The following is a 142,813-nucleotide window of genomic DNA, read 5'->3' as shown; positions in this document are numbered from 1 at the left end:
TCATCCATTCAGAGATCAGTGTACAATAAATGCACTGTAATGTGATGCAGTTTATTTCAATTCAATTATTGAATGTTGGCGATGTGTCGCTTGATAATTTAGAGTTATAATTTTAACACATGATCTGATTCTGAGCATACACAGCAAAAGCTCTTATCCAGCATCCATGGGAAATCAAGGGTGGTGCCAGTTCATCAAATGTGCAGGTTGTCTGAGAGGTATACTTTATGGTTCAGCAAAATTCTCAAATGTAAAAACTTTTTTTACGAAGAAATTAAGCATACATTTTAACTGATATTCAAAATAATTTACTATTTTACAGAGGTACTCACCAGTCATTTGTACAACATTTTAAGTTTACTGTAGAGAAGCAGTGGTGCTGTTTAGATTACAGTGTACAGTAGTGCAGTACTGTATGTACAAGTACAGTGAAACAATTAGGTTAGGCAGCCCACAACACGATCACAATGGCCGATTACAGATTGCAATTGCGACTCCATTTGTGCCACCACTCAGCAACGTCATGAAGCACGCTGCAAGATGCCAGAATTTTTCTCGATATGTGAAGTTATATTTATATTGCCGCTTGACAGATGCCGGTTAATAGAGCATTCCGCATGGTAAAAAGTACGTGATAGCAGAGATTTTGCTGTACGTGCCATTTGGAATTAAATGGTCATAAATGGAATGTCCTAAATAGACGAACGTTTGTTTTGACAGTAACCTGTGCAGTACATTTACGTGACTGCTGTTCATGTGATACAGGATCAAAGATATTTTTTGTAGCTTAGGATCCATATCCCCCAACTCAATGTTTGTCTTCGAAATCACGAATATAGTACACACAAGGGAAACACTGAAATGTTACATAAAGGAGATATTTTCTCCACAACGCTAATTATGTTGTCTTTTCATACTTAATAAACGTGATTATTTGTCTGCCTGTCTGTCTGCTACGCCTATCTTAACTTTTAACTGACAAACTGTTGGTTTTACATTTCAACAAAGTACACATACAACAAACTAAGCCCCCGGACGAAAACTCGCTATTTGTTTTTGCCCTTGGTCCAATGTAAACTAATAAAATCACAAACGCTTTCGTTCTATCGGTAAAGTCATGTAGGCATGAAATAAATCACGACGTTTCTGGCGCATCACATGCGTCCGTCATCAGTTGTGAAAGCATGGTCTGTTGCTGAGGCAGACTTTTAAAAGGTTTGAAATTGGAGTAGCCCAAGGGTCATTAAGAAGTGTGTCCGGGGCTAGTGATGTTAATGTGAGAAATTAGCATGTAACTGTCAGATAGGAGAGCTGCCTCCTCGACGAGGGCATGGAAGTGGCTATGTTAATGTGAGAGATTAGCATGGTAATGTGAAATCGAAGAGTAGTACAATCCAAAGGCATGAGTGCAACCCAACGGGTGCAATCCAAAGGGCAGGTGAGTATGAGAGTGCAATCCAAAGGAAATGTGAGCATGAGAGTGCAATGCAAAGGACATGTGAGATCTGAGAGAGAGACAGAGAGTCGTAAATAACAGCTGACATAGGCAGGTAGGATGGAAACATCACAGTTAAAACCCTACCTGGTTAATAACGTCCTTCCAATGATTGCTCAGTTTGTACCCATTTTTTTGGTTGAAGGTGTGTCTGTGTTTATATATCTGATTGGCTTCATGAACAAATCTCTGAAGGTAGGTTTGCAGAGAACCTCCGCCTTGGAAAAATCTAATTCGTGTGAGCCCACAGTGTTAAAACAAAGATCGGCAAACGGCAGAGGTATTTGTCCTGCCGTGTTTCAGATCTGCCTTTTGTTCACGAACGCGGTCTGAGACATGTCGTTTCGTTTCCACACTGTAACTACTGCCGCAACCACAACTCAGTTTGTAGACACCTGGGTATTGCATGTCAGGAATCATCCTTTAGAGATGGGATTAAATCACGGATTTTGTGTACTGTGTTGAAACGAACCTGGATCTTGTTTGTTTAAGATTTTGGAAATCTTTTTGGTAACCCCTGCTATGTATGGAAAAGTGATGGTTTTAGTTGGATCCTCAGAAGGCTGTCTCCGCATGGCTGGGGAGACAGCTTTGAGGATTGTACGATCCGAGTATCTTCATCCTGAGGGTTTCATGTACGTGCTCCAACTCACTGGCTATGTGGTGCTGGTCGGAGATGCAAAGGGCCCTATGGTGTCGTGTTTTGATGAGGGAATTCTTCTGGGCTGGATGGTTGATGGTGGGAGTCAGGCTTTAGATAGGCATCCGTGTGGGTGGCTTTCCTGTAGACCGAATGTCCCAACGAGCCATCAGGTCTCTTCTCGATCAAAACATCCATGAATGGTAGGTTGCCATCTTTTTCCACTTCCATGGTGAATTTGATAGACGGGTGTATGGAATTGATGTGGTTGAGAAATTGGTTCAGTGCTGGCAGGCCATGTGGCCAGATGACGAATGTGTCATCCACGTATCTCTTCCACAAGGAAGGACGTAGGGTGGATGTCTGCATGGCATCTGTTTCAAATTTCTCCATGAAAACATTTGCTACCACTGGTGTAAAGGGAGAACCCATTGGGGTGCCTTCACTTTGTAGAATGTACCATTCCAGGTGAAGTATGTGTTGGTAAGGCAGTGCCTTACCAAAGTTGGTACATCTGGTTTCCGTCCTTAGTTGGACCAAGTCTTCAATGATTGCAATGGTGTCAAATACAGGTACATTGGTGAACAGAAAGACTACATCGAAACTGACAGGCAAATCATCTGGAGACAGTGAGATGTACTTGATTAGAGAAACCAAGTGAGCTGAGTTTAGTACAGCTGAGGTGGACTTGCCCGTGAAAGGAAGCAGGGTCTCAGAAAGAATTCGGACCAGTTTGTAGGTGAGTGAGTTAATGGTGGAGTCGATGGGATAGAGCGGGGTACCTACTTTATGGATTTTTGGAAGGCCATATAATCTGGGTGGTCAGCAGCCGAAGATTTTAGGGAGCTCTGCTTGGACTGATCGATTAGAGAAGTCGATTTAGTGATGATAGTTGATTTTTTAGCTAGGCGGTTGGTGGGATCTCTGTTGATTTTGATATAGCTGCCATCATTAAGGTCCTGAATTTTGTTGTAAGTGGTTTTATCCATAATGACAGTGGCATTGCCCTTGTTGGCTAAGAGGATGACAATGTCACCTCCGTTTTTTTATTTAGAGAGTTCAAAATGCTCGTTTTGCTGATGTTGCTAATGGGTTTCTTCGCGTATTTCAGGATAGCGATGTCAGATCTAGCAAAGTCTGCCGGGATGTGTCCCAAGCCATTGAGGGCTACTTCGACCTGGGCAATTATATCATCCACTGGGATGTGTTTAGGGGTGACTGAAATTCAACCCATTGGCTCGTACTGATTTTAGACTGTTGGAAATTGGGATGTTACTTTGATTTATGACAATCTTGTTAACATCTAACTTTTTAACGTGTGGCTCCGGCTTCTTTTTTGACAGGAGGTTGAATTTAGCGATCAAGTTAACTTTACATTTGGTTTGACATTGAACTAGCAGAAGAAACTGTCATGTTATCTACATGGTCCCAAACAGAAGTGGACATCTTATCTGTTTATTTTAAGTGTGATTGTAAGAGAGTCTTCTCTAAATTATCAAGTTCAAATCTAGAGCAATCTTATTCTCTCTGAGATTAGCGATAGGCTAGCTTTGAACAAGATCTGTTTAGCGTTAGGAGACATGACAGCAGCAGATGTGAGTGTAAATGCGACCGGTATTGTTATCGCGGCATCTGTTGAGAAAGGTTAGCGACTCAATCAGGTGAGCCTTCTTGTCTCGCAGTCTATTAAAAGCTCTAACAGATGTGTGGAAACCCTCCCCATAGAGATGGTTCAATCTGATTTGAAGCTTTCGTGACTGCAGGAATCCATATTATTTGGTTCTTACGGTAAAGTCACCCATTTCAAACCTTTTAAAACAGTCTGCCTCAGCAGCAGACCATGCTTTCCCACCTGATTACGGACGCTTGTGTTGCGCCCAAAATGTGATTTATTTTATTTTATACCTACGTGACTTTACCGAAAGAACCAAAGAGTATGAATTCTTGCAGTCACGAAAGCTTCAAATAAAATCACACATTGTAACAATGTACGCTGATCATAATGATAACTTTGAGTGTGTGCCAAAGCACGCTTCTGCGCATGCATTTGTAGGGACATCACCGGATGTCACCATACTGTAGTGCAGTACCGGGCTTGGAGGAGTACGGTGTGTGTGTGCCGGCCTGAGGACAAGGTCGGGTGAGCTCAGTTTTCAGGCACGCGGACCAGGCAGCATGTTGGCGGTCCTGGTCTGAAGTTGTTAGTTATCCCATAACCTGTGTAGTTAGCCGGGGTGGTCACCACCCTAGGTTATTATCTCGTTAAGAGGTAGAGTTACCCCGGTGTGTTAATAAATGCGCTGCCTCCAAGTTTAAGTTTGCGACTCAGTTGAACCCACTGCACATGGAAACGCCAACTCGCCATTGCCCCTAGCAACACAAACAAGCTTTCTGAGTGGCGACGGGAGGGAGGTTCTCCTTCGCGTAAAAAATTACAAAATAAATCAAGCACAGTTGCTGTTGCACAAGCACACGCTGAGGTAAATCCTGAACAGTGTGATGTCCCCCCCACCCCAATGTGCATTTACTTCAATAGTCAGTAGATACTACAATAGTCAGTAGATACTAGCGTAGTCAGTAGATACTACTGCAGTCAGTAGATTCTACTATAGAGACAGTAGATGCTACTGTAGTCAATAGATACTACTATAGAGTCAGTAGATACTGCTGCACATACATAATGTGCATAATGTACGTTGACTCCGTAATCCCCCCCCCCAGCTTTGCACAAGAGCGTAGTAGCGTGGTGACCACATCTACGCCTCTATATAAGGAACGAAACAGACTTCTCCACAAATCTGACTGTCGCCTGATGATGCTAATTGTAATTACTGGCATGTTTTGTTTAAGTCACAACCCTTATTTGTTGGCTTTGTCGGATGGTGGCGGGTTTTAATGACACATTTATATTTTCACGTGATCTAACCCAAAAAAAACTAATGCATTTGTATATGTTCATGTTGTGTTTTTTTTTACGAGAAGACAAGTTTTGAAATTAATATATATTTCCACCGGGCAAAGTTGAGTACTTCCTCCTAGTGCAGTGGTTCTTCACCTTATTGGAGGTACTGAACCCTGCAAGCTTTATCAGTGCATTCACCGAAACCTTTGTAAGTGGAAAAAAAAACATGATTTCTTCAAAACGTAAGTATATATTTTATTAGTGCACAAAATTAACCATGCATCAGTTGCACACAAAATCACTGTGTTCAAAGAACAAAACCAACAAACATGAATTTCACGCAAAAACATAACTCAATGAATATTTACTGCAAATCAATGCGACTTTTGCTGTTGCCTTTTAGATACAAGTTCAGAAATGCACGGCTTCACTTTGGCAAGTGCCACTCTTATATCATTTTCGCAACAAAGTCTGTTCCTTTTTTAGTTTTTACGTCTACCATCCTCGAAAAAGATTTCTCGCAAAGATATGTTGTAACAAACGGTGTGAGTATCTCAAGGGCTTTCTTAGCAATAAGATGGTATGGTACGATTTGGTGACACCAAAACGTTGAGAGCGTTGTTGTTCTGAAGAGTTGCTGTTGAAGCTGGCTCTGCTGAAGTTCAATGATTTCCTCGAGGTATTCATCGTTGGCATGTGCTGTCGTAACACGAAACGTGAACGGCTGTCTCACCCATGCTGGATATGACTGGTGGGGAAGTATCCGTCGAGAGCCTTTGCGAGCTCACCTAAGTGCATGGCAATTGCTTGCTTCAGCTCCCCAGGTACAGAAATGTCTCCAATTCCAGACACGTCTTCGATCTTACACGATCTTACTTACACTGTAAGATCTTACTTACACTGTAAGTAAGATCTTCGATCTTCGATCTTACAGCAGGGGAAAGTTTGCGAAGTTATAATTCTCTGTTCGTCGTTTCCATGAAGGTAGCTTTTTTTTAAACGCCTTCAGGTTTTCTTCTGCTTCGATGATGTTGACTCCACCGCCCTGCATCTGTCAATTGAGAGCATCAAAAATATCGGCCATGTACGCCAAAATTAGAATGAACTCAGAATTTTCGAAGAAATCTGCGTGACAATGTTGGTACTGAGGTACCCCCCCTGGTGAGACACTGTTTAACCAATACATACTTCACTTGGAATGGAACTTTCTACAAACAAACTGAGGGCACCCCAATGGGCTCCCCCCTTTCTCCAGTTATAGCTAACATTTTCATGGAGAAATTTGAGACTGACGCCATCCAGACTGCCACTCTGTGCCCAACCTTATGGAAGAGGTACGTGGATGACACTTTTGTCATCTGGCCACATGGCCGGCCTGCTCTAGACCAATTCTTCGACCACATCAATTCCATACACCCAGCCATCAGATTTACCATGGAAGTCGAAATAGATGGCAAGATACCTTTTTTGGATGTCCTAATTAAAAAGAGACCTGATGGTTCAATGAGCCACTCTGTCTACAGGAAAGCTACCCATACGGATGCTTATCTGAAACCGGATTCCCACCACCATCCATCACAGAAGAATTCTCTCATCAAGACTCTGTATCATAGAGCCCAATGCATATCCGACCAGGAACACATAAGCAGTGAACTCAAGCACGTACACCAAGCTCTTAGGGCTAATGGTTACTCCGACTATACAATCCGCAAAGCTATCACTCAAACCATGAAGAAGAACCCTCTTGAGGAGCCTTTCAAAACCATCACTTTACCCTACATTGCTGGGATCACAAAAAAGATCTCCAAAATCTTGAATAAACACAAGATCCAGGTCCGTTTCAACACATTACATAAAATCCGTGATCTGGTTCTGTCTGTAAAAGATGTGATTCCGGACATACAATACCCTGGTGTCTACAAACTAAGTTGCCTCTGTGGTAGTAGTTACATTGGAGAAACCAAACGCCATATCTCGGACCGCATTCGTGAACATAAAGCAGACCTTAAACACGGTAGGACCAACACCTCGGCCGTAGCAGATCATTGTTCTAATTCAGTAGGCTCACATGCCATTGACTTTTCCAAGACGGAGGTTCTTTGTAAGCCATCTGGCTTCCATGAGAGATTCGTTCATGAGGCTATCCACATATACAAACACAGAGACAATTTCAACCGAGAAGATGGATTCTATCTTAGCAATCATTGGAAAGATTTGATAAATCATTTCAGTTCTTGATTGATTGTTCACGCTTACAGTGGCTTTCAGACAGCATACATAAAAACAAATTTCGTCTCCCCCCTCCTCTTTTCAAAAAAATAGATGGACTAGTCCTGGCAAACAGCCAATCGTTGCGCGTGACGCAAACGTTATTTTTATATATATAAATAAATAAATATGCCGTTTTCAAAATAAATTTATGCAAACCGACACACCTGATGATGACCGTTTGAGTTATGGTCGAAACGTCGTGAGAATTTTTTATTGTTTTATATATATATTTTGTTATTTTGTTGTTTCTCTTCAACGTGACTTTACCGAAAAAACTAAGAATATAATGTTGGTACTCTCGCAAAAACAGGGCTAATTCCACACGCAAGTCAAAAACACGATTCAGCACCTTTCCCCGGGATAACCACCGAACGTTAGAATGGTACAGAAGTACCTCGAATTCAGAGCCCATTTCCTTACACAGCCCTTTGAAGATGCGGTGCTTCATAGCACTATTTCGCACGTAGTTGACACATTTAACTACAATTTTTCATACTTCTGCGAGTTTTGGAGGCAAGGTTTTTGTTGCCAACGCATGCCTGTGCAGAACACAGTGCGTAACAATGATGTGTGCTGCATAGGATTTCACCAGCGCTCCAAAACCAGTGTCGGCCCAGCATTGCTGGAGCTCCGTCCGAACAAACTGCAGAAACCATATTCCACGAAAGATCGTTGTCTCTGAAGAAGTTATCCACGAGTTTCTTCACATCGACTGCCTTGGTTGTTGTTGTAAGAGGCTTACAAAATATTTTTTTTCCTTTTTCACGTCGTCTTTCATATAGCGCATGAATACAACAAGCTGGCTTATATTGGAAATGTCGGTGGTCTCGTGTCATTTGAAAGAGGAATTTGGGATAACTTATCTTCAGCAGCTTTTCCCAGCATGATATTCGCCATCTTCAACGCAGCTGGTTTTACGAGTGTTTCACCAATGGTGTGTGGTTTGCCCTGCTTTGCGATCAGGTACGCAACTTCGTACGATGCTGTGAGGATCGGTTTGTCGATGGGTACAAAGCCGAGAACAATCAGAGTAGCCTTTTGATCGAATCTGGCTCTATTCACCTTGAATTCAGCGAGCGTTGTGTTCTTGTATTTCCCATCTCCGTGCAGCTTTAGGAAGTGTTCCTTTAGTTTTGCCGGTGCTAGACTAGAAATGCTGAACTTGGCATTGCAAATCATGCATTGAGGACGCTGACTCCCATCACATTCCGTTATACACGTGAATCCATATTGTACATATGCGTCTAACCACTTTCTTTTTTTGCTCGACATAGTATGAAGGGATTGAAAGATTAAAAGAAAATCACAAATGACGTACAATCACAACAGCCACAAGTCAACTACTGAGCGCACCAAGTTCCTGATCACGCAATGTGGCGTGATCAGCTGCAGCCAATGATGGCCAAGCAGAGTGTGACGTCACGAATAATACAAGTGGGCTGAATTTATTTTGTGTAAAACATTTTTACTAAGCAACTAAACATTTGTAATCTAACACGGCGAAGAAAAATTGCGTGTTGCCAAGTTTTTAACGGCCGACAAAAACGGCCCGACATTGCTAGTGCGAACCCGGCTATACTGTGTGTGTCTTGACCTCTGCCGAACCCCGGAGAGTGACTCAAGGAACCCTTGGGGTTCGATCGAACCCAGCTTAAGAACCACTGGCTTAGAGAGTTCTATAGTTTTGCATCAAACTAGGACCCACGTACTGTGTAATATAAATGGTAGTTGCTGATACACATCTGTGTGGTGGCAAGCATTGGGTGAAACCTGGCTGCTTATGAGAGACTAGAAACCCGTAGGGCTGGAGGTTCGTGGTAAAATAGTTTTTTAGTTTTTTGAAGAGATAGATACATAACAAACTCATGTCTGCTCATCTGTGATTTTTCATAGCAGGAAGATCATTATTCCAAGAAGATCAAGAATGTGAATATTTGATTGATTTCATAATAGCCTCGGTTTCACTGGATTTTAATTTCTGTAGAAAATCATGAATATAATTCGTATGTATACTCCAACAATGTTTAATGTGAGGACTGTGTGGGTGTGTGTAATGTGGGGAGTGGTAGTGCAGTAGGTATCGTGCTGGGCTATGAACCCAGAGACCCGAGTTATGCCAACACCACTGACGATTATCTGAACCGGTTCTCGGCTTCTCTTAGGTCGACCTGGCCTAAAATGAGTACCTGGTGTGATGTGTAAGCATTGCCACTTGGGAGACAAAGATGCACATGTCTTCACTGATATGCTAATTGTGCCTCCAGTTTGTACTCTGTAATGGCTGACACTCCCGCCTGGCCTCATGACTTAGAGACCCTTAACTCGTAACTTCCTGGTCACGTGACCAAACTGAACACCATCATATCAGGAAGTTGCTGTGTAAAAACACCCACATATCTGCCGTGGGGCAGAACACTTTCCATCTGGTATCTTGGAGATACCACCATTTATTTTCCTATCTCATAAACAACTGTGCAACAAACTTCAATGGGTTAACATATTTGTCCATGTCTTTGCGAGAGAGAAGTAGTACTGCCTCAACTATAGGCCTAATTAAAGTTATTGCGACACCTTGCTTCGCTACCATAACCTCAAGCTTTCGAACTTTCCCATCGGCACTGGGAATGTTCTGGAGGATGCGGCCCATTGGCCACTCATTCCGTTGATTTGGTTGTCACCTTCTTGGGTGTCGGGCCTGCTGGACTGCCACTTGCTGCGCACTTGAAGTGTTGCAAGGTACTTGTTTTTCCAGCGATGCCAGAACATGCTGATGAAAGCTCTGCACTTGTCTCCATTGACGTCTGTAGAGGTCTGAAGTGCTCAACTCCTTGGTGGGTGCTCTGAGCACGTCTGTCTTCTGGTTAAGAAGTGTAGCCGGAGTCAAGATGAATGGTGACTCTGGGTCAGTTGAGACCTCTGCCATGAGAGTGGTCAAGACCTCGTGAGAGAGCGGTGTGGACCCAACATCACACAGCTGGAGTCAAGAATACATCGAGCAATCCCGACCATGCATTCCCAGGCTCCACCAATATGCGAAGAGTGAGGATGATTGAAGATCCACGTGCAGCCTTGCTCACAAAGGTATATCCCTACAGAATCATCTTCAACATTTTCCGTATTGATCTTAAGCTCTTTACATGTGTAGTGGGTTCTTTTATGGAGACAGAGACATTGAGGTAGAGGCAACACGGTATGTTTATTTTTAACTACAGCAACTCCCTTATGCCCCCGACCCAGCCAAGGTACGGGTCTGACCACTGGTCCAAGCTCGACCTGGCCCTTACAAGGGCAGTGGGCTCGAGGTCCCAGGGTCCTAGTCTAGCTGGTCTTCAGTCTTCAGTCTTTAGTCTTTGTAACACTGCCCTCAACCTGCGGGGAGGTCCGGCTTTTATACACCTCTCCGGTGTGTCAGCCTCTGGCCACGCCCCCTTTTCAGGATGGGGGGGTCCCGGGGGATCCCAGGACACCCCGCAGCCCCCTCCCGTGCTGGGGATCGTAACGACCTCCCCGCCGGCTCGAGGTACCGCCCCTGATGGGTACTGTCCGCCATTGCGGGTAAGTGCAGCCCATCTACAGCGCTACACATGTGCGCACGCGATCCGACGCTACATCACGGGGTCCCTCCAAGGTTTTAAAAGTTTGGGTGACGTGGACAGGGGTACTTTAGGACAGTGAAGCCACGCCCTATCACCCTCGGACCATGTATGCGAGGAAACTTTGAGACTTCGCAAGCGCTCATTGGCCAATTGGCGGGCTTCCGAATTATGCTTAGCCGCCTCCCTTGCTTCCACCAACTTGCGGACATTTGACCGAATGTGCTGGGAAAGTTTGGATTTAGGGAACCCCTGAGCCACGCGTAATTGAACATCCACCGGGGAGTTGGCCTCCCTGCCATACATCAAATAGAATGGGGAAAACCCCGTGGCCGCATGAGGAGCCAATCGATAGGTGGCCAGAACCCTGTGAGTCGGATACTTGGTGGCTCAGCATGGTGGTGAGAGTCTTGTTAAACTGCTCCACAATGCCATCCGTTTGAGGGTGATAAGGGGAGGTGCGAACCTTGTGTGTGCCCAACAAGTCGCAGACCTCTCACAGCAGGTTAGACGAAAAATGATTTCCCTGATCGGTCAGCAGCCACTCCGGAGCACCCTTATCCAGGACATAGCCCTGGAGAAAGGCCTCCGTGATGGCTGCCGCCGACTGGTTGGGTAGTGGCCATGCCATAGGCCAGCGGGTGAAATATTCAACCCCAACCAGGAGGTACTTGTTACCCCTAGGAGTGACAGGGAAAGGCACGACCAGTTCGTTCACTCGGGATACCTGAATAGATTGCAATGGAGGGCACGACAGATTAAAGGCAGGCTTTCATCGAGCGTATTGGGGACATCCCTGAAGCAAGGTAGCAACGTCTCCCGACATACTCAGCCAAAAAAAGTCCACACTGAGTGTCGCAAGGGTTTTCTGAACCCCGAGGTGCAACAAACGCTCGTGTGTGGCCCACACGACCCTTCCTCGCAAGGATGTAGGCTCAACCAGCTTGTACCTCAGATCGCTGCCATCCCAACGCATGAGTAGGCCGTCCCTGAGGATAAGGGAGATGGGACCCCCAGAGGCCTCCTGCCTGTAGCCCTCAGCTGCCCGATGGCGCATCGCAAGGAGGGAACTCTCCTCCAGCTGGTGGCGGCCCCACTCGGCGGAGCTGAGACCCAGAAGGGCATCGGTGGCAGAGCCAGCAAGGGGGTCCGGAGGAGAATCAACTAACCCTTCTGCCGCCCCCGCAAAGGAGGAAGACGCATCAACGGTGGCTCGTTAACAGCGGCCCGACCCCCTGAAGCAGGCGCATCGGTCCGGACCATACATACGCGACAGTGCATCAGCGTTGCCATGGCGGACGCCCTTCCGGTAAACGACCATGAAGGAATAGTCCTGTAGGACCTCCAACCATCGGGAAAGCTGGCCTGATGGCTGATCAACCTTAAGGGCGTATTGTAGGGCAGCATGATCGGAGCGCACGGTAAACTCTCTCCCGTACAGGTAAGGCTGGTATTGTTGAATAAAAAATACAATAGCCAGCAGCTCTCGGCGGGTAATGCAATAGCGTTGTTGGGCAGGCGACAAAACCCGACTGCCATAGGTGATGCCGTCGACGATCTGGGACAACACCCCCCTAATGCCTGTATTGCTGGCGTCCGTATCCAGCAGGAAGGACGCCGAGAAATCAGGGTAACTCAGGGGAGGGGCATTCACCAGACCGTCGTGGAGAGCATCGAACGCAGCCTGTTCAGCCGGCCCCCACTGGAATTTCGCTCCCTTAGCCATAAGTGCGTGGAGTGGTTTGGCGATTGACGCAAAGCCCACACTGTATAACAATAACCCTATGTCTCCTGACTTTGGGCCACCCTTTTTAACGAAAAACATCTGTTCTGACTTTTTGGCAACCTTGTTAAATAGCCCTATGTCTCCTATTTGTTGGGCCACACTGTATAATGGTAATAACCCTATGTGTCTCGACTTCTGGTCTACCCTGTCAAAGAATAACCCTCTGTGACTTGACTTTTGGACCACCCTGTATATTAACCCTGTGTGTCCTTACTTTTGGATAACACTATAACGCTATGTGTCCTTAATTTTGGGCCACACTTCATAATAACCCTATGTGTCCTGACTTTTGAGCCTTCCTGTATAATAATACCTTATGTGCCATGATGTTTTGACCAACCTGTATCATAACGTTATCTGTCCTGAATTTTGGGCCACCCTGTATAATAATGACGTGTGTATTTACTTCTGGGCCATGCTGTATTATAATAATAACAACCTTATGTGTCTTTGACTTCTGGGCTACCCTGTAAAATAATTACCCTCTGTCTCCTGACTTTTGGACATCCCAGTATAATAACCCGTGTGTCCTGACCTTTGGGCCACCCTGTAAAATAAAAATGTGTGTCTGGCTTTTGGGTAACTCTGTATAATAACCATGTATGTCTTGACTTTTGGTCCACCCAGTAAAATAACCGCGTGTCCTGACTTTTGGGCCACCCTGTATCAGAAAAACCTATTGTGTCCTGACTTTTGCGCCACCCTGTATAATAACCCGGTGTGTCCAGACTTTTGAGCCCTGCTGTATAATAGCTATGTGTGCATTGAGTTTTGCCACACCCTGAATAACAATAACCCTATGTTTCGATTTAAAGCTTTCGTGACTGCAATGATTCATCTTCTTTGGTTCTTTCGGTAAAGTCACGTAGAATGATAATAAAATAATAAATTGATAAAATAAAATAACACAATAATATTCTCACGACGTTTCGGCCACAACACAAGCGGCCTTCATCAGGTGAAGGGGGCGAGACTGTCTGGTAGGACAGCACTGGAGTGAAAGAGCCACGTTCAGATACGCCCTTTAAGCTGTGTGAGAGGAACAAAGCGCCTTGACAAAGGAATTAGCATATAATTTAGCATTGAAATGGCTGAATGATTAGCTTGTGACTGGTCACAGAAATAGCTATGTTAAAAGTTAAAGCATACACACCCGCAGAGGCACCCATTGTTAAAGGGATTAGCATAGAATTTAGCATTGAAATAGCTAAGTTAAGGCATACACATCTTGACAATGGAATTAGCATAGAATTTAGCATTGAGATAGGTGAGTGATTAGCTTGTACCTGCTGCAGAAATAGAGCTTGTACCTGCTGTAGAAATAGCTACGTTAAAGTCAGAGCATACAGATTCACCGAGGCCCTTAGTACAAATCAAACAGGAGAATTTAGCATTGAAATAACTAGGCGAATCCAGCATTGAAACAACTGAGTGATTAGCTAGTGACTGGTCACAGAAATGACTACACATCTGAGCTATTCACAGTACTATATAGTGAACCAATAAAAACTAAAATATAAATTACCTTCATGTTATCAATAAACTCTATATTCTCCAATCAGCTAAGCTACCAACAATAAGTCGTTATATATCACAATGCTATATGGCGAAAAAAATGGGTGGATTCTTACCCTCAAATTTCAGCACCACGGATAGCTACGGGTCCCGTTCAGACGGACGAGTTCGTCCATGGTCGGAACAGAGGAGGGGGAGAGAGACAGCTGCGAGGCCCTAGTATGCTCCATATTGTAAAACTATACCATTAACCGTGGTGTGAGAGGTATTAAGAGGCAATGCTGGCGAAAGAGCTGCGGTCTGAAGGTCATCGTAAAAATACAATTAATTAAGAACAGAAATGATTTAAAACATCTTTCCAGTGGTTACTAAGCCTGAATCCATCTTCTCGGTTGAAATTGTCTCTGTGCTTGTATATGTGAATGGCCTCATGAACGAATCTCTCATGGTAGCTGGTTGGTTTGCAAAGAACCTCCGTCTTGGAGAAGTCAATGTCATGTGAGCCCACTGAATTATAACAGTGATCTGCCACGGCAGAGGAGTTCGTCCTACCGTGTTTCAAGTCTGCTTTGTGTTCGCGGATGCGGTCCGAGATTTGTCTTTTGGTTTCTCCAATGTAGCTACTACCACAGAGGCACTTTAGTTTGTAAACGCCCGGGTACTGTATGTCTGGAACAGCATCTTTTACAGATGGAATTAAATCACGGATTTTATGTACTGTGTTGAATCGGACCTGGATCTTGTGTTTGTTCAGGATTTTGGAGATCTTTTTAGTGACCCCTGCAATGTAGGGTAAGGTGATGGTTTTGAGTGGCTCCACAAGAGGATCCTTCTTCATGACTGGAGTGATGGCTTTGCGGATTGTGTAGTCGGAGTAGCCATTAGCCCTGAGAGCCTGGTGTACGTGCTTGAGTTCACTGGTAATGTGTTCCTGGTCGGAAATGCATTGGGCTCTATGGTATAGAGTCTTGATGAGGGAGTTTTTCTGGGATGGATGGTGGTGGGAATCCGGTTTCAAGTAAGCATCTGTATGGGTAGCTTTCCTGTAGACAGAGTGGCTCATTGAACCATCATGTCTTCTTTTAATTAAGACATCCAAAAAGGGTAGTTTGCCATCTTTTTCGACCTCCATGGTAAATCTGATGGCTGGGTGTATGGAATTGATGTGGTCGTGGAATTGGTCTAGAGCAGGCTGGCCATGTGGCCAGATGACAAAGGTGTCATCAACGTACCTCTTCCATAAGGTCGGGCGTAGAGTGGCAGTCTGGATGGCGTCAGTTTCAAATTTTTCCATGAATACGTTGGCTACAACCGGAGATAGGGGGGAGCCCATTGGGGTGCCCTCAGTTTGTTTGTAGAAAGTTCCATTCCAGGTGAAGTAAGTGTTGGTTAAGCAATGTCTCACCAGGGGGGGTACATCAGTATGCAGTCCTTGATGAACCAGGTCTTCAATGATAGCGATGGTGTCAGGTACCGGGACTTTGGTGAACAAGGACACCACATCAAAACTGACAAGCAGGTCGTTTGGGGACAGGGAAATGCCTTTGATTGTCGATACCAGGTGAGTAGAATTTAGTACCGCAGAGGTGGTTTTTCCAGTGAAAGGTCGCAGTATATCAGCAAGAAAACGTGCCAGTTTGTAGGTGGGGGAGCTGATAGTAGAGACGATGGGACGAAGGGGTGTATCTCTTTGTGTATCTTTGGAAGGCCATATAATCTTGGTGGTCTGGCAGCAGAGGGCTTCAACGAGAACTGTTTGATCTCATCAATTAATGCTGTTGAATCGGAAATTATTTTGTTCGTTTTGGTGACCAGGCTGTTGGTGGGATCTCTTTTTATTTTTGTGTAGCTGCCATCGTTGAGTAGTTCTTGAATTTTGTTGTTATATTCTGTTTTGTCCATGATGACAGTGGCATTGCCTTTGTCGGCTGAGAGGACGACAATATCATCCCTATTTTTTTATTGAGATAATTCAAAACGTTCGTCTTTGCTGATGTTGCTGGGTGGCAACTTAGCGTTTTTGAGGGTTGCAACGATTTCAGATCTTGCTACGTCTGCAGAGATGTGACTCAAGCCCTTGAGTGCAACGTCGACATGGGCAATGATATCATTAACCGGTAAGTGTCTCGGTGTGACAACAAAGTTTAGACCTTTAGCTAAAACGGATTTCAGACCATCAGAAATGGAACTGTTACTGCGATTAATTACGACTTTGTTGACGTCTATCTTTTCGGTGTGTGGATCCGATTCTTTGCTGGAGAGGTGATTGAATTTGGAAATCAAATTGTCCCTACATTTGTTCGACATAGTGGCAGCCGAAGAGGTAGTCATATTGTCTACATGTTCCCAATCCGATGTAGACATTGTTGCTGTCAATTTTAAGTGTGATTTGTAGAGTGTCTTGTCTAACTGATCGAGTTCGGTGCGTGTAAGTCTGATTTTTTCCGAGATAAGAGCGAAGCTAGTTCTAGCTAGAATTCGTTTTGCATTGAGAGAAGTTGCAACAGCAGAGGTTAGTGTAAATGCGGTTGGTATTACCTTAGAGTCGCGGCATCTCTTCAGAAAGGTGAGAGACTCGATTAATTGAGCCTTCTTATCCCGAAGTCTGTTGAATGATCTTAAGGATGTGTGGAATCCCTCCCCGTAGAGGCGGTTAAATTTCGATTTAAAGCTTTCGTGACTGCAATGATTCATCTTATTTGGTTCTTTCGGTAAAGTCACGTAGAATGATAATAAAATAATAAATTGATAAAATAAAATAACACAATAATATTCTCACGACGTTTCGGCCACAACACAAGCGGCCTTCATCAGGTGAAGGGGGCGAGACTGTCTGGTAGGACAGCGCTGGAGTGAAAGAGCCACGTTCAGATACGGCCTTTAAGCTGTGTGAGAGGAACAAAGCGCCTTGACAAAGGAATTAGCATATAATTTAGCATTGAAATGGCTGAATGATTAGCTTGTGACTGGTCACAGAAATAGCTATGTTAAAAGTTAAAGCATACACACCCGCAGAGGCACCCATTGTTAAAGGGATTAGCATAGAATTTAGCATTGAAATAGCTAAGTTAAGGCATACACATCTTGACAATGGAATTAGCATAGAATTTAGCATTGAGATAGGTGAGTGATTAGCTTTTACCTGCTGCAGAAATAGAGCTTGTACCTGCTGTAGAAATAGCTACGTTAAAGTTAGAGCATACAGATTCACCGAGGCCCTTAGTACAAATCAAACAGGAGAATTTAGCATTGAAATAACTAGGCGAATCCAGCATTGAAACAACTGAGTGATTAGCTAGTGACTGGTCACAGAAATGACTACACATCTGAGCTATTCACAGTACTATATAGTGAACCAATAAAAACTAAAATATAAATTACCTTCATGTTATCAATAAACTCTATATTCTCCAATCAGCTAAGCTACCAACAATAAGTCGTTATATATCACAATGCTATATGGCGAAAAAATGGGTGGATTCTTACCCTCAAATTTCAGCACCACGGATAGCTACGGGCCCCGTTCAGACGGACGAGTTCGTCCATGGTCGGAACAGAGGAGGGGGAGAGAAACAGCTGCGAGGCCCTAGTATGCTTCATATTGTAAAACTATACCATTAACCGTGGTGTGAGAGGTATTAAGAGGCAATGCTGGCGAAAGAGCTGCGGTCTGAAGGTCATCGTAAAAATACAATTAATTAAGAACAGAAATGATTTAAAACATCTTTCCAGTGGTTACTAAGCCTGAATCCATCTTCTCGGTTGAAATTGTCTCTGTGCTTGTATATGTGAATGGCCTCATGAACGAATCTCTCATGGTAGCCGGTTGGTTTGCAAAGAACCTCCGTCTTGGAGAAGTCAATGTCATGTGAGCCCACTGAATTATAACAGTGATCTGCCACGGCAGAGGAGTTCGTCCTACCGTGTTTCAAGTCTGCTTTGTGTTCGCGGTCCGAGATATGTCTTTTGGTTTCTCCAATGTAGCTACTACCACAGAGGCACTTTAGTTTGTAAACGCCCGGGTACTGTATGTCTGGAACAGCATCTTTTACAGATGGAATTAAATCACGGATTTTATGTACTGTGTTGAATCGGACCTGGATCTTGTGTTTGTTCAGGATTTTGGAGATCTTTTTAGTGACCCCTGCAATGTAGGGTAAGGTGATGGTTTTGAGTGGCTCCACAAGAGGATCCTTCTTCATGACTGGAGTGATGGCTTTGCGGATTGTGTAGTCGGAGTAGCCATTAGCCCTGAGAGCCTGGTGTACGTGCTTGAGTTCACTGGTAATGTGTTCCTGGTCGGAAATGCATTGGGCTCTATGGTATAGAGTCTTGATGAGGGAGTTTTTCTGGGATGGATGGTGGTGGGAATCCGGTTTCAAGTAAGCATCTGTATGGGTAGCTTTCCTGTAGACAGAGTGGCTCATTGAACCATCATGTCTTCTTTTAATTAAGACATCCAAAAAGGGTAGTTTGCCATCTTTTTCGACCTCCATGGTAAATCTGATGGCTGGGTGTATGGAATTGATGTGGTCGTGGAATTGGTCTAGAGCAGGCTGGCCATGTGGCCAGATGACAAAGGTGTCATCAACGTACCTCTTCCATAAGGTCGGGCGTAGAGTGGCAGTCTGGATGGCGTCAGTTTCAAATTTTTCCATGAATACGTTGGCTACAACCGGAGATAGGGGGGAGCCCATTGGGGTGCCCTCAGTTTGTTTGTAGAAAGTTCCATTCCAGGTGAAGTAAGTGTTGGTTAAGCAATGTCTCACCAGGGGGGGTACATCAGTATGCAGTCCTTGATGAACCAGGTCTTCAATGATAGCGATGGTGTCAGGTACCGGGACTTTGGTGAACAAGGACACCACATCAAAACTGACAAGCAGGTCGTTTGGGGACAGGGAAATGCCTTTGATTGTCGATACCAGGTGAGTAGAATTTAGTACCGCAGAGGTGGTTTTTCCAGTGAAAGGTCGCAGTATATCAGCAAGAAAACGTGCCAGTTTGTAGGTGGGGGAGCTGATAGTAGAGACGATGGGACGAAGGGGTGTATCTCTTTGTGTATCTTTGGAAGGCCATATAATCTTGGTGGTCTGGCAGCAGAGGGCTTCAACGAGAACTGTTTGATCTCATCAATTAATGCTGTTGAATCGGAAATTATTTTGTTCGTTTTGGTGACCAGGCTGTTGGTGGGATCTCTTTTTATTTTTGTGTAGCTGCCATCGTTGAGTAGTTCTTGAATTTTGTTGTTATATTCTGTTTTGTCCATGATGACAGTGGCATTGCCTTTGTCGGCTGAGAGGACGACAATATCATCCCTATTTTTTTATTGAGATAATTCAAAACGTTCGTCTTTGCTGATGTTGCTGGGTGGCAACTTAGCGTTTTTGAGGGTTGCAACGATTTCAGATCTTGCTACGTCTGCAGAGATGTGACTCAAGCCCTTGAGTGCAACGTCGACATGGGCAATGATATCATTAACCGGTAAGTGTCTCGGTGTGACAACAAAGTTTAGACCTTTAGCTAAAACGGATTTCAGACCATCAGAAATGGAACTGTTACTGCGATTAATTACGACTTTGTTGACGTCTATCTTTTCGGTGTGTGGATCCGATTCTTTGCTGGAGAGGTGATTGAATTTGGAAATCAAATTGTCCCTACATTTGTTCGACATAGTGGCAGCCGAAGAGGTAGTCATATTGTCTACATGTTCCCAATCCGATGTAGACATTGTTGCTGTCAATTTTAAGTGTGATTTGTAGAGTGTCTTGTCTAACTGATCGAGTTCGGTGCGTGTAAGTCTGATTTTTTCCGAGATAAGAGCGAAGCTAGTTCTAGCTAGAATTCGTTTTGCATTGAGAGAAGTTGCAACAGCAGAGGTTAGTGTAAATGCGGTTGGTATTACCTTAGAGTCGCGGCATCTCTTCAGAAAGGTGAGAGACTCGATTAATTGAGCCTTCTTATCCCGAAGTCTGTTGAATGATCTTAAGGATGTGTGGAATCCCTCCCCGTAGAGGCGGTTAAATTTCGATTTAAAGCTTTCGTGACTGCAATGATTCATCTTATTTGGTTCTTTCGGTAAAGTCACGTAGAATGATAATAAAATAATAAATTGATAAAATAAAATAACACAATAATATTCTCACGACGTTTCGGCCACAACACAAGCGGCCTTCATCAGGTGAAGGGGGCGAGACTGTCTGGTAGGACAGCGCTGGAGTGAAAGAGCCACGTTCAGATACGGCCTTTAAGCTGTGTGAGAGGAACAAAGCGCCTTGACAAAGGAATTAGCATATAATTTAGCATTGAAATGGCTGAATGATTAGCTTGTGACTGGTCACAGAAATAGCTATGTTAAAAGTTAAAGCATACACACCCGCAGAGGCACCCATTGTTAAAGGGATTAGCATAGAATTTAGCATTGAAATAGCTAAGTTAAGGCATACACATCTTGACAATGGAATTAGCATAGAATTTAGCATTGAGATAGGTGAGTGATTAGCTTTTACCTGCTGCAGAAATAGAGCTTGTACCTGCTGTAGAAATAGCTACGTTAAAGTTAGAGCATACAGATTCACCGAGGCCCTTAGTACAAATCAAACAGGAGAATTTAGCATTGAAATAACTAGGCGAATCCAGCATTGAAACAACTGAGTGATTAGCTAGTGACTGGTCACAGAAATGACTACACATCTGAGCTATTCACAGTACTATATAGTGAACCAATAAAAACTAAAATATAAATTACCTTCATGTTATCAATAAACTCTATATTCTCCAATCAGCTAAGCTACCAACAATAAGTCGTTATATATCACAATGCTATATGGCGAAAAAATGGGTGGATTCTTACCCTCAAATTTCAGCACCACGGATAGCTACGGGCCCCGTTCAGACGGACGAGTTCGTCCATGGTCGGAACAGAGGAGGGGGAGAGAAACAGCTGCGAGGCCCTAGTATGCTTCATATTGTAAAACTATACCATTAACCGTGGTGTGAGAGGTATTAAGAGGCAATGCTGGCGAAAGAGCTGCGGTCTGAAGGTCATCGTAAAAATACAATTAATTAAGAACAGAAATGATTTAAAACATCTTTCCAGTGGTTACTAAGCCTGAATCCATCTTCTCGGTTGAAATTGTCTCTGTGCTTGTATATGTGAATGGCCTCATGAACGAATCTCTCATGGTAGCCGGTTGGTTTGCAAAGAACCTCCGTCTTGGAGAAGTCAATGTCATGTGAGCCCACTGAATTATAACAGTGATCTGCCACGGCAGAGGAGTTCGTCCTACCGTGTTTCAAGTCTGCTTTGTGTTCGCGGTCCGAGATATGTCTTTTGGTTTCTCCAATGTAGCTACTACCACAGAGGCACTTTAGTTTGTAAACGCCCGGGTACTGTATGTCTGGAACAGCATCTTTTACAGATGGAATTAAATCACGGATTTTATGTACTGTGTTGAATCGGACCTGGATCTTGTGTTTGTTCAGGATTTTGGAGATCTTTTTAGTGACCCCTGCAATGTAGGGTAAGGTGATGGTTTTGAGTGGCTCCACAAGAGGATCCTTCTTCATGACTGGAGTGATGGCTTTGCGGATTGTGTAGTCGGAGTAGCCATTAGCCCTGAGAGCCTGGTGTACGTGCTTGAGTTCACTGGTAATGTGTTCCTGGTCGGAAATGCATTGGGCTCTATGGTATAGAGTCTTGATGAGGGAGTTTTTCTGGGATGGATGGTGGTGGGAATCCGGTTTCAAGTAAGCATCTGTATGGGTAGCTTTCCTGTATACAGAGTGGCTCATTGAACCATCATGTCTTCTTTTAATTAAGACATCCAAAAAGGGTAGTTTGCCATCTTTTTCGACCTCCATGGTAAATCTGATGGCTGGGTGTATGGAATTGATGTGGTCGTGGAATTGGTCTAGAGCAGGCTGGCCATGTGGCCAGATGACAAAGGTGTCATCAACGTACCTCTTCCATAAGGTCGGGCGTAGAGTGGCAGTCTAGATGGCGTCAGTTTCAAATTTTTCCATGAATACGTTGGCTACAACCGGAGATATGGGGGAGCCCATTGGGGTGCCCTCAGTTTGTTTGTAGAAAGTTCCATTCCAGGTGAAGTAAGTGTTGGTTAAGCAATGTCTCACCAGGGCGGGTACATCAGTATGCAGTCCTTGATGAACCAGGTCTTCAATGATAGCGATGGTGTCAGGTACCGGGACTTTGGTGAACAAGGACACCACATCAAAACTGACAAGCAGGTCGTTTGGGGACAGGGAAATGCCTTTGATTGTCGATACCAGGTGAGTAGAATTTAGTACCGCAGAGGTGGTTTTTCCAGTGAAAGGTCGCAGTATATCAGCAAGAAAACGTGCCAGTTTGTAGGTGGGGGAGCTGATAGTAGAGACGATGAGACGAAGGTGTGTATCTTCTTTGTGTATCTTTGGAAGGCCATATAATCTTGGTGGTCTGGCAGCAGAGGGCTTCAACGAGAACTGTTTGATCTCATGAATTAATGCTGTTGAATCGGAAATTATTTTGTTCGTTTTGGTGACCAGGCTGTTGGTAGGATCTCTTTTTATTTTTGTGTAGCTGCCATCGTTGAGTAGTTCTTGAATTTTGTTGTTATATTCTGTTTTGTCCATGATGACAGTGGCATTGCCTTTGTCGGCTGAGAGGACGACAATATCATCCCTATTTTTTTAATTGAGATAATTCAAAACGTTCGTCTTTGCTGATGTTGCTGGGTGGCAACTTAGCGTTTTTGAGGGTTGCAGCGATTTCAGATCTTGCTACGTCTGCAGAGATGTGACTCAAGCCCTTGAGTGCAACGTCGACATGGGCAATGATATCATTAACCGGTAAGTGTCTCGGTGTGACAGCAAAGTTTAGACCTTTAGCTAAAACGGATTTCAGACCATCAGAAATGGAACTGTTACTGCGATTAATTACGACTTTGTTGACGTCTATCTTTTCGGTGTGTGGATCCGATTTTTTGCTGGAGAGGTGATTGAATTTGGAAATCAAATTGTCCCTACATTTGTTCGACATAGTGGCAGCCGAAGAGGTAGTCATATTGTCTACATGTTCCCAATCCGATGTAGACATTGTTGCTGTCAATTTTAAGTGTGATTTGTAGAGTGTCTTGTCTAACTGATCGAGTTCGGTGCGTGTAAGTCTGATTTTTTCCGAGATAAGAGCGAAGCTAGTTCTAGCTAGAATTCGTTTTGCATTGAGAGAAGTTGCAACAGCAGAGGTTAGTGTAAATGCGGTTGGTATTACCTTAGAGTCGCGGCATCTCTTCAGAAAGGTGAGAGACTCGATTAGTTGAGCCTTCTTATCCCGAAGTCTGTTGAATGATCTTAAGGATGTGTGGAATCCCTCCCCGTAGAGGCGGTTAAATTTCGATTTAAAGCTTTCGTGACTGCAATGATTCATCTTCTTTGGTTCTTTCGGTAAAGTCACGTAGAATGATAATAAAATAATAAATTGATAAAATAAAATAACACAATAATATTCTCACGACGTTTCGGCCACAACACAAGCGGCCTTCATCAGGTGAAGGGGGCGAGACTGTCTGGTAGGACAGCGCTGGAGTGAAAGAGCCACGTTCAGATACGGCCTTTAAGCTGTGTGAGAGGAACAAAGCGCCTTGACAAAGGAATTAGCATATAATTTAGCATTGAAATGTCTGAATGATTAGCTTGTGACTGGTCACAGAAATAGCTATGTTAAAAGTTAAAGCATACACACCCGCAGAGGCACCCATTGTTAAAGGGATTAGCATAGAATTTAGCATTGAAATAGCTAAGTTAAAAGCATACACATCTTGACAATGGAATTAGCATAGAATTTAGAATTGAGATAGGTGAGTCATTAGCTTGTACCTGCTGCAGAAATAGAGCTTGTACCTGCTGTAGAAATAGCTACGTTAAAGTCAGAGCATACAGATTCACCGAGGCCCTTAGTACAAATCAAACAGGAGAATTTAGCATTGAAATAACTAGGCGAATCCAGCATTGAAACAACTGAGTGATTAGCTAGTGACTGGTCACAGAAATGGCTACACATCTGAGCTATTCACAGTACTATATAGTGAACCAATAAAAACTAAAATATAAATTACCTTCATGTTATCAATAAACTCTATATTCTCCAATCAGCTAAGCTACCAACAATAAGTCGTTATATATCACAATGCTATATGGCGAAAAAATGGTTGGATTCTTACCCTCAAATTTCAGCACCACGGATAGCTACGGGCCCCGTTCAGACGGACGAGTTCGTCCATGGTCGGAACAGAGGAGGGGGAGAGAAACAGCTGCGAGGCCCTAGTATGCTCCATATTGTAAAACTATACCATTAACCGTGGTGTGAGAGGTATTAAGAGGCAATGCTGGCGAAAGAGCTGCGGTCTGAAGGTCATCGTAAAAATACAATTAATTAAGAACAGAAATGATTTAAAACATCTTTCCAGTGGTTACTAAGCCTGAATCCATCTTCTCGGTTGAAATTGTCTCTGTGCTTGTATATGTGAATGGCCTCATGAACGAATCTCTCATGGTAGCTGGTTGGTTTGCAAAGAACCTCCGTCTTGGAGAAGTCAATGTCATGTGAGCCCACTGAATTATAACAGTGATCTGCCACGGCAGAGGAGTTCGTCCTACCGTGTTTCAAGTCTGCTTTGTGTTCGCGGTCCGAGATATGTCTTTTGGTTTCTCCAATGTAGCTACTACCACAGAGGCACTTTAGTTTGTAAACGCCCGGGTACTGTATGTCTGGAACAGCATCTTTTACAGATGGAATTAAATCACGGATTTTATGTACTGTGTTGAATCGGACCTGGATCTTGTGTTTGTTCAGGATTTTGGAGATCTTTTTAGTGACCCCTGCAATGTAGGGTAAGGTGATGGTTTTGAGTGGCTCCACAAGAGGATCCTTCTTCATGACTGGAGTGATGGCTTTGCGGATTGTGTAGTCGGAGTAGCCATTAGCCCTGAGAGCCTGGTGTACGTGCTTGAGTTCACTGGTAATGTGTTCCTGGTCGGAAATGCATTGGGCTCTATGGTATAGAGTCTTGATGAGGGAGTTTTTCTGGGATGGATGGTGGTGGGAATCCGGTTTCAAGTAAGCATCTGTATGGGTAGCTTTCCTGTAGACAGAGTGGCTCATTGAACCATCATGTCTTCTTTTAATTAAGACATCCAAAAAGGGTAGTTTGCCATCTTTTTCGACCTCCATGGTAAATCTGATGGCTGGGTGTATGGAATTGATGTGGTCGTGGAATTGGTCTAGAGCAGGCTGGCCATGTGGCCAGATGACAAAGGTGTCATCAACGTACCTCTTCCATAAGGTCGGGCGTAGAGTGGCAGTCTAGATGGCGTCAGTTTCAAATTTTTCCATGAATACGTTGGCTACAACCGGAGATATGGGGGAGCCCATTGGGGTGCCCTCAGTTTGTTTATAGAAAGTTCCATTCCAGGTGAAGTAAGTGTTGGTTAAGCAATGTCTCACCAGGGCGGGTACATCAGTATGCAGTCCTTGATGAACCAGGTCTTCAATGATAGCGATGGTGTCAGGTACCGGGACTTTGGTGAACAAGGACACCACATCAAAACTGACAAGCAGGTCGTTTGGGGACAGGGAAATGCCTTTGATTGTCGATACCAGGTGAGTAGAATTTAGTACCGCAGAGGTGGTTTTTCCAGTGAAAGGTCGCAGTATATCAGCAAGAAAACGTGGCAGTTTGTAGGTGGGGGAGCTGATAGTAGAGACGATGAGACGAAGGTGTGTATCTTCTTTGTGTATCTTTGGAAGGCCATATAATCTTGGTGGTCTGGCAGCAGAGGGCTTCAACGAGAACTGTTTGATCTCATCAATTAATGCTGTTGAATCGGAAATTATTTTGTTCGTTTTGGTGACCAGGCTGTTGGTAGGATCTCTTTTTTATTTTTGTGTAGCTGCCATCGTTGAGTAGTTCTTGAATTTTGTTGTTATATTCTGTTTTGTCCATGATGACAGTGGCATTGCCTTTGTCGGCTGAGAGGACGACAATATCATCCCTATTTTTTTAATTGAGATAATTCAAAACGTTCGTCTTTGCTGATGTTGCTGGGTGGCAACTTAGCGTTTTTGAGGGTTGCAGCGATTTCAGATCTTGCTACGTCTGCAGAGATGTGACTCAAGCCCTTGAGTGCAACGTCGACATGGGCAATGATATCATTAACCGGTAAGTGTCTCGGTGTGACAGCAAAGTTTAGACCTTTAGCTAAAACGGATTTCAGACCATCAGAAATGGAACTGTTACTGCGATTAATTACGACTTTGTTGACGTCTATCTTTTCGGTGTGTGGATCCGATTTTTTGCTGGAGAGGTGATTGAATTTGGAAATCAAATTGTCCCTACATTTGTTCGACATAGTGGCAGCCGAAGAGGTAGTCATATTGTCTACATGTTCCCAATCCGATGTAGACATTGTTGCTGTCAATTTTAAGTGTGATTTGTAGAGTGTCTTGTCTAACTGATCGAGTTCGGTGCGTGTAAGTCTGATTTTTTCCGAGATAAGAGCGAAGCTAGTTCTAGCTAGAATTCGTTTTGCATTGAGAGAAGTTGCAACAGCAGAGGTTAGTGTAAATGCGGTTGGTATTACCTTAGAGTCGCGGCATCTCTTCAGAAAGGTGAGAGACTCGATTAGTTGAGCCTTCTTATCCCGAAGTCTGTTGAATGATCTTAAGGATGTGTGGAATCCCTCCCCGTAGAGGCGGTTAAATTTCGATTTAAAGCTTTCGTGACTGCAATGATTCATCTTCTTTGGTTCTTTCGGTAAAGTCACGTAGAATGATAATAAAATAATAAATTGATAAAATAAAATAACACAATAATATTCTCACGACGTTTCGGCCACAACACAAGCGGCCTTCATCAGGTGAAGGGGGCGAGACTGTCTGGTAGGACAGCGCTGGAGTGAAAGAGCCACGTTCAGATACGGCCTTTAAGCTGTGTGAGAGGAACAAAGCGCCTTGACAAAGGAATTAGCATATAATTTAGCATTGAAATGGCTGAATGATTAGCTTGTGACTGGTCACAGAAATAGCTATGTTAAAAGTTAAAGCATACACACCCGCAGAGGCACCCATTGTTAAAGGGATTAGCATAGAATTTAGCATTGAAATAGCTAAGTTAAAAGCATACACATCTTGACAATGGAATTAGCATAGAATTTAGAATTGAGATAGGTGAGTCATTAGCTTGTACCTGCTGCAGAAATAGAGCTTGTACCTGCTGTAGAAATAGCTACGTTAAAGTCAGAGCATACAGATTCACCGAGGCCCTTAGTACAAATCAAACAGGAGAATTTAGCATTGAAATAACTAGGCGAATCCAGCATTGAAACAACTGAGTGATTAGCTAGTGACTGGTCACAGAAATGGCTACACATCTGAGCTATTCACAGTACTATATAGTGAACCAATAAAAACTAAAATATAAATTACCTTCATGTTATCAATAAACTCTATATTCTCCAATCAGCTAAGCTACCAACAATAAGTCGTTATATATCACAATGCTATATGGCGAAAAAATGGTTGGATTCTTACCCTCAAATTTCAGCACCACGGATAGCTACGGGCCCCGTTCAGACGGACGAGTTCGTCCATGGTCGGAACAGAGGAGGGGGAGAGAAACAGCTGCGAGGCCCTAGTATGCTCCATATTGTAAAACTATACCATTAACCGTGGTGTGAGAGGTATTAAGAGGCAATGCTGGCGAAAGAGCTGCGGTCTGAAGGTCATCGTAAAAATACAATTAATTAAGAACAGAAATGATTTAAAACATCTTTCCAATGGTTACTAAGCCTGAATCCATCTTCTCGGTTGAAATTGTCTCTGTGCTTGTATACGTGAATGGCCTCATGAACGAATCTCTCATGGTAGCTGGTTGGTTTGCAAAGAACCTCCGTCTTGGAGAAGTCAATGTCATGTGAGCCCACTGAATTATAACAGTGATCTGCCACGGCAGAGGAGTTCGTCCTACCGTGTTTCAAGTCTGCTTTGTGTTCGCGGATGCAGTCCGAGATTTGTCTTTTGGTTTCTCCAATGTAGCTACTACCACAGAGGCACTTTAGTTTGTAAACGCCCGGGTACTGTATGTCTGGAACAGCATCTTTTACAGATGGAATTAAATCACGGATTTTATGTACTGTGTTGAATCGGACCTGGATCTTGTGTTTGTTCAGGATTTTGGAGATCTTTTTAGTGACCCCTGCAATGTAGGGTAAGGTGATGGTTTTGAGTGGCTCCACAAGAGGATCCTTCTTCATGACTGGAGTGATGGCTTTGCGGATTGTGTAGTCGGAGTAGCCATTAGCCCTGAGAGCCTGGTGTACGTGCTTGAGTTCACTGGTAATGTGTTCCTGGTCGGAAATGCATTGGGCTCTATGGTATAGAGTCTTGATGAGGGAGTTTTTCTGGGATGGATGGTGGTGGGAATCCGGTTTCAAGTAAGCATCTGTATGGGTAGCTTTCCTGTAGACAGAGTGGCTCATTGAACCATCATGTCTTCTTTTAATTAAGACATCCAAAAAGGGTAGTTTGCCATCTTTTTCGACCTCCATGGTAAATCTGATGGCTGGGTGTATGGAATTTATGTGGTCGTGGAATTGGTCTAGAGCAGGCTGGCCATGTGGCCAGATGACAAAGGTGTCATCAACGTACCTCTTCCATAAGGTCGGGCGTAGAGTGGCAGTCTGGATGGCGTCAGTTTCAAATTTTTCCATGAATACGTTGGCTACAACCGGAGATAGGGGGGAGCCCATTGGGGTGCCCTCAGTTTGTTTGTAGAAAGTTCCATTCCAGGTGAAATAAGTGTTGGTTAAGCAATGTCTCACCAGGGGGGGTACATCAGTATGCAGTCCTTGATGAACCAGGTCTTCAATGATAGCGATGGTGTCAGGTACCGGGACTTTGGTGAACAAGGACACCACATCAAAACTGACAAGCAGGTCGTTTGGGGACAGGGAAATGCCTTTGATTGTCGATACCAGGTGAGTAGAATTTAGTACCGCAGAGGTGGTTTTTCCAGTGAAAGGTCGCAGTATATCAGCAAGAAAACGTGCCAGTTTGTAGGTGGGGGAGCTGATAGTAGAGACGATGGGACGAAGGGGTGTATCTTCTTTGTGTATCTTTGGAAGGCCATATAATCTTGGTGGTCTGGCAGCAGAGGGCTTCAACGAGAACTGTTTGATCTCATCAATTAATGCTGTTGAATCGGAAATTATTTTGTTCGTTTTGGTGACCAGGCTGTTGGTGGGATCTGTTTTTATTTTTGTGTAGCTGCCATCGTTGAGTAGTTCTTGAATTTTGTTGTTATATTCTGTTTTGTCCATGATGACAGTGGCATTGCCTTTGTCGGCTGAGAGGACGACAATATCATCCCTATTTTTTTTATTGAGATAATTCAAAACGTTCGTCTTTGCTGATGTTGCTGGGTGGCAACTTAGCGTTTTTGAGGGTTGCAGCGATTTCAGATCTTGCTACGTCTGCAGAGATGTGACTCAAGCCCTTGAGTGCAACGTCGACATGGGCAATGATATCATTAACCGGTAAGTGTCTCGGTGTGACAGCAAAGTTTAGACCTTTAGCTAAAACGGATTTCAGACCATCAGAAATGGAACTGTTACTGCGATTAATTACGACTTTGTTGACGTCTATCTTTTCGGTGTGTGGATCCGATTCTTTGCTGGAGAGGTGATTGAATTTGGAAATCAAATTGTCCCTACATTTGTTCGACATAGTGGCAGCCGAAGAGGTAGTCATATTGTCTACATGTTCCCAATCCGATGTAGACATTTTTGCTGTCAATTTTAAGTGTGATTTGTAGAGTGTCTTGTCTAACTGATCGAGTTCGGTGCGTGTAAGTCTGATTTTTTCCGAGATAAGAGCGAAGCTAGTTCTAGCTAGAATTCGTTTTGCATTGAGAGAAGTTGCAACAGCAGAGGTTAGTGTAAATGCGGTTGGTATTACCTTAGAGTCGCGGCATCTCTTCAGAAAGGTGAGAGACTCGATTAATTGAGCCTTCTTATCCCGAAGTCTGTTGAATGATCTTAAGGATGTGTGGAATCCCTCCCCGTAGAGGCGGTTAAATTTCGATTTAAAGCTTTCGTGACTGCAATGATTCATCTTCTTTGGTTCTTTCGGTAAAGTCACGTAGAATGAAAATAAAATAATAAATTGATAAAATAAAATAACACAATAATATTCTCACGACGTTTCGGCCACAACACAAGCGGCCTTCATCAGGTGAAGGGGGCGAGACTGTCTGGTAGGACAGCGCTGGAGTGAAAGAGCCACGTTCAGATACGGCCTTTAAGCTGTGTGAGAGGAACAAAGCGCCTTGACAAAGGAATTAGCATATAATTTAGCATTGAAATGGCTGAATGATTAGCTTGTGACTGGTCACAGAAATAGCTATGTTAAAAGTTAAAGCATACACATCTTGACAATGGAATTAGCATAGAATTTAGCAAGGGTTTTCGCAAGGGTTTTCTGAACCCCGAGGTGCAACAAACGCTCGTGTGTGGCCCACACGACCCTTCCTCGCAAGGATGTAGGCTCAACCAGCTTGTACCTCAGATCGCTGCCATCCCAACGCATGAGTAGGCCGTCCCTGAGGATAAGGGAGATGGGACCCCCAGAGGCCTCCCGCCTGTAGCCCTCAGCTGCCCGATGGCGCATCGCAAGGAGGGAACTCTCCTCCAGCTGGTGGCGGCCCCACTCGGCGGAGCTGAGACCCAGAAGGGCATCGGTGGCAGAGCCAGCAAGGGGGTCCGGAGGAGAATCAACTAACCCTTCTGCCGCCCCCGCAAAGGAGGAAGACGCATCAACGGTGGCTCGTTAACAGTGGCCCGACCCCCTGAAGCAGGCGCATCGGTCCGGACCATACATACGCGACAGTGCATCAGCGTTGCCATGGCGGACGCCCTTCCGGTAAACGACCATGAAGGAATAGTCCTGTAGGACCTCCAACCATCGGGAAAGCTGGCCTGATGGCTGATCAACCTTAAGGGCGTATTGTAGGGCAGCATGATCGGAGCGCACGGTAAACTCTCTCCCGTACAGGTAAGGCTGGTATTGTTGAATAAAAAATACAATAGCGTGCAGCTCTCGGCGGTTAATGCAATATCGTTGTTGGGCAGGCGACAAAACCCGACTGCCATAGGTGATGCCGTCGACGATCTGGGACAACACCTCCCTAATGCCTGTATTGCTGGCGTCCGTATCCAGCAGGAAGGACGCCGAGAAATCAGGGTAACTCAGGGGAGGGGCATTCACCAGACCGTCGTGGAGAGCATCGAACAATGCAGCCTGTTCAGCCGGCCCCCACTGGAATTTTGCTCCCTTAGCCATAAGTGCGTGGAGTGGTTTGGCGATTGACGCAAAGCCCACACTGTATAACAATAACCCTATGTCTCCTGACTTTGGGCCACCCTTTTTAACGAAAAACATCTGTTCTGACTTTTTGGCAACCTTGTTAAATAGCCCTATGTCTCCTATTTGTTGGGCCACACTGTATAATGGTAATAACCCTATGTGTCTCGACTTCTGGTCTACCCTGTCAAAGAATAACCCTCTGTGACTTGACTTTTGGACCACCCTGTATATTAACCCTGTGTGTCCTTACTTTTGGATAACACTATAACGCTATGTGTCCTTAATTTTGGGCCACACTTCATAATAACCCTATGTGTCCTGACTTTTGAGCCTTCCTGTATAATAATACCTTATGTGCCATGATGTTTTGACCAACCTGTATCATAACGTTATCTGTCCTGAATTTTGGGCCACCCTGTATAATAATGACGTGTGTATTTACTTCTGGGCCATGCTGTATTATAATAATAACAACCTTATGTGTCTTTGACTTCTGGGCTACCCTGTAAAATAATTACCCTCTGTCTCCTGACTTTTGGACATCCCAGTATAATAACCCGTGTGTCCTGACCTTTGGGCCACCCTGTAAAATAAAAATGTGTGTCTGGCTTTTGGGTAACTCTGTATAATAACCATGTATGTCTTGACTTTTGGTCCACCCAGTAAAATAACCGCGTGTCCTGACTTTTGGGCCACCCTGTATCAGAAAAACCTATTGTGTCCTGACTTTTGCGCCACCCTGTATAATAACCCGGTGTGTCCAGACTTTTGAGCCCTGCTGTATAATAGCTATGTGTGCATTGAGTTTTGCCACACCCTGAATAACAATAACCCTATGTCTTCTGACTTTTGGGCCACTCTATATTACAATAACCGTGTGTGTTCTAACTTTTTGGCAACCTTGTATAATAATAACCCTATGTCTCGTGACTTTTGCGCCACCATTGAAAACAATAACTTACGTTTCCCGACTTTTGGGCCACACTGTATAATGATAATAACCCTATGTGTCTTGACTCTTGGGCTACCCTGTAAAATAATAACGCTCTGTTTCCTGACTTTTGGGGCACTGTGTTTTATTACCCTATGGGTTCTGACTTTTTGGCCACCTTGTATAACTCCCTTGTGCGTCCTAACTTTTGGACCACCCTGTATAACAATAACCCTACGTCTCCTGACTTTTGGGCCACCCAGTATGATAAACCCGTGTGTCCTGACTTTTGGGTCACTGTGCAATAGTTATAATTATGTCCTGAATTTTGGGCCATCTTGTATAATAATCCTACATGTCATGATTTTTTGGCCTACCCTGTAAAAAAATATCCACGTGTCTTAACTTTTAGACCACTCTGTATAATTGCATTTCATGGAAAGTTAATGGCTTCATTCCGATCAGTGGGGAATTGAAATGCTATCCACACACTGTACTGGTTTCCCGTTCAGCACTGTTGATGGGAGTGGATGCACCCAGAGCTCATAGAGGCCACCGGAGCACATTGAGGACTCAGGGGGAGGGAGCGATGCGAGCGAGCTGCACTCCACACACTCAAGGGCTCCAGCTACGTGGCCACACTTAAAAAAATATATCATCTCCTTCCATGTCCCCTCCTCTCGTCCTCTTCCCTCCCAACATTCTCTTTGTCCGTGATTTTCCCTGTGCACAATCCCGTTTGGTTCTTCTTCCTCCTTGCACACCTCCACTGTAATAAACTTGCTTTTTACATTAAGCAGCACTGCCCATAGACTCAACTCTGCCGATCGGGTTAGCACTGCCCGTAGACGCATCGCTGCCAAAATATTCAACACTGCCCATAGATTCAACACTGCCAATAGAGGATAGACTTGCCGATGACTGGTAACAGCAGTGTCAAGATCGACCTCTGTGGAGGAGGCTCGTGAAGGACACTACTGGGCTTTTGGGAGGCAGTCGCCCTCCAGCAACAACGGAGGGCAGAGGAGCGATGCTCACAACGAGCGGAGCACCGGGTGGCTGAAGCACAGACAGTTGGCACAGTAGGGGGCACAGGTGGTGCATCGGCCAGTCATCTCAATCAGTCAACGCATAACACCTGGGTATGTCACGTGACCTCTTGCACGCGGGCGTTTGATATTTCACGTGGCCTTAGCATGGAACAAGCGCCACATAGTGACGAATTGCGGTTGTTGTTGATACTGATGATGATGTTGATGATTATGGTGGTGTTGATGATGATTAAAGTGGTGTTGCTGATAATGGTGCTGATGATGACGGGATTGATGATGATGGTGCCGATGATGATTATGATGATAGTGGTGTCACACACAGTGTACACACGCAATAATGTTCATGTTCTTGTTGTAGCTGAGCTCACCCACCCAAGGGATACCTGTGCAACAGAGGAATAAATGTAAAAGGAATCTAAATAAACTCAAACTCTAATATCACTACTCACCGTGCTCTCTCTCATTTTAACACTCCACGTGACGTCATCGTCGCGAGACGCCAGGGGGTGTGTATCCTGCTAGTGACGTCATGTCACCGGTGAAATGATTTGGGCAAAGCCACGCCCAATCACTCATTGTCAGCGCATAACTCATTAACATAATTTATTCAACGGGAGGGTGCGACGTCATGTCATCTCCCCGCCGCGCTATTCCGCGTGATGTCACGAGATCCTGGAAAGCTGCTCGCCACTCAACTGAGATCCGAGGTGAGAAGTTCACATCGTGGTGGTGGTCGTGGATTTTGGTGGTGGTTGTTTTTGTTTATTTAGGTGCAGCCTCGCTTCTTCTGTTGTTCTCCTGGGGATATCAATTGAGTGTAGCAGCGAGTATGGAATCGATGTCCAGGTTGGAACGTTACAAAGTGTGGCCTAGCCATGCTGGGCTTGCCTCCTGCCATCGCCTGATTGTATTTGCTTTGATTTTTGTTAATTTTTATTTGTCCTCACCTGGCTGACAACTTTAAAATCACGGTTTTTTAATATTTCTATTTTGAGGTATATATCTCTTTCAGATGCGACCTGCCCACAACGAAGTGGCTTGTAATCGTGTGGAAATTTACAGCAGCCAAATGCTCTAAACTCAAGTTTCAAAATTTGGAGGGGAAAAGCGGAGTGAGACGCGCAAACTCCAAATAAACACGCGTCAGCGTCAGGATCCAACCCACGACCTCTATACCGAGCGATGTCGTGAAAATCTCTCCACCGTGGTGCACACTCGAGTGCTTTATCACACTGAGTCTCTTTACTTCAGTTCAGGAGCGTCCTGCCGAGTTGGTTTGGCAGTCGGGGGGAGGGGCGATGCTTATTCGCGTATTCCCGATTGAGTAAACTGGAGGCATTTGTTCAGCATTGCAATATTTGAACGATACCAATCCAGAAGTTTATTTCAGTCAGAATAAGTTTATTTTCCGAGTGAAGTCCATTGAACTAAGAAGCTTATTTTCAAGGGCGACTCAGCCGGCAGACATCAAAGCATTTAATTTTAATTAAGATCACTCACTGGCCCACTCACTCATCCATCCACTCACTCGTCTACTCATCCACCCTCCCACCCACTCTATAACTCGCTCACTCATCCATCCACTCACTCATCCATCCACTCGTCCACACAAGCACACTCACCTACTCACACTCTCCTACTCACACTCTCCCACTCGCCCTCTCACTCGCCCTCCCACTTACCCAAACTCACTGGCCCACTCACAATCAGAAGTTAATTTCACGATTAACACCCATTGAGCTTGGACGCAATTTTTTTAACGGCGACATGGCGGGCAGACATCAACGCATTCAAAAATTACAGATTAACAAAACAAACTTAATAGCAATTACATTCCCACTCAAACTTTAGTGATTATTAGTCAGTTTAAACGAGGTTATAGATGGCAGAATTGAGATGCCAAAAGACGATACGTGATTTTTCGTATTGTCCAATGGTTTTTTTCTTCCATTACTTTAATTATGGGTATTGTTAGGGTAGATATTCGATGAAATGAAAGAATAATAGGAAGTGCAGAACGTATGCACAGCAATACGATACAGGTCGCGATAGAAAACGAACTATAGCGCGATACAGTACTGAGAGAAAATGAACGAGTAATTTGGTAGAGGCGGCACAACTTTCCGGCTATGGGATTTTGTCTTGATTTTGGGGGAAAATTATTCAGTTCCCGACATGGGAAATTCGGGTTACGGATTGTTCCCGGGAACCTAACCCTTCCATGACCCGTGGACTGTCTGTACATTAAGATGGCATTTTCAATATTTACATAGTTTTGATAACCTCACATTGGCCCTACAAAAATGCATTTGGTACAGTTACAATGAGAGGCTATTCGATGGCTGGTTATAGTTAAGGGATCGTTTCCTGCTGGTCAACCATGTTATGTATGCTGATCTGGCAATGGCTACTCAATGCGATGGAGTTAGGGACTCTTGTTCTGTACCTGGAGAATTTCATCATGAGGAGGCGCCTTACATATCTTCCAAAATAATAATGCACCTGCCTGGGTATTTCATGTCATCCAACATTCCGCCTGCTCGCCTCTTAGTAATCAGGCAGTTCTACAGGTGGTGGAGGAGCTCCCATACTTGGTTAATGTGTTGACAACCAGCTCTGGTTTGGCAGCTAAAGTTTAAATTCATATTAGTCGAGTGCATTCTTTAATTAGACTGCCTAACATGGTGAGGAAGCTGCCTGGACCATTGCTCCATGTAAATCACTGAATCTTCTTACCCACAACTATTACCCCTTTCTCTGGGAATGTGAAATATGAACTCCTTTAAAGAACCATCTGTGCTGGCTTATACAATTAAGGCTGGCCTGCCTATGATTCATCCTCTATTGAGCCAGACTTGATGGTTTTCGAAGCTTACAAATCCCTGAGATATCCATACAGAATATAATCAATGAGGCTATTTGGCAGGCGAGGATGCATTCGTTGGTCATGAATCCCGCATGCTCAGAAACTGCATGCTCAAGTAGCGTAAGTAAAATTTTGATTTAAAGCTTTCGTGACTGCAGTAATTCATATTCTTAGCTCTTTCGGTAAAGTCACGTTGAAGGGAAACAAAAAAATAATAAAATATATAAAACAATAAAAAAACTATATTGTTTTATATATATTTTATATATATGTTTTATATATTTTTTTATTATTTTATTGTTTCCCTTCAATGTGACTTTACCGAAAGAGCTAAGAATATAGTGTAAGTTAGTTCGGATACGAGGGACTGAACAGGTATGGCATGGGCTAGAGAAGAGATTGGAAGATGTGGAGGTGATCGGACTTGCTGATGACTGGTACCAGGAGTGTGAAGATTGGCCTCTGCGGTGGAGGCCCTTGAAGGATGCTGCAGTGTAGTTGGAGGCAATCGTCCTGCAACAATGAGGTCAGAGGAGTGACACATCAATGGGTGGAGCGCTGGGTGGCTAAAATGCAGCAAGTTGGCACAGTGGGTAGCACAGGTGGTGCATCTGCCAGTCATCTCAGTCATCCCTTGACACCTGGATCATTCCCATGACCTACTGGCAAGTGCTCCACACTTACATGGCCTCAATTCGCACCAATCATGGCATGACCACTGTGATGATGTTACTACCAATTAGTGGTGAATGGTGGCTGTTTTCTTGATATAATCTGTTAATGATCCATGTGAAACATATCTGTACATAAGAGTGTATCTATATGGGGAGCGGAGGCAGGTTTCTTCGTTCACTGCATTATGGAGCCCACATTCAGAGTTGTATTATTGCTGAGAGCAGACATGATTGACAAGTGACAGCTTAACTTATTGTAGTCCTCTGCTGGGTTGATTGTTGCTAGGTTAAGTACTTGGTGAAGAGTATAGCATCTAGCCAAGCATGGTTCTAGCCACAACACCACCTTCTCCGCTGTTCCAATGCGTGAGAGTGTAAAGTTTTTATTTTTGCTGTAAAGTATATTGACCATATTAAACACCTAGGTTTAATCAAAGTAATAGTTTTTTTATTACAGGTGTAAAGAAGCTCCTTTTAGACATCCATTTTCAGGGAAGTATAGCTTTATTTCTCCGAACGTATATACAGTCCAAGTGTAACGACTGCCACACTCGTAATTGCTATGGCTATCTTCAGGGCCCGATGGTTTCCACCACATTGATACCTGAACAGTCAACCCTGATGATTTCCACAGTCGGCCCCAATGTCGTCCACCTCTACAGTGCCTTCCGGTCACCTGTTTACAATCATCACAACGTGCACCTTCTAGAACCCCCCTACACATGGAACGTTTCATAAGCATGGAAAAGACAGCACATGAAGCTGAAATTACATCTGTCCCTCCGAGCATTCAAGCAAATCTGAGCCTGGCTTCGGACTTACAAATTGCGATTGAATATTAATTTGTCCATTTGATCATATATCTGCCCAATCCGAATATTTATATTTTTAACACCATTTGCTATTTTTAGCAGACTTTTGCAATAGTTAACATTTTTTCAATAGCCAGATACAACCGAAATTCTGTATGTAGAGTTACGGGTTATCATTGATATTAAATATACTAGGGCCTCCAGGCATTATACTGGCCACTTGCCTTACTATGCCAGGCCAACAGCTGATCGTCAATAGGAGCAAGTGCCATAAAACAGCCTGTGTGATAAATTTGAGGGTGATTTTTTTTTATTTCTCATTAATGTGTGAGTGTTCTTGTCCATGTAATATGTGAATATCACGTGTGACTGTATACATATGCATTTCTATGCTTTTATGCTGACATACATTGCGTGGATTTTACTGTTTTCTGTCTGCAGCTGCAAGTTCCTCTGCCACTTTGCTGGACAGAATTGGTCATATGGAGCGAAAACAATCAGCGGGACAGAAACCATTCAAGTGCACGGTGTGTGGGAAGGCGTTTGCACAACCATCATATCTTCAGGTCCACCAGAGAACACACACGGGAGAGAAACCCTTCAAGTGCACTGTTTGTGGGAAGTCCTTTGCATGGTCATCATATCTTAAAACACACCAGAGAACACACACGGGAGAGAAACCCTTCAAGTGCACTGTGTGTGGGAAGGCATTTGCGGATTCATCAGCTCTTAAAAGACACCAGAGAAGACACACAGGAGAAAAACCCTTCAAGTGCATTGTGTGTGGGCTGGCATTTGCAGAGTCATCACCTCTTAAAAGACACCAGAGAATACACACAGGAGAAAAACCCTTCAAGTGTACTTTGTGTGGGAAGGCGTTTGCACATCCATCATATATTGAGGTCCACCTGAGAACACACACGGGAGAGAAACCCTTCAAGTGCACTGTGTGTGGGAAGGCGTTTGCAACGTCATCACATCTTAAAATACACCAGAGAAGTCACACAGGAGAGACACCCTTCAAGTGCACTGTTTGTGGGAAGGCCTTTGCAAAGTCATCCCATCTTAAAACACATCAGAGAATACACACAGGAGAGACGCCCTTCAAGTGCACTGTTTGTTGGAAGGCCTTTGCATGGTCATCAAAGCTTAAAACACACCAGAGAACACACATGGGAGAGAAACCCTTCAAGTGCACTGTGTGTGGGAAGGAATTTTCACTGTCAACATATCTTAAAAACCATCAGCGAACACACGTAGGAGAAAAACCCTTAAAGTGCACTGTGTATGGGGAGAACGGTTTTCGACAGTTAGGGGATCGAAACAAGCATCAAACCATTCATCAGGAAATTAATCTGAAATCGGCTTGTGAAAGTCCAAGTGCTGCAATGAGTCCATCCCTCATGAAACAAGAACCAGAAAAACATTTGAGATGTGAAACGTGGACAGGAGTGAAGGCGAAATGTCAAGAAGTGAAATGGAAATTTGAATCAGTGAAGGTGAAAAGTGAAGTGACTGTAAAGTCTGAAGAAGTGATAGTGAAATGTGAGGATGAAGATTCAACTCCAAAATCCGACCTTCACGTCGATCGAGGCAGCGTTAAGCTGGAGGAGACTGTGGACTCTGAGGCAGAGCAAGGCAACCCCCAGCAATTTGTGGATGTGGAGGTGTGGGTGGATTTTTTAGCCAATACTGAGTTAAATGGAGACTGAGTATGTGTGTATCATTGAGCTAAGAAAAACGAAGTTCCATTCCATTCACAGGCCTTTCCCATAATAGAGGTTTTTTGGGTTAGATCGCGTAAATATATAAATGTGTCGTTAAAACCCGCCACCACCCGACACAGCCAACTAGTAAGGGCTGTCACGTAAACAAAACATGCCAATTCATCACTAGTACAGCACACCGGTGTGTTGGAGAGCCAAGCCACAACATTTACAATCTGAGTGACGTTTCGTCAGTCATTACAACTAGCTTCATCAGGCGACAGCCAGATTTGTGGCTTTCCCATTGCAAGGGTTTAACCTCCAAGTGGTCAATAGAGGCAGCCTGAAACTGGAGGAGGCTGCGGACTGAGAGAGAGTGAAATGAAACCCAGCAGTTTGTGGAGGTGGACTTTTTGGAGGATGCAGAGTAGGAGCGGCCAGCATGTGTGGACTTGGAGGTTGGGTAGATCTGTCAGCAGGAGTAGGAGACAAAAAGGCTCCACGGCATTCAACGTGTTATAATAATATTTATATTAATAATTGGCGCTTGCATAAATGTGTTATTTCTTTCTCGCTGTACGTAGCCAATCTTGCTAATCAAAGGTGAAATGCTTCAGCAACTACAAGCGGCTTGTATCATATTTAATCTCAAGCGTTCGACGGCTAGCCCAAGTGGCAGCTGTCCCTTTGTGGTAGAAGGTGACTCAGTACTGACCTGCACGTGGACATGAGCCTGCCAGTTTGGTGGAGCGATGATTGATGTGTAACCCCAGTCGGGTCGTTTGTGGCTAATCTTTCTAATCTGGCACATTTTGACCCTGACACCATGAATGTTGAACATCCACTGTTAAGCAGATTTTTGGTCAATATTGCTGCAGTAATCATGAGGGCTGCCGGACAGATGTGAACTTTGAAACTCTTTTAACAAATATCAACCATGCTATCACTTCTCGCATTCTAAGAATGCATGCAGGTGTAGTCATCCATTCAGAGATCAATGTACAATAAATGCACTGTAATGTGATGCAGTTTATTTCAATTCAATTATTGAATGTTGGCGATGTGTCGGTTGATAATTTAGAGTTATAATTGTAACACATGATCTGATTCTGAGCATACACAGCAAAAGCTCTTATCCAGCATCCATGGGGAATCAAGGGTGGTGCCAGTTCACCAAATGTGCAGGTTGTCTGAGAGGTATACTTTATGGTTCAGCAAAATTCTCAAATGTAAAAACTTTTTTACGAAGAAATTAAGCATACATTTTAACTGATATTCAAAATAATTTACTATTTTACAGAGGTACTCACCAGTCATTTGTACAGCATTTTAAGTTTACTGTAGAGAAGCAGTGGTGCTGTTTAGATTACAGTGTACAGTACTGCAGTGTTGTATACGGTCCTTTTTCCACAATTAATATCCATAAGAATATTTACGGATGCATACACCTAGATTTATTTTTCCTTTCTTTCGTGACAAACAATATATATATATATTTTTAATGAATCAAACCCGTAAGCCAGAAACACGAAAAACCAGATGTCGGTCATAAACAGGCCATATATATAAAAAAATAATAAAACTCTCAAGGCGAGGATGTAACAGCTAGCGGCGAAAATCTCCAGATGAACAAGAGTTTGATGGGCCCCTTAGGAAAGGTCCCTCCGAGGTCAGAACACCAAGAGAGTAGACACGGAGACGCCAACAGGGTAAATCGTATACATATTCTTTTCCTTATTTGCCAGTAAAACAACTAAAAAATTAAGAGGCAACAACAAGAATAAGATAAAATTAGCGATCCTAACGCTCACTCCAGTTTAGAACAGGCCACCAGACACATCAGTGAATTATTATCCAATGATTAATTCGCTATCAAATGATTTTCACCTTTAATACTTTTACTGTTAAAACAAAGCTTGGAGCAGGAATACCGAGTCACATCAAAGGTTATCGAGAAGGAATGAGACAACGGGCAAACTTGCGAAAGAGTTTAAACAATATCCCAAGCAACCCCGACCACCTTTGTCTCTCTCACAGCGTGGAGAAGCAGGAATTGCACCTTATCACAAGGGGCCATCTGGAAAAGCCAACCGGGTTTGATGAGGAGACACACCCCACCCCACACACGGCAACCAGGCAAATAAAGTTTTAAAGAAAATTGCAATATAATATTAATAATAACAACGTGTTAACCTTACACGACATTCCATTATAGAACCTTACAGAACCAAGGGATATGGATTCCAACAATCAAGAAACGGACCTCTTAAACTCAGGATGATAATTATTTTTCTTTTAATAATTCCATCATAACAATTCGAACCTCGGTAAAACCGAGAGGTGTCGGGAGGACATAGTTACAAATACGAGTCTTGGCGAACATGGGACCAAATGGTATTTGAGAAATATAAGTCAAAAGTTTAAAGAGGTGCTCCCGACCACCTTTGTCTCTCCCGAAGAGCGCGAGAGAGGAATTTCACGCCAGGGCAAACAGATCGTTATCGCGGGCACCATCTGCCACACACGGGACTTAGTAGTGGCCCCCACCCCACCCTGCACATGGGCAGCAAAAGAGCGAGCGAGCTTTAAGTTAAACTGTCACACATTTATAAACACACAAAGTGACGAAAATTAATAAACTAAGTAAGAGCCAAGGTAACGGGGTGGATTAGGCTGGTAGAATGTGGAGTCGAAATGATATTTGCAAAGTATAGAGAGATGGGAAGATCCCGGCCACCTTTGTCTTTCCCTGCAGCACGTGATAAAATGCATACGCTCGGAAGAGCATCTTCACTTGGAAATAAATCAAATACTATGAATCACAAGCAGGATCATAACTGTGTATGATAAGATACCAACTGTGATGTGAAATGTTAAACTTAAAAAAAAATCTTAACCATTTCTTCGTGCGTCGGAACGCGTACGGAAAAGGGGGGGGGGGAACCCGCCCCTCTCTCTGGGTGGATGGAGTAGACAACCAGACGCCACCAAGATGAATCGAGGTGTCTGTTGTCTTGATGTTTATGGCTTGAGGAAAGACCCGAACAGGACCGTGTCATAAATGACACACACACAAACATACGCACTGACACACGAACCCCCCTCACCACCGACACACGAACCCCCCCCACCGACATACGATCAGATCAAAGATAGCTCCGCCTCGTGAGGGGGAGCCGAGAAGGAGAGAGATTTTTGGCATAAAAAGGAGCCGTTTCAGCATTGAAATCAACTCATCAGCCCTCGGGGGCAGCTCAACAGAAGAAGACTCATCTCAACTCAGCTCAACAGAAGAAGACTCAACTCATCTCAGCAGAAGACCCGCTCAATTCATCTCAGCAGAAGACCAGCCATCACCGACGCCGGAGACGCCTCTACAACTCGCCGAATTGGCGAGTGTCGCCGATTGGCGACCCGCTGCCGCTGTTAGCGGCCAGCGCCACCACGAGCGAATCGTGAGCCTGCAATCTACAACCGCCGACGACGGAGCACCAGCGTGCCAGCTGCTCGCAGACGCACTGCGCGCATTACCTACCGTCCGCGTACAACCGCGCCGCTGCGGGCGTGCTTCTATCGCCATCTACCAGACGGTCATCTCAGCTACAACAACGTATCTACTCGTTCACCAACGTCCGTCGAGTCCGAACCAACTACTGAAAGAAGAATCAACTGATACGTATGATACACTGCCCCCGACTACACGACAAACCAGACGTCTGCTTGACGCAAAGAACCGATTCCGAACATTGGCCTACTCTTTCACCACTCATACCATTCAACACACACACACGGGTCATTAACAAAGCCTATAACCTCAAGCCATTGAACCATCCGTGATTGTGGAAACATCGCAACGATCGAGTGAATAATCCATCGTTTTTAAGAGTGTTCATAATTTTCGTCTGTAATATTGTGCTGGGGCTGTACTTCTAACCGCATAAATTACCAACTGACCCATTAACAAGGATGAATTCTTGGCACCTCACCACGGAGCGCCGCTCGCGGGGGGTGGAGAGCGTGTTCAACCGGTTCCCTGTCAGGGGTCTGGCCACAATTAATTAAAAGATTGGCCCGAGATAAGGATCTCAAAAAGGAAACATCGCCACCCATTGAGTCGCGTTGAGAAGTCGATTAGAAATACTTGAGTCGTCCGTTAATATTTTTCTTTCTACATAATCTTGCTGGTATCCACGAATGAAATAACGAATTCAAACGCATATTTGTGCCTCCAAGAATAATACTGGTTGGAGTGCCCTGTCAACGAGTAGCGTTGCATAATAATCAGTCATCCTATTGTTAACAACGTGACAATAATTGCATTAAGGGCCGCGCATGATCAATGACCGAATGCTGTGTTGTGTGACAATTCAAGTAACGAAGCATTGCGGCCATCGAGTGGTGTTGATAAGGCAATTAGAAGTATTTCAGTCGAACGCTTTAAATTCATAATCGTTATGAATCAATGAACGAACGTCAACGTGGTACTGTGCTGACGATTTCAAGCATAATAACTTCGCATATCAGAATGTGTTAAGGATTGGATACGAATCAAAGACCAAGTGCCGTGTTGTGTAACAATTCAAGTATACGAGTTTGCATATTATAAAGTTAAGGTTTGATAGAATAGTTCGCATGTTTTTAATCTCTCTCTCAACAACCGATCGATTGCGTTACGCGTCGGGAATTAACCACAGGTGCCGCTATCGAGGCGAAACAACGCAATCGTGATGGTATCATGTTAACGCTGTGTTGAAATTCCAAAATCCCGAGATTGAGTTTTCATATTATCCAAAAATTTAAGTTAGCTAGAAAATAAAATTGATCAAAGCAGAAGGTTTGTGTATGATTCTTCCTGAAATTCTGCATAATATTGTTCTGCGTATGAGATCTGAATCCTGGGGACCTATCATAAGCACACTATCACCACACATAATCCATAACACATAATTCGTAATGTTCAATCGAGAGTAATCGTATCCCTATCGATAATACGGAATTAAAGAGCAGATTCGAATCGACTCTCTCTCTCATATTCACGCTCACAACGCCTGCGTCACTGCATACGATTAATTGCGTCATTCCAATTCATAACACAATCCTAGTCACCGAGGCTCGACCTGATAATCCATAACGACCTGCATTATCCTAACCACGCCCACTCGCATAAATTAATACGATTATATCTCGAATCAGCATAATTTATGCGCATAATTACACCAATTAACATAATTTCGGATAAATTATGCAAATTTCATTTAATTTTCATTATTTTCATCAATTTTCATAACACCTATATATACAACAGCAGTACTGTATGTACAAGTACAGTGAAACAATTAGGTTAGGCAGCCCACAACACGATCACAATGGACGATTGCAGATTGCAATTGCGACTCCATTTGTGCCACCACTCAGCAACGTCATGAAGTACGCTGCAAGATGCCAGAATTTTTCTCGATATGTGAAGTTATATTTATATTGCCGCTTGACAGACGGTTAATAGAGCATTCCGCATGGTAAAGTATGTGATAGCAGAGATTTTGCTGTACTTGCCATTTGGAATAAAATGGTCATAAATGGAATGTCCTAAATAGACGAACGTTTGTTTTGACAGTAACCTGTGCAGGACATTTACGTGACTGCTGTTGTTCATGTGATACAGGATCAAAGATATTTTTTGTAGCTTAGGATCCATATCACCCAACTCAATGTTTGTCTTCGAAATCACGAATATAGTACACACAAGGGAAACACTGAAATGTTACATAAAGGATATATTTTCTCCACAACGCTAATTATGTTGTCTTTTCATACCTAATAAATGTGATTATTTGTCTGCCTGTCTGCTACGCCTATCTTAACTTTTAACTGACAAACTGTTGGTTTTACATTTCAACAAAGTACACATACAACAAACTACGCCCCCGGACGAAAACTCGCTATTTGTTTTTGCCCTTGGTCCAATGTAAACTAATAAAATCACAAACGCTTTCGTTCTATCGGTAAAGTCATGTAGGCATGAAATAAATCACGACGTTTCTGGCGCAACACATGCGTCCGTCATCAGTTGTGAAAGCATGGTCTGTTGCTGAGGCAGACTTTTAAAAGGTTTGAAATTGGTGTAGCCCAAGGGTCATTAAGAAGTGTGTCCGGGGCTAGTGATGTTAATGTGAGAAATTATCATGTAACTGTCAGATAGGAGAGCCGCCTCCTCGATGAGGGCATGGAAGTGGCTATGTTAATGTCAGAGATTAGCATGTTAATGTGAAATCTAAGAGTAGTGCAATCCAAAAGCATAAGTGCAACCCAACGGGTGCAATCCAAAGGGCAGGTGAGTATGAGAGTGCAATCCAAAGGAAATGTGAGCATGAGAGTGCAATGCAAAGGACATGAGCATGAGAGATCTGAGAGAGAGACAGAGAGTCGTAAGTAACAGCTGACATAGGCAGGTAGGATGGAAACATCACAGTCAGTTAAAACTCTACCTGGTTAATAACGTCCTTCCAATGATTGCTCAGTTTGTACCCATTTTTTTGGTTGCAGTTGTGTCTGTGTTTATATATCTGGATGGCTTCATGAACAAATCTCTGAAGGTAGGTTTGCAGAGAACCTCCGTCTTGGAAAAATCTAATTCGTGTGAGCCCACAGTGTTAAAACAAAGATCGGCAAACGGCAGAGGTATTTGTCCTACCGTGTTTCAGATCTGTCTTTTGTTCACGAACGCGGTCCGAGACATGTCGTTTCGTTTCCACACTGTAACTACTGCCGCAACCACAATTCAGTTTGTAGACACCTGGGTATTGCATGTCAGGAATCATCCTTTAGAGATGGGATTAAATCACGGATTTTGTGTACTGTGTTGAAACGAACCTGGATCTTGTGTTTGTTTAAGATTTTGGAAATCTTTTTGGTAACCCCTGCTATGTATGGAAAAGTGATTGTTTTGGTTGGATCCTCAGAAGGTTGTCTCCGCATGGCTGGGGATTCAGCTTTGAGGATTGTACGATCCGAGTATCTGTTCATCCTGAGGGCTTCATGTACGTGCTCCAACTCACTGGCTATGTGGTGCTGGTCGGAGATGCAAAGGGCCCTATGGTGTCGTGTTTTGATGAGGGAATTCTTCTGGGCTGGATGGTTGATGGTGGGAGTCAGGCTTTAGATAGGCATCCGTGTGGGTGGCTTTCCTGTAGACCGAATGTCCCAACGAGCCATCAGGTCTCTTCTCGATCAAAACATCCAGGAATGGTAGGTTGCCATCCTTTTCCACTTCCATGGTGAATTTGATAGACGGGTGTATGGAATTGATGTGGTTGAGAAATTGGTTCAGTGCTGGCAGGCCATGTTGCCAGATGACGAATGTGTCATCCACGTATCTCTTCCACAAGGAAGGACGTAGGGTGGATGTCTGCACGGCATCTGTTTCAAATTTCTCCATGAAAACATTCGCTACCACTGGTGATGAGGGAGAACCCATTGGGTGCCTTCAGTTTGTAGAATGTACCATTCCAGGTGAAGTATGTGTTGGTAAGGCAGTGCCTTACCAAAGTTGGTACATCTTGTTTCCATCCTTAGTTGGACCAAGTCTTCAATGATTGCAATGGTGTCAAATACAGGTACATTGTTGAACAGAAAGACTACATCGAAACTGACAGGCAAATCATCTGGAGACAGTGAGATGTCCTTGATTAGAGAAACCAAGTGAGCTGAGTTTAGTACAGCTGAGGTGGACTTGCCCGTGAAAGGAAGCAGGGTCTCAGAAAGAAATCGGGCCAGTTTGTAGGTGAGTGAGTTAATGGTGGTGGCGATGGGATGGAGCGGGGTACCTACTTTGTGGATTTTTGGAAGGCCATATAATCTGGGTGGTCAGCAGCCCGAAGGATTTAGAGAGCTCTGCTTGGACTGATCGATTAGAAAAGTCGATTTAGTGATGATAGTTGTTTTTTTTAGCTAGGTGGTTGGTGGGATCTCTGTTGATATTGATATAGCTGCCATCATTAATGTCCTGAATTTTGTTGTAAGTGGTTTTATCCATGATGACAGTGGCATTGCCCTTGTCGGCTGAGAGGACGACAATGTCATCTCCGTTTTTTCATTTAGAGAGTTCGAAACGCTCGTTTTGCTGATGTTGCCAATGGGTTTCTTAGCGTTTATCAGGATAGCGATTTCAGATCTAGCAAAGTCTGCCGGGATGTGTCCCAAGCCATTGAGGGCTACGTCGACCTGGGCAATTATATCATCCACTGGGATGTGTTTAGGGGTGACTGAAATTCAACCCATTGGCTTGTACTGATTTTAGACTGTTGGAAATTGGGATGCTACTTTGATTTATGACAATCTTGTTAACATCTAACTTTTTAACCTGTGGCTCCGGCTTTTTTTTTGACAGGAGGTTGAATTTAGCGATCAAGTTAACTTTACATTTGGTTTGACATTGAACTAGCAGAAGAAACTGTCATGTTTTCTACATGGTCCCAATCATAAGTGGACATCTTATCTGTTTATTTTAAGTGTGATTGTAAGAGAGTCTTCTCTAAATTATCAAGTTCAAATCTAGAGCAATCTTATTCTCTCTGAGATTAGGGATAGGCTAGCTTTAAAGAAGATCTGTTTAGCGTTAGGAGACGTGACAGCAGCAGATGTGAGTGTAAATGCGACTGGTATTGTTATCGCGCCATCTCTTGAGAAAGGTTAGCGACTCAATCAGGTGAGCCTTCTTGTCTCGCAGTCTATTAAAAGCTCTAACAGATGTGTGGAAACCCTCCCCATAGAGACGGTTCAATCTGATTTGAAGCTTTCGTGACTGCAGGAATCCGTATTCTTTGGTTCTTTCGGTTAAGTCACCCATTTCAAACCTTTTAAAACAGTCTGCCTCAGCAGCAGACCATGCTTTCCCACCTGATTACGGACGCTTGTGTTGCGCCCGGAACGTGATTTATTTTATTTTATACCTACGTGACTTTACCGAAAGAACCAAAGAGTATGGATTCCTGCAGTCACGAAAGCTTCAAATAAAATCACACTTTGTAACAATGTACGCTGATCAAAATGATAACTTTGAGCGTGTTCCAAAGCACGCTTCTGCGCATGCATTTATAGGGACATCGCCAGATGTCACCATACTGTAGTGCAGTACCGGGCTTAGAGGAGTACGGTGTGTGTGTGCCGGCCTGAGGACAAGGTCGGCTGAGCTCATGGCAGCCTGGGTGACCCGAGAGGACACGTGACCGGACGGGTTGACGGGGGCCCCCAGAGGGGGGTGTGAGGGTCACGTGATAGGGACCGAGGTTCCTCGGGAGGGTTCTGGAAGGGGGCGTGGCCAGGGGCGGAACCCGGCCACGCCTCAGGGGATATAAGCCAAAAGAAACCCTTCGTCTTCGATCTTCGGTCTCCAGTCTTCAGGCACGTGGACCAGGCAGCATGTTGGCGGTCCTGGTCTGAAGTTGTTAGTTATCCCATAACCTGTGTAGTTAGCCGGAGTGGTCACCACCCTTGGTTGTTATCTCGTTAAGAGGTAGAGTTACCCCGGTGTGTTAATAAATGGGCTGCCTCCAAGTTGAAGTGTGCGACTCAGTTGAACCCACTGCACATGGAAACGCCAACCCGCCGTTGCCCCTAGCAACGCAAACAAGCTTTCTGAGTGGCGACGGGAGGGAGGTTCTCCTTCGCGTTAAAAAAATAACAAAATAAATCAAGCACAGTTGCTGCTGCACAAGCACACGCTGAGGTAAATCCTGAACAATGCGATGTCCCCCCCACCCTAATGTGCATTTACTTCAAAAGTCAGTAGATACTACCGTAGTCAGTAGATACTACTGAGAGTCAGTAGATTCTACTATAGAGTCAGTAGATACTACTGTAGTCAATAGATACTACTATAGAGTCAGTAGATTCTACTGCACATACATAATGTGCATAATGTACGTTGACTCAGTAATCCCCCCCCCAGATTTTGCACAATAGTGGCGTAGCGTGGTGACCACATCTGCGCCTCTATATAAGGAGTGAAACAGACTTATCCACAAATCTGGCTGTCGCCTGATGATGCTAGTTGTAATTACTGGCGAAACGTCGTACTCAGATTGGAAATGTGGCTTGGCTCTTCAACACACCGGTATGCTGTACTAGTGACGAATTGGCATGTTCTGTTTAAATCACAACCCTTACTAGTTTGCTTTGTCGGATGGTGGCGGGTTTTAATGACACATTTATATATTAACGTGATCTAACCAAAAAAAAGAATGGATTTGTGTATGTTTATGTTATGTTTTTTTACGATTAATTTCAAGTTTTGAAATTAATATATGTTTCCACCGGGCAAAGTTGGATACTTCCTCCTAGTGCAGTGGTTCTTAACCTTATTGGAGGTACTGAACCCTGCAAGCTTTATCAGTGCATTCACCAAAACCTTCGTAATTGGAAAAAAAATATGATTTCTTCAAAACATAAGTATATATTTTATTAGTGGTCAAAATGAACCATGCATCAGTTGCACACAAAATCACCGTGTTCAAAGAGCAAAACCAACAAAACATGAATTTCACGCAAAAACATAACTCAATGAATATTTACTGAAAATCAATGTGACTTTTGCTGTTCCCTTTCAGATACAAGTTCAGAAATGCGCGGCTTCACCTTGGCAAGTGCCACTCTCATATCATTTTCGCAACAAAGTCCGTTCCTTTTCTTAGTTTTTATGTCTACCATCTTCGAAAAAGATTGCTCGCAAAGATACGTTGTAACAAACGGTGTGAGTATCTCAAGGGCTTTCTTAGCAATAAGAGGGTAGGGTACGATTTGGTGACACCAAAACGTTGAGCGCGTTATTGTTCTGAAGAGTTGCTGTTGAAGCTGGCTCTGCTGAAGTTCAATGATTTCCTCGAGGTATTCATCGTTGGCATCTGCTGTCGCAACACTAAACGTGAACGGCTGTCTCACCCATGCTGGATATAACTCTCTGGTGGGGAAGTATCCGTTGAGAGGCTTTGCGAGCACATCTAAGTGCATGGCAATTGCTTGCTTCAGCTCCCCAGGTACAGAAATCTCTCCAATTCCAGACAGTCTTCGATCTTACTTACACAGTCGTCCAGCAGGGGAAAGTTTGCGAAGTTATAATTCTCTGTTCGTCGTTTCCATAAAGGTAGCTTTTTTTTTAAACGCCTTCAGGTTTTCTTCCGCTTCGATGATGTTGACTCCACCACCCTGCATCTGTCGATTGAGATGATTGAGAGCATCGAAAATATCGGCCATGTACGCCAAAATGAGAATGAACTCAGAATTTTCGAAGCAATCTGCGTGACAATGTTGGTACTCTCGCAAAAACAGGGCTAATTCCACACGCATGGCAAAAACACGATTCAGCATCTTTCCCCGGGATAACCACCGAACGTTATTATGGTACAGAAGTACCTCGAATTCAGAGCCGATTTCCTTACACAGCTCTTTGACGATGCGGTGCTTCATAGCACTATTTCGCACGTAGTTCACACATTCAACTACAATTTTTAATACTTCTGACAGTTTTGAAGGCAATGTTTTTGTTGCCAACGCATGCATGTGCAGAACACAGTGCGTAACAATGATGTGTGGTGCATCGGATTTCACCAGCGCTCCAAAACCAAAGTGTCGTCCCAGCATGGCTGGAGCTCCGTCCGAACAAACTGCAGAAACCATATTCCACGAAAGATCGTTGTCTCTGAAGAAGTCATCCACGAGTTTCTTCACATCGACTGCCTTGGTTGTTGTTGTAAGAGGCTTACAAAATAAAAAAAATCTTCCTTTATCACGTCGTCTTTCATATAGCGCACGAATACAACAAGCTGGCTTAGATTGGAAACGTCGGTGGTCTCGTCGAGTTGGAGGCTGAATTTTGCTGGGCTTGAAATCAGATCTGCAACTACTTGAGCCAAGATGTCATCGCTCATGTCGTCTATTCTGCTGCTGATAGTGTCATTTGAAAGAGGAATTTGGGATAACTTATCTTCAGCAGATTTTCCCAGCATGATATTCGCCATCTTCAACGCAGCTGGTTTTACGAGTGTTTCACCAATGGTGTGTGGTTTGCTCTGCTTTGCGATCAGGTATGCAACTTCGTACGATGCTGTGAGGATCGGTTTGTCGATGGGTACAAAGCCGAGAACAGGCAGAGTCGCCTTTTCATCGAATCTGGCTCTATTCACCTTGAATTCAGCGAGCGTTGTGTTCTTGTATTTCCCATCTCCATGCAGCTTTAGGAAGTGTTCCTTTAGTTTTGCCGGTGCTAGACTAGAATTGCTGAACTTGGCATTGCAAATCATGCATTGGGGACGCTGACTCCCATCACGTCCCTTTATACACGTGAATCCATATTGTACGTTTTCGTCCAACCACTTTATTTTTTCTCGACATAGTTAGTTTGAAGAGATTGAAAGATTAAAAGAAAATCACAATTTACATACAATCACAACAGCCACAAGTCAACTACTGAGTGCACCAAGTTCCTGATCACGCAATGTGGCGTGATCAGCTGCAGCCAATGATGGCCAAGCGGAGCGTGACGTCACGAATAATAAAAGTGGGCTGAATTTATTTTGTGTAACACATTTTTACTAAGCAACTAAATATTTGTAATCTAACGCGGCGAAGAAAAAATGCGTGTTGCCAATTTTTTGACGGCTGACAAAAACGGCCCGACATTGCTAGTGCGAACCGGGCTATACTGTGTGTGTCTTGACCCCTGCCGAACCCCGGAGAGTGACTCAACGAACCCCTGGGGTTCGATCGAACCCAGCTTAAGAACCACTGGCTTAGAGAGTTCCACAATCCGAGGTGGTACCACGAGAGTGAAGGCGTAGAGAGTTCCACAGTCCGAGTGGTACCATGGGAGTGAAGGCTTACAGAGTTCCACAGTCCGAGTGGTACCACGAGAGTTAAGGCTCGGAGAGTTCCACAGTCCGAGTGGTACCACGAGAGTGAAGGCGTTGAGAGTTCCACAGTCCGAGTGGTACCACGAGAGTGAAGGCTTAGAGAGTTCCACAGTCCGAGTGGTACCAGAAGAGTGAAGGCTTAGAGAGTTCCACAGTCCGAGTATTTGCACGAGAGTGAAAGTTTCAAGTTTCAAGCTTATTTATTAGGTATAGCCCTGTGAGCCATGTGGCTCTTGACTCGGGTGCAGCCGCAACAAACAAAGAGATGAACACAGAGCATCTTAAAATAACGACACGCAACAGAAACATCCAGGAAAAACCAGCAAAATCTTCCAGAAAAAAACTCCACCATAGAACAAGACTGTGTGCTAAAACCCCAATGGGATTTAAGTCAAAAAATAATAACCGAAAGAGAATTTAGATTAAAGTTATCAGGCGAACTCAGTACTTCAACAAACAAACATGGCTTATCCATAACGTTTTTGAAATCACAAAAATAAAACTATGAAAACAATGTAACAGCAGGGATCATAGGAACTCTGATTAAAATTGAACAATAAACGATATACATAACACGTACAATAAAACTTTCTAGCCATAGCAACTAGCATGAGTTACTCCATAACAGCACAAATATCAGCAGTAGTATCGTACTATATCAATGCACCTTTTTATATCAGCACACGATAATCAAAACATAAAAATCATACTTTGCAGCGGACATCCGGAGTGATGCATTTAAGATTTGAAGTTTTCGTGACTGAAAGGATCCATACTCTTTGGTTCTTTCGGTAAAGTAACGTAGGTGAAAAAAATAAATAAAAATTAGAAATAAATAAATCACGACGTTTCGATTGCAACACAAGCAATCATCATCAGGTGTGACAACCACAGCAAGGATTTTTTTTCTTTCTCCCACTTCAATAAAAAAATTCCTTGCTGTGGTTGTCACACCTAATGATGATTGCTTGTGTTGCAATCGAAACGTCGTGATTTTTTTTTACCTACGTGACTTTACCGAAAGAACCAATGAGTATGATGCATTTAATTTTAGGCCACTCTGCATAGCTGTCGCAGCAGGGGCTATACAGCTCCTCAAGAGCAGTTTTAAGTGCACATCTCATAGGTAGTGATAAAGCTTAGAGAGTCACACAGTCCCAGGAGAGTCACGAGAGTGCAGGCTTCGAGAGTTCCACAGTCCAAGTGGATCCGCGAGAGTGAAAGATTAGAGAGTTCCACTTTCCGAATGGTAAAACGAGAGTGAAGGCTGAGAAAGTTCCATGTATACAGGAGGTCATGGATTCGATCCCGAACCTGACGATGCTTGCTGCATATTTGGAGTTTGCATGTGAACTACCTCGCCTGGTATACAGGAGGTCGTGGGTTCGATCCCGACCCTGACAATGCCTGCTGTACATTTGGAGTTTGCGTCTCACTCTCAGAGGCCGTGTGGATTTTTCTCCGTGTCCTCCTATTTTCCCTTACACATTCAGAATAAACGTGCGTTTAGAGTGTTTGGCTGCAATACATATCCACGTGATGACAAGCCACTTCATTGAGCTATCATTTGTGACCAGTTTGCCCCTAAAAAAGAGCTCAGAGCTTTGGTAAAATAAAAAGTTGAGTTTTAATATGGGTTTAACATGTAGGCTTTCGCGACCAATATTATTCATAATAAAGGTTTTTGGGTTAGATCGCGTTATTTATAAATGTGTCGTAACCCTCCACCACCCGACATGGCCAAACAGTAAAAAATGTGTCACGTTTACAAAGGGTAAATAGTTCACTACTTTAGCCCACCGGTGTGTTGAAGAGTGAATCCACAACATTTACAGTTTGAATACGACGTTTCGCTGGTAATTACATCCAGCTTCATCGGTCAATTCGCCAGAATGGTAAAGCCCTCACTTGCTCCCGGTCTTAAATAGAGCAGCAGGGTGACGTCATCATTTAACTCATTTCAGGTGCAGTGATTTGAGGCGGAGGGGGGATTATAATTATATAATCGATTGGTAATCAGTCAATGGTTATGATTAGTAATGAGTTGTAGATTAGTAATCAGTTGTAATGTGTGTTATTGTGATTATATGCAACGTTAGTAATCCGTTAATTAGTATGCGTTTCCCCTATAAGGAATTGTAGTATGTATCATTTAATATTACGCTTCCAAACCGCACTAAGCCTGTAGCTGTCAGAGCGATTAAAGTTATTTCTATTTCTCTCAATTTCAATGGATTCTCTAATTAGTCTTTGCCAGTAATAATTCGGTTTACACAACACTTCAACGTTATCAAAATCAATTGAGTGTCCTTGTTGACAAGCATGTTCTGCCACTGCCGACAGTTGTGTTTGAGATAATTTTATATTTATTTGGTGTTCTTTTAGTCTTATGCTGATGTTAGTCCCGTCTGTCCAATATAGCATCTGCCACATAAACAGTTAATCCGATATACACCTTCTGTTGATAATTTAGGTAATTTGTCTTTAGTGCAAGATACTAGGTTTTGAATTTTGTGTACTGTACCAAATCTTACTGTAATGTTTTGCTTTTGCAAAACACGGGCTAATTTGTCAGTTACTCCTGAGATATATGGAATTTTAATTGTTTTAACAATCTGATCGCTTTCAGCAGTGTTGCTTTGCGATCGTGATTTGGCATTCAGTGCTCTGTTAATTTGAGTATTATTGTAGCCATTCTGTCGTAATGCTTCTTTAACGTGTTTTATCTCTCTCACTAGACTTTCACCATCCGATACTATTTTAGCCCGATGTATGAGCGTCTTGATAAGAGAGGATTTCTGAGCTGGATGATGATGCGAATCTGCATTCAGATAGGCATCAGTGTACGTTCAAAGGTAATACCAAACGCAGTTAAAATAACACATCACATAAAGTCTTCTAAAGCTAATCAAATACTACATAAAGCTAGCGAATTATTATTAATAGAGAGAATACAGCACAACAGGAGTGAATTATCTTACATTTCGGAATCGCTAAAGCAGTTACACTTAGATATAAAAGCAATAGCGTTTCCATGCATTATTGGAATATAATCGACACCATAACACAACAATCGGCTGATAATGTGTTTAATCTAACAAAAACTAACCAAATTAATACATTTTGATTTAAAGCTTTCGTGACTGCAGTAATTCATAATCTTAGTTCTTTCGGTAAAGTCACGTTGAAGGGAAACAATAAAATAATAAAATATATATAAAACAATAAAAATTCTCACGACGTTTCGACCATTACACAAACGGTCGTCATCAGGTGTGTATTTTATTGTTTCCCTTCAACGTGACTTTACCGAAAGAACTAAGAATATAAATTAATACATTTTCTAGACTTCATAATAAACAAATCCCTACTAAAAATGAACAATTTAAAAACAAAACCGTAATGAACTTGACTAACACTGTTTTAACCAGTGACATGATCTCTCATAATAAAGGTTTTTTGGTTAGATCGCGTTATTTATAAATGTGTCGGAACCCTCCACCAACCGACACGGCCAATCAGCAAAAAAAGTGTCACGTTGACAAAAGACAAATAATTCACTACTTTAGCCCACCGGTGTGTTGAAGAGTGAATCCACAACATTTACAGTTTGAATACAACGTTTCGCTGGTAAATACATCCAGCATCACCGGGCAATTCGCCAGAATGGTAAAGCCCTCGCTTGCTCCCGGTTTTATATAGAGCAGCAGGGTGACGTCATCATTTAACTCATATCAGGTGCAGCGATTTTAGGCGGAGGGGGGGGGGGTATTGTAATTATATAATCGATTAGTAATCAGTCAATGGTTATGATTAGTAATGAGTTGTAGATTAGTAATTAGTTGTAATGTGTGTTAGTGATTATATGCAACATTAGTAATCCGTTAATTAGTATGTGTTTCCCCTATAAGGAATTGTAATGTGCATTCATATTCTTAGCTCCCTCGGCAAAGCCACGCCGAAGGGAAACAACAAAACAACAAACATATATTTTATTATTCTATTGCTTCCCCCCAACGCGACTCCACTGAAAGAGCCAAGGACATCAATTACTGCAGTCACGAAAGCTTTAAATCAAAATGTAATGTGTATTATTTAATAATACGCTTCCAGGCCACACTAAATAACGCGATCTAACCAAAAACCTTTATTATGAATAATATTGGTCGCGAAAGCCTACGTGTTAAACTGACATGATCTCTGTCCTTTCTAAAGGCCTTAACTTTGCCGTTACCCAACGCACAATTCCAGTGGATGAGATAATTGCTGAGGTAGAATCAGCAGTAAGACTCCTTCCACATAATGAGGCAGAGATGACTATACACGAGGTTGCCAAAATAATTGAGAATAGCAAAGTTCCAAAAGTAAATATTAGCTCTAACGAAGCAAAAGCCTTAAGAGAGCTCCGTGTAAATAAAGATATCCAAATCCTGGCAGCTGATAAAGGCCGCACTACTGTAGTGATGTCACGAGCCGATTATGATAATAAAATTAGACATTTACTAGAGGAAAGTACCTACATAAAAATTAAACGAGATCCAACTAATACTTTAGAACGTAAGACTACTGCGATAATTGCAAATTCATTAATACCTAAGAATGAGCTATACCAAATTAAGCCAAGGGCCTCAATACCACCTAGACTGTATGAGCTACCAAAGATTCATAAAATCGGCATCCCATTACGACCCATAGTGCAATTGGCTCTGACACTTATAAATTAGCAAAATATGTAACTAAACAAATACAGCCCTACATCGGTAGGACATCTTCATTCATAAGAAATTCAGAAGATCTTGTGAATGTGATTAAAGATATTAAACTTAATCCTAATGATATTCTGGTAAGTTTTAATGTGATTTCTCTATTCACTAAAGTTCCAGTGAAAGAATCGCTTAAATTACTTGATACACTAGTAGAGAATACAGGTTTACCAAAAGATATTCCGAAACTTGCTGACCATTGTTTAAATAACACTTCTTATGGAGAGGGGATTTCTTTAAACAAAAGGAAGGAGCAGCAATGGGCTCTCCTTTATCTCCTGCTATAGCAAATCTGTACATGGAAAACTTTGAAATTAGAGCACTTGCCTCGAGCACATTAAAACCATCTTTTTGGTTTAGATATGTGGATGGCACTTTGGTTGTCTAGCCACATGGTAAAGATACACTTAATGATTTTCTAAAGCATCTCAATGCACAAAACCCGCCCATCCAGTTCACCATAGAAATGGAGGTGAATAACACACTCCCGTTCCTAGATATTTTGCTTGGACGTGGCCTAAACGGTAAACAACACACAGCGTTTACAGAAAGCAAACGCACACTGATGCCTATCTGAATGCAGATTCGCATAATCATCCAGCTCAGAAATCCTCTCTTATCAAGACGCTCATACATCGGGCTAAAATAGTGTCAGATGGTGAAAGTCTAGTGAGAGAGATCAAACACGTTAAAGAAGCATTACGACAGAATGGCTGCAATAATACTCAAATTAACAGAGCACTGAATGCCAAATCACGATCGCAAAGCAACACTGCTGAAAGCGATCAGATTGTTAAACCAATTAAAATTCCATATATCTCAGGAGTAACTGACAAATTAGTCCGTGTTTTGCAAAAGCAAAACATTACAGTAAGATTTGGTACAGTACACAAAATTCAAAACCTAGTATCTTGCACTTAAGACGAATTACCTAAATTATTAACAGGTGTATATCGGATTAACTGTTTATGTGGCAGATGCTATATTGGACAGACGGGACGTAACATCAGCATAAGACTAAAAGAATACCAAAGAAATATTAAATTATCTCAAACACAACTGTTGGCAGTGGCAGAACATGCTTGTTAACAAGGATACTCAATTGATTTTGATAACGTTGAAGTGTTGTGTAAAACGAATTATTACTGGCAAATACTAATTAGAGAATCCATTGAAATTGAGAGAAATAGAAATAACTTTAATCGCTCTGACAGCTACAGGCTTAGTGCGGCTTGGAAGCGTATTATCAAATAATACATACTACAATTCCTTATAGGGGAAACGCATACTAATTAACGAATTACAAACGTAGCATATAATCACAATAACACACATTATAACTGATTACTAATCTACAACTCATTACTAATCATAACCATTGACTGATTACCAATCGATTATATAATTACAATACCCCCCCCCCTTCCGCCTAAAATCGCTGCACCTGAATACGTTAAATGATGATGTCACCCTGCTGCTCTATTTAAGACCGGGAGCAAGTGAGGGCTTTACCATTCTGGCGAATTGCCCGATGAAGCTGAATGTATTTACCAGCGAAACACGTTCCTGTTCCTGTTCTTCCTGACGCACTACTGTAGCGCTCGTCGGTGTCTCGTGGGTTCTCCAGCCACCCCGGGGTGTGCGAGGGCCCCAGGCCGGGTGGTCTGGGGTGGCCTTGCTGCTGGAGGGTGGGGGAGCCACAGGCGCCGCGGGAGGAGTGACCCCGCTGCAGCGGCCACGTGGAGATGGCGGGGATGGAGACGGAGTAGCGGCGCACGTCGCGGACCAAGGAAGACGCCCGGGGTGCTGCGAGCGACCGGAGGAGCGGCGCGAGCCCGTCTGGTGCGGGGGTGATGTTGGGTGAGGCGGAACGAGGGAAGAGAGTGGAGGGGGTGGATGGGCTGGAGAGTGCCGAGAGGGAGGAGCGGGGAGGAGAATGAGGGGGAGCGCCGGGAGGATGGGGTGGGAGTGCCCCGGACCAGAGGTGGGGAGGTGGCGCAGCGGAGCTGGAGCGGGCCTGACCCCGATGCAGGCCAGGAGGCACAACTGCGTGCGAGTTGAATTCAAGGAAGATTTAGAAGAGGGGGTGACCCTGGACAGGACGACCTTCGTGAGGTCGGTGGTGCTTGGGATGCTGCGGGTGGAGGTGGAGGACCTCTATTGCTTGATTGCTCTGCCGGGGGGGAGGGCATTTGATGTGAGCTTCAACTCCAACATTCTGCTGCAAAATTTCCTTGCCCGTTTCGAGGAGAAGGCAGGGGAGAAGCCGCTAACCTCCATGAGGACGCGGTTACTGTCGGACCTGGAGACAAAGGTTGTGACCGTGTTCCTTTACAATGAAGCATTGTATGATCAGGACGTGGAGGTGTGGCTGAGGCAGCATTGTGTGGTGCTGTCGGGTTGCAAGAGGGTGCTGGATGCGGCGGGGATATGGATGGGGGCCAGACAATGGAGGGTGCGTCTGAAGACGGAGGGGGGGGGGGGCACTGAAGCACGTCCCGAGCGCATTGAACATTGGGGGGAGCAGGGGCTATGTTGTCTATGCGGGACAGCCCAAACTGTGTAGGAGGTGTGGGGGAAGGGGGCACCTGGCGGCAGCGTGCGTGGCACGCGTTTGTTACAGGTGCAGGGCGCTGGACCACACGGTGGAGGAATGTGGGGAGCCGGCCCTTTGCAACCTGTGTGGCAGCAGAGGGCATCTGTATAGGACCTGCCCAGAGTCCTATGCTAACAGGGTGCGGGCATGTCGGAGTGGACAGGTAGAGGAGGCAGCGGAGGAGGTGGCCGGACAGGAAGCGGGCCGGATGCATGGAGGGGAAGGGAAAGGGGAGGTGGAGGAACCACGACCCCCTGGGGAGGGTGAGGGGGGGGGGATCTGTGGGGGAGGGAGCACCACCACCACTGGAGGGGGGGAGGAGGGGAGGGGAGATGAAGAAGAGGGCTCGGAAACCCCAGTGGGGGACTGGGCGGAGGTGATGGGCGAGGAGGAGGGCGAGGAGGGGCAGCGGGTGGAGGAAGAAGTGGATGACGCATGGGAGGAATCAGGGGGGAGAAAACGGAAGCTGGATAGAGTTCTGAAAGAAGCTAGTCCCCAGCAAGATGCGAGCCTTTCAGGATCCTCGCCGGATTCGGGGGAATCTGGGTGGAGGTGGGCGGAAGGGGGGGGGACGTTTCAACCGGGGGAATCCCCGGAGGATGAAGGGGAGAAAAAAGGTGAAGGAGAAGGCGGACAAAGGCAGACGGGGGGAGCGCGCACCAGAGTCCGATACGGAATAATGCACGCCTCGGCATGGACATATCTGTAGCATCTGTTAATGTGAGAGGAATGAAGGGGAAGGGAAGGAGAGGGGCAATCATGCAGTGGCTGCAGATCACCAGACGTGACGTAATTTTCCTCCAAGAATGTCACCTACCCTATACCCTAGGGTCGGAGGCTCTGCTGGACGAATGGAAGGGACACTACATTTGGTCTGGCAGCAATGGGAACAGATGTACAGGCGTGGTTACCCTCCTAGGAAGAAGGGGAATGAGAGTGGAAGGGACCCAGGAAATAATACCGGGTCGGCTCCTCTGTGTAGATGCATCTTACCAGGGTGTGGAGCTACGGCTGATAAATGTGTATGCCCCGGTACGATGTATGGACAGGACGGAGGTGTGGGAGAGCCTGGCGGGCCTACTGGCCACCAGGAGGCAGGTCATTGTGGGGGGCGATTTTAACTGCCCGTTGTGTCTGGCGGATCTGGTGTCGGTAAAGGGGAGGAGGAAGTTAGATTCCTCTTCTAGGAAACTGGGGGAGTTGATGGAGGACTTTGGGATGGTGGATACGTTCAGGAGGGTGCATGGCATGCGGCCAGGGTTCACGTGGGCGGATAAGAGTGGGGGCACACAGTCACGTATCGACTTTATTTTCGTCTCGGACAAGGTGAATGTGGGAAGTGCGGGGGTGGAACCTTTTCCCCTCTCGGATCACAGAATGGTGGTGGCGGGGCTTGTGATCCCAGGTGGGGTGAAGAGGGGGAAGGGTGTGTGGAAGATGAATGTGGGCTTGCTGGTGGATCAGGAGGTGGCGGAGGATTTCACGCGAGCGTATACCAGCTGGAGGACGCTGCAGGTGTGCATCCCCACGAGGGTGGAGTGGTGGGGGCAGATAAAGGGTAGGATAAGAACGTTCTTTCAGCGTTATAGTAGGAGGAAGGGGGTGGGTAGGGAATTGAGACAGTGGAACGCTAGGTTAGAAAGGCTGTATAGACTGCTAGAGCTAGGGTTCCCGGTGGGAGAAAGGATAGAGGAGTTGAAAGGGAGGGTAGCCTCAGGGTCAGGGCAACAGAGGATAGGGAACAGTGTACAAGATTTTTCTTTAAGGCGGGTAGGGAGGGAGACAATGAAATGAGGGAGCTAGTTAGTCCTACTAGGGGTAGACAGGTGACGACGGAAGGGATGATTAGTGTAGCGGAAGACTTTTATGGGGATTTGTATAAGAGGAAAGGGATAGATGGGGGGCGGCGGGAGGAGCTGCTGGGGGCATTGGGGAAGAGGGTTGAGAACCCAGAGGCGCTAGAGGAGAGAATTCGACGTGAAGAAGTGGAAGGGGCGGTGAAGGGGCTGAACAAGAACAGGACCCCAGGCCCTGACGGGATCCCAGCGGAATTCTATATAAAATTCTGGGAACTCCTGAAAGAGGATATTATGCAAATTTGTAGGGAAACTCTGGAGGAGGGGCAGGTGCCGGACGACATGCGGGAGGGCCTGGTCACATTGATTTATAAAGGGAAGGGAGACCGTAGGGACCTGGGAAGTTGGAGGCCAATAACCCTCCTGAATGCGGACTACAAGATCTTGGCAAGGGTAGTCGTGGGGCGACTGGGGAAGGTGGTGGGTGAGGTGGTGGGGCCGGACCAGACGTGTGCAGTCCCGGGCAGGAGGATCGCGGACACTTTGGTGGTTTTGAGGGAGGCGATTAAAGGCGCGAGAGAGAGGGGGTGCCCATTGGGGATCCTAAGTCTGGACCTGGACAAGGCCTTCGACCGCCTCTCTCATGAATTCATGCTAGCGGTGATGGAGAGGATGGGGGTGTGTGGGCCCCTGGTGGAGTGGGTGGAGCGACTTTATGGGGGGCTCAGAGCCAGGCTCCTGATAAATGGGGAACGCTCCGGGATCATTCCAGTGGGTTCCGGGGTGCGGCAGGGATGCCCGATGTCCCCAGTACTATTTGTCATGTGCATGAAGCCTCTGGCGCAGATGATAAGGAATGACCAGAGGATTAGGGGGGTGGTAATACCGGGGAGCAAGGAGCAAGGAAAGGTGACCCTGTACATGGACGATGTGGCCGTGCTATGCAGGGACGTAGCATCGGTATGGAGGGCAATGGAGGGGATGGGGAGGTTCTGCGCGGCCTCCGGATTGAAGGTTAGTGTGGGGAAAAGTGAGCTGATGGTTTATGGAGACTCGAGGCTTTTCGAGGGTCGGCCGCCAGAATTGAGTCTACAAACAGAGGGGATAAAGGTACTGGGGGTGTTCTTCTGTGGGGATAGGATGGGGGAAAATAACTGGGAGAAGGGGGTGAGGAAGGCAAAGGGCTGTCTGGGTAAGTGTGCTGGGAGGCGGCTCACGATGGCCGGTAGGATTATGGTGGTAAAGACAGAAATATTACCATCCCTAAACTACTTGGCGCAGGTTTTCCCGCCAGGTGGGAGGGAGGCTAAGGCCTTGACCTCGGCGATTTTCAGGTTTATCTGGGGGGGAGGGATGGAGAGGGTGAGGAGGGCTGCGGTGTGTCTGCAGGTCGGGAATGGGGGGAGGGGTGCCCCAAATGTGGGGTATGCCCTGCAATCGACTTTTGTCTGCAACGCGCTGCGGCTGTTTTTCTCTGCGGAGCCGCGGGGCAAGGCAGCGTGCTATATGAGGTATCGGCTGACGTGGCGGTTGCGGGGGCTTGGGATGACTGAGATAGGAAGGAGCTCTCCTTTGGACTGGCCGAGGGGCTGGGTCAGCGACGTGGTGGGGAGCTACGTCGGGCAGCATGGTCTGAACCGGTGTGGGGGCCGGTGGGCCCCCAGGGAGGTGCGAGCTGCGACGGAGAAGGAGGAGGCCTGTGACGAGGTGGCCGGTGCGAGGAGGGAGATGCACGGGAAGATTTGGAGGAATGTGCTGTCGGCAGCGCTCACGAAGGAGCAGAGGGACCTGTCATGGCTGGCTGTCCGGGACAAGTTGGAGACGCGGGCTTTCTTGTACAGCCGCCAAATGGCGCATACCCCTAAGTGTCCGAGGGGCTGCAACGCGGACGAAACTGCATCGCACGTGATGGTGGCGTGCCCTTTTGCCCAGGAGGTCTGGAGGAGGAGTAAGCCATTGCTGGCCCGCTTCGCGCTGTCGAGGGTGACGGCACGGGACGTCATGTGGGGAGAGCTGCGGGGGGTGGGGAGGGAGGACAGGGACCAGGTGTGGGCTGTAATAGGAGCGACGAAGGAGGCGCTGTGGAAAGCGCGAAAGAAGGAGCTGGAGGGGTCCCAGATGTCCCCGTTGGAGACATGTTATGTTGCGAGGAGATTGTTGGAAAGGGTGGTGGAGGTGGACCGGGTGAAAATGGGAACGATGGAAGTGGCCGCTGCCCAGGGTGGGCTAGGGCGGCCGGGGGGGGGGGGGGGGGGGTGCCTTGCCGGCGTCCGGGAGTGAAGGTGTGCGTGACTGGAAGGGGAGGCTGCCCCTCCAGTGCTGTGGCAGGGGTGACTCCGGTCCAGAGGATGGGTCGGTGGCTGAGCGGGGCCTTTATGGCGCGAGCGAGGGGGCGGCCCCTCGGTCTTTGCTTTGTTTTGTTTTTGTTGTCTCCGCTGAGATACTGAATAAAATTTTAAAAACCGTAATTACCAGCGAAACGTCGTACTCAAATTTTAAATGATGTTGATTCACTCTTCAACACACCGGTGGGCTAAAGTAGTGAACTATTTGTCCTTTGTAAACATGACACATTTTTTGCTGTTTGGCCGTGTCGGGTGGTGGAGGGTTACGACACATTTATAAATAACGCGATCTATCCCAAGACCTTTATTATGTTTAATATGGGTCTCTGTGGGAGTTTATGTTTCTCTGTGTGTCTGTATGGGCCTTTTTTGAGTATGGGTTTCCGTGGGTCTGTATGGGTCTCTGAGTATTGGTCTCTGTGGGTCTGTATCGGTCTCTATGAGTATGGGTTTCCGTGGGTCTGTATCGGTTTCTATGAGTATGTGTCTTTGTGGGTCTGTATGGGTCTCTATGAGTATGCGTCTCTGTGTATCTGTATGGGTCTCAATGAGTATGGGTCGCTGTGGGTTTCTATGAGTATGTGTCTTCGTGAGTCTGTATGGGTCCCTATGAGTATTGGTCTCTGCGGTTCTGTATGGGTCTCTGTGGTTCTGTATGGGTCTCTGTGGGTCTGTATGAGTCTATGAATATGGATTTCTGTGGTTCTGTATGGGTCTCTGTGGGTCTCTATGGGTCTCTATGGGTATGTATGGGTTTCTATGAGTATGGGTCTCTGTGGGTATGTATGGGTCTCTTTGAGAATGTGTTTTTGTGGGTTTCTATGAGTATGTGTCTTTGTGGGTCTATGTGGGTCTATATGGGTCTCTATGAGTATGGGTTTTGTGAGTCTGTATGGGTCTCTATGAGTATGGGTCTCTGCGGTTCTGTATGGGTCTTTGTGGGTCTGTATGAGTCTATGAGTATGGATTTCTGTGGTTCTGTATGGGTCTCTGTGGGTCTCTATGGTTCGTTGTGGGTCTCTATAGGTCTCTTTGGGTCTGTATGGGTCTCTATAAATATGGGTCTCTGTGAGTATGTATGGGTCTCTGAGACAGAGCTGATGTATGTGAACGCTTTAAAATTTAACTCCAAAGGGTTAACACGTACAGAAGTAAAGAAAATATAATTTACATGCAGCGACGCATGGAGCGATGAGTGAGTGGGTGCACCTTGGCTGTGTGTCTCGCGTTACACGCCTCGCGGCGAGGGCATTGCCATAGAAATTGTAACTTGAGCCTTTGCCTGCTGAGGGAGGGGTTAACGCCTCGAAAAGTCCGACCACTGGGATCCAAATCCATGGCGCATGATCAACGCGTCCGCAGTTAAAGGGGGCAAAAGGCAAATGTCTCCGATTTGCTCATCTCGAGGCTCTGTCACGGCTGTGAGGTTAAGCAGAGCACAGCGGCTATGTAGGTGCAGGTAGGATGTTAACTATCTCGCCTGGTATGCAAGAGGATGTGGGTTCGATCCTGACCCTGACGACGCCTGCTGTATAATTGGAGTTTGCGTCTCTCTGTGCCCGTGGTCGCGTGAATTTTTCTCCAATGTCCTCTGGTTTTTCCCTCCACATTTAGAAACATGCGTTGAGAGTGTTTGGCTGCTATGAATTCCCATGTGATGATAATATCAACCACTTCGTTGGGCTGATATCATTTGTGGCCAGGACGCTTCTAAACAAACATTGCATAGCTTAGTGGGGCCTTACCTGGTGAAATTTAAATATATTTTTCGTTTAGTTTAAGATAGAGAGGGGGTGAAGTCCAAATCGGTTTTCTGGCAGGGTGATACATTTTTTTGACTTGGATGGTGAAACCTATTGGATTGTTAACAATATTGACGAGACACTTGGTGAGACACTGGGTGTCTCATCAGCAGTCAGGCTGGCTTGACCCACTATTGGTAACTTTGTGATCTTTCAGCAAAAGACTCTCCCCTCCCACTCAAAGAGTAGGGGAGGGGGTGGGGTGATGGAGTGAGGTGGGGGTTATTATGGGACGGGTATAGGTACGAACGAGGAGGGAGGAATGGCAAGCAGGATTCACACTGCCCACAGGACCGGTCGCCCTCTTGGACCACCCGTCGCCACGCTGCCCCAAACCACCAACCAGAACTCCCCACAGCTCTATCCCAGGAGTTAGTCTCTACACCAGTGGCGGCTCGTGACATTGCCACTCGATGGGGCTGTTGTGAGCCACCTTTGAAACGATGGTGTTCTAATTAAGAAAAATCTCATCATGTTATTGGCCTTTCTTTCTTATCTACCAACGGTGGGCATTTATCAACAATACCAAACAATACTCTTTGGTTCTTTCTGAAAAGTCACGTAGATAGAAAATTAATAGATCACGACGTTTTGAATGCAACACAAGTAACCGACCGCTACATCAGCAGTTCTCCTGCTGTGTTTGTTTCACCTGATGACGGTTGCTTGTGTTGCGATCGAAACGTCGTGATCTATTAATTTTCTATGTACGTGACTTTACCGAAAGAACCAAAGAGTATGGATTCCGGCAGTCGCGAAAGCTTCAAATCAATACGAAACAAACAACAAAGCACTCAAATGCTGTCCCCATCAGGGGCGGAGCCACAGGGGGGGCTGGGGGGGGGCTCAGCCCCCCCTGAAATTTTGGGAAAGTCGGTCATCGGGATAACCGGAAATCCGGCTGCCACATTGTGCTGTCGTGCAGGCTGCTTGAGCGGCAGCATTTCGAACTTATCGAACTTATTAGTTACATCAGCGGCTCCGACCTATTAATAAACTCCGCGTTCAAATCCAATAAAATTTGTTTTATACATTTGTGGCGCCCATTGGAAAACATAAACTGGATCTCTCAGAATATTGAAGTCAGCCCCCCCTGCAAAGTCAAAATCCTGGCTCCGCCCCTGGTCCCCATGACCCTCAATACCACACTACACAAGCCCTTTGACACTGCCAAAAGCCTAGAGTGTGCAGGCGGTGACCTGCTCTATTTCCACAGAGCAACTTAGCGTTGTGACATCGTCATTACAGCCATGGGCGCCTTTTTTATTACACGCTTTTATTTAACTCCGTCTGTTGTCGTATCCTCAAAAAATCTTGTAACTCAATTTTTACCCACTTCTCAATGTGCTATCGACTGCAAACTTGGTATACTTATGTCATACTGATGACAATACTATATTCTATCATAAAAAAATCCAAAACATATTTTTAAACATTTTACACGCTTTATTTAACTCACTCTGTCTGTTGTCCTATCCTCAAATCTTGTAACTCAATTTCAACCGTATTCCCAATGTGGTATCGACTGCAAACTTGGTATACTTATGTCATACTGATGACAATACTATATTCTATCATTAAAAATATATATTTTTAAACAATCTTTCTTACGGGTCTTATTGTCCACGCTCAACTCACGTTGGCTGTAAATCACCACGGTCCCCTTACGTTATGGCAAGCTTCGGGGCCACTTCCTGGAGTCGTGGAGTTCTGCCATTACTCATACGGTACATTTCATTAAAGCGTGTTTAAAAAAAAAAGTATTTTTTTAAATATTTTATTACCACCCAGAATGTATCTCAAATGGCATGGCTAAAATGTGAAGCTAGTTGGAATGAATGAAGGGAAATCTCCCACTCGGATGCCTTCACAGCCGCCCTGAGAACCCCCGAGGCATAAATCAGACTGTGGTGTTGCAACAGTTTATAATATGAACAACATTAAATGTTATCTTCATTAGGCAATTCACGTTGAAAAAATCATTACACTTTAAGTTTTTTTTTTAAACACAACAAACCCCCAAAAAATACAACAAACCAATTTATATTAAAGTCTTTTTTATTAGAAAAATTATTTCTCATCTCCAGCTGCTTGGATGGGCGGCGCCACAACGCCCCTAGTGGACGAACCGCGCCGGCACGACACCCGACAGTCAGGAACGCAATCGTCGTTTCACCGTTGTCGGCTGCCTCCACCTGGAATGCCCCCCCCCCTCCACATCCACAGCGCTTGCCTCTTTGGCCACCGTTAAGCGCCTTGTAAAAAAGGGCCTCTTTTTTATTCGACTTTTACCTTGAGTGGATCTCTTAGCTGGGCCCCTCCTGTGCCTCAGGGTTGCTGCCTTCGGGCGAGTGAAAATTGTACGCTATTATAAATTATCATCATTTATAATAGAGGGTTCTTTTTTGGGGGGATAGATTAGATAAATATAAATATGTCATTAAACCCACCACTGCCCTACACAGTCAATAAGTTAAGGTTGTATCATGGGACCTCTGTTATTTTGCCAGAATCAAAGATACTGGCAAAATGCTCTGATACGTGTGTAGTGACTGACTCAGAGACGCTAAGAGTAGGAGGCACTCTTTTTATTAACAGCCTAAACAGTTAACACTTGGTAACTACGGCTCCCAGTCAGGACAGCTGGCAGACCGCCTGACTGACGACGCCGAGATGGTGAAGATGGAGACAATGGTGAAGACTCCAGCAGCATGATGGGATTCCACTCCAAACGACAGCCCCGAGGTCCCCTCCCTGGGCCCCTCTTATACTGCCAGCGTGGCCTGCCTCCGCCCCCGGCCACGCCCCCCTTCTGGAACCTACTAGCGGGTTCTCGATATGCCCCTTCCGTAAACTTTCCCCTAGATCCCTCTCTGGTCTATCACATGACCTGCTGTCAGCCAGGACTGCTGTGAGCTGCAGATACCTTTCCCTGTCAGCAGCCAGTGCTATGCCGCTATGTGACCGATTCTATGTCACTGCACTAGTGTAGTGTATAGTAGTGTAGTGTATAGTAGTGTAGTGTATAGTAGTGTAGTGTATAATAGTGTAGTGTATAGTAGTGTATAGTAGTGTAGTGTATAGTAGTGTAGTGTATAGTGCAGTGTATAGTAGTGTAGTGTATAGTAGTGTAGTGTATAGTAGTGCAGTGTATAGTGTAGTGTATAGTAGTGTAGTGTATAGTGCAGTGTATAGTAGTGTAGTGTATAGTAGTGTAGTGTATAGTGGTGTGGTGTATAGTGCAGTGTATAGTAGTGTAGTGTATAGTAGTGTAGTGTATAGTAGTGTAGTGTATAGTGTAGTGTATCGTAGTGTATAGTGCAGTGCATACTAGTGTAGTGTATAGTGCAGTGTATAGTGTAGTGTATAGTAGTGTAGTGTATAGTGCAGTGTATAGTAGTGCAGTGTATAGTAGTGTAGTGTATAGTGCAGTGTATAGTAGTGTAGTGTATAGTGCAGTGCATTGAAGTGTAGTGCATAGTAGTGTAGTGTATAGTAGTGTGGTGTATAGTGCAGTGTATAGTAGTGTAGTGTATAGTTGTGTAGTGTATAGTGTAGTGTACGTAGTGTAGTGTATAGTGCAGTGCATAGTAGTGTAGTGTATAGTAGTATAGTGTATAGTAGTGCATTGCCTTTGTGCTGTTCACCTTTTGGCCTTGTCCTCTGGTCTACTACTACCGGTGGTGAGACGAGGTCATGAAGGAGACTGTCTCTGGTGTAGGCCAATCAGTTTCAAGGACAATGCGGACATTATTATCAGAGCCATGTTTACATGTTCACCACAAGTGCTGTGTGTGGTTAAGGGGCCGTCATAAATTACATCACGCACCTGGGGGGGGGGGGGGGGGCGGTCAGACATTTGTGACGATGTGTGACGAGGGGGGGGGGGGGGGTTGAGAAATGTGACGCCACATCAAAATGCGCAACTATAAATATAGACAACACGTTCTACTTAATAAAATATACTTTTTAATACATGTTTTCTCCTACAACATCAGAGTGCAGCGCCACATTATATCTGCACTACAATGACAATAGTTTAAAGCGATTTGAAGCATGTTTTATTTTTTTGTTGGGGGGGGGGGGCAGGGCTTTATGACGTCATATTTGAGGGGGGGTCTGACTTTTTGTGACGCCGTGTGACGATGGGAGGGGGGGGGTCAAAAATCGTCCAAAATCGTGTGACGTCATTTATGGACAGCCCCTAATGGACTTATTTATTACCTTGCAAAAGGTATCTAGTTGGTATTTGAACATCTTAACACAACTCCTGTAATATTGCCAGAAAGGGTAAAACCTATTGTTATTGTTCATACTTTGATACTGGCAAAAAGGTATCCCATGATATAGCTGCTCACCCTGAGCTTAGCAGATTATCTTTGTGCTGGTCGCCTTTTGGCGTTTTCTCGTCTGACACTGGTGTAGGCCAATGAGTTCAAAAGACAACGCACGTGCCAGTGTCGTTGCGTCTCTTTTCACTTGTTCTCTCTGTACTCTTTGTTTCTATTCGGTAAAGTCACGTAGGTAAAAAATAAAACAACAAAAATCACGACGTTTCGGCCGCAACACAAGCGGCCTTCATCAGGTGAAGGGATCAGGCTGTCTCGAGGACAGCGCTGGAGTGGAACACAGCCATGCTCAGACCGCGACCTTCAAGCTGTGTGCGAGGAAACAAGGTGCCTTGACAAAGGAATTAGCATAAAAAATTAGCATTTGATTGGCCGACTTAGCATAGAGGTGGTGTACATGCGGGTGCACATGCCACCTCCATGGTGGAGAAAGATGGCAAGCTACCATTCTTGGATGTTCTGTTTGAGAGGAGACCTGATGGCTCATTGGGGCATTCTGTCTACAGGAAACCCACCCACACGGATTCCTACTTGAAGCCTGATTCCCACCACCACCCAGCCCAGAAGAATTCTCTCATCAAAACTTTATACCATAGGGCTCATTGCATTTCGGACCAACACCACCTGACAGGTGAATTAAAACATGTACACCTGGCCCTCAAAAGGAATGGATACTCTGACCATACCATCCGCCAAGCTGTTTCTCCCTCCATACAGAAACAACCACTTGATACTCCGGTCAAAACCTACCATATATAGCAGGCGTTACTAAAAGGATTTCCAAAATTCTAAACAAACACAAGATCCAGGTCCGGTTCAATACAGTACACAAAATTCGTGATCTGATCCCATCCGTGAAGGATGTCATTCCTGACTTACAGTACCCCGGGGTTTACTAATTGAGTTGTACCTGCGGTGATTGCTATATCGGGGAGACAAAGCGACATTTCTCTGACCAAATTCGCGAGCACAAATCAGATTTGAAACACGGCAAAACGAATTCTTCTGCCGTAGCTGATCATTGTTACAACGATGTGGGTGATCACGATATAATTTTCTCCAATACCAAGGTTCTTTGCAAACCCACGGGTTTTTTTCAGAGATTTGTTCACGAGGCAATTCAGATCTACAAGCACAGACACAATTTCAACCGAGAAGATGGTTTCAAATTAAGCAACCATTGGAAAGATGTTCTAAATCGAACCAAACATTAAACTAATTTTTTATGGTACAGTATATTTTTCAAATAGTGGTACCCCAAACTTTCGCAGCTCTTAAATTCCCTTTTCACACCATCAATAGGGAAACACCCCCCCCCCCCCCCCCGCGCCAACCGGCATGTGCACCCGCATGTACACCACCTCTATGCTAAGTCGGCCAATCAAATGCTAATTTTTATGCTAATTCCTTTGTCAAGGCACCTTGTTTCCTCGCACACAGCTTGAAGGTCGCGGTCTGAGCATGGCTGTGTTCCACTCCAGCGCTGTCCTCGAGACAGCCTGATCCCTTCACCTGATGAAGGCCACTTGTGTTGTGACCGAAACGTCGTGATTTTTGTTGTTTTATTTTTTACCTACGTGACTTTACCGAATAGAACCAAAGAGAATGGATCCTTGCAGTAACGAAAGCTTTAAATTTAGAATTGTTCTCTCTGCTCAACGCTCGAGACTTGTGTGTGCATGCTGGTGGCATGTGGCGCACACACACTTTGTCGGAGATGAGGTGGTCGCAGGAGGCACTGTCCTCCCCTTTTATTGTTGTCTAGTTCACGTCACCACTCGGGGCTCCCTCTCTCTCGTGACCACGCTGCCGCACGACCCGTCCCAGACACGACCCTGTCCGCGTTGCACCGATGGCGTCGACCGGGACAGCCAACTTCTGTCTGGCCGCGCAATGATTGGGCAAAGGTGGCAGCGGCGACGACGACAGCGACGACGAGAAGAGTTCAATCCCAGAACCGGCAGCCCGGAGCTCTCGCACTCCGCTGCTTAAATTCCCCTCGGCGCGGCTTGTCTCCGCCCTAGCCACGCTTCCCTTCTCGAACCCTCCAGAGGGTTCCAGGGGATTCCCCTCGAGGTCTACCGTGACCCTTGCCCCAGTTCCTCTGCCCTGCCGGAACACACACACACAGTGTATATGCTCAGCGGCGTGTGCGATAAGTGTCTACCTGCAGTTGCAGCTGCTGTACAACAGTCAGCGCTGTGTCACTACACTTGTAACATTATCAGAGTATGTTTTGTTTGCATGTTCACCACAAGTACATGTGGTTAATACAGTACTTGATTCCTTGGAAGAGGCATCTAGTTGGTGTATGAACAACGTAACGACTGTGTTATTGCCAAAAAGGGTAAAATTAAATTTTTATGTTTTAATTATTAAGGTAATGTTATGTAAACTAAAACGTACTACAATATAATCTTAGCGGGGGTGTTAGTGTGCGCCCTGCCTAGAGACACAGGTACGGGTCACGCAAAGAGACATAAACAGACAGAGAGACAGACAGAGAGATACAGGCGCAGAGACTGAGAGAGAGTGAGAGAGAGTGAGCTTATCCACGCCGTGCCGGCCTTCATGGAGCAGTGGGCGCTGGAGGAGCCTGTATGCTCGGTGGCAGAAGACAGAGAGCTCTGCATGCAGATATGAGCTACCCGTCGAAGGCCGTAGGACTGTGAGGAGTGCTGGGTGCAGATGCAGCACTTGTCGTAGTTAAAACAAATACATAGAAAACAGGGGGAACATAGAGAGTATGGTGAGGGGGGTAGAGAGAGGAGATAGAGAGTGGGGGTAGAGAGATAGGGAAGGGGTAAGGAGGAGGAGCAGAGCGTGCTTCTTTGTGTTGATCTTTGTGTCTACGAAGAAAGATTGATTTTGTTGCACAATGGTAAAACACGTAAGATATATTTTATTTAAAAAAATGGGGGGGGATCACATAAAGCAAAGCAATGGAAAAAAAACCGAAATGATGAAGGAAGCAAAGTGACGACTAAACCGAGCATCATCTTGTTTCCTCTGATCGTAAAAAAAGAGAAAGAGGCAGACATAGAGAGAGACAGAGAGACTTAGAGAGAGACAAAGAGAGTCGAGAGGAGAGCTAAACGTTCAAACCGCGTGCAACCCGAGCTGAGAAAGTCAAGTTAAATTTTATCACGCCGGGCAACAGCGAGCGTTAACATTGCAAATACACCTGTAACACGTTTTTCAAAAATGTAAATGAGACGAGCCGCCCTACATAGAGTCGAGACAAACGCAGCTGGATTTCCTATCATGTGCCCAACACTCATTCCTCTTAAGCACAGTGGGCAAAATGCCTCCTGTTCCTCCTCCAGGCTTCGTTCATTTGCTCTCCTTGTCTCCTCTTCGCTGGAGCACACTGCCCTGGGCACGTCAAGCAATCGCCTTCGCTCACTACCTTTTGCCCTTCTCTTAGAATATGTGGGGGCTGCTGTTCCCCCGCCTCCACCGAATTGTCGGGGCCGCTGTCCCCCGACTCCTCCGTTACGATCGCGCTACCACCCCCCGACTGCTCTGTCGGGTTCGGGCTACCGACCCCCAATTCCTCGCTCCCCTGTACCCCCGACTTTGTTGCTGCCCGCGTAGGCATGATTCAATTGGTGGGGCCGACCGCTTTACGCTTACGACGCGCTACGCGGGCTCAGTGGCGGACGCGCTGCTGTGAGGATGCTCGCGAAGTAAAACCCCGTCTCGTGCGTAAACAAAAGGGTACAGCGCGCCGACGCGTGACTCCGCGGCCGGCGCTTAGCCTCCCGGGATCCGTTCACACACACGCCCTACGTGCCCAGGCACTAACAAACCCGACTCCGCTACCTGCCCGGCTCCGTACACCAATCACACGCGAGGGACTTGGGGTTAGGGGTTAGAGGGCAGGGGTGTCCACGGTGCGCGCGCCGCTGATTGGAGGGAGTCACTCCACCCCGATTTAAAGGCCGTTTAAACAGCCACGTGTGTACGCGAACGCCAGGCGCTTCACCCTCCTCTTCACACTTACAAAGAGCACCCGACACAATTTATCCTCTACTGGTGATTTTATTCCCCGCGAATGACCCGCTAAACTATGTGTATTTGTGTGGGTCAGCAGACACTAGCCTATCCCTCGGGGAACCTGGACTCAATTTATCCTGCCTGTTGCTCCACTTTCTACTCTCTGATTAATCAGCCCCAAACTCACCTCTCCCTTACTTACGCTTACTCCCAATCTGATACTCCGGGAGCTGTGGAAGGGCGATGCTGTACATCATCCCCGTGGAGAATTGGGCCCGGCTGCGTTGAACCTCGTCACACGGACGACTCGAACGGCTGGCTCCAACACCCCGCTGACCTCGATGCCTTGAAGGACTTCCTCTTTACTGCCTGAATCCCCCTCCTTTTATCCTACCTACAACAAAGGAGTTCCGCTGTTTCGCCCCCTTGGCCTCCCGTCCAATCAAAAACCGGGATTTTCCCGCTCTTTTGATAGTCGGATCCCAGCTCTGGTGACGTCACCGCAGTGGTCCCCTCGACGTCCGCTTCCTGCTCCTCCCGCTACCGGGATTTTCCCCCTCTTTTGATATTCGGATCCTAGCTCTGGTGACGTCACCGCAGTGGTCCCCTCGACGTCCGCTTTCTGTTCTTCCCGCTATCAACCCACTGACTCGTGTTGTGTGTGCGTGCTTCCATCCGCGGTGGCTCAACAGCCCCTGCCGTGACCATGCCATTACAATCCAAGGTCACGGTGCCGCAGTGCCCGTCAGCCTTGGGGGTAGGTTGCCCAATTCCCCGGCCGTAGGAAACCATGAAGCTTGAACCTAGTAGGGGCTTCTGGACGAAAACCCGTCGGCCAGGTGACCTTCCCCCCCGGCTCTACGTGAGGTATGCGTGCATTCATGTGGGGGCAGCGAGGGGCGTGCAGCGTCGGCGTCTTCACTCCCCGGTGGCAGCGTCACGGCGGTGGGTACGGCCCCGACAGAGCGGCTCCGCTGTGGCGGCACCACAAACGCACTCGCATTTCCTCTTGCGCACCCTTCCCTCCAACCCCACTGCTGTCCTCCCCACTCAAACCAATGCCACCCCCAACTCCTCTCCAATGGTCACCCACCATCAATCCACTCGTCTCATTGTACATGTTCGTTTCCTCCACGCATCGCCGCCACCTCATTTTATGCGCATTTATCCCATCTTACTCACCTCGTTTCATCTCGCCAACCACCATGTGCCATCGTAGCTGTAAACCCATATGGTTTACCCCATATTTTTATACAGGGGAAATTGAGTTCAGGTCCATACGGTGTACAACCGTTTCAATACGGGCAAAACAATCTCGTCTGTTTGTTTGTTTCGCCCTTTTGATGGGACTTTGTAAAATGAACGATGAGATTTATAAGGGCACGGGGTTTCCCAATAGGGTCTGAATTGGTCTGTAATAGGGTAGGCACTGATAAGGGGTTGACAGGTATGTGGGTTTGTCACGTGACCTCCTCCTGGTGCACCTAGCCTGGCACAGCAGTCAAGCTGGGTCCATACTGGTCAACCTATACAATTTACTCGTATTCTTGTATAGGGGAAATTTAGTTCAGGGCCATACGGCGTTACAGCCGTTTCAATATGGGCAAAACAATGTTTTGTCTATTTGTTTCTGTTTATCGCTTATGATAGGACTTTGTAGGATCAACGTTGAGATATACAAGGGGCACGGTGACCATTAAGGTCTGTGATAAGGTAGGCACTGATAAGGGGTTGACAGGAATGTAGTGGCGAGTGTAGTGGTGAGTGGGGAGTGACGTGGAATGGGTCACTACGTAGCATAGCACGGGTTGCAGGCAGAGAAGGGGATCCTGCAGTTGCAGCAGCCCTGTCTGTCAGCAGGTCACGTGATAAGCCAGAGAGAGGGATGTAGGAAAAAGGTGATAGGAGGGGGCACGTGAGGTAAGCTGGGAACCCGGAAGTAGGTTCTAGAAGGGGGGCGTGGCCAGGGCGGAGCACAGCCCCGCTAGGAGGATAAAAGGGGACCCCGAGCGAAGGCTGTTGCTTGGAGTGGATCCCATCAGGCTACTGGAGTCTTCGTCACCGTCTTCACCTTCTCGGCATCGTCAGTCAGGCAGTCTGCCAGTCGTCCTGACTGAGAGTTGTAGTTATCCCTTGTAACTTGTGAAGGTTAATAGTGCCTCCTACTCCTAGTGTCTCTGAGTTTCATCACTACAAGTGTACTAGTGATGAGTGTACTAGGTGGCGATTGTCTATTTGGTTGCATTTTTCCCTTGTGGTGGGACTTTGTATGATGAACGTTGAGATTTAAGGGGTACGGGGTGACCAATACGCCCGGAACTGGCATGTAATAAAGGTAGGCAGTGATAAGGGATCGACAAGTATGTACCATAGTTAATTCACCATACAGCACCTTGGTAAATGTGCTATATGTAAACGTATGATAAGAAAACAAGTTATTGCACATCGATCACATTGTTAAAGTGGGCTTCTCTGAAACAACAGCAACAACACCATTTTTAAATATTTTTTTGGATTAGATCGCTGCAAGTATGTGTCGTAACCCTCCACCACCTGACACGGCCAGGAAGGTTCGTCAAGTAAACGTTAGTGTAGTGTATAGTGTAGTGCTGAGTGTACAGGCAGTGTTGAGTATGGTGCAATGTGAGTCTAGGATGCAGTGTTGCGTCTATGGTACAGTGTTGCGTCTATGGTACAATGTTGCGTCTATGGTGCAGTGTGAGTCTACGGTGCAGTGTGGAGAGATTTAGAGGCTAATCACATCACTAGAAAAACGGACTGCATGCATTGGTTTCCAAAGGTTACATTTTTTATTTTTTTTAATCTTTTGTTTTCATAGCGAATGCAGAATCTTTAAAAAATATAAGCCACAAGAATGCACGTAGGCGACACCACCACCATCAAGGAAGCATAAATGGATATACCCACCATCACCACAAGGTCATATTTCACAGTTCAAATCCAGGTGACATCACCAGCACCACCACCATCATAAACCAGTGACGTCATTATCAATATCTTCTTCACGATCATCACTCATTGATAATCCGTTTACAATCTGCAACACCACAACCACGACCACCTCCATCACTTCTGTGGGAGGGTTCAAACATTTCAAGACCAATAGCGGTCAACGATAATCAGAGAGGTGGGGTGTTGGTGAAGGTCAAAGGTCAAGGCACGGAGATTAAACCCTCAAGGGCCAGAGGGAAAGTTCAGCACCCAGGGTGGGGGAGGGTCACAGCAGGGAGGTGAGGCTGAAGAGGGGGGTGGGGTTTGCGAAGCTCATTCTATTTTTTTTGGTCCAGGAGTCACATGACTCAGAAGGGAGGGGGAAGGGATCAAAGGGTCACGAGGTCGATCACTTCTCATCGTCGGAGAGGTCTTCACCTGCAGCCGCTCCTCGGGCCCCGCGGCGAGAAGAAGAGGTGGTGGTGGCGATGCTGTGGAGGGAGACAATGAGGGGGGAGACACGGAGGGGGGAGGAGGAGGAGGCATGGAGAGACAGAGGTGCGTGCATCAGGACAATTCACAGCCCACGCCACCCCCTCTCACCTGGCACGTATGTTCACCGTCATGCACGTATAGCAGTGCACTTCTTGTGTTAGTGTATACGCATGTTAGACAAACACGTGCATGAACACACGTGTAGACTTACACACACATGGACACTGCCATGCATTGCATAACACACGGACACGCGTGTAGGCCAACATACACGCACACTGCCATGCATTGCATAATACACGGACATGCATGTAGCCCAACATACATGGACACTGCCATGCATTGCATAACACACGGACACGCGTGTAGGCCAACATACACGCACACTGCCATGCATTGTATAATCCACGGACATGCATGTAGCCCAACATACATGGACACTGCCATGCATTGTATAACACACAGACACGTGTGTAGGCTAACATACACCGACATGAAATGCACGAGCACAGACACTGCCATGCATTGCATGACACGGACACACGTGTAGACCAACACACATGGACACTACCATGCAATGCATGCATGCATTGTAGACTAACACAGACACACACACACACGCATGCACATGCGTGTGTGTGTGTGTGCTGTACCTCATTCTTGGGAGACCGGCATCGCCCTGAAAGACGGAGACAGTGACAGCTCATCACCACCACCACCACCACGTCTCTCCCCCACGATCCCCGCGTCTCCCCCAACCCGCCCCTCCATGTTCCCCCGTGGCTGCCCACCCATCCGTGTCGCCCCCCCGTGTCGCCCCCCCGTGTCGCCCCCCCGTGTCGCCCCCCCGTGTCGCCCCCCCGTGTCGCCCCCCCGTGTCGCCCCCCCGTGTCGCCCCCCCGTGTCGCCCCCCCGTGTCGCCCCCCCGTGTCGCCCCCCCGTGTCTCCCCTCACCGCAACTTGCTCTTGTATCCGTCGGCCTCCCTGCGCGTGGCCTCCGCCAGCTCCGTCATCTCCTCCAGCTCCCGCTGCAGCTTCCTGCGAGTGGCAGCACCGCGGTTGCCCTCCTCCTCAGCCTCCTCCAGCTGACGCTTCAGCGCCTTCAGCCTGGCCGAGGTCTTCTCAGCCTGGGGGGGGGGGGGGTGAGGGGGGAGAGAGGGGTAGAGGTGGGGGGTTTATTTGGGTGGAGTGGAACAGAGTTGGATTTCCTGCCTCACGGCTACCAACGCCGGGTGATAGTAATTATCGGAACCTGGGCCCGAGTGCGAGGTTGAGTGAGCAAGCAAGGGTGAGCGAGAGCTCACCGAGTCTTTGTGAGTCTCCCCCTGTCTCCGCTCCTCCTCCAGCTGCAGTGCCATCTCCTTCAGCTTCTTATCAGCGCGGCGGAGCTGCTTAGCAGACGACCCCTTCTCCCTACAACCAGCACCGTGCCATCAACAACCAACAACAAACCACAACCACCAACCAAACACAACCACCAAACACCACAACTCAATCAACAACTACTAGACAATTTACTCTCACACCATCACCCCCCACCACCATCAAGAACCAGCAACAACCCCTAGCCACCAATAACCAACTAAACACAACCACCCAAATAACCACAACCACCACCACCACAACAACCCAACCAACAACTACTAGACAATCGACTCACACGATTGCCCCCACAAGTCTAACGTCAGAGCACACCTGCACACATCCCAAACCAGCACCCCCTCCCCCCACCACTCCATTACCCCCCACCTGGTTTCGGCCTCCAGCTGCTCCTCGAGCAGCGAGAGCTTCGCCTCCAGCTGGCTTATCGACGCCTTGGCCTTGGTACGGGCCGAAGCCTCGGCCTCCGCCAGGCGAGCCGTAGCGTCCTTGAGCTGCCGCTCGAGGGCCGAGCGGGCGGTCTCGGCGCGTTGGCTGGCGCTGCGTTCCCCCTGCACCTCCAGCGTCAGCTGCTCCACCTGCAGCAGCAGCAGTGATGTCATCGTCATCATCAGCAGCGGCATCATCATCATCAGTGTCATCCTCATCAGCAGCAGCGTCGTCCTAATCATCAACAGCATCAGCGTCGTCGTCTTCAGCGTCGTCATCATCATCAGCACCATCAGCGACATAATCATCAGCGTCATCATCAGCAGCTGCAGCAACAGTGTCGTCATCAGTAGCAGCGTTATCATCATCCCCAGCATCATCTTCACCACCACCATCATCACCATCACCACCCACAGTCACCTGTGCCGTGGCCTTGCGCAGCTTGTCGCTGAGTGTCTCGATGGAGCTCTGCTCTTCCTCCAGCTCCTCCTCCACCTGGGTGATGCGCATCTCCACGCGCCGCTTCTCGTCCAGCAGCTGAGCCCTGGGGGTGGCGGCGCGCAGAGGGTCACGTCAGGACGCTGCACACTCAACGGCGGAGGTTGTCAAGGAGAGGCTGCCGTTTCTGTTGGGAGTTGGAACGGTGCCATCTGGACACCTCTCTTGCACAGGAGGTTCTGGTGTATGCGTAGTGACATCACGGGATGTCACCGTGTAATGCCGGCCCTAAAGAGGCACGGCGTGCGATGTAGCGACATCGTGGGCACCACTTGGATGTAGGTGCAGTACCGGCCCTAGAGGGGCTCGTTGAGCACCGACTGACAGCGCTGGATGGCACCACGCTCTGCGTGCAGTGCCGACCCCAACAGGATGGGGTGCGGGAGTGCCGGTCATGGAAATTGGGTTACTAAAGGCCGTGGGCACTCTGGTTGACCCCAGAGGACACGTGACCGGTTAAGTCTACAGAGGGCCCCCCAAGTGGGGGCTAGGGGTGGCCACGTGTCAGGGTCGAGATCCTGCTCGAGGATTCTAGAAGGTGGTCGTGGCAAAGGGCAGAGCCAACCACGCTACAGAGGATGTAAGCCGGGTCCCCCAGGAGGGACCGGCTGCTGTTTTTCATCCTGAAGGAATCTGCGTTCTACGTCCTACAGAGTCTAACACGTGGACCTGGACCCAAGCTGTGGTCCGGTCCGTAGTGGCTAGCGTAGTGGCTAGCGTAGTGGCTAGCATAGTGGCTAGTGTAATTAGCCTGGTGGTCACCACCATAGGTTGTTATTCTGTGAAGGGGCAGTTAACCCGAGTTTTGGAGCTGGACCAATACCACCTGGACCTCTGGAATACAGAAGTTCTGGTGGATGGCTTCTGCTGTGTCAAGGAGAGGCTGCCATTCCCCTATCGAGAAGCTAGACCGGATATCTGCCTGGACCTTGAGAATACAGGAGCTCCCGGTGGACTGATTCTGGCGTCAGTAGAGTGGTTGTTCGTGGTGGTTGTGGTTGCTGCAGTGTTGGTGGTTGTAGTGGTTTGGTGGTAATTCTGGTGGATGTTGTGGTAGTGCCTGTAGTGGTTGTGGTGGATGTTGTTGTGCTTGTTGTGGTTACTTGGCAGAGTTGACTGCCGTTATCTCCTCCGTGAGCTCGTCCCTCTCAGTCTCCACCAGACGCTTCACTCGCTCTGCCGTGGAGAGCGCCTGGAGCAGAGAGCCATGCAAGTCTCTCCCCGTGTCTCGCCCCGTGTGTCTCTCTCTCCCCGTGTCTCTCCCCGTGTGTGTCTCTCTCTCTCCCCCTCTCCCCGTGTCTCTCTCTCCACCCTGGAACCACGGTAGTGAGGTGTTCACTACTTCGCCTGCTATACAGGAGGTCGTGGGTTCTATCCCAAGCCAGTGTATATGGGGTTTACGTCCCTCTCTTCCCCTCGTGGTGGTCACTGCGTAGATTTTTCATTCCGGGCTCTCTAGTTTCCCCCACACCCACCCTCCACATTGTAGAAGAATCAATATTTTCACTACGCATTTAAAAGAGTATTTAGCTGCTGCTAGAAATTGCTCCTCGTGATAAGCGACAAGTGAAACTCCGTTTTTATATAGCTCCACTTGCCGCTGCCTTGTGCGCCAGGCCACGTTGCCGAGCTATCGTTTGGCATGGCCAGGTTTGGCTTCAGAAAAATAGTTTGCAGAGATCACGTGGGGAGGCCTTATCCTTCCTGGTAACAATAAAGAGTCATTTACAGCATCTCCCCGTGTTGCGCGCGACTTCTTTGGCAGTTATCCAAAATGATGAAACATAACAAGAAAATGTGTTCATACCCTTTTACTGGCTAATAGAAGCAGGAGTTGCAATACTGGGCATCTATTTGGCAGCTCTTATAAATTTCCTTTTCACACCATCAATAGGTAAACTCCCCCCCCCCCCCCCACGCGCCAAACGGCAAGTCCACCGGCACGTACACCACCTCTTTTCTAAAATCGGCCAATCAAATGCTAATTTTTATGCTAATTTCTTTGTCAGGACATCTTGTTTGCTCGCACACAGCTTAAAGGTCCGCGGTCTGAGCGTGGTTGTGTTTCGCTAAATTCTCCTGTTTGATTTGTACTAGGTGCCTCGGTGAATGTATATGCTCTGACTTTAACATAGCTATTTCTGTGACCAGTTACAAGCTAATCACTCAGCTATTTCAATGCTAAATTCTATGCTAATTCCTTTGTCAAGGGGTGCCTTTGCGGATGTGTATGCTTTAACTTTAACATAGCCATTTCTGTGACCAGTCACAAGCTAATCACTCAGCCATTTCAATGCTAAATTATATGCTAATTCCTTTGTCAAGGTGCTTTGTTTCTTCTCACACAGCTTAAAGGTCGTGATCTCAGAGTCGCTTTCTCACTCCAGCGCTGTCCTCCAGACAGTCTCGTCCCCTTCACCTGATGAAGGCCGCTTGTGTTGTGGCCGAAACGTCGTGATTTTTGTTATTTTATTTTTTACCTACGTGACTTTACCCAATAGAACCAAAGAGTATGGATCCTTGCAGTCACAAAAGCTTTAAATCTAGGATCTATTTGGCATTTGGACATCTTAACAACTCTGTTTTATTATTAGCCAGAAAGGCTATGCAAAACTATTCTTATTTTTTGTCAATTTATAGAATTTTGTTTTTTAGCGCCTCAGTGTCCCCCCCCCCCCACCTGCCTCACCCCCCCCCCCTCTCTGCCTCACCCCCCCTCCCCTCTCTGCCTCAACCACCCCCCTCCCCTCACCTCATTGGCTTGCACCAGCTCTGCCTCCAGGCTCCGGATCTTCTTGTCCAGGTCCCGCGTCTGCCCCATGAGCTCCTCCCTCCCCGACCGCAGCTCCTCCACCTCCCTCTGGGCGTCCTTCAGAGCAGCCTGCGCAGCAGCAACAACAACATTACCATCATCAGTAACAGCAGCGGCATCAAGATGCATCATCAACATCAGAAACATCAGCAGCGTCATCATAAGAATAATCAGTAGCAGCGGGCAGCAGCATCATCAATTGCAGCATAATCACCATCAGCAAAATCATCAGCAGCAGCATCATCAATAGCATCACGAGTATCATCATCAGCACTATCAGCAGGAACAGCTAGTCAAGACAGTGTTGAGCAAGTGAACGGGTGGGCAAATGAGTGAGTCAGTGACCGAGTGTATGGATGAGCGAGGGGGAGAGAGAGAGAGGGAGAGTAGGCGAGCGAGTAACTGAATGAATGTGTGGAAGGTTGAGCGAGCGAGCGAGCAAATGTATGGATGGATTATTGAGCGAGTGAGCGAGCGGGAGATTAGGTGAATGGTTGAGTAGGCGAGTATTTGAGCGGGCGAGTGAGCGACCGAACGAATGTATGGAAGATTGAGTGAGTGCTCGAATGTATGGATGGTTGAGCGAGTGAGTGGGTGGGTGATAGTGATTGAATGTATGGATGGTTGAGTCGGTGAGTGAGCGAGTAGAATAGTAGCTGGATGGTTGAGTGGGTGCGCAGTTGAGTGGGCAAGTAGTTGAGTGGGCAAGTAGTTGAGCTAGTCAGTGAGCGATTTAATGTAAGATTGATTAAATGTACGAGTGAGGAGCTGAATGGTAAGTGTATCTATGGATTTTTAGTGAGCGAGTGAATGCATGTTTGAGTGGGAGAGTAGTTGAATGGTCGAATGGGTGAGTGGGTGAGTAGTTGAGTGGGTGAGTGAGCGACCGATCGAATGTTTGGATGGTTGAGTGAGCGATTGAGTGATTGAATGTATAGATGGTTGAGCGAGTGAGTGGGTGAGGGTGATTGAATGTATGGCTGATTGAGTGGGCGAGCAGGAGAGTAGCAGAATGGTTGAGTGGGTGAGTGACTGACAATGTATGGATGGTTGGTTGTGCAAGTGAGTGGATGGTTGAGCGGTTGATTGAGCGAGCGGACGTCTCACCTGCATCTTCTTGCCCTGCTTGCCGTGCTCCTCCTTGCTCTTTTTCAGCTCCTCCACCTGCGCCTGCAGCTCCATGACGTCGCCCTCCAGCTTCTTGCGCTGAGCCACAGCCGCCGACCTCTGGCGACGCTCCTCCTCCAGCTCCTCCTCCATCTCCCGCACCTGGGATGGGGTGGTGGAGCAACAAGGCCAACAACCACGACATCGACCGCTAATGAGCACAATTACAACCGCTGGGAACACCACTCAATCCACTCAACCACAACAACCGCTCGCAACCACAACCAATCGTTCCACGCTCAACCATTGAAATACTCCATCGACTGTTCACCCCCCCCCCCCCCCGTCTCCCCCCACTCTCCCCGTCTCCCCCCCCCCCCCGTCTCCCCCCACTCTCCCCGTCTCCCCCCCCCCACTCTCCCCCTCCCCACTCTCCCCATCTCTCCCCCCCCCCCACTCTCCCCCGCCCACTCTCCCAGTCTCCCCCCCGTCTCCCTCCCCCTCTCCATCTCCCACCCATCTCCCCACCCCTACGTGTCTGCGTACCTGCTTCGTCAGCGCCCGTCGCTTCTCCTCTCCCTGCTCCTCTCGCCCCTGCGTGTCCCTCTCCAGCTGCGTCTTCAGCGCCCCCATGTTGACCTCCAGCCGCAGCTTTGCATCCTCCGTGGCCTGCAGCTCATCCTCCAGCTCCTCCAGCTGAGTCTTCATCTCCTCCAGCTGCTGCTCCAGCGCCCGCTTCGACTTCTCCAGCTCGTGCACCTGGGCAGGGAGGAGGTGGTAGGAGAGAGGGAGAGATGGAGGGAGTAGTAGGGGGAGAAGCCGGAGGAAGGGGTGGGGGGGAAGAGAGAGAAGCATACATCGATTTTATAATAGGTTTTTATTATGGATGATACTGGGTCACGAAAGCCTACGTGGTAAATCAATTTGAATAATCAAATCAAAATAAATATAGGCGATGCTTTTTACGACCCAGCAACAGAGTCTTTGATCGCCCGCGACGACTCAAATTCGACACCAGACACCCCGCTATCGCCCCGGTCAGAACGAGCCATCGCTCGATCTCGTACGGTGAAAATGATGCGAGTAGGAGCTGTGACCGTGTTGGTCCCATTCAAATCCGTCACGGTCCTTTCGAGCGAGCTCGCAGGCCTTAGATCGCTCGCCGCTCAAATTTCGACACCCCCCCCTCCCTCATCCTCCCGGTCAGAACAAGCCGTCGCTCAACCTCGTACGACATAAACCGGACGAGCTACGCCCGTCCATGCGGGTTGGGGGTGGCGTGAACGTACGTTCTTGCCCACGTCGTCCTTGGAGCTGACGAGGTGCTCCATCTCGGCCCGGGCCTGCTTCAGGCTCTTGTCGAGCTCCGCGCGGCCCTCCGTCGCCTCCTCGAGGGCCCGGGCGAGGGCGAGGGCGCGAGTCTCCCGCTCGCGAGCCAATGCCTCCGCCCGGTCGCGCTCCTCGGCGACGCGGACGCACGAAGCCTTCTCCTCCGCTAGGAGCTGGGCGCGGGAGGGAGGCGGGAAGAGGAAGATTGGTGGGGGGGGGGGGGGGGAAGTGACGTGGGGGAGGAGAGGAGAGAGACGGGGGGGGGGGGAGGGAATGTTTACGACATTCTGCACCAGGTGCTCATTTGAGGCAGTCAACCCCCCACTAACCCCCCACTAACCAACCCCCCACTAACCCCCCACTAACCAACCAAACACCCAACCACTAACCAACCAAACACCCAACCACCCACCTGGTCGAACTTCTTGTGCCGCTTGTCGAGAGCGGCTGCGCTCTGCCTGAGTGTCTCGTGAGCCACGCCGAGGTCCTCCAGCTCGTGCTGGAGCCGGGCGCGCGTGCGCTCGCACTTGTCCAGCGCCGCCGTCGCCGCGTCATTTCGCGCCACCCCCTCCTCCAGCTCCTTGGAGAGGCGGCGGCGGGTCGACTCGGAGGCCTCCAATGAGGAGGCCAGCTCCTCGGAGGAGCGACGGAGATCGGAGAGCTGCACAAGGGCACGCACAGTGAGATATGCACGCACAGGCACACAGAGAGGGGTGGAGATGGAGAGAGATCCGGTGAGCGATTCAGCGAGAGCTGGCGAGCGGGCAGCTGGTGAGCGATTCAGCTAGAGGAGCCAGTGAGCGATTCAGCGAGAGCTGGTGAGCGGGCAGTTGGTGAGCAATTCAGCTAGAGGGCCAGTGAGTGATTCTGTGAGAGCTGTCGAGCGGGCAGCTGGTGAGCGATTCGGCCCAGTAGCTGATGAGATGGTGAGCTGAGTGAGCTGCCAAACGATTGATTCGGCCCAGTAGCTAACGAGCCGATAAGTGAGCTGGTAAGCGATTCAGCTAGAGGGCCAGTGAGCGAGCTTGTGAGCGATTCAGCCCAGTAGTTGATGAGATGGCGAGCTGAGCGAGATGCCAAACGATTGATTCGGCCCAGTAGCTAACGAGCCGATGAGTGAGCTGGTGAGCGATTCAGCTACAGGAGCCAGTGAAGGATTCAGCGAGAGCTGGCGAGCGGGGGCAGCTGGTGAGTGATTCAGCTAGAGAGCAAGTGAGCGAGCTTGTGAGCGATTCGGCCCAGTAGCTGATGAGATGGTGAGCTGAGCGAGCTGCCGAACGACTGATTCAGCCCAGTAGCTAACGAGCCAATGAGTGAGCTGGTGAGCGATTCAGCTAGAGGAGCCAGTGAGTGATTCAGCGAGAAGCTGAACTCATGAGCGATTAGGCTCAAGGAGCCTGTGAGCGAGCCGGTGAGTGATTACACTGCCAAGCACCGCTCACCTGTGCCTGCAGTGCTGCCAGCTGCTTGTCGGAGGCAGCCTTGGCGGCTTCGGCCTCCTCCTGGCGCTCCGTCGCCAGTGCTCGTTCCTCCTCCAGCGCCTTCAGCCTCACGCCCAGCGACACCTTCACACGAGACTCCTCCGCCAGCAGCTCCTGCACAGCAGCATCAAAAACAACAACAACAACAACAACGTAAACAATAATAACATCAACAAGAACGCACGGGGCACGCGATCACCACCACTACGACCATAACATTGAGCGAGTAGCCGAGTGAGTAGGTGAGGGAGTAGCCGAGCGAGCGAGCAGGTGTGTAGCCGAGTGAGTGAGTAGCTGAGTGAGTAGGTGAGCGAATAGGTGAGTAGCTGAGTGAACAGTTGAGCGAACAGCTGAGTGGGTAGCTGAGTGAGCGAGTGGCTTAAGGAGGGAGTGGCTGAGGGAGCGAGTGGCTGAGAGAGTAGGTAGCTGAGCATGGGAATAGCTAAGCGAGTATCTGGGTGAGTATCTGAGTGATTGAGCAGCTGAGTGATGAGGTGAGTAGGTGAGCCAGTAGGTGAGTTTCTGATTGAACAGCTGAGTGATGAGGTGAGTAGCTGAGTGGGGAGCTGAGTGAACCTGTGCATCATGGAGCTGCGTCTCCAGGCTGGAACTCTGTTTGTTTGTGTTGCTGATTTTGCTCTCGGCCTGGGCGAGCTGAGCTGAGACGGACTCCAGCTCGGCCTGAATCAAGAACAATAACATCATCATTACCATCACAACAAAATCACCAACAACAGCCACCATTCACCCACCCACAACAACAACAACCGCCATTCGCGCACAAAGTAGCTGTGACGTCATCATGGCGCCTTTGCCAGGCCTGCTGGCAGGAGGTTACAGGACAGACCCAGGTGCCATGGGTCAACTGGTCGATGCCACCACCTGTTCCCCCTATACCCACACAGATACCCACAAAGACAAAGATAGCCTGTAACAGACTTTTGGGCAAGTGCTGTTAGGGAGCACCTATGAAGGCGGGAACGGCACACAATGGGGTGGGTGGCTAGTACCACGCGGAGCCGCGTTTGTCTCCCTAGTGGCAATGTCGACTACACATCACTGCACCAGGTACTCATTTGGGGGCAAGTTGACCTAGGGGAGGCCCAGGACCATAATTGTCACTGGTGTTTGCCATGAGCGGGAATCGAACTTGGGATCGCCGGGTCCGTAGTGCAGCTTAGCGCTAACAACTACACCCCCACCCACAACCCCACCCCCACCCAGAATCCGTTCTTAGACTGTTAGAATCTGATAAGCTGCAAAACTCTTTTCTCAGATGTCCAGTAAGAGAGTGCATAGTACAGCGGTGGGTAATAGGTCGAGCTGAAGCCGGCAACACAACAATTAAAAGCTGCACGGCTAATCCAAAGTGCAGCGGCAGAAGCGGAGCAGACGCGGCTGAAGCTAGCAGCAGAAGTGAGCAGGAGCAACATGAGCAGCAGTAGCAGCAGGAGCAAAAGCGGAGAAAAAGCAGGAGAAGCGAACAGCAGTGAGCAGAAGCAACAGGAGCAGCGATATCATCTGGAGGTGGAGGTTTGAGGCCGCTAGTTCCCAGCGTCCCCGCTCCAGCAGAAGCCGGAGCAGCAGAAAACAGCGCGAGAGGAGCAGGAGCAAAGGCAGAGAGAGGAGGAGCAGAGCAGGAGCTGCATAAACACAGCAGAAGCAGCAGAGGCGGTATCACCTGGGGGTGGATCTTCAAAGCCGCTAGCCCCGAGTGTACAGGAGCAGCAGGAAGCAGAGCAGCAGACTCACCTGTAGGCGGGTGTTTGTGGCCACCAGCTCGGAGCGCGCTCGCTCGAGTTCGACGCTACGCTGGGCCGCTTCGGCCGCGGCCGCCTCAGACTTCTTGCGGCGAGCGTCGATCTCTGAGCGGGTGGCGGAGACGGCGGCCACCTCCTGGCTCAGCTGATTCCGCTCGGCCTCCAGCCCAGCCTTGGCCTTCTCCAGACTCAGCTTTGCCTGGGGTAGACACAGAGTGAGGAGAGGGACAGTGAGAGAGAGAAGGTAGAAAAGGACTGACACTTCCAACACTTCTCGTGCTACCACCACTGCATGCACTGCTGTACCGGCTTGGTGGTGCCACCACAACTGCTGTCACTGCTGCACACACTGTATCACCCCCCACTGCTGCATCTGCCACTGCTGGACACACTACCACTCCCTACTGCTGCACAGTCCCCCACTGCTGTTGCATCTACTGCTGCATCTGGCACTGCTGTACCCACCATTCCAAAGATCCCCCGTAGAGCCTTAACAGACTGTAGGGGCAAGTGCTGTTAGCGAGCACCTATGAAAGCCGGGCACGGTACACGAGGGGGTGGGTGGCCAGCACCACGCCCGACCGCCTTTGTCTCCCGAGTGGCGATGTTTACACACCGCACCAGGTACTCATTTGAGGCCGAGTCGACCTAGGGGAGGGCCAGGACCGGTTCAGATAATCGTCACCGGTGTTGGCCGTGAGCGAGAATCGAACCCGTGTCGTCGGGTTCATAGCGCAGCCCGCTAACCACTACACTAACCGCTCCACACACTGCATCACCCCCCACCACTGCTGCACAATCCCCCACTGCTGCACCTTCTTGGTCGTCTCCAGCTGCTCGGTGACCTCCTGCAGGGCTCCGGCGCTGCGCTGCCTCAGCTCCTGCAGGGCCGCGGCATGCGCCAGCGCCTCCTCCTCCAGCGCTCGCTTCAGATCCACCACCTCCAGCTCCCGTTTCGTGCTGCGCCCGCCACGGGACGGAACAATCACAAAACGGAACAATGACAGAATGGAACATTGATGGAATGAAATGGAACAGATGGGAACAACAATCTGAACAATGGCGGAACGGACAGGGTGGCGAGATCATCACGTCCCTCTCTCCATCTCGTTGCCCCCTCCCCGTCTGTGTCTCTCCTTGTCTTTCTCTAGCTCCTGCTGCATTGCCGTAGCGTCCAGGGTGTGCCCCAGCCTCCCCCAGAATCTCCCCGTGTTTCTCACCGTAGCTCCTGCTGCGTGGCCGTAGTGTCCAGGGTGTCTTCCAGCTCGCTCTTCAGGGTCTCGAGCTCGTCCGCCAGCTCCCTCCGCTGCTTCTCGGCCTTGGCGCGGGCCGCCCGCTCTGCCTCGGCGTCCTCGGCGGCCTCCGCCAGGCGCGACAAAGACTCCCGGAGCTGCTTCTGGGCTGCCTGCTTCTCTGCCTGCTCCTGCTCCAGCCTGGTGGAATTGGGAGAGCGATGAGGAGAGAGAGCGATGGTGTGGATACAGAGAGAGACACGGCGAAAGACAGACGTAGCGAGATGTTGTAAACCTCACTCCCATCTCCCCTCCCATACTTGGCCAGGGCTGCTTGCAGCTCCCCATCCTTGCGCTGGAGCTGAGCTTCGAGCTCGGAGACACGTCGCTGCAGCTCTGTCACCAGGTCACCGAGCTGGGCAGACTCCCCGTCCAGACGGCGTCGCAGCTTCTCAGCCTCCTGTCGCGAGCTCTCCTCTCGCTTGAGACGCTCTGGAGAGAGACAGAGACACGGAGAGAGTGAGACACCAGGTTGCAGAGTTGGGCAGACTCCGTCTAGACGGTGTCGCAGCTTCTTAACCTCCTGTGTCGAGCTCTTCTCTCGCTTGAGATGCTCTGGAGAGAGACACGGAGAGAGAGACCGCGAGGGAGTAAGAGAGTGCGACAGAGAGCGGTGATGTGTGAGCGTCTCACCCTCCATGTCTCCCAGCTGGCTCTCCAACTTGGCCTTCACCTTGCCCAGCCCCTTGTTGGCCTCCTCCTCCTTGGCGAGGCGCTCGGTCAAGTCGCTCACTCGCTCATCCAGCAGCTTCTTCTCCTGCACCACCACCACCACCACCGTCGTCGTCGTCGTCAACATCGTCAGCACGTTTCCACCATCTCCATCAATCTCTCACATTCCCCCCCCGTGTCTCCCTCTCCTCACCATTCCCCAGTGTATACCCCTCTCCTCCCGCGTCTCCCCCCCTCCCCCGCGTCTCACCCCCCTCCCCCCGCGTCTCCCCCCCCCCCCTCCCACGTAACCCCCGCTAACCCCCGCACCTTAGTGAGTCGCGAGTTCTGGTCGTCCATGATGAGGATGTCTTCCTCCATCTTCTTTACGCGAGACTCTAGAGTCACCTTGTCCAGGTGCAGCTTCTGCCTCATCGTCTCCTCCTCCTCCAGCTGGTCCTCCAGATCCTGAGTCGCAGCAGAAGTTGTATCAGTAGCAGTAGTAGCAGAAGCAGCAACATCAGTAGCCGCAGGAGCAGAAGTTGTAGAAGCAGCAGTAGCAGCATAAGTTGTATCAGTAGCAGCAGTTGCAATGGCAGACATTTTACAGTAGCATCAGCTGTAGTAGCAGTAGCATCAGCAGCAGTCGTAGGTGGCAGTCATAGTGGTAGTAGTATTAGTAGTCAGTGGTGGTAGTATTCAAGGGCTTGCGCGACCGACATTATAATCTATAATTATAGGTGGCGTTGTTTTTCCCGGATACCTGCTAGCCAACGAGCAAGGTGTGTGTGTGTGCAGGTCAGTGCACACGTGTGTATGTGTGTGTGCAGGTCAGTGCACACGTGTGTATGTGTGTGTGCAGGTCAGTGCACACGTGTGTATGTGTGTGTGCAGGTCAGTGCACACGCGTGTGTGTAGGTCAGTGCACGTGTGCGAGCTCCTCCGGCAGGCAAGGCTGCGTTGGCTGGGTCACGTAGCCCGCATGCCCAGCCACCGCATGCCTAAACAGCTTCTGTTCGGCCAGATCGAGGGGACTAAATGGGTGCGGCACGGGTTAGAGATGAGATGGACTGATGTGGTACAAGGAGGACGTGGAGCTGAGTGGACTTGCCGATGACTGGTACCAGTGGTGTCAAGATCGGCCTCTGTGGAGGAGGCTCGTGAAGGACGCTACTGGGCAGTTGGAGGCAGTCGCCCTCCAACAACAACGGAGGGCAGAGGAGCGACGCTCACAACAACGAGCGGAGCGCCGGGTGGCTAAAGCACAGCAGGTTGGCACAGTATGGGGCAGTCATCTTTGTCAACCCGTGGCACCTGCTGGGTCTGCCCCTTGACCTCCTGCCGGTGGGCGTTCGACACTTCACGAGGCCTCAACGTGCACATAGCCTGGCACAAGCACCGTGGTGACGTCACCGCCACCTAGTGGCGAATGGCGGTTCTTGTTGTTGTTGTGTCAGTGTGTGCGTGTGCCTGATCCAGATGATTGCGGATATGGGGGAACAGCCACCCTGACAATTGCGGATACGGAGGGGAACAGACACCCGATAGTGTAGCGGTTAGCGCGCTGCGCTATGAACCTGGCGACCCGGGTTCGATTCCCGCTCACGGCCAACACCAGTGACGATTATCTGAACCGGTCCCAGGCCTCCCCTAGGTCGACTCAGCCTCAAATGAGTACCTGGTGCGGTGTGTAAACATTGCCACTAGGGAGACAAAGGCGGTCGGGCGTGGTGCTGGCCACCCACCCCCTCGTGTACCGTTCCGGCCTTCATAGGTGCTCGCTAACAGCACTTGCCCCTACAGTCTGTTAAGGCTATATGGGGGATCTTTGTTGTGCCCGATCCAGATGATTGCGGATATGGGGGAACAGCCACCCTGACAATTGCGGATACGGAGGGGAAGACACCCCCGATGATTAGCGGATACGGGGGGGAAGGGACACCCCCTGACGATTGCAGATATGGGGGAACAGACACCCCCGATGATTAGCGGATACCAGGGGGAATAGAAACCTTGACGATTGCGGATACCGGGGGGGGGGGGGGCCCTCAACCTGACACCCTGCGACCCACCAGGAGGTTCTGCTGCAGCTTCTTCTTCTCTTCGGCGAGGGAGGCTGCCCGCTCCTCCTCCTCGTTCCAGCGGCCCTCCATGTCGCGCACGAGCATCTCCAGCTCCTGCTTCTTGGCCATCAGGCGCGCCCTCGCGTCCTCCGCCTCCGCGCACAGCTCAGACTCCGCCTGCAGCCGCTCGGCCAGCTGCAGCTTCTCCTCAAACAGCTGTGGCGGAGGTGAGGGGGGCGGTGAGGGGGAGGAGGGGTGGCGGCGAGGGGTGAGTGGAGCGATTAGCGCTGCTGCATGACGAGTCTGGTGATGCTGACGATTCTGCTGACGGTGGTGGTGATGATGATGATCCTACTGCTACTGATGATGGTGGTGATGTTGACGACGGTACTGATGGTGGTGATGATTGACGATTCTTCTGATGGTGATAATGACGATCTTACTGGTGGTGATGATGTTGACGATCCTACCGATGGAGGAGGAGACACACGAGATGAGATTTAGAGTGAAACATCCCTCACCTGCTGCTGCTTCTTTTCCAGTTCGACCATCTCGGAGGCCATCTTGGTCTGGCGGTCGGCCATCTTGGAAATCTCATCATCCTTGGCAAGCATCTCCTCCTCCTGGCGGCTCACCTGCAGCAGCGGCTTCACCTGGAGTGGGGGGGGGGGGGGTGTGTGAGGCTACCATGTGCAGCACAAATTTCCCTCACCTCCCTCCCACCCATCCCTACCCCCATCCAAATTCCCTCTCACCTTGGTGAAGAGCTTCCACCAGTTCCAGTTGCGGAGCTTCAGGTGGGAGGAGCAATTCCTCTGCAAGACTCTCACGGCCGCCAGTTGCTGCTGCCTCTTGGCAAATGCCCTGCGGGATTAAGGCGGGGGGTGGGGGGGTGATGGTGGTGGATGTGGGGTTATAATATTATACAATTAAAGCTACGCTCATAAACTTATACAACTATCAGCTGTGTTTATTTCACCAGGTGTAAGTTTTTTTTCCGCAGCGACCCTTCTGATCACGCTCACCTCACCCACTCACTCATCACCTCTAACATCATTATCATCACCACCTACATCATTGCTCTCCCCATCACCTCCATCACCTGTCTCATCATCACCCTCCACCACTTCTTTCCACATCACCATCACCTAACATCGTCACCTCCATCGTCATCACCACCATCACCTAACCTCCGCCCTCTCACTTCTCACCACTTCCACTCCTCACCTCCTCCAAACTAAAATTAAACACTATTTTAGTTTACCAGGTGTAAGTTCCCACACCGAGCGGTGTAGCTCTTTTTCAGAAGCGACGAGGCCCACCAGAAATGGAAGCTCAACTAATTTCCTTGCTGTGGTTTTCACACCTGATGATTGCTTGTGTTGCAGTCGAAACGTCGTGAGAATTTTATTGTTTTATATTTTTATTATTTTATTGTTTCCCTTCTACGTGACTTTACTGAAAGAACCAAGAATATAAGTGCCTGCTGCTTATCATCATCATCGCCACGTGGAAAAATGTATAGCAGCAGCCAAATTACTCTTAAACGAGCAATGTCGATTATAAACATGGACGGTTGATGGGCGAGTGAGCGGGTGAATGAGCATGTGCGTGAGTGAGCGGGTGGGTGGGTGAGCGTGCGGGCGGGGAAATGAGTGACTTGGTGAGCGAGCGGGTAAGCGACCCCTCACCGCCGGGCGAGGAATCCGCGGCAGGTTGACTGGAAGGCGAGGATCGTGTCACTGATCTTGATGTCGCGCTCCTCCTCTAGCTGTGCCAGGACGCCGGCGCGCAGGAAGATTTTGCTCTGCCCTACACGGAATAGGTTCGAGTCCAGCTCCATGCTCTTCACCTGTGCAGGGAGAGGAGGCATAGGGGAGGGAAACACGGGGTGGGGGGGGGGGGGGAAGAGCACTTGGGTGGTTGAGCGGGTGTGGGGATGTGCTGGCAAGCGTGTGAGGGTGTGCGAGTGAGTAAATGCATGGGAGAGTCGCCGAGTGGGTGAGTGGGCGAGTTAGCAGTAGTGTAGTAGCGATAACCGCCACGCTGCACTACGAACCTTACCGCTCACGGCCAACAGCATTGACGATCGTCTGAACCCATCCTGGGCCTCCCCTACGTAAAGTCAGCCTCAGATGAGTACATGGTGTATCAGTGTGTAGTAAACATCGCCACTGGGGAGACAAAGGAGGCCGAGCGTAGTGCAGGCCACCCACCTCCTCGTGTGCCAATGCCGGCCTTCGTAGGTGCTGCTATCATGGGACTTTGCCAGTATCATAGTATGAAAAATAAGAATAGGTTTTTGTTCACCACAAGCATGGTGTGCGGTTAATGCAGACTTTATTCCTTGCAAAAGGTGTCTATATATTGCCAGAAAAGGTGAAACCTATTCTTATTTTTCTCTAACAGCACTGTTAAAGGTTGCATGGGGGGGATCTTTACATTGGTCTTTGTTCGCGGGAGATTGAGTGGGTTGGGTGTGTGAATGGGTGAGTAATTGAGCGAGAGGGTGAGCGAGAAGGTGAGCGAGTGACTCACCATTCTCTCACACGCTTGTTTCCCGTCCATGAAGCCCTTGGGAATGGCGTTTGGAGTCAAGATCTCGTATCTAGGGGATACCACCACCATCACCGTCAACACCACCACCACCGCCTGCGCATAACCTAACAACCCTCGATACTGCCTCCACGGTGCTTAATTACAGCATAGACACGCTGAGCTTACCCAGGCCTTGAACAGGCCCAAGCCAGGCCCAGGTTTCAGCAAGGCGTCACCTTGCGCCAGGCCTCCTCACCTAGGCAAAGCCTCCTCACCTAGGCCAGGCAAGGCCTAGCCTAGGGCTCAACCTCCCCGCCCCACAGTCCCCCTTCCCGGTTACCTCTGGCGGAACTCCTGGAAGATGACGCGGTTGGGGAAGCCCTGACGACAGATCCGGATCCCCTCGAGGACTCCGTTGCAGCGGAGCTGCTCCATTAGCAGGTGCGGCTCTAGCTTGCCCGCCTGGCGCACGACGACAACCACAACAACCACCACCACATCAACAACAACAGCCAAAATAACAAAAAACAACAACCAAATCAATAACTACCACTAACATTAACAGCCATATCTACAAACATCACCACATCAACGACCAAAACCACCACTATAACAGCATCATCATCATCATCAATATATACATCAGCAACATCGTCACAGCCATCATAGCATCACCATCACCAACTCTAGACATCATCATCACCACCATGACAAAGATCCCCCGTGTAGTGAGCAGCAGCAGCACCCTATGAAGGCCGGCACTGTGGCACACGAGGAAGCGAGCGAGTGGCCAGCACCTCCACCACGCCCGGCCGCCTTAGTCTCCCCAGTGGCAATGTTTACTACGACACACAACTACACCAGCCAACTCATTTGAGGCCTAGTCGACTTAATGGAGGCCCAAAACCCACCCCAGACAATCACCACGAGCGGTGTTGGCCACGAGCGGGGAATCGAACTCGGGTCGCCGGGTTCGTTAGCGCAGCGTTAACCGCTACCCTGCATTACCGCTAACCTCACCCACTCATCAGTGGTTAATGTTAACAACGATAATAGCCTCACCTCACACCACTACACCAGCCAACTAATTTTTAGGCCGAGTTGACCTAGGGGAGGCCCAGGATCGGCTTCAGATGCGCCACCAACTCCTCCCCATTGCTTGCTCACTCACTCGCCACTCCCCCTGCACCTCCCATCCACCGTTACCTTCTTCTCGTGATTGGGGATGATGCAGCGCACGAAGTTGGGGTTTGTGTTGCGCAGCGTCCCCATCAGCTTGCCCAGCTGCTCCTTGTAGAGTTGTCCGACAGTTCGGAACATGCCCTTGCGAGTCTTCATGTTCCCGCCGCCGAAAGGGGCGGACGCTCCCCCAAAGGAAGAGTCTCCGCCACTCATCCCCGACACCTGCTCCAGACCCACGATGCGATCCACTGAGCAGGTGGAAGAAGGGAGGGAGGAAGAGGAAAGGTAGAGGAGGAAAGGAGGAAGAGAGAGGAGGTAGAGTGGGAGGAGGAAGAGGGAGGGTTGGGAGGAGGAGTGGGGAAGGAGGGGTATGAAGAGGGAGGTGGAGAGATATCATTTCCCTCGCCTGGTTTACAGGAGGTCGTGGCTTCAATCCCCGGACCTGACGATGCCTGCTGTATATTTGGAGTCCGCGTCTCTTTCTCTCTCCCACCCAGCGAGTGGATGAACGAGTGGCCGAGTGGATGCGTGAATGGGGGGGGCTGAATGATTGAGTGGGTGGGGGAATGAGCGAGTGGGCGGGCGAGAGAGTTGACGGATGAGCAAGTGGGTGAGCGAGTGCCTGATTGGAGCGAACGAGTGGGTGAGCGAGTGAATGAGTGGTTGGGTGAGCGAGCGTGTGGGTGAGCGAGCAAGCGATTGGGTGACTGAATGAGCGAGCGAGTGAGCGAGCGAGCGGGTGAGCGAGCAATGTGGACCCACCGTCCTTCCAGAGCTCCTGCACCAGGGGGTTGGTGGACTGGTGGAGGAGGGAGGCGACGTTGTCGTTCAATGGGTCCATGTTCTTCAGTAGCCACTCGTCAGCCTTGTACTCCACCTGCAGTCCAGGAGTCAACCGATCAATCACAACAAATATCTCGTGTCTCTCCCTCTCCCCCCATGTCTGTCTCTCTCCCTCCCCCCTACACGCGTCCCTCTCTCACCTTTCCGGCGTAGTGCACCACACAGAAGTCGCACTTGTCCTTGATCTGCTTGGGCTTGGAGATCTTGGGATGGGCTGCCTGCTCCTGGAGCAGCTTCTCTACGAACGAGCGATCGGTTGCCTTGGGGAACCAACACTCCTCGTCCAGCAGAGCCAGGATACCCGGGGGTCCCACCTGGGGCGGGGAAAAGAGGAGGAGGGGGCGAGGAAGAGAGAGGGGGGAGGAGGGAAGAGGGGTGGGGGGGAGAAATCAATCTGATTAGCTATGAAGCTCATCGGCGTACATGTCCAGTAGGGGGCGTAGGGTGAATTGAGTCCCAGTCTCCCAGAGTCTCTCTTACCGGCTTCTCGATGAGCTCGATGCAGGGCTGCAGGTCGAGTCCGAAGTCGATGAAGCTCCACTCGATGCCCTCACGGCGATACTCCTCCTGCTCCAGCGTGAACATCGTGTGGTTGAAGAGCTGCTGCAGCTTCTCGTTGGTGTAGTTGATGCACAGCTGCTCGAAGGAGTTCAGCTGTGACGAGAGACAGGAGACACGGTGAGGGGAGACAGAGAGAGAGACAGACACAGAGGGACATGGTGTGGTTGGTGCACGGCTGCTCAAAGGAGTACAGTTGTGAGAAAGAGAGACAAAGAGATATGGAGAGACAGACAGAGATAGATACGGGGTGGTGGGGGGGAGAAGACAGAAACGGGGGGGGGGGAGAGAGACACAGACAGACAGACAGACAGAGAGACAGACAGACAGAGAGACAGACAGACAGAGAGACAGACAGACAGAGAGAGACAGACAGACAGACAGAGAGAGACAGACAGACAGACAGACGACAGACAGAGAGAGACAGACAGACAGACGACAGACAGAGAGAGACAGACAGAGACAGACAGAGACAGACAGAGACAGACAGATAGAGACAGAGAGAGACACAGACAGAGATACATGGGGCAGGAGAGAGAGACACGGGAGGAGAGACAGAGAGACAGAGAGAGAAACAAACAGAGAGAGATACAGGAGGGAGAGACAGACCTAGACCGAGACAGACACTGGCGGCACCTCCTTGGAGCTGTGGAGACAAGGAGTGGGAGTGGGGGGGGGAGCGTTGGGGTCACCTCGAAGATCTCGAAGCCGGCGATGTCGAGGATGCCGATGAAGGAGGCTCCCTGGCGCGTGGTGCGGTCCAGCGCCCGGTTGATGCGCAGCACCAACCAGCGGAAGAGGCGCTCCGAAGAAGCCTTGGCAAGTGCCTCCACGGCAAAGTCGGCCTGGAGGACGAGGGGAGGAGGAGGTGGTGGTGGTGTGTAGGGAATGGAGGAGGTGGTGGAGGTGGTGGTGTGTAGGGAATGGAGGTGGTGGTGTGTAGGGAATGGAGGTGGTGGTGGTGGAGGTGGCGATGGTGTGTAGGGAATGGAGGTGGTGGTGGCGGTGTGTAGGGAATGGAGGTGGTGGTGTGTAGGGAATGGAGGTGGTGGTGTGTAGGGAATGGAGGTGGTGGTGTGTAGGGAATGGAGGTGGTGGAGGTGGTGTGTCGGGAATGGAGGTGGTGGTGTGTAGGGAATGGAGGTGGTGGAGGTGGTGTGTCGGGGAATGGAGATGGTTGGAGGAGGAGGTGGAGGAGAAGGAGATGGAGGTGATGGTGGTGGAGGTGAGGGAGGAAGGAGGAGATTATGACGGTGGTGGTGGAGGTAGAGGAAGGGATGGTGGTGACGGTGGTGGTGGAGATGGAGAGAGGAGAATCGGACTCAGGTCACCAGGTTCATAGTGTAGTGGTTAGTGTCAGTGCGCGTGCGTCAGTGCGCGTTCAGGCTGAGCGAACCCTAGCACGGCACGCACCTGCTCCTTGGTCTGTGCCTTCTGCACGAAGTCTCGGCCGACCTTGATGCGCGGGGAGAGGATGGCACGAGTGAAGTCCGTGACCGGGATACCCAGCAGACGACACAGCTTCTGGGCAGCTACGGCAGAGAGACAGAGACACACGTGGGGGGAGAGAGAGAGACACACACAAAGACACACGTGGGGGGAGAGAGAGAGACACACACAAAGACACACGTGGGGAGAGAGAGAGAGACACACACAGAGACACACGTGGGGAGAGAGAGAGAGAGACACACACACAGAGACACACGTGGGGAGAGAGAGAGAGAGACACACACAGAGACACACGTGGGGAGAGAGAGAGAGAGAGACACACACAGAGACACACGTGGGGAGAGAGAGAGAGAGAGACACACACAGAGACACACGTGGGGAGAGAGAGAGAGAGAGACACACACAGAGACACACGTGGGGAGAGAGAGAGAGAGACACACACAGAGACACACGTGGGGAGAGAGAGAGAGATACACACAGAGACACACGTGGGGAGAGAGAGAGAGACACACACAGAGACACACGTGGGGAGAGAGAGAGAGACACACAGAGACACACGTGGGGAGAGAGAGAGAGAGAGACACACACAGAGCCACACGTGGGGAGAGAGAGAGAGATACACACAGAGACACGTGGGGAGAGAGAGAGAGACACACACAGAGACACACGTGGGGAGAGAGAGAGAGAGACACACACACAGAGACACACGTGGGGAGAGAGAGAGAGATACACACACAGAGACACACGTGGGGAGAGAGAGAGAGAGACACACAGAGACACACGTGGAGAGAGAGAGAGAGACAGACACACACAGAGACACACGTGGAGAGAGAGAGAGAGACACACACAGAGACACACGTGGGGAGAGAGAGAGAGAGACACACAGAGACACACGTGGGGAGAGAGAGAGACACACACAGAGACACACGTGGGGAGAGAGAGAGAGAGAGACACACACAGAGACGCACGTGGGGAGAGAGAGAGAGAGAGACAGAGACACGCGTGGGGAGAGAGAGACAGAGACACGCGTGGGGAGAGAGAGAGAGAGACAGAGACACACGTGGGGAGAGAGAGAGAGAGACAGAGACACACGTGGGTAGAGAGAGAGAGACACACAGAGACGCACGTGGGGAGAGAGAGAGAGACAGAGACACGCGTGGGGAGAGAGAGAGAGAGACAGAGACACACGTGGGGAGAGAGAGAGAGAGACAGACACACGTGGGGAGAGAGAGAGAGGCAGAGCCACACGTGGGGAGAGAGAGAGAGGCAGAGCCACACGTGGGAGAGAGAGAGAGAGAGGCAGAGCCACACGTGGGGAGAGAGAGAGAGAGAGGCAGAGACACACGTGGGGAGAGAGAGAGACACACGTGGGGGGAGAGAGAGACAGAGACACATGGGGAGAGAGAGAGAGAGACAGAGACACATGGGGAGAGAGAGAGAGAGACAGAGACACATGGGGAGAGAGAGAGAGAGAGACAGAGACACATGGGGAGAGAGAGAGAGAGAGACAGAGACACATGGGGAGAGAGAGAGAGAGAGACAGAGACACACGGGGAGAGAGAGAGAGAGACAGAGACACACGGGGGGAGAGAGAGAGAGAGAGACAGAGACACACGTGGGGAGAGAGAGAGAGAGAGACAGAGACACACGTGGGGAGAGAGAGAGAGAGAGACAGAGACACACGTGGGGAGAGAGAGAGAGAGAGACAGAGACACACGTGGGGAGAGAGAGAGAGAGAGACAGAGACACACGTGGGGAGAGAGAGAGACAGAGACACACGTGGGGAGAGAGAGAGACAGAGACACACGTGGGGAGAGAGAGAGACAGAGACACACGTGGGGAGAGAGAGAGACAGAGACACACGTGGGGAGAGAGAGAGACAGAGACACACGTGGGGAGAGAGAGAGACAGAGACACACGTGGGGAGAGAGAGAGACAGAGACACACGTGGGGAGAGAGAGAGACAGAGACACACGTGGGGAGAGAGAGAGAGAGACAGAGATACGTGGGGAAAGAGAAAGAGACACGTGGGGGGAGAGAGACAGATGTAGAGAGAGACGTGGAGAGAGAGACAAAGACGTGGAGAGAGACACGGGGAGAGAGGAGGTCATGGTGTTGCTGCAGTAATTGCTGTTGCAGGCAATCAACGATCGTTCATTTGTTTGGTGAGCGAGCGAATGAGTTGTGAGCGAGTGAGTGTAGGAGAGCGGGTGGGCGAGTGAATGAAAGAGTGAGTGGGTGAGCAAGTGAATGAGTGAGTGGATAGGTGGGTGAGTAGGAGTAGTGGGGGTGATGATGATGATGTAGCAGTAGATTCCTTACCCGTGTTGTCAGGCATTGAGGCTTGGTCTGTGTTTCGTTCCTTCTTGAAAACCAGATTCCCAAACTGCAGCACGGACGAGACGATCTTGAAAACAGCTATGGGGAGAGACACGGGTGGGAGAGAGACAGATGGGTGGGAGCGAGAGAGAGAGTGACAGAGACACGGGTGGGAGAGAGACATGGGTGGGAGATGCGTTTTTAAAATGACAGACGCACACGCATTCTTCCAGTCATGCAGACACCCATCCAGTGGCCCACTGTTATTATGGTGTTATGTAGGGTAGTCTCCCAGCATTTCGCTTGGGAGATCACCTCTTCCCGATGCTTTTCCTGGTCTCTGGATTGCCTTCTGTACTTCCTCAACAGGTGGCATCTCAGTCAGTCACCCACAGGGGGTGACTTCTAATATTTGAGGCACCAAAGTCTCAGCAGGGTCATCCCCACTTTGCCCCATGATGTTTTTCCAGACCGAGGGATTTCCCCTCCCCCAATACTTCACAGAAAATGCTCCGCAAATCTGCAAACCTGTTCCGTGATAGGTGTGGCACTTCAATTAACATTTTTGGAGTTAAGTAATGATTTGTGATCACAGGCGAGAGGCACACTCCATCGCGTCAGCCAACCCACTACCACCACCCATTTTTGCAATGCCACACGGCTCTCCAAACCGCGAAGGTTAAGGTAAAAGCCTCCTCATTCTCTGACGTGGGAACGCTGTAGATGGTGAGTGGGCCTGTCACATTTTTTCAGCCAGCTGCAACACCTCCTCCATCAGCCATGGTCTCTCGGGAGGTCTGGACTGTGCACCCAAAGCAGCAATTGCAGCTGCATGAGCCACAGTCCAAAACCTCGCCCATTTCCTCTTCAGCATAGGAGGATTTGGGGACGATGCCAAACCCAGCTGCAAGAGATGATGAAATTCTCACTTGCAACTTTCATCAGCTGAGACCAGGCCACTCTGGGTTTGAATGGGGTCCTGGGTGTACACCCACCACCGGAGTAGAAGAATGGCAGGCCCATCTTACAGATGACAAGTCGATGGTCAGTGGGTAGATCAGTTCCACGGTAGGTCCTGGTGTCAAGGACATGGGCCTGCATCCGCTGTTCTGTCACTATATAGTCCAGCAGATGTTCTTACTTAGACCTGGCGTGGATCCATGATGTTTTGTGGATGCGCCGATACCGGAACAGCGTGTTGGTAATTACAAGTCCATGGGCTGCATAAACGTCTAGCAGCTTCCTACCATTGTTAAAAGCCGATCTAGTCCACGCCTTCCAATCACACAGGCACAAAAAATACAAATATTCCCCATATAGCCTTATCAGACTGTTGGGGCAAGTGCTGTTAGCGAGTAGCACCTATGAAGGCCAACACGGCACACACGGGGGTGGGTGGTCAGCACCACGCCCGGCCGCCTTTGTCTCCCCAGGGGCGATGTTTATTACACACCACACCAGGTACACATTTGAGGCTGAGTCGACCTAGGAGAGGCCCAGGACCGGTTCGGATAATCATCACCGGTGTAGGCCATGAGCGGGAATCGAACTCGGGTCGCCGGGTTCGTAGCGCAGCGTAGCGCTAACCGCTACTATAATACCGCTCCCCACACACAGACACACACAAGCGTGGCGCCTCCTCCGTGCCAGGCTGGGTGCACGCACCCATCTGCTCCTCCTGCGTGAAGCCCATGATGTTGAGTGCCTCGACGGTCTGATGGAACATTTCCTTGTCCGGGGCTCCGGGCACATCGATGGGCCCACCGCAGAGAAAGCGGTAGGACGGGAAACCTTCCAGCAGGAGCTCCTCTGTGGTGGGAAGAAAAGCAGCAGTAGACTCATCATGATTGGGCAAGCGGGTGGGCGAGCGGGTGGGCGAGCGGGTGGGCGAGCGGGTGGGCGAGCGGGTGAGTATCCGTTTCTCACCCCTCTGTGCGGATGATGCTCCATGCAGCAGGTAGTAGTAGATGTGGAATGAGCGTTCATCCTTTGCCTGGCGAATGTTGCGAGACTTCTCCAGCAGGTCTGAGATCCTCGCCAAGTCAGGACAACAACCACAACCAACCACAACCACCACCGACGCGCAACCACAACCACAACCATCACCTCGCAACCACCACTGCTGCGATGTAGCAGGATACAAGTCTCAATGTTGGCTCCCACGATGAATCCGGTGACGTCAAAGTTGATCCGGATAAACTTACCCTGAAGAAACAACAACAACAACAACGTCACTACCGCCACCACTACGTCAACACCACATCAACGCCACCACCACCACCAATATATCACGACCAGACCACCATCACCACCTCAAAATAATCATGAGCAGCATTGGAAAGGACAACAACATTAACAACACGAACGTTGATCACTGTGGCTAGAGTGGTTGATAATGGTTGTTGGTGATGGTTGTGATTGAAGTGGATGTTGTAGTGGTTGGTAGTGGTTTAGAGGTTGTAGTAGTAGTGGTGATAGTAGTGTTGGTGGTAGTGGTTGTGGGGGTGGTGGTTGTTGTGGCAGTAGTGGTTGGTGGTCCACTTACAAAGCGGGACGAGTTGTCATTCTTCACCGTCTTGGCATTGCCGAACGCCTCCAGGATGGGGTTCGCCTGCAGCAGCTGCTTCTCCAACTCACCCTGCGGTAATATCGTCGTCATCATCATTGTCATCATCGTCATTCGCATCGTCATCATAATCGTCATCGTCCTTAGTGTGTGAGCGGGCGAGTTAGTGAGTAACTTACGTATGTGAACGCGCTAGAGGCCTGTTTGGGAATAAACAAAAACCATTGCGTTAGAGTTATCACCCAGCCACCCATGCACCCACCAAGCACAGGCACATATCCAGCCACCCACGCAGCCAGCCACCCACCCACCCACGCAGCCAGCCAGCCAGCCAGCCACCCACCCACACAGCCAGCCAGCCATCCAGCCAGCCAGCCACTCAGCCACCCACCCACCCACGCAGCCAGCCACCCACCCACGCAGCCAGCCAGCCACCCACGCAGCCAGCTACCCACCCACGCAGCCAGCCAGCCAGCCAGCCAACCCAGCCACCCAGCCACCCACCCAGCCACCCAGCCACCCACCCAGCCACCCACCCAGCCACCCAGCCACCCAGCCACCCACCCAGCCACCCAGCCACCCACCCACCCACCCAGCCAGCCAGCCACCCACCAACCCCACGCAGACAGCCAGCCACCCACCCACTCACGCAGCCAGCCACCCAGCCAGCCACCCACCAACCCCACGCAGACAGCCAGCCACCCACCAACCCCACGCAGACAGCCAGCCAGCCACCCACCAACCTCACGCAGACAGCCAGCCAGCCACCCACCAACCTCACGCAGACAGCCAGCCAGCCACCCACCAACCCCACGCAGCCAGCCAGCCACCCACCCACCCACGCAGCCAGCCAGCCACCCACCCACCCACGCAGCCAGCCAGCCAGCCACCCACGCAGCCAGCCAGCCACCCACCCCACGCAGCCAGGCAGCCACCCACCCACGCAGCCAGCCAGCCACCCACCCACTCCACGCAGCCAGCCACCCACCCACCCACCCCACGCAGCCAGCCACCCACGCAGCCACCCACCTGTGATTGTTTAGGCACTGGCTCTTACCTTCGAGATTCGTGGAGACTCGGGCTGAAGCGGGGAGACACATAGGGGGAGAGCGAGATATACATGGAGAGAGAGAGACACGGGGGGAGAGAGAGAGCGAGAGAGAGACACGGGGGGAGAGAGAGAGCGAGAGAGAGACACGGGGGGAGAGAGAGTGCGAGAGAGAGACACGGGGGGAGAGAGAGAGCGAGAGAGAGACACGGGGGGAGAGAGAGAGCGAGAGAGAGACACGGGGGGAGAGAGAGAGCGAGAGAGAGACACGGGGGGAGAGAGAGAGCGAGAGAGAGACACGGGGGGAGAGAGAGAGCGAGAGAGAGACACGGGGGGAGAGAGAGAGCGAGAGAGAGACACGGGGGGAGAGAGAGAGCGAGAGAGAGACACGGGGGGAGAGAGAGAGCGAGAGAGAGACACGGGGGGAGAGAGAGAGCGAGAGAGAGACACGGGGGGAGAGAGAGAGCGAGAGAGAGACACGGGGGGAGAGAGAGAGCGAGAGAGAGACACGGGGGGAGAGAGAGAGCGAGAGAGAGACACGGGGGGAGAGAGAGAGCGAGAGAGAGACACGGGGGGAGAGAGAGAGCGAGAGAGAGACACGGGGGGAGAGAGAGAGCGAGAGAGAGACACGGGGGGAGAGAGAGAGCGAGAGAGAGACACGGAGGGAGAGAGAGAGCGAGAGAGAGACACGGAGGGAGAGAGAGAGCGAGAGAGAGACACGGAGGGAGAGAGAGAGCGAGAGAGAGACACGGGGGGAGAGAGAGCGAGAGATAGACACGGGGGAGAGAGAGCGAGAGATAGACACGGGGGGAGAGAGAGCGAGAGATAGACACGGGGGGAGAGAGAGCGAGAGATAGACACGGGGGGAGAGAGAGCGAGAGATAGACACGGGGGGAGAGAGAGCGAGAGAGAGACACGGAGGGAGAGAGAGCGAGAGAGAGACACGGAGGGAGAGAGAGAGAGAGAGAGCGAGAGAGAGAGACACGGAGGGAGAGAGAGAGAGAGAGAGCGAGAGAGAGAGACACGGAGGGAGAGAGAGAGAGAGAGAGCGAGAGAGAGAGACACGGAGGGAGAGAGAGAGAGAGAGAGCGAGAGAGAGACACGGAGGGAGAGAGAGAGAGAGAGAGCGAGAGAGAGACACGGAGGGAGAGAGAGAGAGAGAGAGCGAGAGAGAGACACGGAGGGAGAGAGAGAGAGAGAGCGAGAGAGAGACACGGAGGGAGAGAGAGAGAGAGAGCGAGAGAGAGACACGGAGGGAGAGAGAGAGAGAGAGCGAGAGAGAGACACGGAGGGAGAGAGAGAGAGAGAGCGAGAGAGAGACACGGAGGGAGAGAGAGAGAGAGAGCGAGAGAGAGACACGGAGGGAGAGAGAGAGAGAGAGCGAGAGAGAGACACGGAGGGAGAGAGAGAGAGAGAGCGAGAGAGAGACACGGAGGGAGAGAGAGAGAGAGAGCGAGAGAGAGACACGGAGGGAGAGAGAGAGAGAGAGCGAGAGAGAGACACGGAGGGAGAGAGAGAGAGAGAGCGAGAGAGAGACACGGAGGGAGAGAGAGAGAGAGAGCGAGAGAGAGACACGGAGGGAGAGAGAGAGAGAGAGCGAGAGAGAGACACGGAGGGAGAGAGAGAGAGAGCGAGAGAGAGACACGGAGGGAGAGAGAGAGAGAGCGAGAGAGAGACACGGAGGGAGAGAGAGAGAGAGCGAGAGAGAGACACGGAGGGAGAGAGAGAGAGAGCGAGAGAGAGACACGGAGGGAGAGAGAGAGAGAGCGAGAGAGAGACACGGAGGGAGAGAGAGAGAGAGCGAGAGAGAGACACGGAGGGAGAGAGAGAGAGAGCGAGAGAGAGACACGGAGGGGGAGAGAGAGAGAGCGAGAGAGAGACACGGAGGGGGAGAGAGAGAGAGCGAGAGAGAGACACGGAGGGAGAGAGAGAGAGAGCGAGAGAGAGACACGGAGGGAGAGAGAGAGAGAGCGAGAGAGAGACACGGAGGGAGAGAGAGAGAGAGCGAGAGAGAGACACGGAGGGAGAGAGAGAGAGAGCGAGAGAGAGACACGGAGGGAGAGAGAAAGAGAGCGAGAGAGAGACACGGAGGGAGAGAGAGAGAGCGAGAGAGAGACACGGAGGGAGAGAGAGAGAGCGAGAGAGAGACACGGAGGGAGAGAGAGAGAGCGAGAGAGAGACACGGAGGGAGAGAGAGAGAGCGAGAGAGAGACACGGAGGGAGAGAGAGAGAGCGAGAGAGAGACACGGAGGGAGAGAGAGAGAGCGAGACACGGAGGGAGAGAGAGAGAGCGAGAGAGAGACACGGAGGGAGAGAGAGAGAGCGAGAGAGAGACACGGAGGGAGAGAGAGAGAGCGAGAGAGAGACACGGAGGGAGAGAGAGAGAGCGAGAGAGAGACACGGAGGGAGAGAGAGAGAGCGAGAGAGAGACACGGAGGGAGAGAGAGAGAGCGAGAGAGAGACACGGAGGGAGAGAGAGAGAGCGAGAGAGAGACACGGAGGGAGAGAGAGAGAGCGAGAGAGAGACACGGAGGGAGAGAGAGAGAGCGAGAGAGAGACACGGAGGGAGAGAGAGAGAGCGAGAGAGAGACACGGAGGGAGAGAGAGAGAGCGAGAGAGAGACACGGAGGGAGAGAGAGAGAGCGAGAGAGAGACACGGAGGGAGAGAGAGAGAGCGAGAGAGAGACACGGAGGGAGAGAGAGAGAGCGAGAGAGAGACACGGAGGGAGAGAGAGAGAGCGAGAGAGAGACACGGAGGGAGAGAGAGAGAGCGAGAGAGAGACACGGAGGGAGAGAGAGAGCAAGAGAGAGACACGGAGGGAGAGAGAGAGCGAGAGAGAGACACGGAGGGAGAGAGAGAGCGAGAGAGAGAGACACGGAGGGAGAGAGAGAGCGAGAGAGAGAGACACGGAGGGAGAGAGAGAGCGAGAGAGATACGGGGGGAGAGAGAGCGAGATAGACACGGGGGAGAGAGAGCGAGAGAGACACGGGGGGAGAGAGAGCGAGATAGACACGGGGGAGAGAGAGCGAGAGAGACACGGGGGGAGAGAGAGCGAGAGAGACACGGGGGAGAGAGAGCGAGATAGACACGGGGGGAGAGAGAGCGAGAGAGACACGGGGGGAGAGAGAGCGAGAGAGACACGGGGGGAGAGAGAGCGAGAGAGACACGGGGGGAGAGAGAGCGAGATAGACACGGGGGGAGAGAGAGCGAGAGAGACACGGGGGGAGAGAGGGCGAGATAGACACGGGGGGAGAGAGAGCGAGACAGACACGGGGGGAGAGAGAGCGAGACAGACACGGAGGGAGAGAGAGCGAGACAGACACGGAGGGAGAGAGAGCGAGACAGACACGGAGGGAGAGAGAGCGAGACAGACACGGAGGGAGAGAGAGCGAGATAGACACGGAGGGAGAGAGAGCGAGATAGACATGGAGAGAGAGACACGGAGGGAGAGCGAGATAGACATGGAGAGAGAGACATGGAGGGAGAGCGAGATAGACATGGAGAGAGAGACATGGAGGGAGAGCGAGATAGACATGGAGAGAGAGAGAGACACGGGGGGAGAGCGAGATAGAGACGGAGAGAGACACGGAGAGAAAGAGAGGGGGGGGGGGGGGCGTCAAGCGTTAGTGAAGCGAATTTGTAGCATTAAGGACGAGACGAGAAGCAGCAGCAGTTGCGGTTGTTATGGTGGTAGTGGTGGTTGCAATAGTTGTGGTCGTCATAGTTGTGGTGATGTTGACTGTCGTGGTGGTTGTGGTTGTTCTAGTGGTTGTAGTTAATGACTGTGGGAGTAGTACTACTAGTGGCGATGGTGGTGGCACTGGTTTTAGCAGTGTTAGTAGTAATGGTAATAGTATCGGTAGTAGTGGTAATTATACCGGTAGTGAAAGTAGTAGTTGTGGTGGTAGTCGTCGTGCGTGATGGTAGTAGTGATTGTAGTAGTAGTACCGGTAGTCCATGAGCAGCAGGGCGTCCACGCTGGGATGCGACATGAGCCAGATACTGGATCACTTTCTTGGTGTTCTCCGTCTTGCCGGCACCGGATTCACCCCTGGGGAGGTGGTGGAGAGACACGAGGAGAAAAATAATAGATCACGTGATCTATTATTTTTCTCTTACCTACGTGACTTTACCGAAAGAAACAAAGAGTTTGGATTCCTGCAGTCACGAAAGCTTCAAATCAAGAAAGATGCTGGAGTCTATTTACAAATCAGTGGGTGGGTGAACGAGTGACGGCAGCCTAGCGAGTGAGTGGCTGAGCGAGCGAGCGGGGGGGCGAGCGAGTGGGTGGGCGGGTGAGCGAGTGGGTGAGCGAGTGGGCGGGTGAGCGAGCGAGTGAGCGAGTGGGTGAGTGAGCGGGTGAGCGAGAGGGAGGGTGAGCGAGCGGGTGAGCAAGTGAGCGAGTGAGCGAGTGAGCGGGTGAGTGGGCGAGCGAGCGAGCAAACGAGCGGGCGGGCAAGCGGGCGGGCGAGCGGGCGGGTGAGCGAGTGGGTGAGCGAGTGGGCGGGTGAGCGAGTGGGCGGGTGAGCGAGTGGGAGGGTGAGCGAGTGGGAGGGTGGGCGAGCGGGAGAGCGGGTGAGCGGAGTGGGTGGGCGGGTGAGTGAGCGAGCGGGTGAGCGAGCGAGCGGAAGGGTGAGCGAGCGGGAGGGTGAGCGAGCGGGAGGGTGAGCGAGCGGGAGGGTGAGCGAGCGGGAGGGTGAGCGAGCGGGAGGGTGAGCGAGCGGGAGGGTGAGCGAGCGGGAGGGTGAGCGAGCGGGAGGGTGAGCAAGCGGGTGAGCGAGCGGGAGGGTGAGCAAGCGGGTGAGCGAGCAGGCGGGAAAACGAGCGAGCAGCAGCGCAGCTGTTAGCACGCTGCAGGAACCCCAGCAGAGACGACCGGCCGAATTGGACTGCCATCCCACGACCAACATCAGGTGACCGCAGAGTGTAAACTCACACCCAGGCCCTGGTGCCAACTCCTAGGTCGACTCAGCCCTAAATGTGTGTCGTGGTTAGCGCTGCGCTAAAGATACTGGCTACTAACAGTACTTGACCCTACATCCCTGCTAGAGGCTACCTGGGGGAGCTTTGTGTATGGTGTGTGTGGTACACACACACCACACACACTGCTGCTACTGGCTACTCACAGCACTTGCCCTTACATCCCTTCTAGAGGCTACCTGCGAGATCTTTGTCTGTGTCTTTGTAATGAACTCACGTGCACAGGATGGATTGGTCCTCACGATCTACAGAGGGGCAGGGGAAGAGACCAAACGGCTATCACAACCAGCATGGCAACGATGATGGCAGTCGCAGTGGTAGTGATGATAGTAGTGGTGGTGGTTGCAGTGGTGGTGATCATAGTAGTGGTGGTGATCATAGTAGTGGTGGTGGTTGCAGTGGTGGTGATCATAGTAGTGGTGGTGGTTGCAGTGGTGGTGATCATAGTAGTGGTGCTGGTTGCAGTGGTGGTGATGATAGTAGTGGTGGTGGTTGCAGTGGTGGTGATCATAGTAGTGGTGGTGATCATAGTAGTGGTGGTGGTTGCAGTGGTGGTGATCATAGTAGTGGTGGTGGTTACAGTGGTGGTGATCATAGTAGTGGTGCTGGTTGCAGTGGTGGTGATGATAGTAGTGGTGGTGATCATAGTAGTGGTGGTGGTTGCAGTGGTGGTGATCATAGTAGTGGTGGTGGTTACAGTGGTGGTGATCATAGTAGTGGTGCTGGTTGCAGTGGTGGTGATGATAGTAGTGGTGGTGGTTGCAGTGGTGGTGATGATAGTAGTGGTGGTGGTTGCAGTGGTGGTGATCATAGTAGTGGTGGTGGTGGGGGTTGCAGTGGTGGTGATCATAGTAGTAGTGGTGGTTACAGTGGTGGTGATGATAGTAGCAGTGGTGGTTGCAGTGGTGGTGATGAATGTAGTGGTGGTGGTTGCAGTGGTGGTGATGATAGTAGTGGTGGTGGTTGCAGTGGTGGTGATGATAGTAGTGGTGGTGGTTGCAGTGGTGGTGATGATAGTAGTGGTGGTGGTTGCAGTGGTGGTGATCATAGTAGTGGTGGTGGTGGTGGTTGCAGTGGTGGTGATGATAGTAGTGGTGGTGGTGGTTGCAGTGGTGGTGATCATAGTAGTGGTGGTGGTTACAGTGGTGGTGATGATGATAGTGGTGGTGGTGGTTACAGTGGTGGTGATGATAGTGGTGGTGGTTGCAGTGGTGGTGATGATAGTGGTGGTGGTGGTGGTTGCAGTGGTGGTGATGATAGTAGTGGTGGTGGTTGCAGTGGTGGTGATGATAGTAGTGGTGGTGGTGGTGGTTGCAGTGGTGGTGATGATAGTAGTGGTGGTGGTGGTGGTTGCAGTGGTGGTGATGATAGTAGTGGTGGTGGTTGCAGTGGTGGTGATGATAGTAGTGGTGGTGGTGGTTGCAGTGGTGGTGATGATAGTAGTGGTGGTGGTGGTTGCAGTGGTGGTGATGATAGTAGTGGTGGTGGTGGTTGCAGTGGTGGTGATGATAGTAGTGGTGGTGGTTGCAGTGGTGGTGATGATAGTAGTGGTGGTGGTTGCAGTGGTGGTGATGATAGTAGTGGTGGTGGTGGTGGTTGCAGTGGTGGTGATAGTAGTGGTGGTGGTGGTGGTTGCAGTGGTGGTGATGATAGTAGTGGTGGTGGTGGTGGTTGCAGTGGTGGTGATGATAGTAGTGGTGGTGGTGGTGGTTGCAGTGGTGGTGATGATAGTAGTGGTGGTGGTGGTGGTTGCAGTGGTGGTGATGATAGTAGTGGTGGTGGTGGTTGCAGTGGTGGTGATGATAGTAGTGGTGGTGGTTGCAGTGGTGGTGATGGTAGTAGTGGTGGTTGCAGTGGTGGTGATGATAGTAGTGGTGGTGGTTGCAGTGGTGGTGATGGTAGTAGTGGTGGTTGCAGTGGTGGTGATGGTAGTAGTGGTGGTGGTGGTTGCAGTGGTGGTGATGGTAGTAGTGGTGGTGGTGGTTGCAGTGGTGGTGATGGTAGTAGTGGTGGTGGTGGTTGCAGTGGTGGTGATGATAGTAGTGGTGGTGGTGGTTGCAGTGGTGGTGATGATAGTAGTGGTGGTGGTGGTTGCAGTGGTGGTGATGATAGTGGTGGTGGTGGTTGCAGTGGTGGTGATGATAGTGGTGGTGGTGGTTGCAGTGGTGGTGATCATAGTAGTAGTGGTGGTGGTGGTTGCAGTGGTGGTGATGATAGTAGTGGTGGTGGTGGTTGCAGTGGTGGTGATGATAGTAGTGGTGGTGGTGGTTGCAGTGGTGGTGATGATAGTAGTGGTGGTGGTTGCAGTGGTGGTGATGATAGTAGTGGTGGTGGTTGCAGTGGTGGTGATGATAGTAGTGGTGGTGGTTGCAGTGGTGGTGATGATAGTAGTGATGGTGGTGGTTGCAGTGGTGGTGATGATAGTAGTGGTGGTGGTGGTTGCAGTGGTGGTGATGATAGTAGTGGTGGTGGTGGTTGCAGTGGTGGTGATGATAGTAGTGGTGGTGGTGGTTGCAGTGGTGGTGATGATAGTAGTGGTGGTGGTGGTTGCAATGGTGGTGATCATAGTAGTGGTGGTGGTTGCAGTGGTGGTGATGATAGTAGTGGTGGTGGTTGCAGTGGTGGTGACGATAGTAGTGGTGGTGGTTGCAGTGGTGGTGACGATAGTAGTGGTGGTGGTTGCAGTGGTGGTGATGATAGTGGTGGTGGTTGCAGTGGTGGTGATGATAGTAGTGGTGGTGGTTGCAGTGGTGGTGATGATAGTAGTGGTGGTGGTTGCAGTGGTGGTGGTGATAGTAGTGGTGGTGGTTGCAGTGGTGGTGATCATAGTAGTGGTGGTGCTTGCAGTGGTGGTGATCATAGAAGTGGTGGTGCTTGCAGTGGTGGTGATGATAGTAGTGGTGGTGGTTGCAGTGGTGGTGATAATAGTAGTGGTGGTGGTTGCAGTGCTGGTGATGATAGTAGTGGTGGTGGTTGCAGTGGTGGTGATGATAGTAGTGGTGGTGGTTGCGGTGGTGGTGATGATAGTAGTGGTGGTGGTGGTGGTTGCAGTGGTGGTGATGATAGTAGTGGTGGTGGTGGTTGCAGTGGTGGTGATGATAGTAGTGGTGGTGGTGGTTGCAGTGGTGGTGATGATAGTAGTGGTGGTGGTGGTTGCAGTGGTGGTGATGATAGTAGTGGTGGTGGTTGCAGTGGTGGTGATGATAGTAGTGGTGGTTGCAGTGGTGGTGGTGATAGTAGTGGTGGTGGTGGTTGCAGTGGTGGTGATGATAGTAGTGGTGGTGGTGGTGGTTGCAGTGGTGGTGATGATAGTAGTGGTGGTGGTTGCAGTGGTGGTGATGATAGTAGTGGTGGTGGTGGTTGCAGTGGTGGTGATGATAGTAGTGGTGGTGGTGGTTGCAATGGTGGTGATCATAGTAGTGGTGGTGGTGGTTGCAGTGGTGGTAATGATAGTAGTGGTGGTGGTGGTTGCAGTGGTGGTGATGATAGTAGTGGTGGTGGTGGTTGCAGTGGTGGTGATGATAGTAGTGGTGGTGGTGGTTGCAGTGGTGGTGATGATAGTAGTGGTGGTGGTGGTTGCAGTGGTGGTGATGATAGTAGTGGTGGTGGTGGTTGCAGTGGTGGTGATGATAGTAGTGGTGGTGGTGGTTGCAGTGGTGGTGATCATAGTAGTGGTGGTGGTGGTTGCAGTGGTGGTGATGATAGTAGTGGTGGTGGTTGCAGTGGTGGTGATGATATTAGTGGTGGTGGTTGCAGTGGTGGTGATGATAGAAGCGGTGGTGGTGGTTGCAGTGGTCGTGATGATAGTAGTGGTGGTGGTGGTTGCAGTGGTGGTGATGATAGTAGTGGTGGTGGTTGCAGTGGTGGTGATGATAGTAGAGGTGGTGGTTGCAGTGGTGGTGATGATATTAGTGGTGGTTGCAGTGGTGGTGATGATAGTAGCGGTGGTGGTTGCAGTGGTAGTGATGATAGTAGCAGTGGTGGTTGCAGTGGTGGTGATGATAGTAGTGGTGGTGGTTGCAGTGGTGGTGATGATAGTAGTGGTGGTGGTTGCAGTGGTGGTGATCATAGTAGTGGTGGTGGTGGTGGTTGCAGTGGTGGTGATGATAGTAGTGGTGGTGGTGGTTGCAGTGGTGGTGATCATAGTAGTGGTGGTGGTTACAGTGGTGGTGATGATGATAGTGGTGGTGGTGGTTACAGTGGTGGTGATGATAGTGGTGGTGGTTGCAGTGGTGGTGATGATAGTGGTGGTGGTGGTGGTTGCAGTGGTGGTGATGATAGTAGTGGTGGTGGTTGCAGTGGTGGTGATGATAGTAGTGGTGGTGGTGGTGGTTGCAGTGGTGGTGATGATAGTAGTGGTGGTGGTGGTGGTTGCAGTGGTGGTGATGATAGTAGTGGTGGTGGTTGCAGTGGTGGTGATGATAGTGGTGGTGGTTGCAGTGGTGGTGATGATAGTAGTGGTGGTGGTGGTGGTTGCAGTGGTGGTGATGATAGTAGTGGTGGTGGTTGCAGTGGTGGTGATGATAGAAGCGGTGGTGGTGGTTGCAGTGGTCGTGATGATAGTAGTGGTGGTGGTGGTTGCAGTGGTGGTGATGATAGTAGTGGTGGTGGTTGCAGTGGTGGTGATGATAGTAGTGGTGGTGGTTGCAGTGGTGGTGATCATAGTAGTGGTGGTGGTGGTTGCAGTGGTGGTGATGATAGTAGTGGTGGTGGTGGTTGCAGTGGTGGTGATCATAGTAGTGGTGGTGGTTACAGTGGTGGTGATGATGATAGTGGTGGTGGTGGTTACAGTGGTGGTGATGATAGTGGTGGTGGTTGCAGTGGTGGTGATGATAGTGGTGGTGGTGGTGGTGGTTGCATTGGTGGTGATGATAGTAGTGGTGGTGGTTGCAGTGGTGGTGATGATAGTAGTGGTGGTGGTGGTGGTGGTTGCAGTGGTGGTGATGATAGTAGTGGTGGTGGTGGTGGTTGCAGTGGTGGTGATGATAGTAGTGGTGGTGGTTGCAGTGGTGGTGATGATAGTAGTGGTGGTGGTGGTTGCAGTGGTGGTGATGATAGTAGTGGTGGTGGTTGCAGTGGTGGTGATGATAGTAGTGGTGGTGGTTGCAGTGGTGGTGATGATAGTAGTGGTGGTGGTTGCAGTGGTGGTGATGATAGTAGTGGTGGTGGTTGCAGTGGTGGTGATGATAGTAGTGGTGGTGGTGGTGGTTGCAGTGGTGGTGATGATAGTAGTGGTGGTGGTGGTTGCAGTGGTGGTGATGATAGTAGTGGTGGTGGTTGCAGTGGTGGTGATGGTAGTAGTGGTGGTTGCAGTGGTGTTGATGATAGTAGTGGTGGTGGTTGCAGTGGTGTTGATGATAGTAGTGGTGGTGGTTGCAGTGGTGGTGATGGTAGTAGTGGTGGTTGCAGTGGTGGTGATGGTAGTAGTGGTGGTGGTGGTGGTGGTTGCAGTGGTGGTGATGATAGTAGTGGTGGTGGTGGTGGTTGCAGTGGTGGTGATGATAGTAGTGGTGGTGGTGGTTGCAGTGGTGGTGATGATAGTAGTGGTGGTGGTTGCAGTGGTGGTGATGATAGTAGTGGTGGTGGTGGTTGCAATGGTGGTGATCATAGTAGTGGTGGTGGTGGTTGCAGTGGTGGTGATGATAGTAGTGGTGGTGGTGGTTGCAGTGGTGGTGATGATAGTAGTGGTGGTGGTGGTTGCAGTGGTGGTGATCATAGTAGTGGTGGTGGTGGTTGCAATGGTGGTGATCATAGTAGTGGTGGTGGTTGCAGTGGTGGTGACGATAGTAGTGGTGGTGGTTGCAGTGGTGGTGATGATAGTAGTGGTGGTGGTTGCAGTGGTGGTGACGATAGTAGTGGTGGTGGTTGCAGTGGTGGTGATGATAGTGGTGGTGGTTGCAGTGGTGGTGATGATAGTAGTGGTGGTTGCAGTGGTGGTGGTGATAGTAGTGGTGGTGGTTGCAGTGGTGGTGATCATAGTAGTGGTGGTGCTTGCAGTGGTGGTGATCATAGTAGTGGTGGTGCTTGCAGTGGTGGTGATGATAGTAGTGGTGGTGGTTGCAGTGGTGGTGATAATAGTAGTGGTGGTGGTTGCAGTGCTGGTGATGATAGTAGTGGTGGTGGTTGCAGTGGTGGTGATGATAGTAGTGGTGGTGGTTGCGGTGGTGGTGATGATAGTAGTGGTGGTGGTGGTTGCGGTGGTGGTGATGATAGTAGTGGTGGTGGTGGTGGTTGCAGTGGTGGTGATGATAGTAGTGGTGGTGGTGGTTGCAGTGGTGGTGATGATAGTAGTGGTGGTGGTGGTGGTTGCAGTGGTGGTGATGATAGTAGTGGTGGTGGTGGTTGCAGTGGTGGTGATGATAGTAGTGGTGGTTGCAGTGGTGGTGGTGAAAGTAGTGGTGGTGGTGGTTGCAGTGGTGGTGATGATAGTAGTGGTGGTGGTGGTTGCAGTGGTGGTGATGATAGTAGTGGTGGTGGTGGTTGCAATGGTGGTGATGATAGTAGTGGTGGTGGTGGTTGCAGTGGTGGTGATGATAGTAGTGGTGGTGGTGGTTGCAGTGGTGGTGATGATAGTAGTGGTGGTGGTTGCAGTGGTGGTGATGATATTAGTGGTGGTGGTTGCAGTGGTGGTGATGATAGAAGCGGTGGTGGTGGTTGCAGTGGTCGTGATGATAGTAGTGGTGGTGGTGGTTGCAGTGGTGGTGATGATAGTAGTGGTGGTGGTTGCAGTGGTGGTGGTTGCAGTGGTGGTGATGATAGTAGTGGTGGTGGTTGCAGTGGTGGTGATGGTAGTGGTGGTAGTGACGGTGATTATGGTAGTAGTGGTGGTAGTGGCAGTGATTATGGTAGTAGTGGTGGTAGTGGCGGTGATGATGATGGTAGTAGTGGTGGTAGTGGCGGTGATGATGGTAGTAGTGGTGGCAGTGGCGGTGATGATGGTAGTAGTGGTGGTAGTGGTGGTGATGATGGTAGTAGTGGTGGCAGTGGCGGTGATGATGGTAGTAGTGGTGGCAGTGGCGGTGATGATGGTAGTAGTGGTGGTAGTGGCGGTGATGATGGTCATAGTGGTGGTAGTGGTGGTGATGATGGTCGTAGTGGTGGTAGTGGTGGTGAGGATGGTAGTAGTGGTACTAGAAGTAGTGGTAGTTACCATGCAACACAGCATATGTGTGTGGTAGCAGTAGTGGTGATAGTGGTGGTAGTAGTGAGTGGTAGTAGTGGTATTAGTAGTAGTGGTATTAGTAGTAGTGAGTGGTATTAGACGTGATAGTAGTAGTAGTGAGTGGTAGTCGTGGTGGTGATTGATTGTAGTAGTGGTATTAGACATAGTAGTAGTGAGTGGTAGTGGTGATTAATAGTAGTGGTGGTATTAGTAGTAGTGAGTGGTAGTAGTGGTGGTAATTTATTGTAGTAGTGGTATTAGACGTTATAGTAGTAGTGAGTGGTAGTGATTGATAGTAGTAGTGGTATTAGACGTGAAAGTAGTAGTGAGTGGTAGTGATTGATAGTAGTAGTGGTATTAGACGTGATAGTAGTAGTGAGTGGTAGTAGTAGTGGTGGCAGTGGTAGTGATACTCGTCATAGTTACCATGCATCATGCTACAGAAGGCTGTGTCCGACACAGCGTAGATGTATGGTAGTGATAGTAGTGGTGATTGTGGTAGTGGTGTAAATAGTTGTAGTCGTGGTAGTAGTAGTGAGTGAAAGTAGTGGTGGTAGTAGTAGTTAGCATGCATCATGCTAAGGTAGGCCGTGTCCGACAGCGTAGATGTGTGGTAGTAGTATTGATAGTAGTAGTAGTGAGTGATAGTAGTGATAGAAGTGATAGTAGTATAATGGTGGTTACCATGCTACGTGAGGCAGTGTCCGACACAGCGTAATGTGTGGTAGTAGTGGTACTAGTAGTGGTAGTTACCATGCATCATGCTACGATAGGCAGTTTCCGACACAGCGTAGATGTGTGGTGGCACTTCGTGCCGTTTGCGTCCCTTGTACAGGTCCATGATGGCGTCGGTGTAGATGGGGATGGCCTTGTAAGGGTTGATCACCACGCAGAACAGGCCCGAGTATGTCTACATACAGACAGGGACACACAACAGTTAACCACCACCACCACCACCACACAGGACACAGACACACCACCAGACTGGTAGGGGTTGATCACCACGCAGAACAGGCCCGAGTAGGCTAACAAATGGAGAGAGTGGTGGAGTTGGGAGTGGGTGGGTGACTGGTGGAGTTGTGAGTGGGTGGGTGACTGGTGGAGTTGTGAGTGAGTGGGTGAGTGGTGGAGCTGTGAGTGGGTGGGTGAATGGTGGAGTTGTGAGCAGGTGGGTGAATGGTGGAGTTGTGAGCAGGTGGGTGAATGGTGGAACTGTGAGTGAGTGGGTGAGTGGTGGAGCTGTGTGTAGGTATGTGAATGGTGGAGCTGTGAGTGGGTGGGTGAATGGTGGAGCTGTGAGTGGGTGGGTGAATGGTGGAGCTGTGTGTGTGTGTGAGTGGGTGAATGGTGGAGCTGTGAGTGAGTGGGTGAGTGGTGGAGCTGTGAGTGAGTGGGTGAGTGGTGGAGCTATGAGTGAGTGGTGGAACTAAGAGTGAGTGGTGGAGCTGAGTGACTGGGTGAGTGGTGGAGCTGTGAGTGAGTGGTGGAGCTGTGAGTGGGTGAGTGGTGGAGCTGTGAGTGAGTGGGTGAGTGGTGGAGCTGTGAGTGAGTGGTGGAGCTATGAGTGAGTGGGTGAGTGGTGGATCCATGAGTGAGTGGGTGAGTGGTGGAGCTGTGAGTGAGTGGGTGAGTGGTGGAGCTGTGAGTGAGTGGGTGAATGGTGGAGTTGTGAGTGAGTGGGTGAGTGGTGGAGCTGTCAGTGAGTGGGTTAGGGGTGGAGCTATGAGTGAGTGGTGGAACTATGAGTGAGTGGTGGAGCTGAGTGAGTGGGTGAGTGGTGGAGCTGTGAGTGAGTGAGTGAGTGGTGGAGCAGTGAGTCGGTTAGTGAGTGGTGGAGCTATGAGTGAGTGGTGGAGCCATGAGTGAGTGGGTGAGTGGTGGAGCTGTGAGTGGGTGAGTGGTGGAGCTGTGAGTTAGTGGGTGAATGGTGGAGTTGTGAGTGAGTGGTGGAGTTGTGAGTGAGTGGGTGAGTGGTGGAGCTGTGAGTGAGTGGTGGAGCTGTGAGTGGGTGAGTGTTGGAGCTGTGAGTGGGTGAGTGATGGAGCTGTGAGTGGGTGAGTGGTGGAGCTGTGAGTGGGTGAGTGGTGGAGCTGTGAGTGGGTGAGTGGTGGAGCTGTGAGTGGGTGAGCGGTGGAGCTGTGAGTGGTGGAGCTACGAGTGGGTGAGTGGTGGAGTTAGGAGCAAGTGAGTGAGTGGTGGAGCTATGAGTGAGTGGTTGAGCTACGAGTGAGTGAGTGGTGGAACTATGAGTGGTGGAGCTATGCATGAGTGGTGGAGCTGTGAGTGGGTGAGTGGTGGAGCTGTGAGTGGGTGAGTGGTGGAGCTGTGAGTGGGTGAGTGGTGGAGCTGTGAGTGGGTGAGTGGTGGAGCTGTGAGTGGGTGAGTGGTGGAGCTGCGAGTGAGCTCGTGTGTGCACGAGCGATCGATCCACTCACGTAGATGAGCCCAGAGTGGTATCGCTCCCGCAGGTTGTGCAGCACGCTAGCGTGGTTGAGGCAGGTGAGTTCCGCCATGTCCTCCACCTTCTCGAACTTGGGAGGGTTCATCTTCTGCACATCGTCCTTGTTGAAGGTGGCACGCTGGCGAGACTCCACCAACTCCACCACCACCTGGGGAGTGCCAGGTGGCAACCACAGCCATTGGGCAACAACCACCACCTCCAATTCTCGACCACCACCACCACCACCACCACTCACCTCCTCATCTACTAAACACTCACCTCATGAGAATAGGTTTTCCCCTTTTTTATGGCAGGTGTTGAGATTTTGATTTAAAGCTTTCGTGACTGCAGGGATTCATATTGTTGGTTCTTTCGGTAAAGCCACCACGTAGAAGGGAAACAGTAAAATAATAAAAATATAAAATAATAAAATTCTCACGACGTTTCTCATGTCGTGAGAATTTTATTGTTTATTATTTTTATTATATTTTTATTATTTCCCTTCTACGTGACTTTACCGAAAGAACCACGAATAAAGGTATTGAGATGTTAAAACACCAAACTGAAACCTTTTGCAGGGAATCATGTCTGCATGAAACCACAATATTTGTGGTTAGAATGCAAACAAAACACGTACTGTGATAATATATGCATCGTCTTTGAAACCAATTTGGTCCACACCAAAAAAGGGGGAAAATCTATTCTAAGAATTGGTACCGGCAAAGAAGGTCCCCATGATGTAGATGCTCACCCCGAGCTCTCATTACACCGATAGTGCGTTGTCTTTGTGCTGTTGTACGCCTTTCGGCATCCTGTGCTCCAGCACCGTTTTGAGACTAGGCTCAGAAGAAAGCTGTCTCTGGTGTGGGCCAATCAGTTTCAAAGATAATGCATTTATTATCAGAGTTTGCTTTTGGTTTGCATTCTGACCAGGCTTCGATTGAAGGCGACACGTTTATTTAACACGAGCTGTACTACCCGGCTTCGCCCGGGACTTGGATCCACCACACTCGGTCGCCTTCGTCTCCCCAGTGGCGATGTTCACACACCACAGCAGTTACTCGTTCGAGGCCGAGTCGACCTAGGGGAGGCCCAGGCATGGTTAAAATAATTATCACCGGTGGTGGCCGTGAGCATAAATCGAACTCGGGTCGCCAGGTTCGTAGCGCGGCGTAGCGCTAACCACTACACTACAATGCGTTACGTTTCCACATGCGAGGGTCACGTGACAGATTTGACGTCACAGCTCACCTGCCGTGCAAAAAATATAAGCATTATTGAGCTCCCCCTCCCCCCCCCCCCCAAAAAAAGTGTATTTTTATAATTTTTGCATGGTGTACAGTCTGGAAAGTACCCACATGGCAAATTTCAAGTTTGTTGCTTGTCGGGAAGTACGCTAAACATTTTGAACAGACACACATAATCACAACTTTGCCTTTTATATATATGGAGACTAACAGGCTAACACAAAGGGAAACTGCCCCTGGTGGTAGACCACCACGCCATCTACGCTCACCACTGTAGCTATAGCGGACTCGACTCCAATTCGGGCCCGAGTCCCCGTGTTGTAGAACACGCAGAGCGTGGGGATCCCATAAAACAACGACCCCCGGTCCCACTCAGGGACCCGGCTTCTATTGCCGTGCCAGGGCTCGCCCCGCCCCTGGACACGCTCCCCTTCTGTAATCCTTGGAGGAGGATCTCCACCTTGACACGTGGTCCTCCCAGCCCCCCTTTTGGGGGTTCCAAGGCTAGCAACCACCCCCCCCCCCCTCTATCCTATAGGGCAGGGAACGTCCAGCCCGCGGGCCTTGTATGGCCCGCGAAATCATTTAGTCTGTTCCAGCCATCACTTTAGGGGTGCGTTAATTAAATGGTTTAAATGGTTTGACCAAATATAACAGGGCTACAACAAAATTATTGCTCGTGTTGCAGTCGAAACGTCGTGAGAATTTTATAGTTTTATTATATTATTTTATTGTTTCCCTTCTACGTGGTGACTTTACCGAAAGAACCAAGAATATGAATCCCTGCAGTCACGAAAGCTTTAAATTAAAAATATAACAGGGCTAATTTTGAAGCTGAAAATTTTGTATGGCCCTTGGCAGAAAACTTGTTCCCCACCACTGCTTGTAGGGTCTGACACCACGGAGCCGCGTGCAGCCATCCATCGCTGTCAGGCAGGGCTCCCCCGCGCCCCGCTAGGGCCGGTACTGAGTTATACCTCAAGTGGCGTCCGCTGCGATGTCAACACATCGCGCGCCGTGCCCTCTCTCTCTCTCTCAGGCCGGCTTCACGGAGTGACATCCAACGATGTCGCTACATCTGCATTCTGACCACAAGTATTGTTGTGGTCAGAAATCAGTCACGATTCCTCGTAAAAAAAAGGTTTCAGTTTGGGGTTTTAACGTCTCAACACCGCTGTTTTGTTGCCGGGAAAGAGGGGAAAAGATACAAAAGTCGTATTTTGGTACTGGTAAAGGAGGTCCCCCACTCGTCTCATATCCATTCCTCTCCTTCAGCGAGGTCTTCTTCTTGTATCCGAGTCTCACACTCACCCCACTCACCCACCCCCTCACCTCACCACTCACCCCCCCCCTCACCGCTCACCCGCCCCTCCCCTCACCACTCACCCCCCTCCCCTCACCACTCACACCCCCCCCACCTCACCACTCACACAACCCCCCCACCTCACCACTCACACAACCCCCCACCTCACCACTCACCCGCCCCTCCCCTCACCACTCACACCCCTCCCCTCTCACCCCCCTCCCCTCCTCACCACTCACACAACCCCCCACCTCACCACTCACACAACCCCCTACCTCACCACTCACACAACCCCCCACCTCACCACCCCCCCCCACCTCACCACTCACATCCCCCCCCCACCTCACCACTCACACCCCCCCCACCTCACCACTCACAGCCCCCCCCCCACCTCACCACTAACCACAAACTCACCCCCCCCCACCTCACCACTAACCACAAACTCACCCCCCCCCCACCCCTCACCACCAACTCACCCCCCCCACCTCACCTCACCACTCACCCCTCCTCACCACTCACCCACTCACCACCCCCTCACCTCATCTCCACTCTCCTCCTTGAGGGAGGCTTTTTCGTAGCCCAGCCTCTCCGAGGGCACCCAGAGGAGGCGTTTCGAGGCCCACTCCGCCTGGGCCGCCGAGTCGATGGCTGTGGAGCGGCTCACGGACAGCAGCGACACCGGGTCCGCGGGGTCCGCCATGCTGACGAGCGCCAACGTACAGACACACACACACACACAGGAGGTTAATACAACACACAGGGTTCATACGACACGGTGTCCTATCATGCTGAGGAGCGCCAACGCAGGGCGAAGCCCACAGACAGACACGCACAAACATTGTACGGGTTAATGTAAACGACAAGCAAGACACACCTCCAGTTAACGCTACAGCACACAAGGTGAACTTGCTGATGAGCAGCAGATACGGGGTGCTGGTTCTAAACAGAACCCACAGTGCACCCAACACAACCCCATACCCCACACAGACAAAGATCCCCCATGTAGCCTGGAACAGACTGGTTGGGGCAAGTGCTGTTAGCGACCACCTATGAAGACACACACAGAGACACACAGACAAAGATCCCCCATGTAGCCTGGAACAGACTGGTTGGGGCAAGTGCTGTTAGCGACCACCTATGAAGACACACACAGAGACACACAGACAAAGATCCCCCCATGTAGCCTGGAACAGACTGGTTGGGGCAAGTGCTGTTAGCGAGCACCTATGAAGACACACACAGAGACACACACAGACAAAGATCCCCCATGTAGCCTGGAACAGACTGGTTGGGGCAAGTGCTGTTAGCGAGCACCTATGAAGACACACAGAGACACACAGACAAAGATCCCCCATGTAGCCTGGAACAGACTGGTTGGGGCAAGTGCTGTTAGCGAGCACCTATGAAGACACACAGAGACACACAGACAAAGATCCCCCATGTAGCCTGGAACAGACTGGTTGGGGCAAGTGCTGTTAGCGAGCACCTATGAAGGCCTGCACTGTGGCACACGAGGAGGTGACTTCGCCAGCACCGTAACTCATTTGAGGCAGAGTCGACTTAGGGGAGGTCCAGGACACCGTTGAGATAATCGCCATCACGGTGGCCGTGAGCGGCAATCGAGCTCAGGTCACCGGGTTCGTATCGCAGCGCTAACCGCTGCACCACCGTTCCCCACACACCCCTAAACTAGACACACCCATACAATACCCTTCACCATGAAGGGGCGGTGGACCTCACCACAGCGCTTGTGCCAGGCTAGGTGCCGGAGGCGGTCACGGGTCAGACCCAGGTGCCATGGGTGACCACTGTGCCAGGCTAGGTGTAGCAGGAGGTCATGGGTCAGACCCAGGTGCCATGGGTTGACCACTGTGCCAGGCTAGGTGCAGCAGGAGGTCATGGGTCAGACCCAGGTGCCATGGGTTGACCGACAGAGATGACCGGCAGATGCACATCCACACATCCACACACCCACCCACCCAAACATCCACACACCCACCCACCCAAACATCCATCCACCCCCCCCCTCCCCCCGTGTGGTCTCCAGGCTGTGGAGGCAGCGTGCTGCTAGTAGCGAGTAGCATCACCTATAAAGGTCAGCACCACGCCCGCCCGGCCGCCTTTGCCTCCCCAGTGGCGATGTTTACTACACTACTCCACCTCACCAGGTACTCATTTGAGGGGAGGCCCAGGACCGGTTCAAATAATCGTCCCCGGTGTTGGCCATCAGCAGGAATCGAACCCGGGATTGCCAGGTTCGTAGTGCAGCGTGCTAACCGCTACACACAACCACACACACACACAACCACACACACCCACACCCACCCACACGCACCCTGCCCCTATTAAATGAGGCGCTCTCGTAAGTTCATTATCCGGTTTGTCTACATTCCTGAAATGCAACACAAAGACACACACACAGACAGACAAAGATCCCCCATGTAGCCTCTAACAGACTGTGGTGGCAAGTGCTGTTAAGTAGCAAGTAGCAGCACCTATTAAGACACACCCACATACACACAGACAAAGATCTCCCATGTAGCCTCTAACAGACTGTAGGTGCAAGTGCTGTTAAGTAGCGAGTAGCACCTATTAAGACACACACAGATATACTCAAAGATCCCCCATATAGCCTCTAACATACTGTGGTGGCAAGTGCTGTCAGCAGCAAGTAGCAGCACCTATTAAGACACACCCACAGATACTCAGACAAAGATCTCCCATGTAGCCTCTAACAGACTGTAGGTGCAAGTGCTGTTAAGTAGCGAGTAGCACCTATTAAGACACACACAGATACACTCAAAGATCCCCCATATAGCCTCTAACAGACTGTGGTGGCAAGTGCTGTCAGCAGCAAGTAGCAGCACCTATTAAGACACACACTGATACACTCAGACAAAGATCCCCCATCTAGCTTCTAACAGACTGTAGGGGCAAGTGCTGTCAGCAGCAAGTAGCAGAACCTATTAAGACACACACAGACTCAGACAAAGATCCCCCATGTAGCCTCTAACAGACTGTGGTGGCAAGTGCCGTCAGCAGCAAGTAGCAGCACATATTAAGACACACACAGATATACTCAGACAAAGATCCCCCATGTAGCTTCTAACAGACTGTGGTGGCAAGTGCTGTCAGCAGCAAGAAGTAGCACCTATTAAGACACACGCAGATACACAGACAAAGATCCCCCATATAGCCTCTAACAGACTGTAGGGGCAAGTGCTGTTAGCAGCGAGTAGTAGCACCTATTAAGACACACACATACACTCAAAGATCCCCCATATAGCCTCTAACAGACTGTAGGGGCAAGTGCTGTTAAGTAGCGAGTAGCAGAACCTCTGCAGGCCGGCGCTGTGGTACACGAGGGTGGTGGGTGGCCAGCACCACCACGCCCGGCCGCCTTTGTCTCTCCCCAGTGCTGATATTTGACACACAAAGAATCCACACCCACGTCGCCACGTTGACTTGAGGCTGAGTCGACCTAGGGGATGGGCAGCGACGAAACTCTCGACTCTGTTGGGGGTTCGCAGCGCGGCGCTAGCCGCTGCTCACCATCAGGAAGGAGCTGGTGGGTGGGTGAGTGAGTGGGTGAGTGGGTTGGTAACTGGGTGAGCGGGTTGGTAACTGGTGAGCGAGTGGGTGGGTGGATGAGTGGGTGAGCGAGCGAGCGGGTGGGTGAACGGGCCGGGTGAGTGGATGAGTGGGAGTTTGTGAGCGAGCGGGCGGGTGAGTGGGTCGGTGAGGGAGCGGGTGGGTGAGTGAGTGGGTGAGTGAGTGACTGGGTGAGCGAGCGGGTGGGTGAGTGACTGGTGAGTGGGTGGGTAACTGGGTGAGCGAGTGGGTGGGTGGGTGAGCGAGTGGGTGGGTGGGTGAGCGAGTGGGTGGGTGGGTGAGCGAGCGAGCGAGCGGGTGGGGTGTGAACGGGCGGGTGAGTGGATGAGTGGGAGTTTGTGAGCGAGCGGGCGGGTGAGTGGGTCGGTGAGTGAGCGGGTGGGTGAGTGAGTGGGTGGGTGAGTGACTGGGTGGGTGAGCGAGCGAGCGAACGGGTGGGTGAGCGAGCGAGCAAGTGGGTGGGTGAGTGACTGGATGGGTGGGTGAGTGGGTGGGTGGATGGGCGAGCAAGTGGGCGAGCGAGTGCCTGCATATGCGAGTGGCTGATGACCCATAGACTCAAATCGCCACACACAGACCCATAGACTCGCACAGACTCGCTCCTTACACAGAGACCCATAGACTCACTCACCACACAGAGACCCACACAGACACCCATAGAATTGCCCGTGCATGCATTGGCTCTGGCTACAGCAGCAGGCGGAGTGAGCCAATTGGTGAGGTGAGGTGAGCCCATAGGTGAGGTCAGTTGAGGGCACAGCTTCTGACTGCGACAGCTCACGCACGCGGTTATCATTAACCCGGAGTGACACAGATAGATTACGGCATGAGGAGTCTTAATTGGGAAAGAGGGGGCGAGTGTTAAAACACCAGACATAAACCTTTTGCGAGGAATGATGTCTGCATGAATCACACACACATACTTGTGGTGAACATGCATACAAAAACATGGTCTGGTAATATATTGTGGGATGAGTTGCCAAGGTCAGTGGGTGAATGTGTGACAGTGGGCGAGTGGATGGGTGAGTGGGTGAGCGAGTCAATGGGTGAGTAGGTGGGTCGGTCAATGGGTGAGTGAGTGGGTGGCTGTTTGATTGGGCGAGTAGGTGAGTGGGTGAGTAGGTGGGTGGGTGAGTAGGTGAATGGGTGGCTGTTTGAGTGAGTGGGTGAGTGGATGGGTGGATCATTGGGTGAGTAGGCAGGTGGGATAATGGATGAGCGAGTGGATGAGAGAATGGGCGAGCGAGTGGATGGGCGAGCGAGTCAGTAGGTGGGCGAGCGAGTGGGTTAAGGAGTGGCTGAATTCGCGAGTCGGTGGGTGAGTTGGTGGGTGAACGAGCGAGTGGATGGACGAGCGATCCAGTGGATCAGTGCGTGAGTCAGTGGGTCCGTGAATGGATGAGTTAGCAAGTCAGCGGGTGAGCGAGCGGGTGAGCGAGAGGGTGAGCAGGCGAGTGGAGTTTGTGTAACCAGGTGAGTTGATTCACCCACCTGACCTGCGAGACTCGGCTATCTGGAGGGAAACCCTCTGATCTGACACCGTGGGGGGGGGGGGAGCGGCTACCTGGAGGGAAACCCTCTGATCCGACACGCACAGACTCGGCTCCTGGAGGGAAACCCATTGATCCAACACGCACAGACTCGGCTATCTGGAGGGAAGCCCTCTGATCTGACACCCTGGGGAGGAGCGGTTACCTGGAGGGAAACCCTCTGGTCTGACACCGTAGGGGGAGCGGCAGGTAACGGATCTGAAAGGAATTCGCCTTCGGGTGGGGAAAATCCCGCAGAGTGGAGGAGGGGGGCGAGGGGGGTAGAGGGAGGGGTGAGGGGGAATGAAAGGGGAGGGGGGAAGCAGGTGGAGGGGTTAGGGGAAGGATGGAGGGGGCGGGGTGCAATTCCTCTATCGTAAACACCTGCACGGTGTGTGTATGTCAGTGTCAGCCTCCCAGCGAGTCAGCCTCCCAGCGAGTCAGCCTCCCAGCGAGTCAGCCTCCCAGCGAGTCAGCCTCCCAGCGAGTCAGCCTCCCAGCGAGTCAGCCTCCCAGCGAGTCAGCCTCCCAGCGAGTCAGCCTCCCAGCGAGTCAGCCTCCCAGCGAGTCAGCCTCCCAGCGAGTCAGCCTCCCAGCGAGTCAGCCTCCCAGCGAGTCAGCCTCCCAGCGAGTCAGCCTCCCAGCGAGTCAGCCTCCCAGCGAGTCAGCCTCCCAGCGAGTCAGCCTCCCAGCGAGTCAGCCTCCCAGCGAGTCAGCCTCCCAGCGAGTCAGCCTCCCAGCGAGTCAGCCGCCCAGCGAGTCAGCCGCCCAGCGAGTCAGCCTCCCAGCGAGTCAGCCTCCCAGCGTGTCAGCCTCCCAGCGTGTCAGCCTCCCAGCGTGTCAGCCTCCCAGCGTGTCAGCCTCCCAGCGTGTCAGCCTCCCAGCGTGTCAGCCTCCCAGCGTGTCAGCCTCCCAGCGTGTCAGCCTCAGGGGAGCGGTGGTGCAGCGGTTAGCGCTACGAACCCGGCGACCCGGGTTAGATTCCCGCTCACGGCCAACACCACCGGTGACGATTATCTGAACCGGTCCGGGGCCTCGCCTAGGTCGAATCAGCCTCATGTTGAGTACCTGGTGCAGTGTGTAAACATCGCCACTAGGGAGACAAAGGCGGTCGGGCGTGGTGCTGGCCACCCACCCCCTCGTGTACCGTGCCGGCCTTCATAGGTGCTCGCTAACAGCACTTGCCCCTACAGTGTTAACGCTATACGGGGGATCTTTGTCTTTGTGTGTGTGTACCAATGTGTGTGTGCACCAGTGTTTGTACAAGTGTGTGTGTGTACCAGTGTGTGTACAAGGTCCCATCGGTGAGCTCCTCCTGCAGGCAAGGCTGCGTTGGCCGAGTCATGTAGCCCGCATGCCCAGCCACCGCATGCCGAAACAGCTTTTGTTCGGCCGGAATCGAGGGTGCTAAACGGGCCGCGGCACGGGCTAGAGAAGAGATGGAGTGATGTGGTACGGGAGGAGGTGGAACTGAGTGGACTTGCCGATGACTGGTACCAGTGGTGTCAAGATCGGCCTCTGTGGAGGAGGCTCGTGAAGGACGCTACTGGGCAGTTGGAGGCAGTCGCCCTCCAACAACAACGGAGGGCGGAGGAGCGACGCTCACAACAACGAGCGGAGCGCCGGGTGGCTAAAGCACAGCAGGTTGGCACAGTAGGGGGCACAGGCGGTGCATCAGCCAGTCATCTCAGTCATATCAGTCAGTCGACCCGTGGCACCTGGGTCTGCCCCGTGACCTCCTGCCAGCGGGCGTTCGACACTTCACGTGGCCTCAAGGTGCATATGGCCTGGCACAAGCGTTGTGGTGACGTCACCGCCGCTTAGTGGTGGTTGTGTTGTGTGTACCAGTGTGTGTCCTGTGTGTGTCTGAGCAGCGGTCGTGTAGCCTCCCCCTCTCTCTCCCCCCTATGAGCCCCTATCGCTGTATGGATATCTCTAGCCCTCAATCTCTCTCTCCCCTCTCTCTGGGGCTATGGGGGAGGATGAGGTAGGGGGAGTTAACTTTGAACCCCGCGGGGATGATGAACATTCCACAAGAACAACACCCAGCGAGACACGGGGAGAGGGAGAGAGACAGACACGGGGAGAGAGACACGGGGGGAGGGGGACAGAGGGACACGGGGGGAGGGGGACAGAGAGACACGGGGGGAGGGGGACAGAGAGACACGGGGGAGGGGGACAGAGAGACACGGGGGGAGGGGGACAGAGAGACACGGGGGGAGGGGGACAGAGAGACACGGGGGGAGGGGGACAGAGAGACACGGGGGGAGGGGGACAGAGAGACACGGGGGGAGGGGGACAGAGAGACACGGGGGGAGGGGGAGAGAGAGACACGGGGGGAGGGGGAGAGAGAGACACGGGGGGAGGGGGACAGAGAGACACGGGGGGAGGGGGAGAGAGAGACACGGGGGGAGGGGGAGAGAGACACGGGGGGAGGGGAGAGAGAGACACGGGGGGAGGGGGAGAGAGAGACACGAGGGGAGGGGGAGAGAGAGACACGGGGGAGGGGGAGAGAGAGACACGGGGGGAGGGGGAGAGAGAGACACGGGGGGAGGGGAGAGAGAGACACGGGGGGAGGGGTAGAGAGAGACACGGGGGGAGGGGTAGAGAGAGACACGAGGGGAGGGGGAGAGAGAGACACGGGGGAGGGGGATAGAGAGACACGGGGGGAGGGGGAGTAGAGAGACACGGGGGGAGGAGAGAGACACGGGCGGAGGAGAGAGACACGGGGGGAGGAGAGAGACACTGCCCGTTATACACACGCACACTGTCACACCCTACACAAACATCCACACCCTACAGCACACAAAGATTCCCGTGTAGTTTCCCACAGATCGGTTGGGGGAAAGTGCTGTAAGTAGCGATTAGCAGCAGTAATGCCCATGTACTATACACACAGACAAAGCTTCCCCAGGTAACCTCTAGCAGGGCTGTAGGGGCAAGTGCTGTTAGTAGTTAGCAGCAGCACGTGGCACACGAGGGGGTGGGTGGCCAGCACTACCACGCCCGGCCCCCTTTGTCTCTCCCTAGTGGCAATGTTTAACTGCGCACTACCACTGCACCAGGCCACTCATTTTATGCCGAGTTGACCTAGGGGAGGCCCAGACCCGTTTAGATAATCGCCATCACTGTGGTGTCGGTGGCCGTGAACGGAAATCGAACTCGGGTGGCCGGGCAGCGCTAACCACCCGCTCCACAAATATCGGGTGGACACAGACATTCACCTGCACAACAACAACCGCCATTCGCCACGAAGCGGCGGTGACGTCACCACGGTGCTTGTGCAGGCTGGGTGCCACGTGATGTGGTCGAACGCCCGCGAGCAGGAGGTCACGGGACAGACCCTGCAGGTGCCATGGGATTGACCGACTGGTGGTCAATCGCGCAAATCATCTCAGTCTCAATACGCTTACACACACCCCACCAAATCCACTGAGGGCCACTGCACCCAACCACCCACGCATCCAACCCGACATCACCTCGCTCACTCATTAACTCGACCGCTCCCGAAGCCCAATTCTACACACAAACACAACTCACCTCCCCCACCTAATTCTCTCGCATTGGTCTGCCTATTCACCTCACCCACACCCACCCACCTGTTCACTCACCCACCCACCCGTTCACTCACCCACCCACCCACCTGTTCACTCACCCACCCACCCAACCACCTGTTCACTCACCCACCCACCCACCTGTTCACTCACCCACCCACCCACCGACCTGTTCACTCACCCACCCACCTGTTCACTCACCCACCCACCCACCGACCTGTTCACTCACCCACCCACCCACCGACCTGTTCACCCACCCGTTCACTCACCCACCCACCCACCTGTTCACTCACCCACCCACCCACCTGTTCACTCACCCACCCACCCACCTGTTCACTCACCCACCCACCCACCTGTTCACTCACCCACCCACCCACCTGTTCACTCACCCACCCACCCACCTGTTCACTCACCCACCCACCTGTTCACTCACCCACCCACCCACCTGTTCACTCACCCACCCACCCACCTGTTCACTCACCCACCCACCCACCTGTTCACTCACCCACCCACCCACCTGTTCACTCACCCACCCACCCACCTGTTCACTCACCCACCCACCCACCTGTTCACTCACCCACCCACCCACCCACCTGTTCACTCATCCACCCACCCACCCACCTGTTCACTCATCCACCCACCCACCGACCTGTTCACTCACCCACCCACCGACCTGTTCACTCACCCACCCACCCACCGACCTGTTCACTCACCCACCCACCCACCCGTTCACTCACCCACCCACCCACCCGTTCACTCACCCACCCACCCGTTCACTCACCCACCCACCCGTTCACTCACCCACCCACCCGTTCACTCACCACCCACCCACCCGTTCACTCACCCACCCACCCGTTCACTCACCCACCCACCCGTTCACCCACCCACCCGTTCACTCACCCACCCACCCGTTCACTCACCCACCCACCCACCTGTTCACTCACCCACCGACCCACATCTCCACCTTGTTCACTCATCCATTAGTCCACTTCGCAAACTCACCCATTCACCCACCCATTCCCAAACGCACCCACCTGTTCACCTCACCCACCCAATCACAAACGCACCCGCTCACCCATCCACTCACGTACCCTCTAAACCCCACCCCCACCTACATTCCAACCATCCACTAACCCACATCCCAGCGCGCTCATCCACTCACCAATTCAGCCACCCAGCCACGAACGCACCAACCTTCTAAACCACACCACCCATTCACTCACTAATTCACGAACCCCACCCACCATCAACCCACCCACCAACTCACTCACCAACTTACTAACCCCACCCACTCACTCACCAAGCCACCCACTCAACCCAGCCACCACCCATCTGGATAAAACGTCAGTAAATAATTAAATGCCCATCGACGCCCACAGAGAGACCCACACTGAAACTAAGCTATTAATATTTTACCAGGTGTCAGGCCCCACTGAGCGACGCAGCTCTTTGTTCAGACACGTGACCTGGCCAGCACAAATGAAAGCTCAACGAAGTGGTTCATCATCATCACCACCACGGAAAATGTATAGCAACCAAATATTATAAAACGCGTGGTTGTACAGATTCAGAGTCCACAAGAGATCCACAGAAAGCCAGACCTAGAGAGACCCACATAAAGCAGACCCACAGAGACCCACATAAACCCACAGAAAGCCACACCTACAGAGACCCACATAAACCCACAGAAAGCCAGACCTACAGAGACCCACAGGAGACCCCCATAAACCCACAGAAAGCCACACCTACAGAGACCCACATAAACCCACAGAAAGCCAGACCTACAGAGACCCACAGAGACCCACAGAGACCCACAGAAACCCACAGCAAGCCAGACCCACAAAGACCCACATAAACCCACAGAAAGCCAGACCTACAAAGAGACCCACAGAAAGCCATACCTACAGAGACCCACAGTAAGCCAGACCTACAGAGACCCACAGAAAGCCAGACCTACAGAGACCTACATAAACCCACAGAAAGCCAGACCACAGCGAGAGAAAAACGAAACTCCAAATAATCAGCGGCAGGCATCGTCAGGGTCCGGGATCGAACCCACGAGCTTCCGTATACCACGACCTTCTATAGTAGCGGTGCCTATGTACCACACACACCACACAGAGCTACCCTAGGTAGCCTCTAGCAGGGCTCTACGGGCAAGTTCTGTCAAAGTGAGTAGTAGCAGCCCCCCTATGTACCCACACACACCACGCAGACAATGATCCCCCATGTAGCCTTTAACAGACTGTAGGGGCACGTGCTGTTAGCAAGCAGCACCTATGAAGGCCGGGCACGCCACACGAGGGGGTGGGTGGCCATCACCACGCTCGGGCCGCCTTTGTTCCCCAGGGGCGATGTTTACTACACACCTCGCTCACGGCGTTGGTGGCCGTGAGCGGGAATTCAATTCGGGTGTCTGCGGGATTCGTAGCGCAGCGCCGACCGCTGCTACACTCCGACCGCTGCTACACTCCGACCCCTGAGTGGGTGAGCGAGGGGTCGATTGAGTGGGTGAGTGAGTGGGTGAGCGAGTAGGTGGCTGGGTGAGTGAACGAGCGAGCGAGTGGTTACGGGAGTGGATGACCAAGTGAGTGAGTGGGCGAGCGAGTGGGTGAGTGAGTGGGCGAGCGAGTGGGTGAGTGAGTGGGCGAGCGAGGTGGGTGAACGAGCGAGCGAGTGGTTACGGGAGTGGATGACCAGGTGAGTGAGTGGGCGAGCGAGTGGGTGAACGAGCGAGCGAGTGGTTGCGGGAGTGGATGACCAGGTGAGTGAGCGAGTCGGTGAGCGAGTAGGTGGCTGGGTGAGTGAACAAGCGAGCGGTTACGGGAGTGGATGACCAGGTGAGTGAGCGAGTCGGTGAGCGAGTAGGTGGCTGGGTGAGTGAACGAGCGAGCGAGTGGTTACGGGAGTGGATGACCAGGTGAGTGAGTGGGCGAGCGAGTGGGTGAGTGAGTGGGCGAGCGAGTGGGTGAACGAGCGAGCGAGTGGTTGCGGGAGTGGATGACCAGGTGAGTGAGTGAGTGGGCGAGCGGGTGAGCGAGTAGGTGGCTGGGTGAGTGAATGAGAAGGGCGAGACGAGACGAGTGTGGGGGGGCGAGAGGAGGGTGGGGTGGGGCGCGAGAGGAGTGTGGGGGGGGCGAGAGGAGTGGGGGGGGCGAGAGGAGTGTGGGGGGGCGAGAGGAGTGGGGGGGGCGAGAGGAGTGGGGGGGCGAGAGAAGTGGGGGGGGCGAGAGGAGTGGGGGGGGGGCGAGAGGAGTGGGGGCGAGAGGAGTGGGGGGGCGAGAGGAGTGGGGGGGGGCGAGAGGAGTGGGGGGGGCGAGAGGAGTGGGGGGGGCGAGAGGAGTGGGGGGGGCGAGAGGAGTGGGGGGGCGAGAGGAGTGGGGGGGCGAGAGGAGTGGGGGGGGCGAGAGGAGTGGGGGGGGGGCGAGAGGAGTGGGGGGGGGCGAGAGGAGTGGGGGGGGCGAGAGGAGTGGGGGGGGGCGAAAGGAGTGGGGGAGGGCGAGAGGAGTGGGGGGGGGGCGAGAGGAGTGGGGGGGGCGAGAGGAGTGGGGGGGGGCGAGAGGAGTGGGGGGGGGCGAGAGGAGTGGGGGGGGCGAGAGGAGTGGGGGGGGCGAGAGGAGTGGGGGGGGGGGGCGAGAGGAGTGGGCGGGGGGCGAGAGGAGTGGGGGGGGCGAGAGTGGGGGGGGGCGAGAGTGGGGGGGGGCGAGAGTGGGGGGGCCGAGAGTGGGGGGGGGCGAGAGGAGTGGGGGGGGCCGAGAGGAGTGGGGGGGCCGAGAGGAGTGGGGGGGCCGAGAGGAGTGGGGGGGCCGAGAGGAGTGGGGGGGGCGAGAGGAGTGGGGGGGCCGAGAGGAGTGGGGGGGGCCGAGAGGAGTGGGGGGCCGAGAGGAGTGGGGGGGGGGCAAGAGGAGAGGGGGCGAGAGGAGTGGGGGCGAGAGGAGTGGGGGAGGCGAGAGGAGTGGGGGGGGGGGCGAGAGGAGTGGGGGGGCCGAGAGGAGTGGGGGGGGCCGAGAGGAGTGGGGGGGCCGAGAGGAGTGGGGGGGCCGAGAGGAGTGGGGGGGGGGGCGAGAGGAGTGGGGGGGGCGAGAGGAGTGGGGGGGCGAGAGGAGTGGGGGGGGGCGAGAGGAGTGGGGGGGCGAGAGGAGTGGGGGGGTGCAGAGGAGTGGGGGGGGGCGAGAGTGGGGGGGGGGCGAGAGTGGGGGGGGCGAGAGGAGTGGAGGGGGGCGAGAGGAGTGGGGGGGGGCGAGAGGAGTGGGGGGGGGCGAGAGGAGTGGGGGGGGCGAGAGGAGTGGGGGGGCGAGAGGAGTGGGGGGGGGCGAGAGGAGTGGGGGGGGGGCGAGAGGAGTGGGGGGGGCGAGAGGAGTGGGGGGGGGCGAAAGGAGTGGGGGAGGGCGAGAGGAGTGGGGGGGGGGCGAGAGGAGTGGGGGGGGGCGAGAGGAGTGGGGGGGGGCGAGAGGAGTGGGGGGGGGCGAGAGGAGTGGGGGGGCGAGAGGAGTGGGGGGGGGGCGAGAGGAGTGGGCGGGGGGCGAGAGGAGTGGGGGGGGCGAGAGTGGGGGGGGGGCGAGAGTGGGGGGGCCGAGAGTGAGGGGGGCCGAGAGTGGGGGGGGGCGAGAGGAGTGGGGGGGGCGAGAGGAGTGGGGGGGGCCGAGAGGAGTGGGGGGGCCGAGAGGAGTGGGGGGGCCGAGAGGAGTGGGGGGGGCGAGAGGAGTGGGGGGGCCGAGAGGAGTGGGGGGGGCGAGAGGAGTGGGGGGGGCGAGAGGAGTGGGGGGGGGGCGAGAGGAGTGGGGGGGCCGAGAGGAGTGGGGGGGGGGGCGAGAGGAGAGGGGGCGAGAGGAGTGGGGGCGAGAGGAGTGGGGGAGGCGAGAGGAGTGGGGGGGGGGCGAGAGGAGTGGGGGGGGCCGAGAGGAGTGGGGGGGCCGAGAGGAGTGGGGGGGCCGAGAGGAGTGGGGGGGCCGAGAGGAGTGGGGGGGCCGAGAGGAGTGGGGGGGGCGAGAGGAGTGGGGGGGGGCGAGAGGAGTGGGGGGGGCGAGAGGAGTGGGGGGGGGGCGAGAGGAGTGGGGGGGCGAGAGGAGTGGGGGGGTTGCAGAGGAGTGGGGGGGGGGCGAGAGTGGGGGGGGGGCGAGAGTGGGGGGGGCGAGAGGAGTGGAGGGGGGCGAGAGGAGTGGAGGGGGGCGAGAGGAGTGGGGGGGGGCGAGAGGAGTGGGGGGGGGCGAGAGGAGTGGGGGGGAGTGGGGGGGGGGGCGAGAGAGTGGGAGGGGCGAGAGGAGTGGGGGGGGCGAGAGGAGTGGGGGGGGGCGAGAGGAGTGGGGGGGGGGGCGAGAGGATGGGGGGGGGCGAGAGGAGTGGGGGGGGCGAGAGGAGTGGGGGGGGGCGAGAGGAGTGGGGGGGGCGAGAGGAGTGGGGGGGCGAGAGGAGGTGGGGGGGCGAGAGGAGTGGGGGGGCGAGAGGAGTGGGGGGGGCGAGAGGAGTGGGGGGGCGAGAGGAGTGGGGGGGGGCGAGAGGAGTGGGGGTGGCGAGAGGAGTGGGGGGGCGAGAGGAGTGGGGGGGGCGAGAGGAGTGGGGGGGGCGAGAGGAGTGGGGGGGGGCGAGAGGAGTGGGGGGGGCGAGAGGAGTGGGGGGGCGAGAGGAGTGGGGGGGGCGAGAGGAGTGGGGGGGGGGGGTGCAGAGGAGTGGGGGGGGGCGAGAGTGGGGGGGGCGAGAGTGAGGGGGCCGAGAGTGGGGGGGGGACGAGAGGAGTGGGGGGGGGCGAGAGGAGTGGGGGGGGGCGAGAGGAGTGGGGGGGGGCGAGAGGAGTGGGGGGGCCGAGAGGAGTGGGGGGGGGCTAGAGGAGTGGGGGGGCGAGAGGAGTGGGGGGGGCGAGAGGAGTGGGGGGGGCGAGAGGAGTGGGGGGGGGCCGAGAGGAGTGGGGGGGGCGAGAGGAGTGGGGGTGGCGAGAGGAGTGGGGGGGCGAGAGGAGTGGGGGGGGGCGAGAGGAGTGGGGGGGGCGAGAGGAGTGGGGGGGGCGAGAGGAGTGGGGGGGGGCTAGAGGAGTGAGGGGGGCTAGAGGAGTGGGGGGGGCTAGAGGAGTGGGGGGGGGCTAGAGGAGTGGGGGGGGCGAGAGGAGTGGGGGGGGCGAGAGGAGTGGGGGGGGCGAGAGGAGTGGGGGGGGGCGAGAGGAGTGGGGGGGGGGCGAGAGGAGTGGGGGGGGGCGAGAGGAGTGGGGGGGGACTCACCTGGCGGAAAGAAACCTGAGAAACGGAGAGCCACACCTTGGGGAGAGCGGGAGAGATTGGGGAGAGAGAGACAGAGACACGGGGAGAGAGAGAGACAGAGACACGGGGAGAGAGAGAGACAGAGACACGGGGAGAGAGAGAGACAGAGACACGGGGAGAGAGAGAGACAGAGACACGGGGAGAGAGAGACAGAGACACGGGGAGAGAGAGACAGAGACACGGGGAGAGAGAGACAGAGACACGGGGAGAGAGAGACAGAGACACGGGGAGAGAGAGACAGAGACACGGGGAGAGAGAGACAGAGACACGGGGAGAGTCACGGGGGAGTGAGAGACAGAGACACGGGGAGTGAGAGACAGAGACACGGGGAGTGAGAGACAGAGACACGGGGAGTGAGAGACAGAGACACGGGGAGTGAGAGACAGAGACACGGGGAGTGAGAGACAGAGACACGGGGAGTGAGAGACAGAGACACGGGGAGTGAGAGACAGAGACACGGGGAGTGAGAGACAGAGACACGGGGAGTGAGAGACAGAGACACGGGGAGTGAGAGACAGAGACACGGGGAGTGAGAGACAGAGACACGGGGAGTGAGAGACAGAGACACGGGGAGAGAGAGACAGAGACACGGGGAGAGAGAGACAGAGACACGGGGAGAGAGACACAGAGACACGGGGAGAGTCACGGGGAGTGAGAGACAGAGACACGGGAAGAGAGACACAGAGACACGGGGAGAGTCGTGCAAACAGCCAGCGTGTCGACACGGGCACTTACCTTCAACAGAGACTCGGGAAGACAAAGGCGGCTTCGGAGGAGGCAAAAACCCTAAAGACAGCACGGTCCGAACTCGCTCTGAGCAAACTCAGGAAGCCAGTCCCGGCGCGCCCTTAATCAGCATAATTTACGCGCTTAAAATTAACATAATTTACGCGCTCAAAATTAACATAATTTACGCGCTAAAAATCAACATATTTTACGCGCTTCAAATTAACATAATTTACCCGCAAACAATAATGCATTCTCCGAGAGGCGTGGTTTCTTCTCAACACAACTTCCGCCGACAAATTAGAATATTTATGCGCTGGGTGGGGCGGGAGGGGTTTTGCGGGGTTTGTTTCGATTAACATAATTCATGTGTGACGTCGCCACCGAGTGTGATTTGCGTTTTGTGTATTAGCATAATTTATGTGCGGGGGGGATGGGAGGGGGTGGGAGGGGGGGTGGGAGGGGTGGGAGGGGGGTGGGAGGGGGGGTGGGAGGGGGGGTGGGAGGGGGGGTTGGGAGGGGGTGGGAGGGGGTGGGAGGGGTGGGAGGGGTGTGGGAGGGGGTGAGGGGGTGGGTGGGAGGGGGGTGGGAGGGGGGTGGGAGGGGTGGGAGGGGAGGGTGCAGAAGGGAGGGGAGAGCGAAGGAAGAGAGAATATGGAGAGGGGGTGATGTCAGTTACATTTAAATGTGTCACGTGATATACTGCATATTTGGCGCAATTATAATCCATGTAGTTTAAATGTGAATATTAATCGATAACGTGGCGATGTCTCAGTGAGGGTTGCCGTGGAGAGGCGGTAACGACTCATAACTCCGTTGTCGGCGGAATTCGCTCATTGCCCAATTTACGGCACGATCGCTCTCCACCTATCACGTTTAATAATCGATCACGTGATTCCATAATAGAGGTTGTTTTGGGTTCGATCGCGTACATATGTAAATATATAAATTTAAAACCCGCCACCACCACCCGACACAGCCAACTAGTGAGGGATGTCACGTAAACAGAACGTGGCCAATTCGTCACTAGTACAGCAACACCGGTGTGTTGTTGGAGAGCCAAGCCACAACATTAACAATCCGAGCACGACGTTTCGCCAGTAATTACAACCAGCTTCATCAGGCGTCGCCGAATTGGCCACGCTCTGTTTACGTGACAATGTGGGGGCTGATGCCCCCCCCACTCACTACCAATTACGTGGGGGGCTGATCTCCCTCTCACTCACCACGGGGGGGGGGGGTGATCTTTGACTCCCCCACCCCCGTCCCCTCAGCGTTTGTGTCTTTTGGGGTCCCCCCCGCACCCGAGCGGGTGACCCCCCCCCCCACCCCGTCCCAGGGTCCTCTCAGACCGACAGAGCGAGCGGCTGGCCGACCCCGCCTAGGGGCTGATTACGCGCCACGTGCTTTCCCCCACTCACGCGTCCTAACTGCGTGGATTACGTAAGTGTTTGACTCGCCGCTGTGTTGGGGGGTAATTAATAATTTCCACTAAGCCGTTCTGTTCAACAAGGCGAACGCGGTTCGGATATTAATAAATTAATCGGCACTCACGCGGCCCCTCACCCACACGACGCGCGAGTGTCTCTACGTGACACTCGCGCGTGTCTCACCGTTAACACCGCGGTGCGCGCATGGACGCGCGCCGGCGCGGGCAACCGTTGATATTTTAATATGCGCGCGCGTCACACCCACACTGATTTATAGTCACACACACACACCGTCGTACGCCGATCGCTGTCTCACCTGCTCTTCACACGCACACAGATGCACCACGCGTCACAACGTCAGTCTGTGCTAAGATTTATTTTCCGGAGCGAATAGTTGAACCCCCGTTTAAGGCCCCCTCCAGCCAGCACCCTTCGGACGCGCCTAACCTCCTATCACCTAGCCGTCGCAGAGTGCGTCTATCCCCCAAGCTCTAGCTGACTGAAAATTGGCCCCCCTTCCCGTACCTACTCACCTCTTCAGCTGCCCGATGGGGCTGGGGAAGATGCTCGCCTTGGGGACTTTTTCGTTTACAGCTCCACCCTGCATGTGCCGGACGGATGCTGAGGACGGCTGGTCTCTTCCGCCGCTCCAGAAGAACTCTGATTCAATCTGCTCCTCCGGCCCCCTTATGTCTCCAAAGCCCCTTAACCCCCGGGATAATCCCTCACTCCCTCCAACTTAAATCAACTCTTATCTGCCTAGGGGCTTTACCCTCCCACCCCACTGTTTACCCTCCCGCTGGGTGCTGGCCTTGAGGTCCCACCCCCCCCCCCCCCCCCCCGTGTTGTGTATGCTTCATCGTGGCCGGCCTGTAAAGCTCTATGCCCCCTTCTTGGGGGGGCCACCATGTAATCCGGTCTGGGGGGCTCAGTCAATTTCCTGGTCCGGGGAAACCGTGGAACGTCCCTGCTAGTGGGGTCCTCGGGTGAAAACCCATCGTATTAGGCAGGTGATCCCTCCTCGAGACCCTACAGGGGTGCATGTGAGTGTTTAGTGGGGCGTGCGTGCGTGCGTTCTTTGGTGGGGGGGGGGGTGTGAGGAGCGGGTAGCACCGGCCGAGTTGCTCCACTGCGGTGGCACCACAACAACCCTTCCTAGTTGGCTGTGTCAGGTGGTGTTGGGTTTAATGACACATTTATATATTTATGCGATCGAACCCAAAACAACATCTATTCATGATATTGGTCGTGAAAGCCTCCGTGTTAAACTGATCATGCGATTCACTTAATCGATTCGTGGCGCCTTTATGGTGTATTATTAACGGCCAATGATAACACACATGACCGGGTATAATTCTTGTTATGTGCACGATACGGATCGATTGTTTCAGATGGATGACGACGAACGTCAATGCCGACTCATGATTTCAAGATCAATTAACTAGTTCAGTCAATCAATCAATAAATTGCCATCCTTCTCGCTCTCAATCAATAACATTATCGATCCTTCTCCCTCTCAATCGATAATATTATTGGCTCATCGGTCTTGATATTATCAATCCTTTTCATTCTTAATTAGTGACAGGTCATCCTTCTCACTCTCAATCAATACTATTATTGTCTCGTTAGTCATGAAGGCATTATCGATCCGTCTCCGCTCTCAATCAATAATATTGCAGTGGCATAGAATAGTAATGTAGCAGCATTGCGCTGGCTGCTGGCAGGGAAGGGGATCTGCGGCTTCCGGCAGCCCTGCCACCAGCAGGCCACGTGACACATCAGAGGGGGATCTAGGGGGGAAAGGTCACAGAAGGGGCACACCAAGATCCCGCTGTTAGGTTCCAGAAAGGGGGCGTAGCCGGGGGCGGAGCCAGGCCACGCTGACAGTATAAAAGAGGCCTCTATAAGGGACGTTGAGGCTGTCGTATGGAGTGGGATCCCCGTCGTGCTGCTGAAGTCTTCGTCACCATCCTTCTCATCATCTTCACCATCCTTCTCATCATCTTCACAGCCCTTCTCATCGTCTTCACCATCCTTCTCGTCGTCTTCACCATCCTTCTCATCATCTTCACCATCCTTCTCATCGTCTTCACCATCCTTCTCATCGTCTTCACCGTCCTTCTCGTCGTCTTCACCGTCCTTCTCATCGTCTTCACCATCCTTCTCATCGTCTTCACCATCCTTCTCATCGTCTTCACCATCCTTCTCATCGTCTTCACCGTCCTTCTCGTCGTCTTCACCGTCCTTCTCATCGTCTTCACCATCCATCTCATCATCTTCACCATCCTTCTCATTGTCTTCACCGTCCTTCTCATCGTCTTCACCATCCTTCTCGTCGTCTTCACCATCCTTCTCATCATCTTCAGCGTCCTTCTCATCATCTTCACCATCCTTCTCATCGTCTTCACCGTCCTTCTCATCGTCTTCACCGACCTTCTCATTGTCTTCACCATCGATCTCATCGTCTTCACCATCCTTCTCATAATCTTCACCATCCTTCTCATCATCGTCACCGTCGTTCTCATCGTCTTCACCATCCTTTTCATCGTCTTCACCATCCTTCTCATCATCTTCAAAGCTCTTCTCATCATCTTCACCATCCTTCTCGTCGTCTTCTCCGTCCGTCTCGTCGTCTTCACCGTCCTTCTCATCATCTTCACCATCCTTCTCGTCGTCTTCTCCATCCGTCTCGTCGTCTTCACCATCCTTCTCATCGTCTTCACCATCCTTCTCATCATCTTCACCATCCTTCTCATCGTCTTCACCATCCGTCTCATCGTCTTCACCGTCCTTCTCGTCGTCTTCACCATCCTTCTCATCGTTTTCACCATCCTTCTCAACGTCTTCACCGTCCGTCTCATCGTCTTTACCATCCTTCTCATCGTCTTCACCGTCCATCTCGTCGTCTTCACCGTCCTTCTCATCGTCTTCACCGACCTTCTCATCGTCTTCACCATCCTTCTCATCGTCTTCACCATCCTTCTCATTGTCTTCACCATCGATCACATCGTCTGCACCATCCTTCTCATCATCTTCACCATCCTTCTCATCATCTTCACCGTCCTTCTCATCGTCTTCACCATCCTTCACATCATTTTCACCATCCTTCTCATCATCTTCACCGTCCTTCTCATCGTCTTCACCATCCTTCTCATCATTTTCACCGTCCTTCTCGTCGTATTCACCGTCCTTCTCATCGTCTTCAACGTCCTTCTCATCGTCTTCACCGTCCTTCTCATCATCTTCACCGTCCTTCTCATCATCTTCACCATCCTTCTCATCATCTCCACCATCCTTCTCATCATCTTCACCATCCTTCTCGTCATCTTCACCGTCCTTCTCATCATCTTCACCGTCCTTCTCATCATCTTCACCATCCTTCTCATCATCTTCACCATCCTTCTCATCATCTTCACCATCCTTCTCGTCATCTTCACCGCCCTTCTCATCGTCTTCACCATCCTTCTCATCGTCTTCACCATCCTTCTCATCGGCTTCACCATCCTTCTCATCATCTTCACCATCCGTCTCGTCGTCTTCACCGTCCTTCTCGTCGTCTTCACCGTCCTTCTCATCGTCTTCACGATCCTTCTTATCGTCTTCACCATCCTTCTCATC

At 50.6% G+C, this 142,813-nt stretch overlaps 3 protein-coding genes and 1 long non-coding RNA gene across 10 annotated transcripts in view; 2 read left to right on the top strand and 2 right to left on the bottom strand.

Moving 5' to 3' along the window:
* The window catches only part of LOC116957337 (uncharacterized), a 15,628-nt gene extending 14,685 nt beyond the window's left edge, over nt 1–943 (top strand). For both annotated transcript variants that reach the window (XM_076055802.1, XM_076055803.1), the window contains one exon: nt 1–943. This exon is cut by the window's left edge and continues 2,243 nt beyond it. The gene's annotated coding sequence lies outside the window, so the exon portion shown is untranslated.
* A 33,248-nt stretch (nt 944–34,191) lies between these two features.
* On the top strand, nt 34,192–51,438 carry LOC116957335 (uncharacterized). Of its 3 annotated transcripts, none has more exons than XM_032979432.2 (2): nt 34,192–34,308; nt 38,395–51,438. In XM_032979432.2, the coding sequence occupies exons 1-2, from the start codon at nt 34,230–34,232 to the stop codon at nt 39,663–39,665; spliced, it is 1,350 nt and encodes a 449-aa protein (XP_032835323.2). In that variant the 5' UTR covers nt 34,192–34,229; the 3' UTR covers nt 39,666–51,438. The 3 variants fall into 3 exon arrangements, with proteins under 3 accessions (XP_032835323.2, XP_032835326.2, XP_032835327.2); XM_032979435.2 differs by lacking the exon at nt 34,192–34,308 and adding an exon at nt 36,780–36,993; XM_032979436.2 differs by lacking the exon at nt 34,192–34,308 and adding an exon at nt 37,009–37,132.
* Nucleotides 51,439–69,861: 18,423 nt separating this feature from the next.
* Nucleotides 69,862–75,010, bottom strand: LOC142906941 (uncharacterized). 2 transcript variants are annotated; one of them, XR_012930584.1, is made up of 2 exons: nt 74,399–75,010; nt 69,862–72,321 (listed from the first exon to the last, which is right to left on the bottom strand). It is a non-coding gene; the product is annotated as an uncharacterized LOC142906941 (long non-coding RNA). The 2 variants fall into 2 exon arrangements; XR_012930585.1 differs by having other exon boundaries at nt 74,414–75,010.
* Nucleotides 75,011–77,002: 1,992 nt separating this feature from the next.
* Nucleotides 77,003–137,914, bottom strand: LOC116957283 (uncharacterized). Of its 3 annotated transcripts, XM_076055735.1 has the most exons (45): nt 137,775–137,914; nt 122,635–122,797; nt 119,542–119,715; nt 117,860–118,016; nt 110,162–110,189; nt 108,913–109,015; nt 104,973–104,996; nt 104,095–104,115; nt 103,895–103,987; nt 103,491–103,554; nt 103,276–103,374; nt 103,015–103,158; nt 101,353–101,448; nt 98,995–99,113; nt 98,274–98,426; nt 97,504–97,677; nt 97,164–97,337; nt 96,943–97,057; nt 96,205–96,428; nt 95,339–95,460; nt 94,999–95,068; nt 94,152–94,312; nt 93,216–93,324; nt 92,982–93,113; nt 92,470–92,676; nt 90,728–90,865; nt 90,380–90,503; nt 90,007–90,178; nt 89,675–89,887; nt 89,270–89,414; nt 88,447–88,653; nt 87,271–87,375; nt 86,656–86,808; nt 85,626–85,874; nt 85,174–85,386; nt 84,431–84,643; nt 83,885–84,046; nt 82,718–82,846; nt 81,069–81,157; nt 79,888–80,011; nt 79,408–79,616; nt 78,963–79,071; nt 78,613–78,785; nt 78,312–78,337; nt 77,003–77,654 (listed from the first exon to the last, which is right to left on the bottom strand). In XM_076055735.1, exons 2-44 carry the CDS (start codon nt 122,794–122,796, stop codon nt 78,313–78,315), a joined length of 5,877 nt encoding a protein of 1,958 aa, XP_075911850.1. In that variant the 5' UTR covers nt 122,797; nt 137,775–137,914; the 3' UTR covers nt 77,003–77,654; nt 78,312. The 3 variants fall into 3 exon arrangements, with proteins under 3 accessions (XP_075911850.1, XP_032835223.2, XP_075911849.1); XM_032979332.2 differs by lacking the exon at nt 78,312–78,337 and having other exon boundaries at nt 137,775–137,913; XM_076055734.1 differs by lacking the exons at nt 78,312–78,337; nt 104,973–104,996 and having other exon boundaries at nt 137,775–137,913.
* Nucleotides 137,915–142,813: the final 4,899 nt, after the last annotated feature.

Source organism: Petromyzon marinus, chromosome 72 (assembly GCF_048934315.1).
Source record: "Petromyzon marinus isolate PM22_M1 ecotype Great Lakes invasive population chromosome 72, UKy_Petmar_22M1.pri1.0, whole genome shotgun sequence".
Taxonomy (NCBI): Eukaryota; Metazoa; Chordata; class Hyperoartia; order Petromyzontiformes; family Petromyzontidae; genus Petromyzon; species Petromyzon marinus.
This window is presented reverse-complemented; position numbering and strand designations above follow the sequence as displayed.

Excerpts from the sequence above, each read along its gene's own strand:
- LOC116957335 (XM_032979432.2), top strand. The coding sequence starts at position 34,230 with ATGTCATCTCCCCGCCGCGCTATTCCGCGTGATGTCACGAGATCCTGG. Across the intron at positions 34,309-38,394 it reads CCACTCAACTGAGATCCGAG|CTGCAAGTTCCTCTGCCACT; the intron begins GTGAGAAGTTCA and ends TTCTGTCTGCAG.
- LOC116957283 (XM_032979332.2), bottom strand. The coding sequence starts at position 122,796 with ATGGCGGACCCCGCGGACCCGGTGTCGCTGCTGTCCGTGAGCCGCTCC. Across the intron at positions 104,116-104,972 it reads AGTCTCCACGAATCTCGAAG|GCCTCTAGCGCGTTCACATA; the intron begins GTAAGAGCCAGT and ends ATTCCCAAACAG. Across the intron at positions 88,654-89,269 it reads AGCTGGAGACGACCAAGAAG|GCAAAGCTGAGTCTGGAGAA; the intron begins GTGCAGCAGTGG and ends TGTCTACCCCAG.